General features: G+C 60.1%; 3 protein-coding genes and 1 long non-coding RNA gene across 5 annotated transcripts; 2 read left to right on the top strand and 2 right to left on the bottom strand.

Moving 5' to 3' along the window:
* The first annotated feature begins 9,389 nt into the window (after positions 1–9,389).
* On the top strand, positions 9,390–12,120 carry PRXL2B (peroxiredoxin like 2B). Its single transcript, XM_081306701.1, has 7 exons — positions 9,390–9,563; positions 9,690–9,894; positions 10,196–10,247; positions 10,837–10,900; positions 10,982–11,057; positions 11,334–11,452; positions 11,940–12,120. The coding sequence occupies exons 1-7, from the start codon at positions 9,501–9,503 to the stop codon at positions 11,964–11,966; spliced, it is 606 nt and encodes a 201-aa protein (XP_081162827.1). The 5' UTR covers positions 9,390–9,500; the 3' UTR covers positions 11,967–12,120.
* Positions 12,121–13,160: 1,040 nt separating this feature from the next.
* Positions 13,161–41,138, bottom strand: MMEL1 (membrane metalloendopeptidase like 1). Its single transcript, XM_081307775.1, has 23 exons — positions 40,930–41,138; positions 29,056–29,133; positions 28,512–28,568; positions 27,598–27,759; positions 27,351–27,431; positions 26,282–26,377; positions 25,603–25,721; positions 25,081–25,146; positions 23,480–23,614; positions 23,307–23,396; positions 19,156–19,292; positions 18,771–18,864; positions 17,728–17,856; positions 17,168–17,266; positions 16,800–16,880; positions 16,336–16,439; positions 16,003–16,061; positions 15,525–15,644; positions 14,777–14,910; positions 14,602–14,667; positions 14,018–14,113; positions 13,594–13,670; positions 13,161–13,509 (listed from the first exon to the last, which is right to left on the bottom strand). Exons 1-23 carry the CDS (start codon positions 41,063–41,065, stop codon positions 13,410–13,412), a joined length of 2,316 nt encoding a protein of 771 aa, XP_081163901.1. The 5' UTR covers positions 41,066–41,138; the 3' UTR covers positions 13,161–13,409.
* A 5,193-nt stretch (positions 41,139–46,331) lies between these two features.
* On the bottom strand, positions 46,332–72,459 carry TTC34 (tetratricopeptide repeat domain 34; the record flags this gene model as incomplete). 2 transcript variants are annotated; one of them, XR_014023604.1, is made up of 8 exons in its annotated part: positions 46,332–46,445; positions 47,977–48,775; positions 50,051–50,265; positions 53,208–53,478; positions 60,261–60,427; positions 61,467–61,671; positions 62,836–63,061; positions 64,438–65,585. XR_014023604.1 is itself a non-coding variant. In XM_081306826.1 (8 exons), the coding sequence occupies 8 exons, from the start codon at positions 72,457–72,459 to the stop codon at positions 48,248–48,250; spliced, it is 3,228 nt and encodes a 1,075-aa protein (XP_081162952.1). In that variant the 3' UTR covers positions 46,894–48,247. The 2 variants fall into 2 exon arrangements, 1 of the variants encoding a protein (XP_081162952.1); XM_081306826.1 differs by lacking the exon at positions 46,332–46,445 and adding an exon at positions 71,679–72,459 and having other exon boundaries at positions 46,894–48,775; positions 64,438–65,272.
* Positions 72,460–80,887: 8,428 nt separating this feature from the next.
* Positions 80,888–121,953, top strand: LOC308656120. Its single transcript, XR_014023605.1, has 4 exons — positions 80,888–80,981; positions 100,084–100,235; positions 104,861–104,995; positions 121,835–121,953. It is a non-coding gene; the product is annotated as an uncharacterized lncRNA (long non-coding RNA).
* The last annotated feature ends 2,382 nt before the right edge of the window (positions 121,954–124,335 follow it).

Below are 124,335 nucleotides of genomic sequence, written 5' to 3'. Positions count from 1 at the left end.
CTGCCGCACGCGGTGGCAGCAGCACCTCGTCACGGCAGCACAGTGCCACTGTCCCAGCCTCCTGCTCTTCCCTCAGGGAGTGGCAGGAGGGATGGCAGGGTGTCTCTTCCCCTCTGCACGGACACTGCTCACCTGCCCCTTGACTACAGTCTCTAGTTCTGCCCCCAGGGTTCAAGTCCCTGGCTCGCATCCGAAGCATTCCTTTGCCGAGTCCCCACCCCTCAGTGAGAATGTCCCTAAGTTCCGGCCCAGCAGGGTGCTCGGGCTTTTCTTGCTCTTTCCCTGCCTCAGTCCTGGATCAGTCACGCCTCCAAAGAGCCCTGGTTGCTTCCTGAAGAATGGAGTGTCAGACCAACCCCAGGAGCCACAGTGACGGGCCAGCCAGCTTCCAGGTGTCAGGGGGACAGAGCTAGGAGCACTCCCCTGCACGTGTGTGGCAGATACTGATGTTTGTGTGCAGACCAGGAGCCAGGTGTGCGGGTGTGTGCGTGCGGGTGCACTGAGAGGTGTAAGCCGAGGTCCACGCGGGTCTCTGGCTCTGCTTGCTGTTAGGGTCTGTAAACAAGTCGGGATGGCGCCTGGCATTTTGCAGAGGGAGTGGTTTGTGAAGTAACGCCAGCGAGCCATGAAGTGTGGAGATTCCTTATTGGCTGACTGCTGTAGCTAGTTTATGTTAATTAAGAGAAGCTGTGTGTAATTAGTTATGTATATATACCCCTCCTGTCCTACAATAAACGGCTCCCACTCCTACTGTATCAATGTACACAAGTTGCTCGTCTACCCCCCAGTTATTTTGCTGCAGCCGGACTGCGGCAGCTTGCGACTTGGCCCACCCCTCTGCCTGTGCAGCGCCTGCTGATGGACAGCTGGCTCCTCCATCCCGAGCCCCTTGCAGGGTGACCCAGGCTCAGAGCTGCTGCCTGCCTGCAGGCTCAGGGAGCTCCGTGGCCTCCTTTCTGTAGCTCCATGTTCAGCCCAGGTGTGCAGAGAGGGATGTGGGCTGCTTTTTATTTCCTCTCTCTTTTATTTTTTTTTTGTGTGGTCATTTTTTTTCATGTGAAATATAATTTCCTTCATTATTTGAGTTTCAATTCTGTTTTGCAGAATTCATACCCTATTCTTGTTGATTCTCTCTGTATCTACCCATTTTTTAAATCTGTGGGACATTAATAAAGACTTAAATGTTAATGTCAGTGGCGCAGGCAGTGACAGAGAGGCAGAGAGTGGCAGATTGTGGAAGAGTATGCCATTGGCGAGAATCCCATTCTAAATATCTGCTGTGGGTAGACTGGGCAGGCGTGAGGGAGACCGCATTACCCCAGAGACGCCACCACCAGGAGTCCACAGGCACAAGGAGGGACTTCACTACCACGGGGGGCTCAATCCACCAGAAAGCCACATCCACTGTGGGGACCCCGCCTGACCTCGGGCTGCCGCCCTAAGTGTCTTGGCCGCTGTGGCCTCTGAGCACCTGGCCTGCGTTCCCCGGATGATTTCCCAGCAAGCTCTAAAGGGCAGGCCATGGGAGTGGGACGTGGGCTGTCGTGCAGCCGTGGTCCAGAGGGGGGTCTGCCTACCTGCACGTGGGCTTGAGAGAAGCCACGGACCTTGGGCTGACCCCATCATGGGACAGACCCTTCTTCTGCTGCCAGGCTACTTTGTCCCTAAGTCCCCAGTAAATCTCATTGGGCACAGAGCAGACTGTCTGCCTCTGTTGGGTCCCCCAGCCCTGGGGCCCGGGAGGGCCCTTCTCGACTGGCCGTTCTGGATTATCACCCAGCGGCAAAGCTCCAGATTAACTGAGCAGCACTGCACCGTGGGACGGAAGGGCACCCCACCCACGGCTCTCAGGTTGGCAGAAAGAGCAGGCCAAAGACCTCAAGCACAGAGGTGGACTTAGCCCTGACACAGGAGCAGAACGTGCTCTTTCCAGGGCCCACGGAGCTCGATCCAGGAGTGGGAGCTGGGTCTAAGAGCATCGCTGTGAGCTGAGATGTGGCGAGCCGTGGGGGACGATGCTCCCCAGCAGCTGGCCACAGCACCTGAGGCTGCTGGAGGGCTCCATGGAGGTACATCCTGCAGCCCCCTGGCCTTTCCCAGGAGTGCCCAGAGATGTCTCCTCAAGGGCCACACCTACCCGGGTTGTGCGAGGGTCTATGGGAACAGCACCGTGGCAGGACACCTGTCTAAAGAAGGTGGTTTTATTCTGTATCTGGATTTCAGACAGCTTCTTCACCCTGGGGAGACTGCCCTCCCCAGGAGAGCCAGGTCCTGCATTGGGCAATGAGAGACAGTCCCTGCCCCCCAGAGTCCACTGAAATGTCTCACACTGTTGGTCCTCAGCCCACTCACCCTGCCTCGCCTGGCCTTTACCACAGAAACCACAATGGAGGCTCTTGCCCCAGCGGCCCCTTGTATCCTCTGCCTCCTACAGACCCCCGGTGCTTCCCCACCTGGCCCTTGGTGGCATGGGACGCTCCAGGGACCTGAAACCAGCCAGCTTCTCAGTGGTGGAGGGGAGGGGGTGTTTTCAGTCTGCCGGCCTTGCTACAGTCTGCTGGTAAACTGTGCCATGGAAAAGAGGCCACTAGACAGAAGTGGGATGTCTAATCAGGGAGGGCCCTTGGAGGGACAGGGCCTGGTGGGACCTCAGTGCCAGGTTCTGGTGCCCTGAAGAGGAGACACTGAGGTGGAGACCGGGGGGGGGGGTGCTGGATGGGGAAGAGGAAGGTGCCATCCTGCCATGTGGCCTCCCGAAAGCCTCAGCTGAGTCACCTTGACCCTCCTCCGCCAGTCACTGGACAGCAGCTGCTCCAGGTAGCTAAGGGTCAGCCCTGGGAGGGATCATGGCTGAGCATGGAGTGATCAGGAATCCACTCTTTCAGGTCAGAGGGCGCCTGTCCACCTGGACCCCTCTGCAGCAGACCCTCCCACCTGTGCCCCCCTGAGCACCCTGCCAGTCACTTTACCCTCCATCCACCAGGGCCGTGCCCACAGGACATGGGGCTAGGGAAGCACGCAGAGAGGACACAGGTGCCAACAGGAACTGGCCAGCCGGGAAAAATGCTGAGAGCCCAGTGTGGAGTCAGAGGAAGAAGCGGGTGGCCCTAGCTCTGCCCTGCTGGGGGCAGCCCTGGGGGCTCAGGGTGGGCTCATAGGGCCAGGAGTCCACCAGGGAAAGATGGCTGGGGGCATGGCTGGGATGTGGGACCTCCAGGGTGGGGCTGTGGGTTAGGGCCCCTCCCCTCATTGCCTCCATCCCACTGTTTCCCTGAAGCATTGCCCTGACCAGTCTCCTCCCCAGCTGTGGGGCAAGAGGTCTCATCTCACCTGCCAACATACATACCTGGACCAAGGAGCCCCGTGCCCTCTCGGGGTTCCTGGGCCATGCTGGCACCATGCGGACTGCACACAGCGGGTGTCTTTGCCGCTGAGACCCTGAGCTGGGGGAATCCTCTGTTCCTAGCTCTCTGCTCCCCTTCCTGGAGGGTTCTCAGGGTGAACTTGAGCCAGAAATAAGTAAAGCTGGGAGACTATCAGGAGCAGATCTCAGCAGGATTACCAGACTGCCACCACCTACAGCCTTGCCGGGCGGGCCCCTTGTGTGTCCCTCACACAGAAATCCCTCCCCTCGCCTAGGCTCTGCCTAAGTGGCCCTACAGAGAGGGCCAGTCGCTCATAGGCCTCCCCCCCCCCCCCCCCCCCCCGGCGTCTTCTGTGGGGCAGTTTTCCCTGGCAACTGCCCATCCAGTCCCTGGTCAGCATCACCCTTGTTACTCATGCTGGTGGCTGAGGATTATTGTGTCAACGTATCTTACGTCACCCTCCACGTTTTGCCTTCAAAAGTGTCCCCTTGCCTCAGCCTTCTGAACAGGCTGGAGCTCATTGTGACATTCGAGTTCCCCGTTGCAACGCTCCACTAATCCCAGACACGTGTCATTATTCTTTGGAAAATCCTTCCCTGATTGTTATCAGGTTGAGAGAGTTTGGGCAAAAATGGGCAGTGAAGAGATAAAGAGGGGAAGACTGGGTTGAAGGATTCCAGATGTGCAGCTGTGGAGCTGTGCGCTTGGTACCCAGATGCGGCAGAGCTTGTAAGCTCTCACGGGCGTTGGGGGGTCCAACATTCCCGCTGAACTAGTGACTGCTTCCTGGTGGGAAACTGAGCCTCAGCTCAGGGGCCCTGGCCGTCACGGTCACTGAGGGGCTTCTGGCCCATGCAGGGAAGCAGCAGGCATGGTCCTTGTCCTGCTGCAGGGGCCACCTTGGCACAACACCTATTCTTTGGCAGAGCCTGGGCTTTGCCCCCCTGCTTGAGACAGGCTGATGACAACCCAGATGTATTTGGACTTTATTTTTTAGAATAGTTTGGTTTACAGTAAAACTGAGCAGAAGGTATGGAGAGTCCCCAGATGCTTGCGGTACATTTGATTTTTAACCTCCTCTTCCCAGAGGTGAAGAGGCCACAGTGCCCTTTGGAAAAATACAGGCAGGACCCTGTGGGTCCACCCGCCAGTTGAGGAGCAGGGCCCTCAGGGGGACATTGTGGATCTCCACGCTTGTGTGGGATGCACCATCACAGCGGAGGAGACACCCTGCAGGTCCACCCCCCCCCCCCCCAGTGCTATGGCAAAGGACCGGCTCTGCAGGGGACGGGTTGCTGAGAGCCATAGCCAAGTAGGAATGACGTATGGCAATTTCCTTGTCAGCCTACCCCATGTTGCTTAGAGGGAGGACTCTCCATTGTGGAAATGGGCTTGCCTTGGATCCAGGTCATTTGCAGTGACATTGCATGAATGTTTGAGAGTTTTGGTTTGTAAGGTGACCTTGCTCAGGGATTAGGGTGGCTCCAGGTTTAGGGTGGATCCTGCTGGGAATAGGGCGTATCCTGCTGCCTCAGGCGCCCGCTCCTTGAGTTCCCGTGGGATTCAGAGGGTATTTGGGAGATTCAGAGGGTATTTGGTACGCAGAGCCTGGTGGAGGGTGTGTATTTTCCCCAGAAAGTGCGTGTAGAGTGCGGGTGAGAGTTTGGGAATAAAGAGTTGCTGTTTGAATCTACAAGGCTTTTGTGGTGGCTCGGTTATTTTGTGCCCAGCCAGACTGCAGCAACGGGTGGTACTGCTGTGAGGTTGAGATGTCTGTGGGTCTGCGTGTGGACAGTGCATTGGATGTGGATTCAGTTTTTGATATTCATTTGGTGCAGTTTGAGTGACCTGTGAGTCCCCGACCCCATTCTGCTTTCAGAGAGTCTGACCCAAGAGGGTCAGTCCTGCAGCAGTGCTGGAGGGCAGCCCCCAGGCAGGGTGAGTGCTGAGCTGCTCTGGAGGGAATGAGGCACACTGGGTCAGGGCTGGCAGTCTGCCCAGAAAGCAATGGGGTCAGTGTGTTAGGGATTAAACCAGGGCTTTGTGCACAGGATGCCAAGCAAGTGTTCTACCCCCGAGCCACCGGTACACCCAAGCTCACGGGCGGTGTGTGGACTGCAGGACTGGGCAAAGTCAGCTGTCTTTTACCAGGGGCTCTGGAGTCATTGCCTGAGGCTCGCTTCTCCTGGTGCACATCTCAGGCCTTGCTGGAGGGGTCAGGCAGGATGGCATGTGCAGGGTCCACTTGGGATGGAGCTGCAGGCCCCAGCATCTTCCAGCCCACAGGTAAACTGGGGTCCCCGCTTCCCAGGGTGTGGAGAGCATGCTCCCAGAGGCTGAGGACATACTGTGTGGTCAGCAAAGGTGGACATCAGGGTCTGCGACTTAGACAAGGTACAGGAGGCCCATCCAATGTGACTCAGCAGGACCTGTCTTGGGTCCAGAGATCCCCACCCCATCAATGACCCTTCTTCAGGCACATGTACGCATCTGTGTCCTGGGCAGACCTTTCCCAGTGTTTGCAGAACTCGGGGCAAGAGCAGAGAGGTGACATCTGGGGAGGCAGGAAGCCACGTTCAGCAATCAAAGAAAAGGAAGCCAAACCACAGCGTGAGGCAAACGTGGGAAGATAGCTCACCCTGTTCACAGAAAAGCAGATGAGGACTTCCTGTTGCACTGGGACCCAACATATTCATTTGTTTATTTCTGGCTTCTCAGAATAAGGAAGAAGAGGAGGAGGAGATGAGACAGCACTGTTGTGACATGATGGCAACCCAGTTCCCAACGGAGCAAGATGCCAACCATGGTACTGCTGGCTCCATGCTGTAACTGTGCCCAGTTTCCACTATTTGTCCCCCTCCAGTGTGATGGTGTTAGGAGGGGCCTTTGGAACGGCTGGGATCACTGCCTTTACTTCAGAGCCCCTGAGAGACTCTTCTCCCTCTGTCCACCCTGTGAACCAGACACAGGCCCTCACCAGACACCAAGTCTGCTGGCACCTTGACCTTAAATCTTGCAGCCTCCGGAACCCAGGAGAAAAGTGTCTGTTGCTTATAAGGCACCCCAACTATGCTCAGGGTGAGCAGCAGGAACGGGCTCAGGGCCGGCCACCTGAGACCACTCTTGTCAAACATCCGACAGCGGGCAGACTGGGCTGTCACTCCAGTGTGAGCTCATCCTGAAGGGTCACTTGTCTGAGGGCCCTCTTGGGTCCCCACACACTGCTGAGGGTGTCAACAATGGAAAGCCCTCAACACTGTCCACCCAGCAGCTGCTCAGCGTTGAGTTTGTCCTGAAAACCCTTGAGGGGAAGAGCAGCAAGCTCAAGGCAGTTCCAGGGACACTGGACTCCCCCAGCTCAGGGCCCCCCGCAGCAAGGATGCCCACCGTGTGCGCAGCCCCACCAAGCCCTGGAATGTGGGGCGACACACAGTGGCCCATGTGATCTGCACTGACGTGAGGAGTCGAGTCCTCTGTCTCTAACCCAGAGTCGTGGGCCTCCTGCCAGCATCCGTGCCACAGCAGGACAGCTTATTCTTAGACCTGACAGTGCCCTGACACCCTCCAAGACACACAACGAGCTCTGGCTAGCAGCCCATGAGCAGAAGTCACCTGCTGCACATCTGCGTGGCTGTAAGAGCCATGACGTGACCTCTGTCTCCTGCCCTCACCTGCCTGTCAGGAGACTGGCACGTTCCAGATGCCACCGCTGACTCAGCCTGGGTCCCAGAATGAGGGTGGCGTGAAGAGCACAGCCACACTGTGCCAACAGGACACATAAGCAGGGGTCAGACACAGCTGATCGGCTGGGGCTTGGGGCTCATTTGTACCTGCAGCAAACCCAGCAAAGCTGACCAGCAAGCTGTGGACGGACGGAATCTATAAACAGAAGGACGGTAGGAGCTGTCCTCTGAGGATGTCTGCCCTACTCAGATAAAGGCAAATGCATCTGTATGTTTACCTCCAGTTTTGTGTCACATAACAATGGAGTTCAGGACATGGCCCTCCAGCATACACAGAAGACTGTTCTGACCCCCTTTCTGTTTCTTAAAAGCAGAAAATGAGACTAGGGCTGTGGCTCAGTGGCAGAGCACTTGCTTTGCATGCACCAGTCCCGAGATCTAAAGCGCCAGGTCCTGGCGCTCACCTAAAAAGGAAAACAAGAAACCAAACAGATGGAGAATTTACTACGTGAAGTTCCTCCCTACCCCGCCCACTGGAAGTAAAAGCCACATCCTTATCTTCATTCAATGAGAATCTGCAGCCATAGCAAGAATTCTGCACTGGCTTTGTTAAAACAACTGCTTTCTGGCCTGTAATCCCAGCTCAGGAGGCTGAGGCAAGAGGATCGCAAGTTCGTGCCAGCCTCATTCAGCAATTTATCGAGGCCCTAAGAAACTTAGCCAGACCCTGTCTCAAAAACAAGCAAACCCTCTGACCTTCTCCCTACCCTCAATTTAGTTAACCTTTTCCCAACTTCCTATTCTTTGTCCAGTAAAGTGAAGAAGACCGGCTTCTAACTGCTTCTTTGTGTTCTTTATTTCCTTGGGAGGATTCCTGTGCCCAGGCTCCAAGTCCACTCACCTGCTCCGCTCCCGGTGCTCGGCCTCGGCCCCGCTCGGCCCCACCTCCCCGCCCCCCACCTCCCCGCCCCCCACCTCCCCGCCCCCCACCTCCCCGCCCCCCACCTCCCCGCCCCCCACCTCCCCGCCCCCCACCTCCCCGCCCCCCACCTCCCCGCCCCCCACCTCCCCGCCCCCCACCTCCCCGCCCCCCACCTCCCCGCCCCCCACCTCCCCGCCCCCCACCTCCCCGCCCCCCACCTCCCCGCCCCCCACCTCCCCGGCTCCGCCCTCCACCTCCCCGGCTCCGCCCTCCACCTCCCCGGCTCCGCCCTCCTCTCCACCTCCCCGCCCTTCCCTCCACCTCCCCGCCCTGCGCTCCACCTCCCCGCCCTGCGCTCCACCTCCCCGGCTCCGCCCTCCACCTCCCCGGCTCCGCCCTCCACCTCCGCCTCTCCGCCCCGCCTCCCCGCCCTCCCCTCCGCCTCCCCGCCCTCCCCTCCGCCTCCCCGCCCTGCGCTCCGCCTCCCCGGCTCCGCCCTCCACCTCCCCGGCTCCGCCCTCCGCTCCGCCTCCCCGCCCTCCCCTCCGCCTCCCCGCCCTCCCCTCCGCCTCTCCGCCCTCCCCTCCACCTCCCCGCCCTTCGCTCCACCTCCCCGGCTCCGCCCCCCACATCCCCGGCTCCGCCCTCTTCTCCGCCTCCCCGCCCCGCCCTCCATCTCCCCGCCCTCCCCTCCATCTCCCCGCCCTCCCCTCCACCTCCCCGCCCTTCGCTCCACCTCCCCGCCCTTCGCTCCACCTCCCCGCCCTTCGCTCCACCTCCCTGGCTCCGCCCCCCACCTCCACGGCTCCGCCCTCTTCTCCGCCTCCCTGCCCCGCCCTCCACCTCCCCGCCCTTCCCTCCACCTCCCCGCCCTTCCCTCCACCTCCCCGGCTCCGCCCCCCAGCTCCCCGGCTCCGCCCTCTTCTCCGCCTCCCTGCCCCGCCCTCCACCTCCCCGCCCTTCCCTCCACCTCCCCGCCCTTCCCTCCACCTCCCCGGCTCCGCCCCCCAGCTCCCCGGCTCCGCCCTCTTCTCCGCCTCCCTGCCCCGCCCTCCACCTCCCCGCCCTTCCCTCCACCTCCCCGCCCTTCCCTCCACCTCCCCGGCTCCGCCCCCCAGCTCCCCGGCTCCGCCCTCTTCTCCGCCTCCCTGCCCCGCCCTCCACCTCCCCGCCCTTCGCTCCGCCTCCCCGCCCTTCTCCTCGCTGTCCCACCCCATCCCCGCCCCCACAGGGCCGCGCCGCTGCTCTCTGCGCAGGCGCACCGTGTGTGGACGACTGACAAGCTCCTCCATTGGTCGCCATTGGTCAGCGGGCTTATGCATATGTAAATGAAGTGATCCAGTCCCGACCAGGCTTCGGCTTTGGGCCCGGAACCAGGGGCGGTGCTAAGGGCGGTGCTAGGGGCGGTCCGGGTGGAACCGGGACGCAGGGCGGAGGCGGTACCGGGACCCGGCGCGCTACCCTAGGCGCAACCGCAGTGGGAGAGGATCGCGGAGCCAGGACCTGGCGCTTCGGAGCTCGGCCGTGGCCATGAGTCCTGTGGACCTTTCCCGCGTGGGCGCCTGTGTCCTGAAACATGCAGTGACTGGGGAGGTGAGCGCCGGGCAGTGGGCGTCGGATCTTGCAGCGCCCTGGCCGCGCTCGAGGCTGCGGGTGGGGGTCTTTTGGGGGCGTGGCTGGGCGTGGGGGCCGGCGCTTCTTGACCTTACGGCCCCGCAGGCCGTGGAGCTGCGGAGCCTGTGGCAGGAGCAGGCGTGCGTGGTGGCCGGGCTGCGGCGCTTCGGCTGCCTGGTGTGCCGCTGGATCGCCCGGGACCTCAGCAACCTCCAGGGTGTCTTGGACCAGCATGGCGTGCGCTTGCTGGGCGTCGGGCCGGAGACCCTGGGCCTACAGGAGTTCCTGGACGGTGGTTACTTTTCCGGAGGTGCGACCCTTCCCCAACTCTGGGCGTTTGCTGTCGCTCTGCCCAGCCCTGGCCTGGAGGTGCTCTCGTGTCGGAGTCCTCGTACTCCTGCGGCATCCTGGTCCCCCGATTCCACCGGTCACTTCTTTATCTCAGTCCCTCTTCTCAACAGTGGGGACACTCACCTTACCTTGGCTCTCCTGACCCAGGATGGATGAGCTAGGCACGGTAATTGGTCAGGAGACAGGACAGGATGCAGGAGGGTGGACCTGAGTGGGGCCAGCATGGGGCCTGGGACACACACCTGTGCTTTCCTTTCCAGAGCTTTACCTGGATGAGAGCAAGCAGTTTTACAAGGAGCTGGGCTTTAAGCGGTAAGTGTGTTGGGGTCCAGGGGTCCAGGTGTGCATTGCCCCTTTTCCTGCTGCCCTCTACTGGCTCTGCCTTCAGTAGGCTGGCTGTGTTGGCCCTGCAGCTGGAGCCACTCCTCTGTCAGCCTGTTTCTGGGGTGTTACTTGTCCTGTAACAGGCTTCTCACCTAGGCCTGCCTTTAGCAGGCTGCAGTGTCCAGACTGCCAGAGAGGGTTTTGGAGTCCATTGCCTCCATCAGGGGCCATCCCAGCCTTCTGGTGCCACAGGCTGCCTGCCTGCCCTGATTGGCAGGGCCAGCTGAGCACATCATTGGGCATGCTCAGCTTGGGGCCTGGTCCCCACACTTCACACCCTTGGTGGGGCTCCAGACCATCTGTCCCCAGGCTGGGTGTCCTAGGGCTCCAGTAGCTGCTCCTGGCTGGGGTGGTTGCTGATCTGATTGCCTTGTGCCATCTCTGAGCCTCTGGTGAGATGAGTGGGCAGGGCAGAGATCGAGCCAGAGCTGGTCTGTGCATCTGTTGGAGGACTGGAGGGTGGGCTCTGGGGCTCGGGCTCCATCAGAGTCTGGGCTAGCAGGCTGTGTGTTTGCAGGTACAATAGCTTGAGCATCCTTCCAGCTGCTCTGGGGAAGCCTGTGCGGGATGTCGCTGCCAAGGTACTGTGATGGCCAAGGTCAGCAGGAATAGAGGCAGTTCTTCCCTCTAGGACTGACTTCAGCCTGTTCTTTTCCCTCCAGGCCAAGGCTGTTGGCATCCAGGGGAACCTGTCTGGAGACCTGCTGCAGAGTGGAGGGCTGCTGGTAGTCAGCAAAGGTGGGCTCGGGGGCTCCAGGCCACGTTCTCAGTGGGAAGGCCTGGGGAACTGGGTGGCTCTTTTTGGCTTCCCCTCTGCCCCAGTTCCTCCCCGTGGTGTGTTCTGGCCCTTAGTGTTGGCTTGGCAGGGTGGGCTGTGGGCAGAACAGCTTTCTTGTCTAACTAGGTGGAAGTTGTCACTGGCCAGGGTTGCCAGGGTCAGCTGGTCTCCTGTCACATGAGTGCAAGGTTCAGGTGGCCTCCCAGTGTGCCCTGACCATCTATCTGCTTTTAAAGGTGGTGACAAAGTTCTGCTGCATTTTGTCCAGAAGTCCCCAGGTGATTATGTCCCCCAGGAGAGCATCCTGCAGGCTTTGGGCATCTCTGCAGAGACCTTCACGAGCGAACCCCCTCAGGTGAGCTGAGGCCTGCCTGCTGCACACAGCACACCCCTCCCCTGGGCCAGCACTGGCACGGCCAAGTGCTGAGCTGCAGCCTCTGGGGATTTATGTTTTTTCCTGCTCATGGTATCCCAGGATTTATGTCGTTGTGACCCCACTTGCAGAAGGGATCAGAGTGTAAGGGACTGACGGGCAGTATGACCAGGTGGACAGGCATATCTGGACCCACCCCTATGGGTGGTGGCTCTAGGGCAGAGAAAGGGCTCTTTTTTGAGCCTCGGAGGCTGGGGAGGGCTTGGGTTTTTCCAAGGCTCCTCTGTTGGTCATAGTGTGGTCTTGGTGGCCAGCTTCCTGTGCCCCGGATGGAGGGGAGTGAGTGCTGTTCAGGTGGGTGGCCTCCTGCCTTAAGTATGCCCCTTTCTGTATGTGGGTGGGTGAGCCCCACTTTTCTTGGCACCCGGGGAATGTGTCTGGCCTGACAGGACCCCTGCTGTCCTTGCAGTGTGACGAGGAGGTGTGTAGGAGGTGATAACCCTGAGCTCCTCTGACCTGGGAGGCGTCTGCTGCCTTGGGTGTGCTGGGAATCAAACCAGAAGAATCGGCACAGAGCTGCTGGGCTAGGGTGCTGGACTGTTCTGTTCCTCGGGCAAAAACAAGCCATTAAAACTGCAGCTCCTAGGTCAGCACGTTCCTCCACTGGCTCTGCACCTGTGTCCTCTGTGGCCCCCACCTCCCTCTGGACTGGAGAAGCAGTCCTCCAGGAGCCAGGGTATCATCTTCCCCCCGTGCAAGTCGTTGCCCTTTGGAGGGGACACGTTCTGCAGTCTGCAGACTTCAGGCCCCTGGCACCTGTGGCCCTGAGGACAGCCCTTGCTGTCCTATCATTTCCTCCCCAGGTGGCCTCATGCTCTAACCCATCTCTGAGGATGGAAGTAGCCAAGGGTGGGGAGAGGAGGGTTTGGTCAGGCTCTGGCCCCAAGCAGTGCTTGTATCTGAGGGTCTCCTGTGGATAGTTGGGGTTTCAGGGTGGAGATGGTAGTCAGGTGGACAGAGACTCGGAACTGGTGTTGTGCAGGGGCTCTCCGACTGGAGTTTCATCATGGCCACCCTGCTAGGTCTGCTGGCCTGGGAGCCGCCCTCCCTCCAGGGTCCACCAGGTCTGCAGCAGAACTCCAACGCCCCTCCCACTTCATTTCTCTCCTCTCAAGGGCTCCCTTATCCACATGGCTTCTGATGACCACATCAGCACCTCCTCTGTCTCCCTAGTTCAAGCTTAGGGACCACAGTGTCCTCCTGCATGGCCTTGTCCCCCACCCATACACCAGTGGTCATTTTGCAAAAACCAGGCAGGTGATACGGCCCTTTGCAGCCTGATAACTCCTCTGGCTTCAAGTTACACAAAACTAAGATTTCAGTGCCAGGCTGAAGCTCCGCAGACCCCCTGGCCACCGCCCTCCCCACCCCACCTCCTTGAGTCAGTGGCCCCTGGAGGTGGCTGTCTGGCACATCCTGGCCACTGCCAGGTCCCCACTAGGATGCTGGACGCTTGTTCAGAGACCATTTCCCTGGCAGCTCACTGGGGTGCTTGCCGCCTGACCTCGTTTGCCCAGGCCACTGCCCCGACCCCCACCAGCCCGTCCTGCACACATGAGGCGGTAGCCTTCTTTCAAGCATTTACTCTGCTCGTGTCTGAAGCTCATAGTCGTCTGGCAGCAGCGAGCTTTCAGAGCGGGTGGAAGATGGTGGATGGTGTCTACGGGGCTGCATGGGGCTCTGATCCCTGAAGGTGGATGCGGAGGTGTCAAGTGACCCGTGTCAGGCGGTGGCTGTGTTCCAGGGTGGCACGGAGGTCGGGCCGGCACCATGGCCACCTGGCGGGGTGCCTACCAGGTCCCTGCTGGCTGCACTGTTGTGCTGCAGGTGCCTCTGGGCAGTGGGTGGGTGTGGACCACACAGTGTGGTTCAGCCTTGGCTACCAGACGCGGCATCGCTTCTTGGGGTGCATGCGGGACCCCTGGGTGCAGTGGAAGGTGTCAGCGAAGGCAGCCAGGTTCTGCAATGAGCCCAGCACCCTGCAGACGAGCGGGTGGACAGAACAGCCTGAGACAGGAGCCTGGGTGGGTTCGGGGGCACGGGTCTGGGCAGGGGGCACTTGCCTGTACTTCAGGGGACTGTGGACGTCAGTCTTGATGGACTGGATGGCAAACTCAGGCCGGTAGGACCCGCACCACACCTGCAGGTGCACCAAGGGCGTGGCTACAAGGCTGTGGGGCTGGAAGGGTGCCCCTGGTTGTGGCAAGGGCCGGCAGCAGTCCCCACGGCCCAGGCTTCCCCTCGGGTGGGAGAGGAAGCCAGCAGGTGCTCTCCTCCCTGCACACTGACTGGCTCCTCCTAGCTCCCTCCCCTGCCAGCCTCTTCCTCCAGAAAGCCCTCCAGGATCACTGGTTCTGGTTCTGAGGTCTGGCCAGCTCACAGTGTCCCTCGAGGCCCTCTAGTGGGCTCTCCAAAGTGCCAGGCTGAGAAGTGGGCCCTCCAGAGGTGTGGTGGGGAGGCTGGGGGCGGGTGGGACAGGAGCTGCACCTGGGCGTAGTTGACGAAGAAGAGCTGATCGCAGGTCAGCTTCAGTCCTGGCAGCTGCTGGTCCTTGCCGCCCTCCTTGGTCCATTTTAAGTAAGCCTGCAGGCCCAAATGGGTGCTGGGCCTGGCCAGTCCTGCCAGGCCTTCTGAGCCCTTTGATCTCCATGCAGAATGGAGGTTGGCTCCAGGACCTGTGGACGGGCCCTGCTCTGCAGCTTGGGGCCCTCGGGCACACCCCTGATTCCCAAGCTGCCTCTGCATGCTTACTCCAGCAGGGCTCCTTGGGGTCTGGCCAGGTGGCCTGCCAGCTGGTGCCCACCCGAATGGGTACCTGGTACCTAGGGCTCATCCATTCCTGGCTGTAGGTGAGGGATGCTGAGGTGGGTGGACATGCGGTCACTAGTCCACTACCTCACTTGGAGATGGAAAGTGGCCAGCTCAGGCCGGTTGAGGCCCAGGGCCTACCCGTGGCCGGGAGGTGCTCTGGGGCAATGCTGCCTGCCCAGTCAGGAAGAGTCCCCAGGACACAGTCTCAGCCCATGCTGAAGGCCCTCTGTCCCCTGCTCGAGGCTCCTGCTCAGACCCACCTTGTACGCCTGCCGCACTCCTCCGTTGTCCGCGATGTTCTCCCCCAGGGTGCTGTATCCGTTCACCTGCGCACAGAAGACAGGTGGGCGTGGGCCCGGCCCTCGACCCGGCCCTGGCCCTCCTTTCCCGCAGCACCAGGGCCGAGTGCGGGTGGGCGCGGTGGCGGGCGCTCACGTTCTGCTTGTCGGCCAGGTCCCAGGTGTAGTTGTTGTACTGGTAGACCATGCACTCCGACTGCTTCCGGAAGTGCCAGGCCGAGAAGTTGCTCCACCAGTCCAGCATGTTGCCGTTCTTGTCGAAGTTCCGGCCTGAGTAGGGCAGTGCGGAGCTGGCTGTCCCCCAGCCCCAGCCTGTACTTGCCCTCCCCGCCAGCCAAGGCCTGTCCATGGCCTCCAGCTGACCCCAGGAGCTGGAGCTCACACTCCTGGGCAGAGCCTGAGCCCTGCAGAGCCGGACACGCTCAGAGGGGACAGGGTGTGCTGCAGTGCTTCAGCCCCAGAGAGGGAGGGCTTCCGTGGTCCCCCACACCCTGACATTAGGGCCTGCTGTTACTGGGTCCTGGGGTCCTAGGGACACTGGGGTATGGCTCCCTCTGGACATGTGCTAACTTTCTAAACCCCAGGTGAGGGTACAGGGCCCCCAGGAGCACAGGGGTGCCCTTGGGGGGATCCCCGTGACCATCTTGGGGAAGTGACCTTGGAATCCAGCCCCTGTGCCCTTGCTGTGCCCCTGGTGGTTTCTCTGGATGGGGCCCTGGGCGGCATTCAAGACCTAATCTGCCCCAGCTCCCTCGAGTCCAGCACATGTTCCCCTGCCCTGGCCTGTGTCCCCCCAGACCTCCTTGGAGGCCCCAGGAGCTCCTGGAGACAGGTGTGTGGCTGGCAGGTGCAAATCTGTCTGGAGGCCCCGGCAGCCCCTTTACCGTTGTCATCAAAGCCATGTGTGATCTCGTGCCCAATCACCATCCCGATGCCCCCGAAGTTCAAGGCCTGCGGCTGTTCCTTGCTGAAGAAGGGTGGCTGGAGGATCCCAGCAGGGAAAACTGTCCCCAAGGGGGGACACAAAGAATAAACTGAGTGGGCACATCTGTGCGCCATGCTCAGGTGTCACCTCCAGGGTCCCACCATCCACTCCCGTGGCTGGGAGATAGACTCCCCCTCCCCCCATGTATAGCTGAGGAAACAGGCTTAGAGGCCGAGAGGGTGGGGCTAGATCGGGGACCCTCTGGCCTCTTGGCCACCGTGTGCCTTCAGGGACTGCCCCCTGCATCCCCCTGACTCCTGCAGCTGCGCAGCCCTGAGGGGTGACAGTGAGGTGGGAGAGTGCACTCCCCTTCTGGCAACCGCGGGGGGCTGCCCAGGACTCTGGGGGCGGGGTGGGCAGTGAGGCGGCGGGCATACCAATCTGGTTTCGGTTTGGAGAGTAGAATGCGTTGACCACGGCAGCCCCGATGATCCAGCTGTGGTGAACACACCGTCACCTGGGCCCACCTCTGCTGGGACCTTCCCTCGGCGCCTCCCTGCCCTGGCTGGCTAAGCCTGTCCTGTCACAGTGGCCGTGCCGGAGCACGTGCCATGCCTGGTCGTCAAGATCCAGGTACTCTCTGCACCTCCCCCAAACGGGGTTGGGGGAGTCTGAGACAGGCCCAGTGTCCCTCCCCAGCCTCAGCCAAGCACAGGGCCACCCCGACCCAGCAGGTAGCTCCTGAAGGCCACACTGGCCACGCCACTCACAGATTCTGGTCCACCTTTTCCCGAAGCTTCTTGAGGCTCCTGTGGGCATTGGCCTTGAGGTTCTGCAACCCATTCTCAAAGTACAGGTCCTCTGAGAAGTTCAGCTGTGAGAGGGGCGGCCACGGCAGTGCTCAGGCTGGGTCCTCGGAGGGACGGGCGGGGGTTGGGGTGGTGAGGGAAGGGCCTCGGGACTCGCCAGTAGCCAGCAATGGCCCCGGCCCTGGGTGCAGATGGTGGGGTGGGGGGATGAGTGGGGCCCTGGCCCTCAACATCTACCTCTGTGACTCTGAACCACCTCAGGACCTGAGTCCCCCGCCTGTAAGCTGAGATGATGCTAAAGCCACCCCAGGCTGTGGGAGGGTGCCTGGCCCAGAGCCCCGTGTCCCCTGTGGCGGTTTGGAGGCAGGGGCTGGGCGTGGGCAGGACAGGCAGAGGTCCCGAAGGCACTGGGGGTAGGGGCGCACGCTGGAGTACTCCTCGTCCAAGTGCTTGTTCTCCTCCAGGATGTAGTCGGGGTAGCCGATCTGCTCCCGGATGCCCATGGCCTGAGGGCAAGAGGACTGGTTGTGCCCTGGCCCCCCGTAGGAGGCCACCTGCCAGTTCTGCCCCCTGCCTGGTACTAAGGGCCAAGGCCCCAAGAACTGTGTAGCCAGCCAGGGCCTGGGGAGTCCCACAGGTGCAGACCCCCTCTCCCTGGCCACAGCCCCTGCCCACAGCCTGTTCCTGGAGTGGTGGGGATTTCCATTCCTGATTCCCGCCCTGGGGCCGCCCCTGTGGGTGAAGGTCCTGACCTCGGGGCTACTGGGGGGGGGGCTCTGTGTGGCTTGCCCACCTTCTCCCGGGCCTTCTTCTTAGACTCCTCGTCCATCCAGTTCAGCTCATCCAGGGTCTCCACAAACACAGCCCGCACCTTGTTGATGAGTTCTTTGACCTGGGGGCACATGGCCGGGTCCTGGACTCATCAGGGGGCTGTGTGACCCACCTTCAGGGACTTTTGGGGAACGGATCTAAGACACCTCTGGAGGTGTCCCCGGGCTGCCCCAGCTGGGGGCCTCCGGGGTGAGGTGTGGTGTGGGTATGGGGGTGACCACCTCCGTCCAGGGGCCCTGCCCTGGGGCTCAAGTCCTTGCAGGTGTGCAGAAGGCCTGCTGGCCCTGGGCTCACTGTGTGTAGATCTTGTGCCTGGCTCAGGTGGTCTGCAGGGCCCAGGGCTGGGGGCAGCAGGGATTTGGGGGTCAGAAGCACTGGGTGGCCAGGTTCCCTGGCCTCCCCCTGGGGCCCCTGGGACAAACACGTGTCCTCTGGATGTCCCTGAGCGAGATGCACAGGGGCCTGGCCTGGGTGTGCCCCGTGTGGAGGGCCCGCCTTCCCGTGGCAGGAGGCAGCACCCACCATGTTCTTGCTGTCCTTGGAGAAGGCCTTCTTGACGTAGAGGGAGCCCACGGCGCTCTCCATGTTGCTGTTCACGTAGCCCACGCACTCCTGCCAGCGCACCTCCTCCACCGTGGTGCCGTACAGCGCCTGGCATCAGGGTCTGCCTCACTGTGCCTGCCCTCATGGTGCACCCTCTCCCTGCATCCACAGCCCAGGTCCCGCGTGGGGCCCTGGGTCTGTGAGGCCAGCAGACCCACCCTGTCCCTGGTCTTGGGGTGCCACCAGCCAAAGTGGGACGTGGGACATGGGATGTCTCAGACTTGCTTCCAAGTGCTGGCTGTGGGTGTGGGAGCTGGACAGCTGTGGGGCTCCCACCCACCCAGGCCAGGTGCTGGGCCGCTACTCTGGGAGAGGTGGGGTGATCTGCTGGGCCTGTCCTCCCTCCGCCCTGGTTATCTGCCTCCAAGACACAGGGCTAGTATTGACTCTAGAGCAAGCTCTGGGGACTGTGTCCACCCTGGCCACCAGCCCCAGCCCCCTGGGCCCTGTTTCCCTACCACTGAAATGGTGATGAGACCGCATGCCCGTGTGTCCCCAGGGGTGGAAGGGGAAGACATGGAAATGTGATCCGGCCAGCGAGTGCCCTGCCCGGTGCCCGGCTGCCCCTCCTGGCTGCGGGATTGCCTGCCTTTGGGAAGCTGGCTTGCCCCTTTGCTGGGTCTGGCCTCCTGGGCTGCCTGTTCCTGCCTCTGGCCTCTGCCCTGGCTCTCTGCTCCCTGCAACTCTCCCCTGGTCTCTTTACTGCCCTGAAGGTCAAAGTCACCTCCATGTGGCAGCTTGCTCTGTTCCTGTCCCCTCCCTTCAGTCACACTTGCTTTGGACAGGAGATTTCTGCTTTGCTGACTGCTGGTTGTTGACTGCCCCAGGGGCAGCTGCTGGGCCTGCACAGCCCATGCTTTGCCCCGTGGCCTCCTGGGGGCCCCCAGCTTGTGCTCAGTCACCTGTGAAAGAGCAGGGCCCGGCCCCGGGCAGCCTGGAGCCCCGCAGCAGGGAGTGCTCACCTTGCGATAGTTCCCGCGAGCGTCCTTGAATCGCTGGCTCAGGGTGCTGATGCGATCCAGCACCAGGCGCCAGACCAGGTAGTTCTGCATGGTCCTGGGGCAGGAGGCAGGGCAGGGGCAGCACAAGTGAGCTGCTCGGCGGAGAGTGGGCTGCAGCTTGGCCAGCTCATCCTGCCCACAGAGCTCCGGGTGCCAGAGCGACCCAGGCGTCAGTCGGCCTGCCCCTCCTTTCTACATCAGGCTTCACAGCTGCTAAGGGTGACCTCCCTTGTCCCCGCACCTGAGGGCACTACTTGATGCAGCCCTCTCCTGAGAGCGGAGCTGTGTGTGTGGAGGGGGCAGCGACACACAAGCTGCGGCCCTTGGGCCCCTCACTGGGCCTCACCTGGGAGGGTACATGTGGATGATCTCTTCAAGGTTCTGCAGGTAAGGAATGCCATAGACCACCACCTCCTCATTGGGCAGCAGCGTGATCTTGACCGAGGACAGCACGGATTGTATGAACAGAGTCCAGTTGAATCCCTGCAGGAGGAGGGAGCAGGGAGAGATGGACAGCTCCCGGGCACCCAGGAAACCCAGTCCCACCAAGGAGTACCCAGAGGAGGGGAGCAGGGAGCAGTACAGCACTTGGAACCAGGAGAGCAGGGGTGGCCGTCCACAGAGTCCAGGGGCCCGGAGGCAGGTGAGAGTGTGTGAAAAGTTAAGTGCAATTAATGAAATCCCTGTGAGAAATAGCAGTAGAAACAACAAGCAGAAAATATAAATGGTCTCACAGGTTAAGTAAACTGACTCTTTCAGTTGAAATATTCCCACAAATTTCCAGGCCCGTCTGTTTTTTCCAGTGCATTCCATCTGACATTTAGGGAGAACAGACTGTTAATCTTAAACAGACTCTCCAGGGAGGAGAAAAAGGAGAAAAAACCGTTTCAACTTGATTAGTAAGTCCAAGAATAACCTTAGTATTATAAGGAGATAATAAGAAAACACTAACCAGTGTTATGATAATATATGCAAAAATTCTGAGCAAAATATTAGCAGATAGAATGCAGCTGATCCCAGGGGTCAATGGTGTACGTCACAGGCCAGCTATTTGAGGAATACAAGTTTGGTGTCACATTTCAAAATCAAATCAGTAGAATTCACTATGGTAACTGGATAAATGAGGAGAGTGACATGATAATTCTGATAGATACAGAAAGGGCACTTAGTAAAATTCACCATCGCTCACTATAAAGACTCTTGGCAAGCTAAAAATAGTTCTGTGACCTGATGTGGGAAATCTACAAACGGTTCCAGCCACGACGGGGAACTGTACGGCAGGCCAGACTGGCAAGGCCCGGCCCGGCTGCCTGACCCAGGGCGACAGGCCGAGTCTCCCACCAGGACAGCAGGCAGCGTCCCACCAGGGTGAAGCGGGACCAACGAGGATTGGGGGGGGACGCTTCCCCAGATGGCGTGATTTCTTGTGTATAAAGTCTGAGAATCTGCAGATGAATTATCAGGACTAACCAGGGAGCTGAGGAACACCCCTGTTTCCCAAGGTGGGATCTCTGTGTGGGCAGCCAACCAGGAGGTGGACTGACCACACAGAGCACTCACCCCGGCACGCACAGAGGCCCTGGGAATAAACCTGGGGCAAGCTGCCTGAGGAATCCAGCTCCACAGAACTCAGAGAAATGGGAAGTCATGAATGAATGGAGGCTTCTATCGGGCTCAGAGGTGGGAAGTGCGGAAGGTGTGGTGCAGTCCAGCTGCCCGTCTTCCTCAAAGCACTTCCTAGCAGAATCCCAGCAAGCGCTTTGTGCTGATTGAAGGTTTTATATGAAAATGCAGGGGCTGGGGTGGGGCTCAGTGGCAGAGCGCTTGCCTAGCATGTGTGAGACACTGGGCTCGATTCTCAGCACCACATATAAATAAATGAATAAAATAAAGGTTCAGCAACAAATAAACTATATTTAAAAAAAATGCAAAAGGTCCAGAACAGTTCAGACAACCTTCTTTTTTGTACTGGGGATTGAACTCAGGATGCTTTACCACTGAGCCACACCCCAGCCCATCTTTAAAAAAAAAATTTTTTTAAAGACGTTGGTGGACCTTTATTTTATTCATTTATTTATACGCGATGCTGAGAATCACACCCAGGTCCTCATATGCTAGACAAGTGCTCTACCACTGAGCCACAAGCCCAGCCCTGGCCCCCAGCCCTTTTTATTTTTTATTTTGAGACAGGGTCTTGCTAAGTTGCTGAGACTGGCCTTGATCTTGGATCCTCCTGCCTCAGCCTCCAGAGTTGCTGGGATTACAGGCCTGTGCCACCATTCCTGACCAATACAGATAGTCTTTTGAAGGACCAAGTTGCCAAACTGATTGGATATCAAGACTCCTCAGAAAGCTGCAGTAGTGAAGGTGACCGTGGCTGGCACATGGACAGAGACCAACAGAACAGAAGAGTGTCCAGAGACACACAGAAACACACTTGGTTTACACCAAAGATGGCACTTGCCAGTGGTCAGGGGGTCATCTTATCAGCAGATGGAGTGGTCATGGGAGATTCCTAAGGAAGAGACCAGATAACCCTCCATCTCACTGTGGCTGCCAACCAGTTCAGGGCAGACCGCAGGCCTGGATGCCCTGGAGGGCAGAGAGTCCAGACAGACACTGGAACATCAGCATACAGAGAAGATTGCTATGCCTTTGATAAGTCGATAAACTGGACGAAAGAAAGGGCCTGCTGCGGGAGTGGGGACGCAAGCTGCTCATAGGAGGACACTGGCCATCAAGGGGTGCTTCTGGAGCAGCAAGAGCTCCGCCAGCAGCAGGGGAAAGGCAGACAGCTGCAAGACCAGGGCAAGGGACCGAGCGACACTCCCAGAAGAGGGAGCCGAGGTCAGTGGACGGAAACGGCACCCAGCCTCGTGGGCATCGGGCAAGCCTAGCTGGACCCAAATGCAATGCCACACACGCCCGAAGGTGGGTTGGGGAGAAAGGTGGGCGCCACCCAGCCCTGGTGAGGCGTGTGGACCGTGAGCCTCCGGGAAGGCCTGCGTGTGCCGCCCCCGACTGAACGGCCCCTCCCACCTGGCACTGCCCGCGCACCGCAGACGATGGTGCTGGAGCCCATCATGGAGCTGTTCCGGGGAGCCCAGAGCGGAGCCCCGCCAGCCCAGTCGGGGGCCAGGGTGCAGCTGCCACGTTCCCAGCTGTCACTCTGCGCTAGATGCAGGCATGTGGGGTCACCTCGAGGTGTGGGACAGGAGCCTGGGGTCAACATCAGGCGCCACATCCCTGCTCCTCGTGTGGGGTGAGGGCGTGGTGCCCAGGGAGGAGACGGCGGCAGGGGCAGCAGGGGTAGCAGGGGCCTCTGGTGCCTTGGCCGTGTCCTGTCACTGGGCACTTCACAAGCCTCCCACCACTCCCAGGCCACCTGAGGACTTCCTCTCGCCTCCTGCATCTGGCCCTGAGGGCTCTTCCTTCAAGATCAGCAGGCCCGCTGCCCGGCCTGCCCTGCCCTGCCTGGCCCCAAGCCCTCTCACAGGAGTCCAGGCCTTTATATGGCCCCCAGGCTGATGCAGTCCACTGACTCAGCCCCCTGACCCCTCGCAGCCCTGCCTTGGGCCCTTGGTGGCCCCGACAGCTGGGCAGTCCCCCTGGCCCCTCTCCCCATGGCCAGCACTGGTCCTGCGTGGCTTCCTGCTTTCCTGAACATTCCGGGTCACTCGCCTGCCGTCCCTCCCTGGGTGGGCCAGGCTTCCTTCTGTGCCCCGATGGAGCCCAGTCCTGGCCCTGCAGAGGTCTGCTGGCCAGGGAGCCAGGGGCTGGGCTGGGGGAGGGGTGTTGCCGCTGGCCATCTCTCGGGGCCAGTGTGCAGGACAGGGACCGGCCCTCCCAGGACACCAGGGGTGATGAGCGGGGTCCAGGGCTCTCTCTAGGGTTCCAGTCTTATCCTTGGGAGAGCCGTGTGTGTGGATGCTCCTGTGACTGGTCAGGAGGGAGGCGCTCCGGGTCCGTTTTCCTCCCGCTGACTTCCTTTGCCACAGCTGCTGAGGTTGGACCTGCACTGCGTCTTCCCCTCCTGGATACCCCTGGAGCAGGCCAGCCCCTCAGGGCAGGGCTGGGGTGGGCTGAGCCACTGCTGGGCTGGGGGCCAGATCCCTGCCCTTGGCTAGGTTGCTTCTCTGCTGCCCCCCAGCCCAAGGCTCTGATCTCCAGGCAGGGGAGGGCCGTGGGAGTCACCACGGTTAGGGTGGGCAGAGCCCCTGGGTCGGGAAGACCTTAGGACAGTCTGCAGCCCCCCCATCCTGTTTCCTGATAAACTGGGGTCACCCAACCCTCATGGTGAGACATGGTGACTGTCCCCGATGACAGGTGGTGACTGCTGTCCCTCTGGGATTGGTCACCATGCTTGGTTGTGCTCAGCATATTGCTCTTTGGGTGCAGCGAGTTGGTCCCTGCCTGGGGGGGCATGGTTGAAGCACATGGGGGTGAGGTCAGGCCCGGGCTGGCGCTGGTGCTGGCCTCCGGTGCACGCCACCTCACCTTCAGGGAAAACTTGTGCTGGAGGTCTTTCAGGTTCATCCTGTGGTACAGGGCCGTGACGTCGTGCCTCTCCTCCTGGGGCACTGTGGCCTGCATGTAGGCTGGGGTCACGTGGGGGTGGGTGGCCGGAGCCTGGCCGAAGACCCCTGGCCCGGTCCCCGGCCCCGCCTCACGTTGGCCAGGTGAGTCTCCAGCTCCAGCACCTGCATCATGTCCTTTTGCACTAGATTGTTGTCCTTGGGGAGCTTCATGTCCTTCCGCAGCATGGTGGCCACCGATATCATGAACTGCAGGTAGGCTTCCCGCACCTGGGCCAAAGGACCGTGGATGGAGTTGGGCCGCCTCGGCCGCCTCGGCCGCCTCGGCCACCATGGAGCGCTCTGTGGGGTGGGTTGGGTGATGACGTGGAGCAGCCCCCTGAGAGCCCGTCTGGCCAACCTCAGCCCCCAGGCTCTGCAGCACACAGTGCCCTGTGCCTGCCCAGCTCAGAGCCCTGTGGCCCCTGTGCCCATGGACCTGCTGTCCACCCAAACTGTGGTGTCGGGCCCCACACCAGGGTCACACCAGACGGCTCACACTAGGCCGCTCCTGACCAGCTCCATCCCTGCTGACCAAGTGACCCATGCCCCAGCCTCTGTGGCAGAGGGCTCTGAAGGGCTGGCCCTGCAGGCACCTGTGAGGCTCATGTTGTGGGAGGAAGCCTGGGGTGGGGGCTCCTAGCCAGACTGAGACCCCCTTTCCCCTCCCATCCTGGGAGGGGCTTTCCTCAGGGCGAAGGAGCCGCAGAGGCCACCCCTGTACGCTGCTCTGCGCCAGGCGGAGGCCACCCCTGTACGCTGCTCTGCGCCAGGCGGAGGCCACCCCTGTACGCTGCTCTGCGCCAGGCGGAGGCCACCCCTGTACGCTGCTCTGCGCCAGGCGGAGGCCACCCCTGTACGCTGCTCTGCGCCAGGCGGAGGCCACCCCTGTACGCTGCTCTGCGCCAGGCGGAGGCCACCCCTGTACGCTGCTCTGCGCCAGGCGGAGGCCACCCCTGTACGGTGCTCTGCGCCAGGCGGAGGCCACCTCTGTACGCTGCTCTGCACCAGGAGGGCCAGTGCCTCCTGCAGGTCTGATTGAGGTGGCCCATGACGGGACACTCCAGCTCCTGATGTCTGAGGATTCTCCCGACCCCTGGGCTCCATGCTTCGGTGTCAGCTGTCCTTCTTTCTGACCTGACCCATCCTTCAAAGCTCAGCTCACTGCCCCTCTGCCAGGAGGTCCCCAGGGCTCCCAGCCCTTCCATCGGGGCCACCCACACCTCCTGCCTTTCCTGCTCTGCTCCTGGGGTACCCCCCCCACCTGTTCTCTGCTCTCTGACTCTTCCCGGACCCCAGCCCCCTTGCCCTGGCTGGCCTTTCTGGACACTTGTCTCTCTCTCCTGACTGAGCCCCTTGCTACAGGAGCAGAATGTGGGCTCGGGCCCAGCTGCTCATGCTGGGCATGTCTGTAAAGACCCTGGCAGTGTGGCCTGCTCTGCATGGCAGGGCTGGTTGGGGCTGGCAGGTGGCCCCACAGGCTGCCTGCTGGCTGAGCTCTCCTGAGCCTGGCAGAGGGTGTTGAAGGTGAGTCCTTGCTCTGCGTCTCTGGCCTCCAGTGCCAGGCTGGACTCTGGAACTGGCCACAGAAGCTTGCTGTGGGCTGCAAGGGTCAGTGGACCATGGAGCCCCTGGTCCCAGTAGGCCCTGAGGTGGGAGGGGGCAGGCCCAGCATGGGCGGAAGGGCCCCAGCTCACCTTCTTGCTGTCACCCTCGCTGAAGTAGTACTCCCGGGAGGGCATGCCCAAGGTGGGCTGGTCTATCTGGAAACACAGAGGGTATGACCTTGAGCAAGAGCCCGGGGTCCACAGCCTGCAGCACCCCTCCCAGGGCTGTGCCCAGTGGGATACTAGCACCCGAGGGTAGATGCTATAGAGTGTCGCCCCAGGAGCCTAAACTAGCTCTGAGTGACAGGGAGGCTGGACAGGGCCTGGAGGACAGGACTGGGGGAGCCAGAGAAGGGTGGAGGGCCAGGCCCTGCCGGGCCCCTTGGTGCTCAGTCCTCCTGGAGTGGCCTCACACGTGTTTCCCTGGGGCCCTGGGATAGGCTTCCTGCCCTGGTGCCAAAGGCCTCCTTGTCCCTGAGAACCACAGAAATCCTGCTCTGTGCCATCCAGGAAAGGGCTCCGGGAGCCCAGGCCCTGAGCACACAGCCTCACTGCCCGGGCCTGTGCCGTCACCCCCACTCCGTTCCCGCCTGGCCGGCCCGGGGCGCGTACGTAGATGATGTGGCGGCTGGAGTTCTGGTCGTCGTTCCAGATGAAGAGGTCGATGAGGACGCGCCTGTTGAACTGAGCGTTCATCAGGGCCAGCTGCTGCTCCAGCTTCCACTGGGGGCCTGGGGAGTCACGCCCACTCTGGAGACCGTCAGGGCCTGGGGTCTCAGCCCAGCCCTCGCCAGGCAACGCGTCTGCCTCCTAAGCCCAGAGCTCCAGGTGGAGGGGACCCTTGCCCGGGTGGGGGTGATGAGCTGACTGTGGGCCCAGAGGGCTGGAGCGCGAGGGAGGGGTCACACCTCCCCACCCGGGCCACAGGGACAACTGGGCCCCCAGTGCAGCACTGCGTGGGGGCCGCTAACTGCTCTGTGGTCACTCTGGACCCTGAGTTGGAGGGGTCCCAGAGCACGCTCGGAACTGGGAGTCTGGGAGTCCGGGAGGGGTGCCCTCGGCAGAGCTTCGGGGTCAGCCCTAGGAAGCCCCAGTCACAGATGGCACTTGCTCTCTGGCTAGGACCCTGAGCCTGCTCCCAGGGCCCTGAGGTTGGGCTGGCAGAGATGGGCCTCTTGGGACTTCCTGAGAGCTGGCAGCCAGACAGATGGGTGGCCTCCCCTGGAAGGCCTGGGTCCCCAGGTGTTCCAGGGGCTATGTCCACTTGTCTGTTCTCCAGGCCTGGCCTCACCTTTGGTCTCATTCCATTTGTCCACGATCACTGGCCACCCTCCCACGGTCTCCAGGACGTCCAACAGGGGCCGAGAGTCTCGCTTCTCTATCACGCCTAAGAAGGGGAAGAGGGGGGCTCACATGCCTGACCCGGGCCCAAGGGGACATGTCACCCCTAGCCCATGCCCCCTTCACGGGATCAGCATCTTAGCACAGCGTGGAGGGGGCTGGGGCTGGTGAGAGCACACGGCCCCGGGACAGGGCAGGGACCTGGGGGCTGGCAGCAGGTGAGTGAGCCTAGGAAAGCAATGGCCAGCCTGACCAGCACTGCCACCGTGGTCCCCAGAACCCGCAGCCCTGGGTGTTCCAGCGGGGGTGGGGCTGTGCTGGGGGCTAGAGATGATGGCTGGAACCCAAGACAGGCGCCCTGGGTGCAGAGCGGGTCTGCGGAGGCTCAGGAGAGCAGCCGCCCAGAAGTAAGTGCAGGCTGTGCAGAAAAGGCAGAGACCAAGGACGGCCACGGCACCCATGCACACCCACACATGTGCCTGCGCAGAGCACACCCACAGAGCACACACCGCACACACCTGCTAGACACGCACACAATGCACATGTGTGTACACACCACAGAAACACGTGTGTATAGCACAGAGACACTCGCGATGGTTGTGTACTACACACACGCACGCAACACTCACACATGCATGCTTCTCCTGGGCTCCCGGCAGGACCCCTGCTGCCTGGACAGAGAGTGGCCTGGGTGTGAGCGAGATCACAGGGCAGCTGACAACAGGTCTGCTTATGGACCCACAGGCCAGGTGGAGGGCACAGCGCACAGACCCATGGCCTGAGCCCTGAGCAGTGTCCACTCCCACGCCGGGGCCCTGGCAGGAGCAGCCCACCTGCAGGTCTCACCAGGGCCCTTCCCTGGGATTTGTTTCCTGCTGGGGGTGGCTGAGTCCCTGTACTGGGCCCAGGGGATGCTCAGGCTCCCTGCAGAGTGCTCTCAGCTGGACCCCCTTCCTGCAGACACTCAGACCCCCCCGGGGGGCAGGGACGTGCAGACAGACCACCTGGCGCCCACTCACTCTCGTTCATGCAGGAGCGGTACAGCATCTTGGCCTTCTCCACTGCGGGCCGGTCCTTGTCAGTGGACTTCTCCAGCACACCTGAGGGCAGAGGAGAATGTGGACAGAGGCCTGAGGTGACTGCTGGGGGCCAGGGTCAGCAGGCCTGTGCCCTGGGAGCTCCTGATAAAGGGGAGACCCAGGAGGCCCCGGGGACTGCACTGAGAGACCCAGCTAGCCCCCTGTCCTGGCTCAGTGCTGTCCCCACCTTTGAGGATGACCTCCAGCTCATCGCGCAGGATGTCGAAGACGCTGTACCGCGAGCTGGTCTCGGGGATCACGTGACGCCGCAGCCAGCCTCCGCAGGCGTACTGGTAGAAGTCGTCACAGGGCTCCTTGGTTGGGTCCATGTTCCGCAGGATCCTAGCAGCTGCTTGTCCCAGGGTGGGGTGTAGATGGCCTGACTTGACTATCTGCTCACGGAGTCTCCCTCCCCAACCAGCTGCAGCCATGTGCCCCTGGGAGGGTCAGTCACCCTCTCTGAGCCACGTAAGGCTGGAATCAAAGGTGGGTTCAAGTCTGGGGCTGCTGCTCAAGGACCACATGACCTTGAAGCCTCGTGGCTTCCTGAGTCTCACTTCTGGGGACACCAGCAGTCTGACCTGAGAGGCCCTGGGTGGAGATGAGCCTGGCTCCAGGCGGCTGGCCCTGCCCTTGAGCTGGCGCCAGCTCCTGGCTCCTGGCAGGACCCGAGCCTCTCAGCCATCAGGTGTGCTTAGCTCCCACCTGGGGTTGGTTTCCTGCTGGGGGTGGCTGAGTCCCTATGTTGGGCCCAGGGGGTGCTGAGGCTCCCTGCAGAGTGCTCTCAGCTGGACCCCCTTCCTGCAGACCCCTGGAGCCCTCCCTTGAATTCTGGTCCCTTGGAGGCTGGGGACGTGCAGACAGACCACCTGCAGGACCGACTCTGGCAGAAGCGCCTGCTGGAGTCTCTCCTGTCCCTCCCCCCCCCCCTGACCTGTGCAAATGGCAGCCTCTAACCCCAACAGGAGACAACGTGTGCAGAGCAGAGCCCTGGTCCTCAGAGCCACCAGGCTGCAGCTGCAGGGGCAGGAAGGAGGTGCAGGGAGCCCCAGCAAGCCCGGCCCCCCACTCCAGGAGGGCCCTGGGTGGGCTGTGCCTCACCTGCCATCACGCAGCCCGAGGTGGTGCAGACCTCTGAAGGCGAGGACTCTTTGATGGCTGCAGCAAGGAGAGGTGTGAGTGCCAGGAGCACGGGTGGTCAGGGCGGGTGCCACCACGCCTCCACCCCAGAGCCAGTCCAGCCTCAGCCTCAGGGCATTTCTGCAGCACAGCCCAGGGCTTCCCCAAGTGCAGCTTGGATGACCCGTGAGTGACCCAGGGCCCCTTTTACACCCCTGCCCCCACTGGCCATGCCTTCCTGCCTCCATTGTCGGGGACCTGCTCCTCCAGGCAGCCCCCTGTGCTGTCCCCCCAGCCTGCCCTTGTCCCAGCTGGACGCCTCATAGGCAGTGTCCAGTGGCTCCCCAGCACCCAGCTCTGACCCAGCAGGTGCTCAAGGTCGGCGTCCCTGCACTGTCCTCTCTCCCCCCACACCCCTCCTGCACCCATGCGCGGCTCCCGGCCCTCCAGGAAGACCCCGCCCCGTGGCAGGCGCGGTTGCCGAGCCCACCTCCCGGGGCTGTCTAGCAGGGAAGGCAAAGGCTACCTCGGGGTTTTCGTTTTAAGGTGGTCGTCTCTTCCTGGGAGAAGTACAGCCGGCTAGTGAAGGGGGGCAGCTGCTTCCCTGGGGAGAGACACGCGCTCAGCTGGCCTCCAGCCTCGGCCTCCAAAGGGCAGCACCAGTACCCCTGCAGGGTGGGTTCTGCAGCCCCCGCCCACCACAGTGAAGGGTGGCCACCAGGGAACCGGGTGGCTGGCACAGGACAGAACTGCCTTCCTCTGTCTGCTTCCTGCTGGGCCTTAGCAGGAGGCAGACCCCTGGCTTGCTAGCCCCGCCCTGGCCTGTTCCACCCAACCAGGCTCCATCGATTGGGCAGCTCCTGGAGTCCCACCAGGGAGGCACCCTAGGCCCTTCCGAGGGGGGTGACCCCTACCCTGGAAGCCTCCTCTCTGGCCCCTGCACCCTCTTGCACCCCCTCTGCTGAAGGCTCAAGGCCACCCTCCCCTCCTCTCCACCACGTGCAGGGGTCAGCAGGGGTCTTCTGAGAGGACTGTCAATTGTCTGGAGAGGAGTGCGGGGGACAGAAGGTGGAACCCCAGGTTGGGGGAGAGGGTGAGCCAGGCCTGGCCTCTCAGATCTGGCTTGTGGTTCCATTTCCCCACCCAAGAGGCAGCAGACCTGGGGAGGGGGACAGGGGCTGCTCTGCTCAGCCCTGAGGACAGAGATGGCACACAAGGTGCTGGGGCTGGGAACTCGTCCGGTGCTCCTGGTCCCACCATTCAGGGGCCAGTGATGCAACTCTAGGGCCTGCACTAGGGCGTCCCTCTGGTGGCCACAGGAGAAGGCTCTGCAAGCTCCAGCAGCAGAGGAAGTGACCATTCAAATGCAAACCCGAGCTGGGAGGGAAGAGGCCAGAAAATGAGCTGTGACCGCTTGGCAGGTGCTGGCTGATCTCAGGAACCCGAGCCTGGGGGAGACTCTGGACCTCAGGAGGCCACACCCCCTGTAAAAGAGCGGACTGAAGGACATGTGACCTCCAGCGTTAGGGTGTGGCTCACGGGTGAGACAATGACAGAAGGTGGAGTGGACTCCCGCGTGACAGCTGTCACACAGCAAGCCCAGGATGCATCACCTAAGCGACAGGGTCATGTAGGAAAGGTGGAGCATGGATGGACATGGGCGGGTGGCAGAAAGAGTGCGTGGAGGTGGGACCTCGGCTTCCCTCCCGGAGTGGAGAACTGGTCACAGCTGTGACGGGCTGAGAACCCACAGGAGCAGGTGGAGGTCAGTGTGGGTCATGCAAACCAAGCACGAAGGGAAAGAGTCACACGGGACTGGTTCAGTACGGCGAGGAAAGGAAACAGGTGGAAGCCAGAAAGCTCTGTTTTCAAATGCCGTGATCCTCTAGGGAGAAAGTCCCAAAGAACTGCCAAAATGCTCCCACAACTAGAAACTAGCCCGCTCAGGGACCCAAGATTGACACCCAGGGCCAATGGCTTGCCTCTGCCCCCAAAGAGCAATTGGCATTCCAAGTTGAGGGGTGATGCCATTTATAACAGCACCGAGATTGATAAAGTCAGGTAGGAGTCTAACAAAATAACAAAATGGCACCTTTATGTGGGGCTATCAAACACGGCTTAAAAAGTCACACATCTGAATGAACAGGAGGGAGCCTGTGTCCATGGGTGGAGGATTAGTATCACGAAGAATTCATTCTCCCCAGCTTGGGTCTCGCATCCAAGGCTCAGCAAGCCATTTGTCACACATACAGACTCTGCTCAGGCTTGCGTGGAGGGGCAAGGGACTAGCCTGGGGACAAAATGGTGAAGAAGAGCCAAGCGGGAAGGCGCACAGCACTTGACCCCACGACTCACATGACCTGCGTGTTACCAGCCAGCAGCCCACGGGCCAAAGAAGAGACACGCGGCAAGAAACAGGTCATTGGGGCAGAACGGAGAGCCCACAGATAGACCCACAGGACACGGGAAAGGGGCAGAGCCATGTACCCGAGAGAGGGCCCGGGACCAAGGCCACCGGCTGCAGAACTAGCTCAGGAGAGACCACAAGACCAGTTCAACACAGAGCTATCCAATGTCTGGAGAAAACACTGAAGAAGAGGTGTGGGGCTTCAGGCTTGGTGAAGAATTTAAAATGTGACATAAACAGCATGATCCAAAACAGACAAAGTGTAATCTGATGTTATTAAGTTTAAAACCTTCTGTTCTGTAAAAGATCTGTTCAGAGAATAAAAAGGTAAGGCGCAGTCAGAAAAAAACAGGCATCAGACAAGACGCTTTTATCCAAAATGTACAAAGAACGCTTCAAACTTGAGCATAAGAAAACAACACCGACTGAAAACAGGCGAAAGATCTGACCACCCTCACCACAGGAGGTGCCCGGGGGTGGAAAGGAACATGGCAAGATGCCACCCTTCATTTTCCATCATGGAGCTGCGGACTCCAACCACAAGGAGGTCCCACGCGCCTGTTGGAGTGGCTAAAAGCAGGCCTGGCGATGCCGACCGCTGGCAGGGCTGCAGAGCCGCAGGGACTCGTGCCGGGGGCGGGTGGGAGCCAGGCCCACTCATCTTGGAAGACGGACAAACTCAATTCAGTCGGAGAAGATGATCCAGTTACCACACTCTTAGGTGTTTACCCCACGGATTCAAAACATGTCGCCACCAAGAATCCTGCACGTGAAATTTATAATTGACATGAGCCAGAAGCCACCTAGACGACCTTCAGTGGGTGAATAAACAAATTGTCACCTGCATACAATGGATGATCACTCAGCAGTGACAATGAGTAAGCTATTAAGTCACAGAAAGCACATGCATGTTATGTGACTAAGTGAAAGAAGGCAATCAGCCACAGGGACTCACAGCGCCCATCCCGACCGAGTTCGCGATGTCAGAGAGGGGAATGAAGGCCGGGTTGTCACCAGAAGCAACGGCGGCCAGGGGGGCAAGGGAAGAGCCGTCAGTGCTTAAGGGGAAAGAGCCAACTCGGCCCAGACCCCCAGGCCCGGTGGACAGTGAGACAGACACACTTCGGACAAAACCCGAGGGAGTCTGTGTCTGCCGGTGCTCCCCGGGACAGGTGCGCCCTGCCTCCCGCTGAAAGGCACGCTCGCAGCAGTGCCCTGCACGGCGGGCAGGATCGGCCGGCTCCATGCAGGTAAGGCCAGCGGTGAGGGGTTCCGGGAGCTAGGCCAGCGCTGGCCAGTGTGCCCCAGTTGGGTCAGGTGACCAGAGCTGGAGCTGAAGGGGGAAGTCCCCACACGGCTGCCAGCGTTGCATGGAGGGAAGGGCTGGGGGTTCCAGGCACTGCAGCTCTCGAGTGGCCTGAGGACACACGGCCCTCCTGAGGCCACCCTTCCAGAGTGGAGTTAGGAGAGGCACGTTTTCCATGTCACCTGTAAGGAAGAGCTTCACACTGGTTATCATGGAGCCACTTCTCACTTGGGAACAATGGACGGAGCTGGGGAGATACACCAGGCTCACGTCCCCGGTGGGTGGCTAAGCTTGGACGGCTAGGCCCCGACCTGTCATTCAAAATCTCTGTCCTTCCAAGTAGGAGGACAATCATAGAAGTGAGAGCCCTGGATGTGAAGGCTGCAGAGACGTCAGCCTTCCTCTGCTGCCGAAGTGTGGCCACCAGGAAGGACGGTGAGCAAGCCCCATGGCCAGGGAGGCCCCCCAGGGATGACAGCCTTCCCTAACGTCCAGGGACATATCTTCTCTTTGTCCTTCTGCATTGGCTTAATGCCAGTCATCTCACAGACACAGTATTTAAAAAACCAGTTGTCTTTTAAATATCGTGCTATTCCCTCTGAAAGCTTATGATCCGAGGTCCTTGAATTAAGACCTTCAGTCTCCCCTCTCCCCGTCCGTCTCTTTCCCTCCCTAGTTTACACAGGAGCTTGATGGAGAGACTCCCTTGAGAAGGTCCAACCACGCTGGTGGCCACGCAGGCCTGGGGAGCCAGCGCCCGTGTCGTGGGCCTGGGGAGACGCGGCTGAGACTCAGCGAGCAGCAGCCCCAGGCTGGCAGCGTCCCCAGGTCCCCGTGGAGACCACGTGCTCTCAGAGGGAAACTGCCTGGGTTCCCAGGAGACAGAGTCCCGGAGACAAAGCCAGTTTGGATGTGATTCATGTTTATGGAAAGAAAATCTCCCCAGTGAGAACACAGACAGCAGAACTAGAGCCCGATGTTTGCGGTTTGAACTCTTTGATCCAGAGAAGGGCACCCCCAACCCTCACCTCTGCACCGGTGCCTCGGCCACAGACTGCCATGGCTCCCACTGATGGGCAGGGGATACTGACCCCCCGACCGTGGGTGACCCGTGGGGCTCCCTCCAGTCAATGGATCCCGGTGGGATGACAGAGCTGGTGTGCTTTCCTGTCCTGGTGAATTTCTGTCACTTCCAGGGGAGGAACATGCCCAGGTCCTTGGGGTGGATGAAATTCCCAAGGAACAGAGCTACCCCAATTGAACCTGACCCGATCGGCTGACCCCCACACCAAAAGGTGGGTGTATCCTGTTACATAATTGCTCTGTGCCAGTGAGTATGGGTGGGTGTTTTTTAAAGCTTCAATAGCCAGCTGATGTGGAAAACAAGTATGTTTGAAACAGATAAAATAAAATGATCAAGAATAAAGACAAGGCCGGGTGCACTGGCACACACCTGTCATCCCAGCGCTCGGGAGGCTGAGGCAGGAGGATTGCAGATTCAAAGCCAGCCTCAGCAACGGTGAGGCACTAAGCAACTCAGTGGGACCCTTTTTCTAAATAAAATACAGTATAGGGCTGGGGATGTGGCTCAGGGATTGAGGGTCCCCAAATTCAATCCCCAGTACCCTCCTGCTCCCCCCAAAATAAAGACAAGAAATATTTAAAAAATAAATTTGGAAAATAATCAGTTGAAAATTCTGGACCTAAGACCTTGTAGTTGTTGCGGTTTATAAACAGCCACAAACCCAAACTGGATGAGTTGAGCTGAAGAGAGACTTAGTGGGTTGGCATGAGGTTCTAAAGCGTTTACCTGGAACGTGGGACAAAGTCAAAAAGAGATGGAAAAAATGACGGGGGTCGAGAGCTGGAGGACAGTGAGCAGAATGAGCATGTGTGGAGCCAGACCCCAGGAGGAGAGGACAGAGGAGATGTGAGAGGTGATGTCCAAACAGATGGTGGCTAAAGATCTCCAAAGCTGATGAATACGTCAAGGCTTCACAACAGGGATCACAACAAATCCAAAGTGGAACCAAGGATTCTGTGGCCGGATCTCTCCCCGTCAGCACACAGACCAGCAAGGACCGAGGGAAAGCAGGTCTGCCTACAGGAGAGGCACGGTCCGAGCCATGGTCGGAGCCGCTGCAGTTTTCTGAAAGCAGTTGTGGCGGTCAGAAGGCAGCAAACCACTCGAGACCCTGAGAGAGAGGGTCGGGCCCTGGTTTGATAACCAGCTAAACTATCCCGAAAGATGAATGCGAGGCTGATTCCAAGTCACCAGAAGTCAAGACCACTGGCGATTTATTATTTAGGAGCAGGGCTTCCCCACGTGTCGGGCCACAGAAAGCCCCGAGGTGCTGGAGGTACTGATTTGGAGGACTCGCTTTAGAAGACTCCTGGGCTCTCCAGGGTGAGGCCTGGGATGAACACACGCTTCCTTGTATCTGCCCAGGGTCCTGTGCTGAAGCCGCATATTAGCATATTAGCCGCATATAGCCGGACTATATTCGGAGGTTGGGCCTTTGATGGAAGATAAAGGTCAAGGGTGGGGCCCTAACTGGGTAGGAAGGGTATCCCTACAGAAAAGCGAGGGACACCAGAGCTCGCTGTGCCGCCAGAGGAGAATGCAGTGAGAGGAGGCCATCTGCAAGCCACAGAGAGAACCCTCACCGAGACCCAGCCGGCTGGCACTTGGGTCTTGGACTTCCAGTGTTCAGAACTGTGAGAAGCAGCAGTTCTGGTCCTGAAGCCACCCAGCCCACGGCACTCCCTGAGGCCCAGCAGACTGAGATAGGCTCAGACTGACAGGCAACTGCTTCACCGTTTCCCTGGGCATTCCAGTTATCAGGCACGCTCGGTGAACTCTGTCCCAAACCAAGGCTTCCCAAGCCCCAGCGTGCAGATGAGTCACCTGGGCATGGTGTCAACACAGGCACGTCTGCTGCGGGTTCCTGGCTTGTCCCTAACAGCAGCAGCACGGGCACAGGGCCGGGGTGTGCATGAGAAGAGTGAGTCAATGCTCACGTTGTTCGGAAGAATCTATGGAGATATTAACTTGCTTAGTATTTTACTAAGTTTAGTATACACCTAAAATTTCAGCCAGAGTAGTTCTACCTTCTTCCTAGGAACATCATAAGCCATGACAAAAATATCATTTCCTTCCCAACCATAAGAAAAGCCAGATGGTCCACAAAAACCACCACTTTCCTGGATCCCATTCAGGAAAGACCCACGGTCCCAGGATAACTGGAACACAGGTCCCAGGATACCTGGGACACGGAATCTTGGAGTTTTGGAGGACCTGAGCCCCTCCAGGAGAAGTTGGGTTGTGGGTAGCTTCACGTCTGGCAGGGTCTGGAAGTAAGAGATGTTCCAAAGAAGGAGTCAGGGCGAAGTCAGCTGCCCTTTATCTAGAAGCATGGCCGAGCCCCTCAGTTCAGAACAGCGGAGAGCTCCTGACATCTGGGAGCTTCCATGAACCCACAAGTTCCTCCTGAGGCTCTTGCCAGGTGCATGAGAAAGATGGCTCGGGTCTTGGAAGACGGGAGGGAGCCTCCCTCGGGGCACTGAGACGCAGGGCCCACTCTGGCAGTGATACAGGCACAAAACCACTTCCACTTGCCAGGACCCTTTCTTTGGGAGCAAGAGATCTGAACCACTGGGGGCAGGTGACCCCTGCCATCCCCAGAGGCAAAATCCCACAGCTCTACATGAAGGTGGCGATACACACCTTTAGCCCATGGAGAAGGACGAGACCCTCTGGGCCTAGGAGCCTAGAATGACCTCCAGAAGAGGTCTGCTGCCACTGGTGGGCAGGGTGCTCAGGCATGGGGCCGAGTCTAGCTGATGTGGGCACAGGGCAGGGCACGCAGGCCTGCCTAGGGCTGAGACTCAGCCGGCACCAGAGTGCCCCTGCCTGCCCCAAGAGCCTACTGCTGGTCAGCACAGCCGTCCACCACAAGTGGAGGGTCAGCCCATTTTTTGTTGCTACCACAAATTACTGTGGGCGGGGTCCTTTGAAATCTGTTTATTTAGCCCACAGTTTTAGAAGGTGAAAGTCCAAAGGCAGGCAGCCCATCAGATTGGCCCTGGGAGGCCTCTTGGCAGATGGCCCGTGGTGCAAGTATTTCTAGAGGGAAAGACAGAGCAGGGAAGGACCTGTCCTGCTCTCTTATGAGAAAAGAAGAGGGGAGGAAAGGAAGAGGGAGAGTGAGAAAGGGCAAAAGAAATACCTGAAAAGGTGACGTGTATTTTCCAAAATGAGTGAAAGAGAACTGTGAGGCACAGTACTGAAGGGAACCCCACAGGACAGGTGCCAAGATCTTCACACTCAGCCCAGACCCCACAGAGACACCCCACAGCCTGGCTCCTGGGGACCCGGGAGAAGCTCATCCAGGCTCCAGGAAAGGGAGCCACTTAGAGACCAGGGGGTGCAGGTGGAGCACAGCAGACTCCGCAGGAGATGGTGCGAGGCGGCGGCGATGGAGTGACCCGCATGGAAAAGACCCGAGAGCTCCCCCAGAGCGAGGGTCTCTCAGAATGGGTGCGAATGAAGACTCTCCAGACAACCAAGTGGGGAGGTAACGTGCGGCTCGCCTGCAGTCCAGGAGCCACAGGACGGAACATGGGGGATGGCTAGAAAGGAAGAAGGACTGGTGTGTCGCCCGGATGTGGGACTCGTGGGGTTCTGGAAGAGAACTGGCAAATGATGCCACCTTGTGCAGTGCCCAGCAGAGACAGCGACGTGGGCAAGACTCACCCTCTGAAGACCTGGAGACTCACTGTGAGAGGCGAGGGACCCTGGGAGGCAGCCCGAGGCCGCCCATTATAATTTACTCAGGGTCTCGGGGCAACAAAGGAGGTCAGAAACTGTCAGAATGCCCCCCCCCCCCCGCTTTTATTCAAGCTTGTGACCTTTTGCAGATAAGAGACAGCAAATGATAACTACTTGTGCAAAACTGAAAGCTGCTTTCTGTTTTAAAAACTGTTTTTGGAGCAGAGATTAGAAAGGTTAGGAGAAGAATTTTAAAATTTAGAAATGCCACCTTGAATTGAGTTACATCCCGAGTGACTAGCATGATACTGTTGATTTAGACTCTGGCTGCGTGTGGCAGCGTCCCACAGCTGAAATCTGCTTTAAAAAGCACATGGTTTTGTTATTTGAGATGGGTCAGGACAGGCCTTGAAATATGAATGATTTGGCAAAAAAAAAAAAAAAGGATAACTCTTCAAACAAGTTAGTCATGATAAGGAAACAAAGTAAGAATGAATACAGGAACTGCAATCCATTATCCTCTACGGTTCAGCTCTGAAAACACACCATAAAAAGTGGTAAGTGAGCTGGGTGCTGGGATGCACGCCTGTAATCCCAGAGCTCGGGAGGCCAAGACAGGAGGATCACAAGTCCAAAGCCAGTCTCAGCAACTTAGCAAGGTCCTAAGCAACTCAGTGAGACCCTGTCTCTAAATAAAATACAAAATAAGGCTGGGGATGTGGCTCAGTGGTCGGGTGCCCCCGAGTTCTATCCCTGGCACCCCCCACCCCCCAAAAAAGTGGTAAATGCTGAGTGTGGTTTTCATGGGAAGCCATAGTTATGCCTGTGTTGGGAAGTGGAGATCTGGGTGCCTTCCAACAAGATGTCAGGAGCAATATTGATGGGCCAATGGCAGAATCTGACATTTGAGGATTGCACCTGACCACCAACAGCACGACGGACAGTTTTCTAATTGTCACTGGTGTATGAAGTCATGAACCCTCCAGCGAGGCTCTCATGCCAGTGCTCCTGACGTGCGTTCACAGCAGGAAACCGAGGCACAGAGGAATTATGGAAACCACCCGAGCACAGGCATCTGGGTTTGGAGAGTCGGGTGGCCAGCGGAGCTGTCCACTTGAAGTCTGGGTGTTAACCACAGCCACACGGTGCCCACTCACCATGTAGCAAAGGGCCGAGGGTGGACAGTGAGCTCCAGATGCATGAGGAGGCGCCCTGGTCCAGGGGCTGGCGCTGTTTCTGTACAGGCCAGAGGTTCTGTGGCCATGCGTGGTCACCACCTCTCTACTCACATTGCCGGCCAGCAGAGAGCAGCCACAGGCCGTGCTGCGTGAGTGGGTGCTGCTGTGTCCAACAGACCTGTATCTACAGAAGCAGGCTGGGGGCCGTGGCACCAGGGGAAGAGCAGGACTGCTTCTGTAGAGCAGAATCCAGGATGGGCAGGGGTTGGGGCACAGGACTGTCATGTGACTTTGTTATAAAAAGGCTTATTGGTGACCTTCAATAGCCAATAATTAAATGAACGAATCGAAGATCACCATCCAAAGGACAGAAATATGAAAGTTCCAAGTGAGTTGAGGGAACACGGAGAGAATCGTGATAGAGCAATCCAGAAGAGCAAAGGCAGGCAGGAGAACACCGCGGAGAGGGGGCGCTGTGGTGCTGACCGGGAACCGCAGACAGGGGGCGCTGTGGTACTGAGTGCGAACGCAGACAGGGAGAAGACAAAGACCAAACCCACCACCCACCACTGCCAGGGGCATCTGGGAGGCAAAGCCCATGAAGTTTCAAGGGAAAAGAATGGAAAGGATAGACCAAGCGCTTCCACTGAGCAATTCCACTGAGCACTGCATGTTCACTCAGGCAGGAGGACGGAGACCAAAGAACTCAGGGCAAAGAGCGTCGCTCAGACCCCCTGGGCGGCTGCACGGTATTCGTGGAAGATAGAGGATTCTCTATGTATATCTAAATGTGAAACCTGCCTCATACTTATAAAGCCAAGCTTTGGTTTTATCTAAGTATGTGCCCATGTGATAATACAGCCCTAAACATCTAAGGTGGATAAATGGATACAAGAAACTGACACCACTGTTTGCGTACACACGTACGCGCGCACACACACGCCCTTCGATAACTGAAGATCAAGAGAATGAAGAAGACAAGGCCTGCAGGAGTTGCTGACCTCGCGGCCACGGAGGAGCACTTCCACCAGGGCACCTGCACTGTGGGGACGGAGCCAGAGTCAGCCCTCCGGCCAGCCCCAGCAAGCACCAGAGAACCTCACCAAGAACAGCTCGAACCGGGGCTTCTGGCAACAGCACAAGTAGGCCAGAAACCGGCAATAATTTAAATCTAGAAATTAAAGAAATAAATCTGATCACTCACACATCAAGAAAGAACATGGACATGAGAAAGAGCACTTGGAAACAATGAACAGGCTGCATGTAGAAGCTCCTGCCCCTCATCCGGGACTCAGGCCAAGGTGAGCCTGGGTCATTCCTGGGGGGTCACAGCTGAGGAGCCCAAGGCTGCAGGCCCCGGAGGGCCGGGGAGAGCCCAATTGTCCAAGAGCTCAGTATGCAGGAGGGGAGGGAGAGGTAGGCAAGAAATGGGGGCAGAGGTGTGAAGGCAGGAGGAGGCAGAGACCTCACCGAGGACCCACACACTGCAAGGGGGAGTGAAGGCCTCTTCTCTTGCAGGGTGGGCTCCCGCAGAGGCAGGAGAGGGGCCCCTTGCACACTGAAGCTGGGTTCCCTGTTCCCTGTAAGCCTCAAAGCCAGGTGTTTTGAGAGCCCTGAACAAAGGTTCCCTGGGCCCTGGACCCTCCAGGTGAGCTTTCTGCCCCTGGACCTGGCAGTGCCCATCTGACCCTGCAGGAGGCCCTGGGGGGCCAGAGACCACAGTGACTGCTGGGCAGCTGCCCCACTCCACAAGGCTCCTGCAGGCAGCCTGGCCTGTGGATGCCCATCCTGTCCTCTGGCAGCACCCACTTCTGTTCTGCAGGAACAGCTGCCAACAATGGATGGGTGGCTCCTGAGGGACTTTGAGTGACATGGCCACAATGCCCTGTTCCTAGAACCAGGCCAGGCAAGCCCTTCACCTGCATGTCCGTGTCCTGTGCCCCCCACAGCAGGACAGCAGTCAGCGCTGGTGTGTGAGCTCCACCGGCCATGTGCACAGGAACCCGAGGCTCAGGGAGGATGGGGGCTGGCCAGGGGCCTGGTGGCAGCTCACGTTGACCAGGGCTGCCCGGGGCCTGGGCGTTCACCCCACTCCACCTGAAGAGGAGCATTCTGGTTCCTCCATGTGGGTCTTTGTGGGGGAGAGCAAAGGAGAAGGGGCACCAGGGCAGCCCAGGGTCGCTGAGGGCAGTCCTGGCCACACCTCCATCTCCGTGGGTACCCAGAATGGCCCTTCCCACCGTCTTGCAATTAGCAGAATCTGTCTCAGAAGCCACTGGGCCCAGGGACTACAGCTGGGGCCTCTGGCAGGGCAGGGGTGGATGCTGGCACTGAGGAAGGCGGCCAGGTGAGCAGAGCCTCGCAGGGGTGGGACCCAGCTCAGGAGCCCGGGCTCCTCCTGCTGGGCTGGCCGGGAACTGCAGCTGTGCTCTGCGGGCTGCTCTGCCAAGGCCTGGGAGGGGGCCTGCGGGATGGGGCAGGGGCCTGCCTTTGGCATCCAGAAGTCCTGCAGAGGCAGAGGGGGCGGAGGCAGAGCCCGCAGAGCCCACAGGAGCAGCCGTGATGCAGAGCTTTCTGAAAGGGGCTACTGGCTCCCCACAGGGCAGCGTCCCTCTGGGACCCTCTCTGTTGCCGGCAGCACTGAGGGCCTCTGGGACCTGGGCTGCCCCTTAGGCCCCACTGGGGGCCAGCAGGCCTGTGGGGCGGGGTGGGTGGTGGGGTGCAGCATCCTCACTCACCTCTGCTGTAGAGGATGCCCAGGGCCACCAGGGCTGCTGTCACCAGCAACAGCAGCGCCCACTCTAGGAAGCCTCTGCGCTTCTGCGCGGGTGGGCTGGCTCTCTCCATCCCCATTGGGCTTTCCGACTTCCCCATCAGCAAAGTTCTGGACGGGAGAGCGCACAGCTGAGCACCCCCGGCCAAGGGCAGGGAGAGGTGGCCAAGGGCAGCTCCAAAGCCCTGTCCTCTGCTGGCTAGGGGATGGTCACTTCCTGTTTCTGGGTCTCTGGGCTCTTGCGCTAGCCAAAGACTGCAGCCTCGGAGTGCCCAGGGTAGGGGGAACCTGTGGTAGGGAAGGTACCACCAGCTGGCCATGGTGGCAGCTTCCTCTCAAGGCCTTCCTCTCTGGGCCCCTCTGGCGGGCAGGGGCTGGACCCTTGCTGTTCACAGCTTGGGATCTGCACTCCAGACTGGGGGCTCAGCTCCTGCATTCCTGAGGGGCCTCTGCCACAGAGGCTGCAGGGCTGTTTGTGCCTGGGGCACCCTGGTACTCTGATCCTGGGTGCTGGGTCAGGGAGGTGGCTCTCACCACTGGGCTTTCTGTCCATGTTTCCTGTTGGAGCCCAGGAGCATGAGAAGAGGACATGAATGATCAGCACCAGTGGTGACCACACAGGCCAGGGAAGGACCACAGGGCCAGACAGCCTTGAAGCCCAGCCCCAGCAGCCACCTGGCTGGGTGCCACTCTGGTCATGTCCCCCATCTTGTCAGTACAGAGGGCACACCTTCTTGAGCCAGGCAGATAGCGGGCAGCAGTGAGGACAGACAGAACTGGGGACAGGTTGCTGCTGTGGGCAGGACAGAGGGCTGGCAAGCAGGGACAGGGACAGTACTGTGAGGGCTTCCCGGTCTGTGCTCCTGCGGGCATGTGAGTGTGTGTGTGCAGGTGTGAGTGCACGTGTGTGCTTGCTTGGCTGTGCCTGAGTGTGAGTGGGGAGTGGGGGTGAGCGCATCCCTGGCTGCCCCTGCTGGGGTCCCTGGGAGCAGGGGCTGCCTTCCTGTGCTTCGGGCCACAGCCATCAAGCAGGACCACGCCCCACGTGCGCTGCCCCAGCCTGACCCCACAGGAAGGTGGGAGCCTTCGGGACAAATGAGGAAGATGTGCCCAGTTGTGGGAGCCAATGAGACTGACCAGTGCTTGGGTTCAGCATTCTCACTCAGGACACTCCTGGGCTGTGCCTGAGTCCCTGTCCTGACTCTCTGGGGGGCTCACATGTGTCTCTTATCCTACCTGAGCATCACCTGCCGAATGGCCCAACTTGGGGGGTGGCTTAGAAATGCAGGTCAGTCCCCAGGAGGGCTGCACAGCCAGCTTATCTGGCACCCCTCAGTCTCCTGGCTCTGGGTTCCACCTGAGCCTCCCCTGATCCACAGGGGTCCCAAATCCAGTGCTGCCTGGCGCCTCCCCTGGGTTGAGCCAGAACCTTAGTGCTGATGTGCCCCATGCCCTCTGGAGTTCCTCTGAGGTCTCCGCTGCCTCCAAACCAGCCTGTCCCCTGCTGCGGAAGCCACACGGTACCCTGCCCAGCCCCATCCTGTCCTCCGTCCTGCAGTCTGACCTGCTCTCACTCCCACCGCACACGGCCTGCTTCAGGCCCTCCACTGCACCTGGGGGGACACGGGGCCTCTGGCAAGGCTGTCTGTCTGTGCCAGAGGGGCCGCTGCCCAGGTGGAGCCCTACAGGAAGTGCCCGCCTGTCCTGCATGAACTGGGCTGGCACAGGGAGGGGCCTTCAAGGTGCTGCCCAGGAAGCCAGCCACAGGGCACACACACAGCACCTCACCTTTCTACTCGGAGTGGCACAGGGACACCCAGGGCTGGGGTGAGTCAGGCCAAGCAGGTGGGCTCAGGTGGAGGAAGGCAGGTCAGGTGGGGCCACGCTGGGAGGTCACACTGAGCGACTTCCTGGGGTCCTTTGTGATGCAGGGTGGCCCCTGAAGCAGTTCCGAGGTGGGGAGTTCCAGGGGATCTGGGGTGGGGGAGGGGCCGATGCAGCCCGGGCTGCTGGGTCCCTTGCTGAGGGGCATGGCTGCCCAGGGCCTCTGGCTCCTCTGGCCCTGGCCTCCCAAGTCCCTCTCTTTCCTCGCTCCCATCTCTTGACCCTTCAGTCCACTGAGTTGTTGGGCAGGAAAGCCAGGCCCTCTGCCCTCTCCTCCTGCCTGTGCCAAAGATGCTGGCCAGGGTTTTCTGTCCCCAGCTGCTGGTGAGGGCTTTGCAGCCACCTCCCTGGTGTCCTTTCCCTTCAGTCTCTGACAGGGTGGTGGGTTCCGACTGCCCGCTGGGGACTGTCAGGTTCAGAGCCAACCCAGGGTCAAGGAGGCCCTCCCCGGGCCAGAGGGCTTCGAAACAGGCCTGTGGCGGTCTTTCATGGCTTCAAAGCATGGACCAGGGACCCAGCTCTGCTTGTTGATGGGGGGTCACTGAGCACAGAGGCCCAGTGGGGACCCAGGCTTGCCCTTCTCCAGGCCCCACTGGTGACCAGCTTCCATTTCAGAATCCCATGAGCCCTTGGCCTCTGTGAGGGCCAGGTCACATAGCCAGGGTCCTGAGCAGACAGTCCCTCAAGGCTACCCTTTACCAGAATGCCCACGCTGGTGGAGTTGGAGCTTCCGGTACACATTCAGATGGCCCTTGAGGGCCACACGCTGGGAGGAGGGCCACCTCCAGCTGCAGACTGGGCTGGGTTCAGACCCCACCCCCACCTCCCTGATGCTCGGGAGGGGCCCCAACTCAGCTCCCTGGCTGTCTCTGAAGCCCCCTGCCCCAGGCAGAAACCAGCCCAGAGTCAAGAGCTGCAGTCAGCCTTGTGGCCACCTGGTCTGCTGGCCTAAATGGGAACAGGTCAAGGTCAGCCTAGTGGGGAGCTGGGAAGGGCCAGGATCTATCCAGGCTGGCTGGACTCCCCACCAGAGTGCAACCACCTTGGGGTAGCCAGAGTCCTGTGGAGACTGTTTCCACACCCTGACAATAGCAGACCCTTTTGGAAGGTCATGGAGCCTCTGGTCCCCAAGCTGAAGAACCTCAGAGGATGAGAAAGGCTGCGTCCCCCACTCTCAGCACAGCCTCTCGGGCCCCAGGGCCGGCTCTGCACACTCCCTTCCTCACGCCCAGGCTGGTCACCACAGTCTACTCAGAGAAGCCCTTGCCCCTGGCCCCTTGCCGGAGGCCACCTGGAGACCTGGGGCTCAAAGGCCGGATCACCTCTGGGGGTGCCCTGGTTCCTGGTTCTCCCCAGTCTGGAGGTGCTCAAGAGGCCCCAGTCCTATCTGGGCACCTGGTAGCCAGGAGAAGCTGGCCAAGCCAAGGGGCTGCAGATCAGCCCCAGCGGGGAGCCTCCATTTGAACCTGGATGCCAGGCGGTCCTGCCAGAGCACGCCACCCCCAGCCGCACAGCCCTGCAGGATGGGTCCCAACCCTTTCTCTTAGAGGAGGTCAGGGCAAAGCGGGGACCCTCTGCAGAGGTGCCGCCCCTCCCCACTTTAGTCCTGGGACCAGCCCATGTCTAGAGATAGGCCTTTCCACTGCTGTGGGGGCCACCCTGGCCCCGCCCTCCCCGTCTCCAGGTTCTTAGACGGGCAGGTCCTGTACCCTGGCATAGCCCAGCATCCACAGGCGTGTCCTCTGGGTCTGGGCACTCGGGGTGCTGGGACAGGATCCTTGTGGTCTTGCCCTGCCTGGGGTCCCCCTCATGGAACCATTGGCCCAGCCTCCATAGCCAGGGTCTCAGGCCGCGTCCTGTGAGAAGGGGCTTGTGGGTGTGTTATAGGTGCAGGAGAGAATGTGTGTCCAGCCTACCTGAGAGGGGCCCGGCCACCTGAGCTGGAGTGGGGGCCATGGCTGCCGTGTTTGAGTGGCAGGCTCCGTCTCTCAATTTGGCCGTCACTCCTCCCTTGATCCCCAGTGTTTATTTCCCCCAGTCACCAGGCCAAGGACCACAGCCACCTAACAGCCCTTCACAGTGAGTCACTGCTACTGGAGCCACCAACGCTTTCCACCTCCCCGGTGGCTCTGCTGATCCAAACACTGGTGCCAGAGTGGCCCTGAGGCACCTCCAGGAAGGTGACTTTGACCTGCTGACCTGGGGCCCTCCAGAATAGGGTGGCGTTGGCCTGCTGACCCGGACCCTCCAGGATGGTGGCGTTGGCCTGCTGACCCGAGGCCCTCCAGGAGGGGTGGCATTGGCCTGCTGTCCTAGGACCCTCCAGGATGGGTGGTGTTGACCTGCTGTCTCAGGGCCCTCCAGGGTGGTGGCATTGACCTGCTGTCCCAGGACCCTCCAGGATGGGTGGTGTTGACCTGCTGTCCCAGGACCCTCCAGGGTGGTGGCATTGACCTGCTGTCCCAGGACCCTCCAGGGTGGTGGCATTGACCTGCTGTCCCAGGACCCTCCAGGGTGGTGGCATTGACCTGCTGTCCCAGGACCCTCCAGGGTGGTGGCATTGGCCTGCTGTCCTAGGACCCTCCAGGATGGGTGGCGCCATCCTGCTGTCCCAGGACCCTCCAGGATGGGTGGCGTTGACCTGCTGTCCCAGGACCCTCCAGGATGGGTGGCATTGACCTGCTGTCCCAGGACCCTCCAGGGTGGTGGCATTGACCTGCTGTCCCAGGACCCTCCAGGGTGGTGGCATTGACCTGCTGTCCCAGGACCCTCCAGGATGGTGGCGTTGGCCTGCTGACCCAGGGGCCCTCCAGGATTGGTGGCGTTGGCCTGCTGACCTGAGGCCCTCCAGGAGGGGTGGCATTGGCCTGCTGTCCTAGGACCCTCCAGGATGGGTGGCGTTGACCTGCTGTCCCAGGGCCCTCCAGGGTGGTGGCATTGACCTGCTGTCCCAGGACCCTCCAGGATGGGTGGCATTGACCTGCTGTCCCAGGACCCTCCAGGGTGGTGGCATTGACCTGCTGTCCCAGGACCCTCCAGGATGGTGGCGTTGGCCTGCTGACCCAGGGGCCCTCCAGGATTGGTGGCGTTGGCCTGCTGACCTGAGGCCCTCCAGGAGGGGTGGCATTGGCCTGCTGTCCTAGGACCCTCCAGGATGGGTGGCGTTGACCTGCTGTCCCAGGGCCCTCCAGGGTGGTGGCATTGACCTGCTGTCCCAGGACCCTCCAGGGTGGTGGCATTGACCTGCTGTCCCAGGACCCTCCAGGGTGGTGGCATTGACCTGCTGTCCCAGGACCCTCCAGGATGGTGGCGTTGGCCTGCTGACCCAGGGGCCCTCCAGGATTGGTGGCGTTGGCCTGCTGACCTGAGGCCCTCCAGGAGGGGTGGCATTGGCCTGCTGTCCTAGGACCCTCCAGGATGGGTGGCGTTGACCTGCTGTCCCAGGGCCCTCCAGGGTGGTGGCATTGACCTGCTGTCCCAGGACCCTCCAGGATGGGTGGCATTGACCTGCTGTCCCAGGACCCTCCAGGAGGGGTGGCGCCATCCTGCTGTCCCAGGGCCCTGCGGTCTGGTGGCATTAGCCTGCTGCCCCAGGGCCTGACTGCAGGGTGAGCTCCTTGCAGTGGGAATTGGGAGCCAGGAGGGCGGAGCTGGGCCTTCTCACAGCTGGAGCTGTCACTGTGTTGGTCCTGAAGCGCCAGCGGGGTCAGGGCCTGGGAGCCCAGCACTGCTGCACTGGGTTGATGGCAGCGATGGTGACTGCACTGGCTGAGGGGTCCCCTGGGCTCTGCCTAGTCCTTCACCACCACTCGGCAGCTCTGGACCCACACGAGGGTCAGGCCATGGCACCCCCCAGGTGTGTGCAAAGAACCATGGTGGGCCCAGGAGGAAAAGGCTCAGTACCCAGGGACTCGCCAGACTCCAGGACTCACACTGAGACCCGGGGACGAAGGGCAGCGGGCCACCTGGACGCACCAGCTTTGCTGAGTGGGTGTCCTCACAGGGATTCCAAGTCGTCTGCATCAGCTGTGGTCACTGGGGGGGGGGTGAAACCTGGACTCCCTGGGGGTCTAGAGTTAGTGATGTGGCGAGGGCAGAAGTGCCCGAGTAAAGGAAAAGCTGAACTGGGCAGCCCTGGGAGGGCACGTTCAGGCCTGTCTCAGCCTCCAGCTGAGCAGTGAGGAGCTAGGGACCTGGGAGACAGGTCAGGGGTTGCCAGGGAGGAGGGTGGACTTGAAATGCTGGAGAAGCCCCCAGGCAGCAGGCCCAGACCTGGGGGACACATTCTGGCTTCCTGGTCCTCAGCCCAAGTCTCAGATTGGCTGTGGGCTGCTCAGGCCTGGAGCAGCCCCCTCCCCGCGTAAAGCCTGGGCTGGGGCCCCACAGGGACCAAGACTTGGCCTAGTCCTCAGGGGCCAGCAGCCTGCTCTCAGGGTGGAGGTGTGGGTGGGAGGAGCAGGGGTGTCTCAGCATGTTCAGGACAGCATGAGAAACACAGCCTACCGCTGAGCAACTGGTGAAACGTGTTTCTCACAGCTCTGGAGGGTGGGAGTCCAAGGTCAAGGTGCCAGCAATTCAGGGGAGGACCTGGCTCACAGAATTGCCTTCCCACTTCCTCATGTGGGAAGGGGTGGGGGGCTTCAGGCCATGTTTGTTTGAATAAGGGCATCGGTCCATTCCCCAGGACCCACCTCCTGGCGCCATCCCAGTGGGGCTTAGGGTCTCAGCTTATGAACTCTGGGGACACTCAGGCCATGCCAAGGTGCCAGGCAAGCAAGACGGACTGAGACCCCTGTGAGGTGAACCGGGGCAGGTAGGGGCTACCCCTGCGGGGCTGGGGGAAAGCAGGAGTGGGCTGCAGGGGTCCCCCTGGATTTAGGTACATGCACATTCTGTGCTTGGTGTCACCAACTCTGAGATGTCCTCAATGAACAGATGGGGCAGGAGGCCCCAGGTCGGGAGGACCGTGGGAGCAGAGGTGCCTGCTGCCACCCCTGGGGCTTCCAGAATTCCTGAGCCTGGCCCACCCCAGCTGGGGTGCAAATATTTGTTGAGCCAGTGAGTGGACAGATGGACAGACCGACTGATGGATGGGATGGCTGGGCATGGAGCAACCTGGCAAGGACACGGTGGGAAACCCTGGAAAATCAGGAAGGAAGTGAAGGTGGAGCAGGGAAACCTGCAGACCCCAAGCCGAGGACCAGACCTGAGGCCGCGTGGAGGCCAGAGCCCCAGCTGTATGCCAAGGGACCCGAGCTTGGTGGGAGGCTGCACCTCCGTGACATGGGAGGCCACCTGAGGGCCGGGCAGGTGGCAGGGCACTGGTTCAGGCAGCTGGGGCGCTCCCAGGTGAGAAAGGCAGGTGCCCAGGGAGGGGGCCCGGGAGAGGGCAGTGCTGGTCAGAGCAGCCGGCAGCCGGAGGCTGTTTCCCTCTGGGTTCGAGCCTTCAGCCTCCTCAGGCCGCCGTGGTGGGGGTTCACCAAGAGGCCACTCTGGGCGACCGTCAGGGCCTCCCCGTAGCGCTGCTCCTCCAGGCAGCACTGGCCCGCTCGCAGGAACATGCTGGCCGTGGGGGCCTGGCCTGGCTGTGCCCACAGGCGGCTCTGGGCCAGGGCCGGTGACAGCTCGAGGGCCTGGGCGAAGGCCCCTGTGGCGCCCTCCTCGTCGCCCAGGCTCAGCAGCAGGCGGCCCCGGGAGCTGAAGTCCTCGGCTCGCCTGGCCAGGTCCCCGTCCCCGGCTCCCTCCCGGATCACGTGGTCCAGGTCCTGGAGTGCCCGGTCAACTTCCCGCAGCTCAGCCAGGCAGGCAGCCCGTAGACGCAGGTGGCGGGTACTGCCACCACCAGCCAGGACAGCCAACGAGCAGTAGCCCAGCGCCCGCCCGGGGTGCCCTGTGTCCAGGAGGGTGCTGGCTTCCTGGGCTGCTGCCTGCAGAGGACACACAGGGACGTAGGGAGTACAGGGTCAGCCCAGCCGAGGCTGCTGGCCTTGGGAGGGGGCCAGCGCCTGGGTAAAGGGCCCTCCCTGAGACTCCCTATCCTGGAATCGGCACGGCCCAGCTCAGGCTGCCAGTGTCTGCAAGTGTCCTCCTCAGGGGCCACTCTTGCTGGGACAGCGGCATCTCCTGTCCTCCCTCGGGAGCCTTACAGCCCACCTCCTGGCAGGCCTCTGGTGATCTTCAGAACCACCTCTGCGGGCCCTCCAGGGGCTGCCAGGACCCTTAGGACAGGAGGCGAGTGCCCTCTGCCCAGCCCAGGCCCTGGGTGCAGCTCCTCCCAAGGTCTGGAGGGGAGGGCCAGCTGTGCACAAACTGGCTCCCCCTTGCTGCAGTCCCTACACCAAAGTCAAGGTTGGGGACCAAACATGCTGCCAACCTGTCCTCCCTCGGCTCTCCCTGTGGCTCGCTCTAGCATGGTGCAGGCCCCTGGATGTCCATGCACCGGGTTTGCTGTGTGCCCTGGGGGCACCTTGGTGGGCCAGAGGCCAGCTAGTGAGCATGTCCACCTCAACCCTCCTTCTGGACTGCTAGACTGGTGGTCACTGCTGGCTAAGCCTGCTGCCCCCAGGCGCTTCCTTTCTGAGCTGAGGACCCCACTGGGAAAGCTGCCCAGTGCCTCCTCCTCTCCACTGACCCTGCTTCTTCAGTCAGCTAGGGACAGAAGTCACAGGACACTTCCCAGTGAACCTGCTGGCCCCAGTGGCCTTCCGCGGCTCCCCCGGACCTGGGGAGTAAGGTGCGCTGCAGGCCAGCCTTTAGGGAAGCTCTGGGAAGCACACCTTGGTCTCTGACTCCAAAGCTCAAAGCCTGTCATCTTGGCCTCCCCACCTGTGGTGCCCTCCTGACCCTGACGGGGCTGGCCTCTGGGGTGGGCTTCTGGCCTGGAGGAAGCCCCTTGCTGACTCAGCCCGACCCTGAGAGGGTCCTCCCCTTCCCACCCGTCACCTGTACTTTTGCACCCCAGGCAGAGAAGCCCAGAGGCTATGGGGTTGTGTGTGGTCAAGGTGGTGCCAAGGTGGGCAATTGTGCTGCCAAGGTGGGCAGAGGCCCGTCTTCGGGGCAAGACCTGGCACCTCCTACTCACACCTCACCCCATCCAGCTGGAACCAACCCAGCAGTGGGGAGGGACCGTGCCCTGTGGCGGCCCAGGGTCTCAGCCGTGCTGTGTGGAGGGCCAGTGTGGCTGCCGGGGGATCTGTGCACACCTGGGCCACGCTGTGCCGCTCCGAGGCCTCCAGGAGCTGCAGCAGGAAACGCAGGTCCTGGGCGTCCACCTCGGCCAGACACTGCAGGTCCTGGACGGCAGCTGGGACATCTCCCTTCTTGAGCTGGAGCAGGCCCCTCCGGGCCCTGGCCGCCTCCGGTGGGCGCGTGGGGCACAGGGCTTCCCGCAGGGGAGCACTGGCCTCCTCATAGCTGCCTGCGGATCCAGGAAGGACAGTTGGGGGCTGGGGCTGGGGACGAGGAGCGCACAGGCTGTGAGACGTGCCTTCCCTGCTCCGTGCTGGCAGGGGCAGCTGAGGGACAGAGCTGGGAGCTGCACACCGGGAGCACGTCCAGGCTGCATGGACCCACCTCCAGACCCGCCCTTGCCCCCGCTGCGTGACCCCTGGTGGGGCAGCAGGGCTCTGACTGCCCTCCTGGAGGTCACCACAGGGACGGCCTTCTCTCCTGAGGCCCTCGGGCAAGGCTGGGCCAGGGGAGCAGAGCACGTGGGTGTGAGCAGCAGGTGGGAGAAGCCCCTGAAGCCCGTGGAGGGCCAAGGCGGGCGCCAAGAGCACCCTTCAGGTAGGGGTGAGCATCAGGGTGAGGTGGGGTTGGCCCACATGGGCCAGGAAGGGGCTGACCTCCCCTGGACCACAGTGGATCCCTGTTTCATGCAACATGAGTGTGTGGGGCAGGAGGGCTCCTCGTGAGAGGTCCACAGACGGGCCCAGAGGTCAGGTGAGAGGGAGCCCCGCCCACAGACTGGGCCCAGGGGTCAGGTGAGAGGGAGCCCCGCCCACAGACTGGGCCCAGGGGTCAGGTGAGAGGGAGCCCCGCCCACAGACTGGGCCCAGGGGTCAGGTGAGAGGGAGCCCCGCCCACAGACTGGGCCCAGGGGTCAGGTGAGAGGGAGCCCCGCCCACAGACTGGGCCCAGAGGTCAGGTGAGAGGGAGCCCCGCCCACAGACGGGCCCAGAGGTCAGGTGAGAGGGAGCCCCGCCCACAGACTGGGCCCAGAGGTCAGGTGAGAGGGAGCCCCGTCCACAGACAGGCCCAGAGGTCAGGTGAGAGGGAGCCCCGCCCACAGACTGGACCCAGAGGTCAGGTGAGAGGGAGCCCCGCCCACAGACTGGGCCCAGAGGTCAGGTGAGAGGGAGCCCCGCCCACAGACTGGGCCCAGAGGTCAGGTGAGAGGGAGCCCCGCCCACAGACTGGGCCCAGAGGTCAGGTGAGAGGGAGCCCCGCCCACAGACGGGCCCAGAGGTCAGGTGAGAGGGAGCCCCGCCCACAGACTGGGCCCAGGGGTCAGGTGAGAGGGAGCCCCGCCCACAGACGGGCCCAGAGGTCAGGTGAGAGGGAGCCCCGCCCACAGACGGGCCCAGAGGTCAGGTGAGAGGGAGCCCCGCCCACAGACTGGGCCCAGAGGTCAGGTGAGAGGGAGCCCCGCCCACAGACGGGCCCAGAGGTCAGGTGAGAGGGAGCCCCGCCCACAGACTGGGCCCAGAGGTCAGGTGAGAGGGAGCCCCGCCCACAGACGGGCCCAGAGGTCAGGTGAGAGGGAGCCCCGCCCACAGACGGGCCCAGAGGTCAGGTGAGAGGGAGCCCCGCCCACAGACGGGCCCAGAGGTCAGGTGAGAGGGAGCCCCGCCCACAGACTGGGCCCAGGGGTCAGGTGAGAGGGAGCCCCGCCCACAGACTGGGCCCAGGGGTCAGGTGAGAGGGAGCCCCGCCCACAGACTGGGCCCAGGGGTCAGGTGAGAGGGAGCCCCGCCCACAGACTGGGCCCAGGGGTCAGGTGAGAGGGAGCCCCGCCCACAGACGGGCCCAGGGGTCAGGTGAGAGGGAGCCCCGCCCACAGACGGGCCCAGGGGTCAGGTGAGAGGGAGCCCCGCCCACAGACTGGGCCCAGGGGTCAGGTGAGAGGGAGCCCCGCCCACAGACTGGGCCCAGGGGTCAGGTGAGAGGGAGCCCCGCCCACAGACTGGGCCCAGGGGTCAGGTGAGAGGGAGCCCCGCCCACAGACTGGGCCCAGGGGTCAGGTGAGAGGGAGCCCCGCCCACAGACGGGCCCAGAGGTCAGGTGAGAGGGAGCCCCGCCCACAGACTGGGCCCAGAGGTCAGGTGAGAGGGAGCCCCGCCCACAGACTGGGCCCAGGGGTCAGGTGAGAGGGAGCCCCGCCCACAGACTGGGCCCAGGGGTCAGGTGAGAGGGAGCCCCGCCCACAGACTGGGCCCAGGGGTCAGGTGAGAGGGAGCCCCGTCCACAGACTGGGCCCAGAGGTCAGGTGAGAGGGAGCCCCGCCCACAGACTGGGCCCAGAGGTCAGGTGAGAGGGAGCCCCGCCCACAGACTGGGCCCAGAGGTCAGGTGAGAGGGAGCCCCGCCCACAGACTGGACCCAGAGGTCAGGTGAGAGGGAGCCCCGCCCACAGACTGGGCCCAGGGGTCAGGTGAGAGGGAGCCCCGCCCACAGACTGGGCCCAGGGGTCAGGTGAGAGGGAGCCCCGCCCACAGACTGGGCCCAGGGGTCAGGTGAGAGGGAGCCCCGCCCACAGACTGGGCCCAGGGGTCAGGTGAGAGGGAGCCCCGCCCACAGACTGGGCCCAGGGGTCAGGTGAGAGGGAGCCCCGCCCACAGACTGGGCCCAGGGGTCAGGTGAGAGGGAGCCCCGCCCACAGACTGGGCCCAGGGGTCAGGTGAGAGGGAGCCCCGCCCACAGACTGGGCCCAGGGGTCAGGTGAGAGGGAGCCCCGCCCACAGACTGGGCCCAGAGGTCAGGTGAGAGGGAGCCCCGCCCACAGACTGGGCCCAGGGGTCAGGTGAGAGGGAGCCCCGCCCACAGACTGGGCCCAGGGGTCAGGTGAGAGGGAGCCCCGCCCACAGACTGGGCCCAGGGGTCAGGTGAGAGGGAGCCCCGCCCACAGACTGGGCCCAGGGGTCAGGTGAGAGGGAGCCCCGTCCACAGACTGGGCCCAGAGGTCAGGTGAGAGGGAGCCCTGCCCACAGACGGGCCCAGAGTGTGCTGAGGCCATGGAGTTGGGGTGAAGGGGCCTCAGGAGCCAGTGCAGTCCTTGGCTCTTCTGTTTAACAGAGTGGAACAGAGCAGGTCAGGGGTGTGGGACAGATGTCTGTGTCCCCTACTCCTGGCCGACACGTACCCAGCACCAGGAATGTGTCCACGAGGAGGAGGTGCCAGCTGGGCTGAGTGGCATCGATTCTGGTCAGCGCCTGTCCCACTGCCAGGAGGCCCTGGGTGTCCTCGTCCCCAAGGGAGACCCCCATGTCCACAGTCTGGCTCAGGAGGGCCCGGCAGCGGGAGTGGAGGCCCTGGGTAAGCGGCACCTGAGCTTCTGGCCTCAGAGAGCAGATCTCGGGGACCACGGTCCCTGGGTCGAGTCGCAGGGCAGAGATAACGTCGTCGACGGCGTCCTGCAAGGGGAGAGGGCAGCCTGGCTCAGGAGTCATCCCAGCCGGGAAGGACATCCCTGTTCTTGGGCCTCGGGTTCTCTCCCGGGGTCCTACAGGGTCTGCCCGTCCAGCTCACTGCCCTTCCCTGCTGTCCATGGCTGCAGCCTCATGCGCCAGCCCAGTTCTGGTTGGGCATCTGAAGGACCCAGCTCACTGGCTTTCGTCCCCCACAGTTACCAGCCCTGAGACCCCCTTTTGAGGCCAGACCCTGCACCTGCCCATCAGTCCTCCAAGTTCAGCCCCCTGACCTGCCCGAGGTTGGTGGTACCCTCTCTGGGTAGCTCCCTCCCAGCGGGTGATTCTGGAGTTGGCGGGTTTCGGGCATACGCTCCTCGGAGCCTGGGCCGTGGCACCCCAGGGGCGGAAGCCCAGTCTGGCAAGTGCCCCGGGGTTCTGGGAAGGGAGGCTTGGTGTGGGGCACAGGAAGGCTCCCCCCAGGGCCGTGGGACAGAGGTGGGCTTGGCTGGTGCCCGAGGGGCAGCAAGACACAGGTAGGAAAGTGGAGGGTTGGGCTTGCTGTTCAGATGTAGGCCTCCCTGCCCAGGGCCAGAAGGACAGGAGGCCAGGCGGAGGCCAGGCCTTGTGGGAGGGCCTTGATGAGTAGATGGTAAGCCACCTGCTCCTGTCCTGGCCGGCAGTGGGGTGCCGCAGTCTGGCTGGGCACAATTCAGGAGCCACTTGTCAAAAGGAACTAACTTTATTTTTAGAACCACACACGCCAAACAAAACAGCTCCTCAGGAAAAAACCCTCAGAGCCCAACTGCCACCACCGGCTTCCCACAAGCCTCACTACCTCCCCCACTCCTTCTGCTCTTGAGGCCGATTGGCTGGGTCGCGTGGGCAGAGCCAAAAAAAGTCCCCCAATGAGCAGCTCCGTGGTCTGAAGGGGCGGGGAAACACCCCAATGAGCATCACTGCAGAGGAGCCAATCAGCTGGCAGCTGGAAGTCTTCTGGGGCCCCTTTGGCTGTGGCTCTCAACAGTGGGGGCCTGGGCCATCTTCCTCGGGTCTTTCCCTGGTTGCCCTGTCTGGGGCCTCTGTGTCCCCTCCTGATCTGTGGGGTTAGCAGAGTATTTTCAGTATCCACTTTTGTCCCTCTGTTGACCTCGGGGCTGTGTCCTTGTCCTGTTGTGGGCATTCGCTCTGCGGATCCCACGTCCTCAAGGTGCTCCGCAGGCAGCGGGCCACGAAGGCAAGTCCCCTCCTCTGCCACGCTGCTGACCTCCAGCACGGCGCATCCACGTGTGTAGGAGCTCTTGGTGGCGGCTTCTGGCGCTCCTGGGACAGGCTTCGGGGATGGGGTCCCCTTCTGCACCCCGAGTGCTGTTTCTTTTTCTTTTCCTTACGATACTGTGGAAAGTTGGTCACAAACGTGTCTCAGGCCACAAGGGAATGCAAGGGCGACGTTCAGCCTTTCAGGAATCAGGCAGGGAGCGGAGGAGGTCACCATGAGTCCAGGGCCTTGGTGGGCACGTTCCCGGGAGGGGGTCCCTGTACCTGGGCGGCGTTCCTGGAGGGGGTACGCCCCTCAGGGTCCCTCGTCCAGGGAGACTCCCCACTGGGGGCCCTTGGGAGACCTCATACCAAGAGGTGGGCCCGTCATGCCTGTGGGCCCGTCATGCCCCTCGGCCCGTAGGCGGTGGGGTACCCCACGGCCTGGTGGGTACTGGGTTGGAGCCCCGCAATCCTGGCAGTGGCTGCAACAGTGCCTCTTCCCTGCGGGGCTGTCACCCGTCGGGATGGCCCACCCACCCCACGGATGGGTGCGCCAGACCTGCCAGAGCCTGGGCGTGGGGACACGGCGGATTCTCTGCCAGCAGCCCCCCAGTTCCTGGCCCACTCCAGCAGGTGGCACTCAGCAGTGCGGTACCTGGGAGGAGGTCCCCTGCTGTGGTGGAGAGCAGGCTCCGCCCCGCGGCAGCGCCGGACCAAGACCCTTCCCTGCTGGGGCTTGGAGCTCTTTGGCGCCATCTTCCTGAGCCATCACAGAGGATCCCATTCATCTGCTTGTCGAAAGCCTCGAGGGTACGAATGAGGACCGGCCCGCGGGCGCCTCCTCCTGCAGTGGGCGCGCGCGCCTCAGGGGTGGTTCTGAGGGCTCTGGCTCCGTGGGATTCGCCTCCTCAGAGGCTGGACGCCACCAACTGGGGCTCCTTTCCCCACAGCCGCTCCTGAGCTGCTGCCTCTTCCTTCGCCTTCGGAAAGGACCTCTCGAGCCTGGCGGGCTCTCTGTCTCGAGGTCCTGTTCCTGCTCCTTGGGAGCGTGTGTCCGCCCCTCTCTCTCCGCTCCTCTGGGAGTCCAGGGTGGAGCCGGCTTGGTCGTAGCCTCAGGGCCCCTGGAGCACTCCTTCTAGACACGGCCTCCCCGCTGGGCCACAGGCCCTTCTTTGGAGGCCTCCCACTGCCCTTAAGCCAGGCTGGGGCCTTGGGCGCCGGCTCACCCCCTTCCCGTGCTCGCGGCCCTGCTCTGGGCGCCTGCCGTGCCTTCCAAGCCCGGAGCCGCCCAGGGCCTGTTTCTGCTGAGCAGCGCTCTCCTGGTGGCGTCACACTTTCCTGGGTCTCTGCGGACCGTGCTCTTGACCTGTGCTTTGGGGCTGGGCGGTGCTGGTTCTGTTCTGGTGGACATTTCCGTCACCCGGGGAGGGGCCATTCTGGTCTGGCCAAGTGTGGCTTTGCTCTTGGGTAGAGCAGGCTGACTCCAGCATCCCCAGCCCTGCCTGGCCCTGGCCACGGCTCAGCTGTGGGCCCAGCGCAGGTGACCTCTGCTTCTGCCGTGCTCTGGGCGTGTGCAGTGCAGGCCTCACGCAGCGTCCCTGCAGACCGAGGAGGACTCCTGGCCCGGCCCCTGCTCAGTCCTTCCTCTTGCTTCTGTCCCCATGACTATGCCTACTGCAGGGACTCCCAGGAGTGCCTCCCTCAAGCCTCGTCTCTGGCTGGCTTCCTGCACCGAGTGCCCTGTCCTCAAGCCTCATCTGCTGCAGTGTGTGTCAGAATCCCCTTCCTTTTTTGGGGCTGAATAATATTCCCCCCAAGTGGTGGACTGTTCTGCTTTTCTGTTCCTCCATCAGTGGCCACCAGGGCTCTCCGTGAGGCGTGATGCTCCAGCGTCAGGCCCAATGGTCTTCTTTCTGGTGGCCCAGCCATTGAGCACTCCTGCCAACAGTTCCACAAGGCTAGTTTCCCCAACCACACCTGTCACTTTCAGAATCTTGACTGTTACCCTCCTGACGGGTGCACGGTGGCATCCCTTAGCTTAATGAGCATTTCCCTGAGGACGGTGACGCTGGACGTCTTTTCCTGGGCTTCTTGGCCCTCTGGGCAGTTCCGTTCAAGCTCTTGGCCCCTGTGAGCTGGGCTGCTTGGTGCGTCGGTGGCAGGCCTGGCCGGGGTTGCCTGGTGACCTGCTCGTAGGCTCGATCCCTTGATGCACGACGGTGCTCAGGATTCCTGAAGTCTCATTGGTCTATTTTTTCTTTTGTTGCCTGGTTTGGTGTCAGTCTAAGAAACTGGCCAAATCTAAAGCCGTGAAGCATTTCCCATGTGTCCTTATAACAGGTCTGAAGCCTGAGGTCTTATGGTTAGTTGTTGTTGTTATTGTTTTTTACATCCTGGGATTGACCCCAGGGGCACTTTATCACTGAGCTGCAGCCTCAGCCCTTTTTATTTACTTAATTTTTTGAGACAGGGTCTTGCTAAATTGCCGCGGCTGGCCTCAAACTTGCCGTCCTCCTGCCTCGGCCTCCTGAATTCTGAGATGACAGGCATGACTACATCTGGACTTTTTATCCATTTTGAGTTACTTTTTGCGTATGGTGTGAGATGAGGGTCCAGGTGCATTTTATGTGGATGCAGTTTCCCCAGCATCGCGTATTGAGAATAGTTTTCTCCCCCGCTGGTCTTGGCTTGCCGAAAGTCGCCTACCCACACGGGTGGAGGGTTATTTCTGGGCTCTCGTTCCGTCGGGCCCTGCAGACACAGGGGCCTCATGCCAGCAGCACACTGCGATGCTCACCGTGACTGAGAGAGCAGGGTCTAAGGCCCCAGCTTTGTTCTTTTTCTAGACTGTTTTGCCTATTTGGAGTCCCTTGAGGCTCCATATAAATTCTGGGGGGAGTTTTTCTATTTCCATAAAAAAACATTTTTTTTAAATATACATTTTTAGTTGTAGATGGACACGATCTTTTTTTTTTTTTTAGTCCCGGGGATTGAACTCAGGGGCAGTAAACAACTGGGTCACGTCCCCAGCCCTATTTTGTACTATATTTATTTAGAGACAGGGTCTTACTGAGTTGCTTAGTGCCTTGCTTTTGCCGAGGCTGGCTTTGGACCCGCGATCCTCCTGACTCAGCCTCCTGAGCTGCTGGGATAATAGGCGTGGTCACCGCACCTGGCAACATAATATCTTTATGTATTTTTTTTTTTTTTTTTTTTTTGTGGTGCAGAGAATTGAACCCAGTGCCTCACTGAGCTAGGCAAGCGCTCCACCACGGAGCCCCGCCCAAGTCCCTCATGGGGATTTTGGTAGGGACTGCACCGAGTCTGCATTGAGCACTCCTGCCTACAGGGTGACACAGACACGGTGACAACGTGAAACACTCTGATCTGTCAGTTTCTTTGGGCCATGTTTCCTAGTTGCCACCCTATGCATCCTTGACTTCCTGGGGGGTTAACCTAGATATTTCGTCATCGGACGCTCTTGTCATTGAGACGCTTTCTGAATGTCCTCTCAGGTTGTGGTCATGAGTGTGAATCACTCTGGGGTCCGTGGGTCCACCTGGTGGCCTGCCGTTTTCCTGAATCTGTGACTGCCTGTAGATTCTGGGGGACTCCTCCCTCCCGGCAGCTGACCTGAGTGTCAGCGCGGGGCGGGGTGGAGGTGGCCTTGCTGCCACTCGTCACGCCGAGGTCCTTCCTTCCACCTTGCTCTGCTGGGAGTTTTCAACAAAAGCGGCTGGATTCCGTCCCGTGCTGCTCCTGCTCCGTGGGTCACCACCTGCTTCCTGTGCTCTGCAATGTGGGGACCCTGGCGGGGATGGCATGTTGGACCGCCTCACATGCCGAGGACACATCCCACCTCCTGGCACACGGCTGACTTTCTGCTGTTCTACTGGGGACGTTTCCACTGGTGTCCGTCAGGGCACTCCTCGGGTTTTCCCCGTACTGTCGGCCTGGTCTCGGGGTCGGGTGTCGCTGGCCTCTGGGTGACTTAGGAACTTCTCCCTCTTCTTTGTTTTTTTTGAAAAGTTGAGAAGAGTTGGTGTTGAGTCTCTGACTGTTTAGAGACCCCTGGGGGCCGCGCAGGCCCAGGGCCTTGCACACTCGTCCGGCGACTAGCACAGCCTCGGCAGTGGCCCTGAGTGTCCCCAGGCTTTTCGGTTTCTTCCCGACCCTTTTGCTTCGTCCACCTGCTTGTCAGCTGTCCTGCTGAGCTGCTCCTCCCTGTGTCCCTCTCTCCTGTAGGACTGGTGCTCATGACCTACCTCAGTGCTGGGCTTAGAGATCCGAGTTCTCTCTCTCTCTCTCTCTCTCTCTCTCGTACCAGGGATTGAACCCAAGGGCTCTTAACCACTGAGCCGAATCCCCAGCCCTTTAAATTTTTTATTTTTATTTTTCTTTGAGACAGGGCCTTGCTAAGCTGCTGAGCCTGGCCCTGAACTTGCCACCCTCCTGAGTCGCTGGGACTTTTTAAGTCCATCCAGCTAATGGTCTGTCCGCTTTGACTTTTCCGAGGGATCGACTTTGGGTTTCATCAATTTTCTCTACTGTTTTTCTAGTCTTGTCTTCATCTCCAACCTTCCTCCTTTCTTTCTTTCTGCCTGCTTTGGGTTCAGTAGTTCCCTAAATCGTTGGACCGGTGACTTGGGATCTTTGTCTTGTAACGTGCACGGCTGTGGCCGTGAACGTCCCTTGGTCCTGCCTGCGTTGTCCCATGCGTCTGGTGCGCTGTGATTCCACCTCCATCCATCCCCAAGTGACTCCTTAGCACCCCACTTCTACAGAGGGCAAACTGGGCGCCAGAGGCCGAGCGAGTGGCCTGAGGCTGCCTATCCGACCCTGGACCCAACACCCCTGCCCGGGAGCAGACCCCAGAGGGTGCCCTTCCGCACACACAGGGAGTGTGCAAACAAGGAGTGTCCACAAAGCAACAAGCAGAAACTGTCTTCCAGGACATGGGCTGCTGGTGTGACCCAGACCTCTCCTCCTGTCCGCCTGGCTCCCAACATTTTACCCTGAATTGGAGCAGTTTCTGCAGAAGGTCTTAAGTGTATCATTTCTCTCCTAAAAAGCAGGTAATTTAGGTCAGATCAAAGTTCCAAGGGCTCTGCTGGCCGCACCCATGGCAGACAGGACTTACTCCTTCTGCACCCGTCCTGTAAATCCTTTTTAACACGGGGCTCTGTGCTGCAGACCGTGCAATGGAGGGGACCCCTCGTGGCCTACGCCCCTGTAGAGGGACACCTGCAGCCATTAAGGAACTGTTTTAAGCTGGGGAGGCTCCATCAACCCTTAGGGCTTGCACACGTGTCCGCGCAGGAGTCGTGGAAGAGTGGGACTCCCTGGAGGTGGACCTGTGGGGTGCGGCTCCTGCGGCCTGCAGTGCAGGTGAGGAGGAGGGGGTTCTGATGGCACGTCATGGCTCGTGACACCTGGCCCTGCTCCCACTCCTTGGGTGCAGGAGGAAGGCACTGCTCTGGCCTCCCTGCCCCACCTGCCCAGCCCCAGAGGGGAGAGTGGCCTGGCACCTGCAGCTGGTCCAGGGCCAGGTACACGAGGGCCCGTCCACACAGAGCCTGCACATTCCCCGGCTTGGCCCGCAGCACGGAGTTGAAGTCAAACACAGCGGTCTTCTTCTGGCCGAGGAGCCCATAGCAGCGGGCTCGGACGAGTAGGGACTCACTGGCCTCCGTCCCTGTAGGAAGTGGGCATGGTTAGGACATGGCTGTGGCTGGCCACTTGTCCAGTGTCCCTCCTGGTGCCCAGACTGGGGGGTCCACTGTGGGGCGCTCACACTCCACTGGGCAGTAGGGCCGGGCAGGTTACGGGCAGCAGGGGGAGGGAGCCCTCTAGGAGGGCGGCATCTGGGAGGACTGGTGGACACTGGGGGACCTTGAAGAGGCAGGGGCACTGCCCTGCCTCTGAAGTGAGGCCAGGCGAGGGGGACGGGGATTCCCGGGGTGGCTGGGGGAGGGTGTGAGGCTCTGCACCCGCCAGGAGGAGGAGGCCCTCCCCAGAGAGGACACCACCACCCACTTCTGGGTGTCTGTCCAGCGCCAGATGCAGGGGAGAGCCATCTGAGGCTGCTCTCAGCCTGTCCCTTCCCCGCCGTCACAGCGCCTCACGCAGGCTTGCTGGCACCTGCTCGAGGGCAGGCGGAAGCCCCTGCAGTCTGACCGTGGGTCTGACCAGCACCCTGGACCCAGGAGCCTGCCGTGAGCCTGAGAGAGACCTCCCTCCTCTGAGCCTCGTGCCCCACACAGCACCGAACACCCCACTCTAAGACGCCCGGGGCCGGGCCCTTACCTGGGGCCAAAGCAGGGCAGCAGCGTCCCTGTGCCCAGCCCCCGGTGGGCAGCTTGGCCTGCCTGGAGACTGTGCGGGCACCTGAAGCCTCAGGCACTATTTCTGGGAGGTCTGAGGGGAGCCAGCATCTCGGGTCCCCTCACTGGAGGGAGAGGAGGAGCTGGGAAAGGGTCTGTTCATCCCGGGGCCGAGACAGCATGGACAGCAGCCCAGGAGCCAGGCCGGGCACAGCTCAGGCCCCAGCTGGCCCAGACCCTTCCTGGGCCGTGGCATGCTCTCCTGGACCTCCAGTGCCTCAGTGAGTGGCCCCACTGTCCACCCCACAGGGGCTCCCAGGGCCCATGGACCTGGGAGGCCAGCTGTCCTCAGCCCCGTGTCTCCATGCAGCTGGCACAGGATTGGACCCTGGGCAGGAGGGGTCCTCCTACCCGCAGCGAAGATGGCCAGAGAGAGGTAGGCGATGGCCTCCCTGGTGTGGGCCTCCGTGTCCACCCCGCTGGGCTTCGCTCGCAGGATGCTAAGGGCCCGTGCGTGGCAGTGGCTTTGCAGCAGCAGCCGGTCCTCGTGGCGAAAGACGTCCAGGGTGGGCTGCAGGCAGGCTGTGTCCCCGGAGTGGACCACCTTCTTCACCAGCTGCTGGGGCCCGAGAGAGTCGCTGCCACCACCTCCTGCCTCTGGCTCCTGCTCACTGCCCCCTGGCCAGCACGCCCTGCCCACCAGGCCCCGTCTCCTCCAGCCCAGGGGCCTCTCTGCCTGTCCCCCCATCTGGTAGGGGCGGGGCTCCCCGAGGCAGGGTCTGGTCCCCAGCTGGACCACAGCGCCAGGTGGGAGGAACGAGGGGGCTCCAGCTGCACTCGCAGCCCCCTGTCTGCCGTGTGGCCAGGGCAGGGCGGAGCCCTCACGTCCCTGAGCCTGGACCTCCTCTGACCATGGAGGGGAGACCCACCTTCATGAGCCTCCCGGAGGGAGGCCTGACCAGGAAGGGACTTTCGAGCCATAGAGGCTCAGGGAGCCATTCCAAAGGTGTGGAGAAGGATCCCAGGGTGGGCCAGGCAGGGTCAGTCTGTGCTCTGGGCAGTGCAAGACCCCAGGCAGACACAACCTCTCCCTCCGCGGCTCTGCCTGAGGAGACCCAGTACTGCCCCCTTCTGGCCTCTGGTGCACACACTGGCCCCAGGGCAGGGTGGAAGGATAGCAAGTTCCAGGGTGTCCCTCCCCCCTACTCTCTGCCCAGGGCAAAGGGGTCAGGATTCCAAACCAGCACAGGACAGAACGCGGCTGGCAGGTGCCGCCTCCTGGACTCCAGGGTTTGAAGCCCTCCTCAACATCACCAGCTACCTCTGGCCCAAGCAGGAGCCTCCACACAGGGAGGCAGGAGAGGCTCTGCCATCCCAGGAGCTGAGGGGTCTTGGAGGCAGGCAGGCAGGGGCTGAAGGCCTGGGACCCTTCCCTGCCCCCCCACCTCAACAGGACCATGTCCAAGCTTAGCTTGTGTGGGACCCTCGGGGAGAAGCTCAGCTGTGGTAGTTCTAGGTCCTTTCTTCATAACCACAGCCGAAGCCAACCTGCCAGGCCTTAGGGCACCTGTTCCAGCTAATTACCAAGACAACCTGCAGGACCAGGGCGTAGATGAACAGACTGATGTCAGAGAGGTAAGAGCCTGCTGCAGGAAGCAGAGCTGGGGCTAAACAAGGTTTTCCTGCTCCAAAGTCCAGGCTGTAGGTGCTGAGCAGGGTCCACGGGAGGCCTGCTGCCCATTTCCACCTGCCCTGCAGTACTGCACCTGAGCCTTCTCACCTGGTTGGCATCGTAAGAGAAGCCCCTACGCAGCTGTAGCAGGGCCAGCCGTGCCAGCACGGGGGTTGCCTGGGGCCTCCGGGAGAGGGCCACCAGCAGGGATTTGTGGGCATCGTCCAGGCGGCCCAGGCGATAAAGGGCATCGGCTGCCAGGAGCTGTGAGTTCTCGTCCTCCACGTCCAGCTCCATCAGCATCGTGGCCAGCTGGTATACGCCATGGGCATCCCTGTGGAAAGAGTGGCTCAGGGTGGGCCAGCCCCTTCCCTAGGCCCCGCCCAGCTGCTCAGCAGGTTGGGCCAGCTCACAGCCCACTGTCTGCTGTGTGGCCAGGGCAGGGTGGAGCTGAGGAATGACCCTCACACCACACTGTACCTAAGTCCATGCTGCTGTTTCCAGCATGGTCCCTCAGCCCTCACCCTCCTGCCGGGTCTTCCCATCACCCCATGGGCAGGCACTTTCCAGAAGGACGAACTGAGTTCACATAAGGGTCAGTAGTAGCACTGACCCTGAGTAGACCTCAGGATTTCCTTTTCTGCAAAAACGTGGGTTAACAATTTGGCCCTGCTGGGCTCAAGGGTGAGCTCGTGGCAGGCAGGATGCACTTGGGATGCTCCTGGTGACCACACGGGAATGTCCTGAATTTCCACTCCAGAAGAGGCCGGAGCCTGGGACTTGAGTGGACCCTCGGGAGAAGCTCAGCTGTGGTAAGTTCTAGGTCCCTTCTTCATCGGCACAGCCAAAGTCAACCTGCTGGTAACCCTTCCTCCTCACCAGCAGGTGCAAGCACACGTCAAATGAGGCCTGGAGTAGAGGCCGGCATCGGGTGGCTGCAGTGATGGGCCGAGGCCCCGGTCTGGGGGGTCCTGTCTAGAGGGTCCTGTCTGGAGGCCCCTGTCTGGAGGCTGTTCACTTCGCTGCCTTCCCCCACCTCCCAGCGACCCACCAGAGTGCACACTGGAGCAGTCAGAGGCTGGTGTCTGCTCGGTTAGCAAGGATTGTGCAGGAAGCCCCAGGGCAGGGGTGGGGGCTGTGCTGGGTGGGCAGGGCAGGGAGCTCAGAGGTCCAGGACCCTGCCCTGGAGCTGCTCTCCACCAGGAGCTCCACTCTCACTGAAGGAGGAGACGTGGTGGACACAGGATGTTCCCACCATGCCTTCCGACCCGGGGCTGAAGGAAGGAGTACTGGCCAGCAGCCTCAGGACACACACTGCTGCCTGGAGGCGGTTTTTACCAACAAAGGACTTTCGTCATCCATTGGAGCAAGAAAGTAGACTACAAACTACATACATCGCACAGATGTGTTGTATATGCACAAAAAGAAACCTCTAGACAGAAATGCCAGCAGCGGGCTGACACGTGGAGTTTTACTGTTTCCTTTCCATGTCTGAGTCTGATTTCCTAGGGACAGGAAGCCCACAGTGCAGGATGCTCACAGACTGAGACCCTAAGCTCAGATCTGGGGCTGAATCGTCCTGGATGCTCAGGGAAACCACCCAGACAGGCTGCCTGGCTTTACTCACCTGTAAACAGGAACAAACACCCTCTACCTCCCAGGAGACCCGAATGGAGTGGCAGCCCCCTCTTGGGCGGGGCCAGTTCTCACCCTTCCTGTGCCCCAGGGCCGTCCATCTCAGCAGCTCTGCTCCTGCAGGAGGGCACGTCCGCAGGGCCCGAACCACACCCGCGCAGCAGCATCCTGCGGCCTTCCTCCCGCAGCACGGTCAGCAGCAGTCCGCGCTGGTTCCAGGGCACGTAGGCCTTGGCGGCCATCAGCGCCTCCGCGGGCTGCAGCCGGCACGCAGTGACATAATCCAGCGCGCCCAGGAAGGCGCTGCCGGCCAGCGCCCGCAGCAGCCCACGGCCGCACAGCGCCCGAACACAGCCGCCAGGATGCGGCGCCCCCTGCTCCACCACCGCCTGGAAGTCCTCCTTGGCGCCGCGCGTGTCGCCCACGTGCAGCGCGCAGAAGCCACGCAGCGCCCTCAGGGGCGCACGGTCCCCAGCAAGCTCTCCGGGGTGCCTGGGCCTCAGGAGGCGCTCGCACAGCGCCCGAGCTCCTGCCACGTCCCCGGCCAGCAGCAGGCACTCCGCCAGGCGGGTGCCCAGCACAGTTCGCTGCCCTGAGGGCTCCAAGCGAAGCAGGAGGCGGAGCGCGTGGGTGACCGGGACCAGCAGCTCACGTCCCGCGTCCTCGCGGAGTTGGGGGCGACTCCGGACAGCCTCCTGGAAGTGGGCGAAGCCCACGTCCGCGGTCTCCTGAGCCTGGACTCGGATGCGTTCTTGGTCTGCGGCTGAGAGCACCGCCTGGAGTTGCCTCCGCGCCGCGGACGGGCTCTCGCGGAAGGCCTGGTGCAGGTCCTGCAGCACGTCGTGGGTTCGGCCACCCAGGAAGAAGGCCGCCGCTGCGCGCGTGACCAGCAGGGCTGCCCGGCGCGCATCTGGAGAGAAACCGAAGCGCCCCTGTTTGGAGGAGCTCCCGCCGCAGCAGCCCCTGACCGCGCAGCGCTTGCACCCTCGCCCCAAGTACTTTTCTGCTTCGGGCGTCTCCGGGCAGGCTCCCAGGAGCCCAGGGCGTGACATTGCCAGACCAGCCCGGCAGGAGGCGCCCAAGAGCCACAGCAACCAGCAGGATCTGAACCAAGCCACAGCCAGGAAGGTCATACGAGAATGAGCCCTGGGGGCTCTGCCACAGCTCCATTCCCAGTCCCTTTAGCTTTTGAGCCAGAATCTGGCCAAGCTGCTGAGGCTGGCCTGGAACTTAGGATCCTCCTGCCTCAGCCACCCAGTCCCTGGGACTCGACGTGTGGCCACTGTGCCTGGCCTCCCCTGACATTTGAGTGAAGGAGTTGGGAGTGAATGTCCTCTTTAGGGACTGGCGACCTCCTCACCTGCCAGGTCAGCACTGGCGTTCAGGCTCTGACCACGGTGGCCACTGTGGCACACACATCTTGGTGTCCTGCCTTCTCGGGCCTCTTGGGACTGGATACTCCCTGTATGAAGCCCATCTCCCCCAGGTGCAGGAGAGAGGTGATGGCACCCAGAGACCCCAAGCAGGCAGACTGGGGCCACTGACTGACTCTGGCCAGGTCTCAGGTTCCTTCCCTGCACTGTTAGGTGGGGCTCATCTCTGGGTCACTTTCCATCATTGTGACCAAAATACTTGAGAAAAATAACTTCAGACTCATTTCAGCTCCAGTTTTGGAGGTTTCAGTCCCATGATCAGTCGACCCCATTGCTGTGGCCTGAGGCCAGGGGGGCACATCATGGTGGGGCAGGTAAAGCCCCAGGGCACGCCGCCAGTGACCAGCACCCTCCAGCCACGTGCCTCCTGCCTTCCACTGCTACCTCCTCCCAGTAGTCCATCCAGCTCTCAAGGGATGACGCACCGTTGAGGTCGGAGCCCACCATCCAACCCCAAAGCCCAGCTCTGGACCTCACTGCACTGGGGACCAAGACTTTGACACACTGAGCTTTTGGGGACATTCAGATCCAGCCCATAACAGATGATAAGGCCCACACTCCATCCCTGTGTCCAGACGGGGATCATTACCGTCCGTACTCACAGGGCTGAGGTTTAACTCAGGGTTAGCATGACCAAGAACAAAGCGTCTTGCACCCCAAGACTGGCTAACCAACAGCAGGGTCACCCTGTCCAGTTCTGGTGCCAAAGCAAAGGAAATGGGGCCTTTCCTGTTGGTCACTGTTGCTGGAACTAAAGCAACTCTAGCCCTGAGTTCTGCAATAGTTCATGGACCCTAGGACGTTGCAGCCGGAGGGAGCCCTGGGGGCTGAGCAGAGTAGTTGTTTCTTACCCACATGGCAGTGTGCCTCTCCCCTCCGAGGCCCTTCTGTATACCATCTTTTTACGTCACTGAGGCTCTGCTCAGTTTTCTTCTGTTTTGTCAGATAATTTATAGTCTGTCTTGGATTGTGCTGACCCTTCTATTCCATTATGCTATGCTTTTTCTTTTCAGTTATTGCATTTTTCAATTCTAGAATTTCTATTTCTCTCTTCTCCTCTTTTCTCTTTTTGTCTCCTCTCCTCTCCTGTTGTTTGAGCCAGGATCTCATTATGTTGCCCAGGCTGGCCTCAAACTCCCAGACTCAGGCTGTCCTCCTACTTCAGCCTCCTTAGTGGCTGGGACTAGACACATAACCACTGACCTATATCCCCAGCCCCATCTAGCATTTTTAAATTGTACGCTAGTTATCTCATTAACTGTTATGGAGATGCTGGATTTAGTTATGTTCTTCTGAAGGGGTTGGATTATTTTTAGCAACAGGTTGGGTTCAGACTTCAAATTGTACCTCCTCCTCTCTGACCTGACATCTCCGCTTTTTCAGACGACCTCATCTTCCCCATGAATGGTACATCAATGGTCAGCCGAGGACTTCAGTGGATCGAATGGACACATTTTGGATCTTGTCCGCTTCTGTGGCTCCGTCTCGGGAGTTTCCTGCAGTCCCCCTTTCCCAGCTCTGCACTCTGTCCATTGTCATCTCAGACCAATCAAACTGCAGCCTGCTGTTGTGCCGGGATGCACGGGCCAAGGAGCCCTGAAACAGAAAGCCTCAGCATGTGCGTCCCCCGGCTCACCTCGTCCTCCAGGGTCAGCCGGCTCCCGGCCGCACCTTCCAACGGTTGCCTTTGATGTTCTGTCGTGGTCATCTGTGAGGCACGTGTGCACGGAAGCCACTCCACGTTACTGGAAGCAGATTCTGCTGCAGACGTAACAGTTTTTATGATCTGTCGGTTCTTGTTTTAATTTTCATTTTCCTGATTACTCGTGAGACTCACTGATTAATCCCCCGATCTGGAGGCAGGAGGCTGCTTCTTGCTGTTCCGTCTGCTTTGGTCTCATCACTGTGAGGTGCCTGCTATGCATGTATTGTCAGCCATCTGTGTTCTCTCTTCGGGGAAGGCCTGTGCAGCTCTTGTTGGGTCTTTCTGGTGGACAGGTAGGCGTCCTCCACATCCTCTGCATGCCGAACCTTTGCCCATCGTCTGCTTGGAAAGCCACAAGCCTCTCTGTGGCTTGTCCTTCCATTTTCAAAACAAAAGTTTCCAGTTTTTAATTTAATCAAATTTATCCGATTTTTCTTTACCATTTCCACTTTTTGTGTCCAAAGAAACCCAGCTGTTCACAGAGCTCTTGTTTATATCCTCTGACATTTTCTTTTGGAAACTGAGATTTAGCGATTGATATGATCCACCTAGAATCCATTTTTTTTGCACAGGACAAGGCCAGTCACCCTGATTGGATCAGAACTCTTTGGTACTTGTATCAAAACACCCCAAACCTCATAAACTTGGACAATTACGATGTCCAAAGGGAAGGCTTTGACTCAGTGAGAAGTTTTATCAGTTTTAAGCACTATTACCTAGCGACCCCCAAACTTGGCAGCTCAAAACAATAAGCAGATTTTCCCCCCTGGTTGTACTGGGGATTGAACCTGGAGCATTTTACCACTGAGCTACACCCCTATCCTTTAAATTTTTCTTTTATTTCAAGACAGGGCCTTGCTAGGTTGCCCAGGTTGAACTTGTGATCCTCCTGCCTCAGGCTCCTGAGTTTCTGGAATCATAGGCCTAGCTACTGCACTTGGCTTAAAACAACAGCCGTTTTTATTGGCACATGGTTCTTTTTAAATTTGAGCTGCTGATGTGGGCAGTTCTTCTGTTGGTCTTACCTGGGGTCACTCACATGACTATAGCCGTCTGTTGTCAGGACTGAGTGGGAGGGTCGAAGTGGGCCTTTCTCACATGTCTATGGGTTGATCCTCTGTCCCCTCTTAGGCCCAAGTGTCCCCACCCTGTGGCACTCTGGAAGGTGGCAGAACCTTGAAGAAATGGGGCCCCATCGGAAGCAGCTGAGAGAGCCCCCTCACTGCCCCTGAGGCGCGTTTTTGTTGGAGAGGCCGAGCCCCTGGCCCTGGGTGACTTGGGCCGACTGGCCTGCGGTTCCTGGGAGCCCCCGGCAGACATGGCCCTGCTCTTGGCAGCCTGCCCTGGGTGGGGCTGGGTGTTGCCTGCACACACATTCCCAGAGGCTGTAGCTACCGCCCTGTGCCTGTCCATGTGCGACGGCCCAGGTGGGAGCCCCCTCCATCCGGGGGTGGCTGGTGCCCCCCATTCACTCATCAGCCATTGCGAGCCCTGCTCTGGGTGCCGAGGGTCTTACTCTCCCAGAGGCCCAGGACTCTTTACTGAGTATTTTCTGATAACTTACAGTGGAGGATTTCAGAAAAGTTATTTCCAGAAATAACTTTTCTTTCACTTTTCTGTTCTTTCCACCTGGTTCTTCCTCACGCTCCTTGTGGAGGTCACCAGTAGCCTTGGCACTGTGCACTCTCTGTCTTGAAAATGTCCTTGTTTGCAAGGCCAATCAGTCACAAACAAACCTCCAATGATGAGCCACAATGAACCATTTCTCTTTGTAGGTGCATTATCTCAGCTGTTTAGTGATAGTAACAGAAAGATGGCTAATACACTGAGAATGTCTAGAACTTATGACACCCGTTTCCTACCTGCTCCTCCCCTCCTCTCCCGGGTCCACTTTTCAACAAACTCCTAAATGATTCTTGGCTCTCCTGCTCCACTCCTCTCTCTCCACCATTAAATCTGTCCATAGTCTTGTTTCTAAGTCAGTGATTCTCAGACCCACCACTTTGCTGCAACCTTTCTCCCTGACCTGAGATCCATCATCTCTTGCCCCAGAGCCTGGGGATGATTATCACTACCTCCCATTCTCTGGCCTCCCAGCCTCCCTGCCTGGACCAGCCTCCCAGTCTCCAACCTCCCAGCCTCCCAGCCTGGACCAGCCTCCCATTCTCCTACCTCCCAGCCTCTATGCCTGGACTGGACAGTCTCCCAGTCTCCAACCTCCCAGCCTCTCTGCCTGGACCAGCCTCCCATTCTCCGACCTCTCAGCCTCTCTGCCTGGACCAGCCTCCCATTCTCCGACCTCTCAGCCTCTCTGCCTGGACCAGCCTCCCATTCTCTGACCTCTCAGCCTCTCTGCCTGGACCAGCCTCCCATTCTCTGACCTCTCAGCCTCTCTGCCTGGACCAGCCTCCCATTCTCTGACCTCTCAGCCTCTCTGCCTGGACCAGCCTCCCATTCTCTGACCTCTCAGCCTCTCTGCCTGGACAGTCTCCCAGTCTCCAACCTCCCAGCCTCTCTGCCTGGACCAGCCTCCCATTCTCTGACCTCTCAGCCTCCCAGCCTGGACCAACCTCCCATTCTACTACCTCCCAGCCTCTCTGTCTGGACCAGCCTCCCATTCTCTGACCTCTCAGCCTCCCAGCCTGGACTAGCCTCCCATTCTCCGACCTCTCAGCCTCTCTGCCTGGACCAGCCTCCCAGTCTCCAACCTCCCAGCTTCCCAGCCTGGACCAGCCTCCCATTCTCTGACCTCTCAGCCTCCCAGCCTGGACCAACCTCCCATTCTACTACCTCCCAGCCTCTCTGCCTGGACCAGCCTCCCATTCTCTGACCTCTCAGCCTCCCAGCCTGGACCAACCTCCCATTCTCCTACCTCTCAGCCTCTCTGCCTGGACCAGCCTCCCATTCTCTGACCTCTCAGCCTCTCTGCCTGGACCAGCCTCCCAGTCTCCTACCTCCCAGTCTCTCTGCCTGGACCAGCCTCCCATTCTCCTACCTCCCAGCCTCTCTGCCTGGACCAGCCTCCCATTCTCTGACCTCTCAGCCTCTCTGCCTGGACAGTCTCCCAGTCTCCAACCTCCCAGCCTCTCTGCCTGGACCAGCCTCCCATTCTCTGACCTCTCAGCCTCTCTGCCTGGACCAGCCTCCCATTCTCCTACCTCCCAGTCTCTCTGCCTGGACCAGCCTCCCATTCTCCTACCTCCCAGCCTCTCTGCCTGGACCAGCCTCCCATTCTCTGACCTCTCAGCCTCTCTGCCTGGACAGTCTCCCAGTCTCCAACCTCCCAGCCTCTCTGCCTGGACCAGCCTCCCATTCTCTGACCTCTCAGCCTCTCTGCCTGGACCAGCCTCCCATTCTCCTACCTCCCAGTCTCTCTGCCTGGACCAGCCTCCCAGTCTCTGACCTCTCAGCCTCTCTGCCTGGACAGTCTCCCAGTCTCCAACCTCCCAGCCTCTCTGCCTAGACCAGCCTCCCATTCTCTGACCTCCCAGCCTCTCTGCCTGGACCAGCCTCCCATTCTCCTACCTCCCAGCCTCTCTGCCTGGACCAGCCTCCCATTCTCTGACCTCCCAGTCTCTCTGCCTGGACCAGCCTCCCATTCTCTGACCTCCCAGCCTCTCTGCCTGGACCAGCCTCCCATTCTCTGACCTCTCAGCCTCTCTGCCTGGACCAGCCTCCCATTCTCCTACCTCCCAGCCTCTCTGCCTGGACCAGCCTCCCAGTCTCCCGGCAGGTCCTTCACTCTCCTTAGCTCCTATGGCACACCCCACAGACCTCCAAAGAAGCTAAACGTGCAGCTCCTCTCACTCTACGTTGGACACCCTTGGGTGGCTCTGAGGGTGAAACCAGTCCTTCAGAGTGCGGGCTCGGCCCTGGCCGCCGTCTGCGTGCTCCCCGTCCCCGACGGCCACGCTGGCCCCTGGTGGCGAGGTGAGCTCTCTTCCCCAGGCCTCCTCATGCCCCGCTTCTGCTGCCTGGAGCCCCTCTCGGCTCCGAGGCCCCTCCCGCAGGAAGCCTGCCCTGACCACTGCCTGGAGTGGACCTGTGCGCTCCACTTGGTTCCTTCTCTGGGTGCTCTGGAAGGCCAGGTCCTGCCTGTCTTGTCCCTGTGGGGTCCCCCCCCCCCAGGCAGACTCAGCCCAGGGGCAGCACCCTCGTGGGCACCAGGACTTCCTTACCTTGGGGTCTGTCCCTCGCGGGGTCCGACTGCAGGGCCCTGCTGCAGGCGGCCAGGCAGTCCTCATACCTGCCCCCGCGGAGCAGCGCTTCTGGTGACAGGACCTCGCTCCAGGTGCCCTCGGGGTGCAGGGCAGCCAGGAGGCCCCAGCAGTCAGCCTCCTGCTGGCCGTCGCTGACGGTGGCCCGCGGCTGTGCTGAGACGTGGTCCCGCAGGGTGCTGAGCAGCGTGGGGAGGTAGGGACGCTGGTGGGTGTGCACGAAGGCCGCGGTCCGCTCTGCGCTCGAGGCGAAGGCCTGGAGATAGTCCGCCACGCCGGCGCCTGCCTGCTCCCCAGACAGGACCCGGGCCAGGGCGCGGGTCAGCTGCAGCTCCAGGGCCTGCTGGGAGTGAGCGTCCAGCAGGGCAGTGCAGCGCTGGGCCACTTCCCTGTGGCGCCCATGAGCCAGCAGCCCGGCCAGGGAGTGCAGGACAGCCGCCGGGTGGTCAGGGCAGAGGGCACCGAGAAAGGCAGAGGCCAGAGCCCCCGTCAGGGAGACCACTGCCATGCCGTCCCAGAGGACGGTGGGGATTCGGCTGTCCCCACGGCACCAGGCCTCCAGGGTGGCCACCACAGGTGCCCCCCGAGCCTCCGCCAGCGCCCCTCGTAGCCTCTGCACGGCTGAGGGGGCGTGGCAGCTGAAGGCAGCCAGGTAGAAGGCCGTGGCCAGGAGGGCGTCCCCCAGGGCCAGGTGCTGGTCCCCCTTCCGGCAGAGGCCGGCCACGAGCTCCTGGGCTGACATCACACCTGGGGGCCCCCCTGGCCCATGTCCATCCTCACGGGTGCCTGTTGGAGGGGGCTGGGGTTAGCATCCAGGCGGTGGACATCCACTGGCCCTTTGGCCACCCAAGACCAGCCTCAGGTAGCCTCCCCTGACTGGCCTCACTGAGACCTCAGGGTCAGTGCACGGAAGCGCCCCCTCACCAGGTGGTTCTCGGGGCTGGGGTCCACCAGGGGTCCTTCCTGCACTGAGGGGGCTGACCCTGCCTGCTCGGGTCTCTCTGAAAGCACCTGCCCCTGAGGCCCACTGGGGGGAGTTGGGTGGTCTGAGGGGCTGCCCAGCTGTACCCCTGCCCCTCCCAGCAGGGCCTCAGGAAGGCCGTGCAGCCTTGGCAGCTCCCACCAGGGCCTGCGCCCTGCTCACACCTGGGTGACCTGGTTGGGCACCGTGGAGACCTGCCTGGCTCTGGGGTAGGGATGGGGGTGACGCTGGCCCACGCCATGGGGCTTGGCTCTGAGGGTTCCAGGTCCTGGCCAGCCCCTCCCCTCCCCACTGCTGAGCTGAAGGGCTCAGGCCTGGGCCTTCCTGGTTCCCCAGGGACCACAAACAAGGATCCCACGAACCCTCCCTGGCACACAGAGACACAGGTGTGCACACTCACAGACTCACTCAGGTCCCTGCGCCCCAGGCGGAGCCGGCCCTGTGCTGGGGGGCCGCGGCCCTGGCAACCCCACTCCTCCTGGATGGGTGGCTCCACAGCAGCCTGGTTGCTGGGTTCTGCAGAGCCTCCAGTGGACACTGCCCAGAGGCTGGGCCAGGCAGAGCCTCCTGTTGCCCTGGAGAGCGTCAACACCCTCCCTCCGGCCTGGCGGCCCAGCCCCGCCCAGGCTGGGCCCCTCTGTGCCCTGCCTCAGGCCCTTATCCCTCCTCATCTTAGGGCAGAGAAAGGAGTCTTGGGCTCAGAGGGTGGGGAGTCTTGGGGTGACGGGAAGTCACCCCCACGAAGGGTGAAACCCTGCCCAGGGTGAACCCCACCCAACACTCAGGTCTGTACTTGCACCTCAGGACTCTGCCCTGCCACCAGGGCCTTTGCTACGCACCCGCCCCACTGCCTGCAGGGCTCGTGGCCAGGGTGCTGAGGGTCTTCACTCTGGGCCGGCACACAGCCAGCTCCCTGCACCCAGCCTTCCTGCACAGTCTTCCTGCACACAGCCTTCCTGCACACAGCCTTCCTGCACCCAGCCTTCCTGCACAGCCTTCCTGCACACAGCCTTCTGCACACAGCCTTCCTGCACAGCCTTCCTGCACACAGCCTTCCTGCACAGCCTTCTTGCAACCAGCTTTCCTGCACAACCTTCCTGCACAGCCTTCCTGCACACAGCCTTCTGCACACAGCCTTCTGCACATAGTCTTCCTGCACAGCCTTCTTCACACAGCCTTCCTGCACAGCATTCCTGCACCCAGCCTTCCTGCACAGTCTTCCTGCACAGCCTTCCTGCACACAGCCTTCTGCACACAGCCTTCCTGCACACAGCCTTCCTGCACACAGCCTTCCTGCACAGCCTTCTTCACACAGCCTTCCTGCACAGCATTCCTGCACACAGCCTTCCTGCACAGCCTTCCTGCACACAGCCTTCCTGCACAGCCTTCCTGCACAGCCTTCTGCACACAGCCTTCCTGCACACAGCCTTCCTGCAACCAGCCTTCCTGCACAACCTTCCTGCACAGCCTTCCTGCACACAGCCTTCTGCACACAGCCTTCTGCACATAGTCTTCCTGCACAGCCTGTTTCCCTTCCATTTCCCTCCTGGCCCTGGCAGCCCTGCTGAGCTGCCTGACCTTTTTCCTGGTGAGGCCCAGACACTGGGGCTAGATTTGAGGTCATGGTGCAGTGTGGGTGCTATTTCAAGGACCTCCTTCCTGGAGCAGGAAGGGAGACACAGGTCTGAGATGCTGAGCCAGGGCAAACGTAGCTGCTCCCTCAGGGTCATCATCCTGGGATGGACTGGTTTTGTGTCCAGTTCAGGATGCTTAGGTGCCCAGATGCCAGGCCAGTGCACTGGAGGGTTTTCTGGGGGATGGGGGCCCGGCCAGGTGCTGGCCTCTGATGTCCTTCTCAGCAGCCAACCCTCCTGAGATGTGGCCCACTGGCCCAGTGCCTCTGTGGCGAGTGGCCAAGGCAGAGGCTGGTGGAGGTCCGAGGGGGCAGGCAGGTGTGGTCAGCACGGAGATCTGCCTGTCTGGCCTGTCCTGTCCTCTGGTTCTTGACATTGATGGAGGCACTCCACAGGGAGGTGACCGTTCATGAAGAGATTTCCCATTACTTTGCTTTTGTTATTTCATTTAATTACCCTAATTAGGCGAGCGCAGTAATAGAGCGGGCTGTCAGAGGGGCTGCAGGAAGGCCTGGGGCGCAGAGGTGGCAGTCCACATGACAACTGCAGGCACGCTAGCCCTGATATGTCCCTGCGTCTCTGCTGGCTGGGTGAGGACTCACAGGCCCTGGCCCGGTGGCCCCACTCAGAGCCCAAGGTGCGTGCTCTGTGCCGTCTGCCACACTGTGATCTGATCTCTGATTCTGCTGGGGCTGGAGGGCGCAGGGGGCTGTGGCCGTGGCTGGAGTGTCAGGGTCCTGGCTCAGGATGCGGCATGGCTGTGGCAATCCACGTTGAGTTAGTCCCTTTGGACTGAAGCACCTGCCACCAATTCTGCCTTGAGTCCAGCTGCAGGTGACTGAGAATTTGCCCTTCATGTCCTGTGTCTGCCACAGCTGTGCTGGGACACCATGGAGTGGTCACAGCTCACCAAAGCCTCAGGGGAAGCAGGAGTTCACTGCTAGGAAACACTCATTAGGCACTGGCTGAATACACTGCCGCTGAACTCCTGCTGTGCTAGAACTGAGTAAGGCCAACTCTGTCCCCAAGGTCCTGTGGGAACAGTGGCTCTGGGGGTGCTTCTGGCCCAGGCCATGCCTCTGCTCTGATGGTCCTTCTGTACAGTCAGGCCTGGCCCAGTGAAGGGAGGGCAAGCACCCTGAGCTCAGTAGAAACTTCCTGTACCCAGACTGGCCCCAAGAAAAGAGCTGCCGTGGTCCCTGTGAGACACCTGGGGAGGGCTGTCCTGGTCAGCAAGACACCTGGGGAGGCCGTCCTGGTCCAGTCCTGCCTCTGGGAATCCCAGACCAGGATTCCCTTAGGTGCAAGTGGGAGTCCTGCAGTGAGGGCCGTCCGTGGAGGTAGAGGCTGGCCGTGACCTGGGATGGCCTTTTGACCTCCTTGTTTTTGCTGCTGGTGGGGTACTGGGCAGCTGGGGGCTCAGTGGAGGCCCTCTGTGGCTTCTTGGGGGCTCTTCTGTGATCACCAGAGAGAGCATGGGGGACTGCTCCCTAGGGACTCTTTACAGTCCCTTCCCCTGGCCCTTGAGAGCCCTGGAGAGACCCAGTGAACGCCATCTTTCAGAAATGGCACAGCTCACTCAACTGGTGGCCAGTGGCTGTCCTTGCCCACACCCTGGCCTCCAGATACCTCGGTGCCCTGAAAGTTAACCAGTGCCAGCCACAGATCTAGGAGGTGGTTCTGAGCCTGCAGCCCCAGGGCAGCCCCCTGAGGACCGGTCTCTGGGACTGCTCCCCCTGCCAGGGGGCAGTCTGGGCCCCTCCTGATACCGAGAGCTGCCCTAGAGTGAGCTGGCCCTGTCTACTCTCACTTCTGGCACACAGGAGAAGAGAGCAGGCCCACCAAGCCCTGCTCAGGCCCCTGGCAGGCCTGAGTGTCCCTCCATGATGGATTCTCCAGGCACCAGCCTGTCTACCCAACCGGCCCCCCCCCCCCCCCAGGTACTCATCCCAGGGCAGACACACCAAAGTCAGCCTGATCCAAGAGAGGCGTGTCCATGACCACCTAAAACCCCAGCCGGCGACCTGGGGCTTTCTCCCTTCCCACCAACCCAGGAGACAGGTGCAGCCCTGGCTCGATGTCATCCAGCCCTTCATAGCCACCTCTGTCACATGTGCCGGGTGCACTGTGAGGCTGTATGAGCTTACCAGGGGCCTCCCGGGGCTCAGGACACCCCCTAAAAGGCTCTGAGCACCCTCGCCCAGGGAGCTACCCAGATCCCTGGGGGTTTACCTGGGGGAGCGCTCAGGTGCCAGGACACCTTGGGTTCAGGAAGTTTCAGCACCTCCCTCCTGCCACCTCTGAGCCTGCCACCACATAGGGGACTCAGGCTTCCGAGCAGAGCTGCGGGTTGAGCAGTCTCTTGGTGCCCGGCCTCCTCGCTGGCCTGGATCATGGGCTCTGCTTCTTGCAGAGGGCTAGGAGTGGTGCCTGCCAGGGAGCTGTCTCCTCCTGTCCCTGGGGCTCCTGTTCCATGCCTCCATCAATAATGCAGGGAGAGGAGTGTCCCTGCTGTTTCCCTGTCCCCCACCCACCTGCTGCTTCCTGCACATTCAGTCTCTATTGGTGGTGTTCCAGAGCCAGGTTGCCCCTGGGGTGAGGGAGGCCCCTGGAAGGGGAGCAGGCCTGCAGTGCTGTGTCCTGGGCGTGGGTCTGGACAGAGGGGCTTTGGGGCTCCTCTAGGCTAATGTCTCAGCTGTGGGTTCAGCAAAGTTCAGGGGCAGCTCCAGGAGGGGAGGCTGTGGCCTTCCAGGACCAGTCCAGTGGGAAACCAGTCCTCTAGGTGGGGGCGGCTTTTCCGAGGACCCTCAGGGGATATTCGGCCTTGCAGTGTCCTGCCACAGGGGCCGGCCAGAGTGAGGGGCCGCCTCCACGGTGGCTTCTGCACTTCCTGTTGCTCAGTGTCCACCTGCGAGGCTTCCCCCTCCACTGTCCTTGAGGCCCATGTGCGTCCTCTGTTGCAGGGGCCCCGTGCCCCATGCTCTTCCGCCAGGCTCTCAGCCCAGCCACGCAGTCCCCTTGCTGTGCCGGACCTTGCCCTGTTCCCCACAACCTGTGCCCCAGGCCTTCGCACGGCTGGTCCTTGTGCCCCACATCCCCGGCTCCTCCTCACATCCTAGGCCACCGGCTGGGCCACCCACCAGGCCCACTTATGGGATCCCCCTTGGGATGCTGGCTCAGGGGCAGGGTTGGGCTGCCCCCCAGCCAGAGTCTGGCAGGTAGGGCAGGAAGGAAGGAAGGAGTGGCGGGCAGCCTCTAAGATCTCGGCTCCACATGCCGGAGGAGGGCGGCGTGGAGGAGGGCATCGTGCATGAATGGGGGGGCGTCATGCGTGGAGGGGGGCGTCGTGCGTGGGGGGGGTCATGTGTGTAGGAGGGCGTCATGTGTGTAGGAGGGCGTCATGCGTGGGGGGGCGTCATGCGTGGAGGAGGTCGTCGTGCATGGGGGGAGCGTCGTGCGTGGGGAGGCGTCGTGCGTGGAGGAGGGTTCTGCATGGGGGGGCGTCGTGCGTGGAGGGGGGGTCATGTGTGGAGGAGGGTATCGTGCGTGGGGGGGCGTCATGCGTGGAGGAGGTCGTCGCGCATGGGGGGGGCGTCGTGCGTGGGGAGGCGTCGTGCGTGGAGGAGGGTTCTGCATGGGGGGGCGTCGTGCGTGGAGGGGGGGTCATGTGTGGAGGAGGGTATCGTGCGTGGGGGGGCGTCATGCGTGGAGGAGGTCGTCGTGCATGGGGGGGGCGTCGTGCGTGGGGAGGCGTCGTGCGTGGAGGAGGGTTCTGCATGGGGGGGCGTCGTGCGTGGAGGGGGGGTCATGTGTGGAGGAGGGTATCGTGCGTGGGGGGGCGTCATGCGTGGAGGAGGTCGTCGCGCATGGGGGGGGCGTCGTGCGTGGAGGAGGTCGTCGCGCATGGGGGGGCGTCGTGCGTGGAGGAGGGCGTCGTGCGTGGGGGACGTCATGCGTGGAGGGGCGTCGTGCGTGGAGGGGGGCGACGTGCCTCGCTGCGGTCCCCCAAATCAGCACCTCCTGTCGTGGCCAGGCGCAGACGGAGAAGTTCCCCGAGTTGGCTGCCGCCACCGCTGCCCGACTTTCTTTTCTTCCCTGAAACTTGGTCCACCCAGGGGCAGGGGAGATGGATGGCGCGGCCCTCGTGCGCCCAGCCCGTATGGCTCCGAACTAACGGCGTTTATCCGGAGGCAGCGCGGAATCATCAATCACGCAGAAAAATAACACAGCGAAATGACTTTTCAGAATGCGGTCGGTGTAATTATCATCTTGCCATTACGCTAAATGCCGCCATTTGTATCTGTGATTCTTAAGTATGCAAACAGTAATTAACGTGGTAATGAACCGGGGCCCCAGAGCCTCCCCTCCCCAAGCTAATTTGCATGTTAATTATCATTAGCGACCAGGGAAACAAGTTATAAACAGCCTAATTAGCAGCCAGATCATTTTTACAAGAAATCGCATGCACTTTGACACTTGAGCAAGCCTGAGATGAATGGAGTCGGGAGAGCCGCCCCTCAGGGGGCGTGGGGTGGGGTGTCCCCCAGGCCGGGCCTCGGTGGTGGGGCACGGCAAGCAGGTGCCGTCCAGCCCTGGGGAGGCTGTGTGCAGTCTCCTGCCCAGGCTGGGTCTGGGTTTCGATGGGAAGAGTCCAGGCTGGCTTGGGCTGTCTGGGCCCCAGAAGGCCACGTCTCTGTACAGGAAACCCATCTGACCCCCGTTGAAAGGTCAGGGAGAGTTTTTCAAGGTGGTGGTGATAGGGGAGAGGGATGGGGCTCGGCTCAGACTGCTGGGGTGATGGGGGTCGCAGCTGAGGAGTGGTTGGGGACGTCCAGGGCCATCTACTCTGGCTAATGCAGGCTGGCATTCACACATGAAACGGAGCTGGCAGGACTTGCTGCAAGTGGACGAGGCGGGCCTGGGCCCCAGGAGGGCTCAGAGGGGCCTGTCCCAAGTTCATCATCAGGAAGCCTGGGTTCTCGCCTGCACAGGGAGCGCCTGGGCCAAAGGCCGGGTTCTTTGCTCTCAGGAGGTGCTGTTACCGAGCGCCGCTGTGTGCATGCGTCCCCCCATGCCTCTTGGCAGAACGCCCTGGGAGGGGTGGAGAAAGTGGGTCGCTTCAGGCCTGCAGCCCCACTGCTGGTGATCCAGGCCTCTCCTGGTGTGGGCCTCTCTGCTCCTCCGGGATTGCCGGGTAGTTCCCACCTCAGGGCCTTTGCTCCTGCTGTCCCCTTCACAATGCCCCCCCCCCACTGGTGTTACTCTCCTCTTCAGAGACCCCAAACTTGCCCATTCTCCCTTCCCATCTTACGCTTGTTGGGCTGCCTGTGGCATCACAGGCTTCAGTCTCCCTGCTGGAGTCCCGGCTCTGGAGAGCAGGGCAATTTCCACTGCCCTCTGTCTCCCTGCACACCCAGCAGCCGGCACAGGCCTGCCCAGCAGGGGTGGTGATGGTTCCTGGGAGGACGGATGTGCAGTGTGCACTCTGCAGGACAGATGGGCTCTGCTGAGGACTGCAGCTCTGCCCTGCAGAACACAGGTGGCCCCAGACGGCAGGGGAGCAAATGGTGAGCCCTGTCCCTTGGCACCAGCGCCACTTCCTGAAACCAAGTCGTGGGCACGACCCTTCCTCTGTTCAGACCCCTCCACACTCCACCTGAGGCCTGGGCCTCTCCTGCTCTTTCCAGGGTCCCACCTCCTGCTGGGGCTGTGGGTGCTGCTGCAGGCAGTGACGTCCCCTGGGCGGGAGGAGCTGAGTGAACAAGGCCTGTCCTCCACTGCTATTCTGAAGAAGCTGGGCACTGGGCACTGCTTGGTGTTCTGCAGATCGGGGACACTGGGGGACAACCTGGTGATATCTGGGTCTGGCCCGGAGGCTGGGGACTGAGCCGGGAAGTGTTGTTAAGCAAAGCCTCAAGGAAGTGGGCTGTGGGCAGCTCCAGGTGCCCATCTCTGCAGGCACAATGGGGTGGCCCAGAATGGCACCTTCTGAACAGGAGCTGGGCACAGGGCCGACCTCCCCCTGGAAGAGCAAGCTCCCTTCTCAGTCCCTGCACCTCCAGGCGCAGATGGAACAGCAGGGTTTTTGGGGATGTGCAGTGGACAGTCCTCAGTCCTTTCCTGTGCTAGAACCAGCAGAAAGCAGCATCCGCAGCTGGCTGGCAGTGGGGCCACGTGGCCCTGCCCTTCCCCGCCTGGCCATGAGGGCCTGAGGTCTGCCGCAGGCACTTCCCTTCCTGGGGACCCAGGGATGGCAGTGCAGCCCCTCCTGTGTGGGCCGCCCAAGGGGGCAGCAGGACCAGTGGCAGAAAGGCTGGGGGCCACTCCTCTGCTGTACAGGCTGTGCCTGGCGGGGTGTGGGGAAGGGCCCTTGTCCAGGGCAGGGATCCAGAACAGAAGGGAGGGCCGTCAGGAGCAAAGCCACCTGTCTCCAGGGACCAGCAGGCTTGTTGGGAAGTGGGACAGGGGCCAAGACCTGCCCAGGACGGTCACCCATCCAAACTCTACCATGTGGCCCTCGCCTCCTGGGCCCCAGGGGAAGAAGAGCAGACCTGGGGTGCCCTCCTCTGTGAGCAAGAACACTCAGGGAGCCCAGCTGTGAAGGGCCAGAGTGGACCACAGAGACCACAGGAATCCCGGACGGAACAGGTGGGTCTCAGGCTCAGGGTCCCTGCACGCGGCTCCCCCGCCAGCCTTTCCCAGAACCTCCTTCCCAGCGCACATCTCCTCTAGACCCGGCCAGAACCTCAGCCCTCCTAGCCCCCCGCCAGGGGCCCTGTGCCTCAGGTCCTGGGCCTGGGGAGCTGTAGCACCGTCCCCAGCTCTGTCCCCGCTGTTCCCAGCTCTGGGCAGCTGGTGTCAGCAAACATGCCCGACTCGCCCAGGGCCTGAACGCCAGCAAAGCCTGGGGTGCTGTGGTGGCCATGGGTGTTAGCTCCTGGGTTCAGCGGGTCTCTCCTGCCCCCCGTGGGGTCTGATGCCTCTTCCCCTCACCCTGGCCGCCCCATGGGTTCAGACCTTGCCTGGCCAGAGAGGCCCCTTCCTGATCGCTCTGCCCCTGGCCCCCATCCAGGGGGGCTGGCTTCTTGTTTTGAGGACAGCCACCGGGTCTGCCAGGCCCCTGATGCCCTGCCACAGCCGGTGACGAGCCACGTGTGTGATCGGCTGTGGGCAGTGCCTCGCCGCTTCAGCCTCCCTGGCACCAGGGCCCTCTGTCTGGGACTCGACTGGGCAGGAGGACTGGGCCCTGGCTCCAGGGTGCTCAGGTCTGCTGGGGCAGGGGGGCCTTACAACTCCAGGAGGCCATGGAGGGGCAGCCTGGTCTCTGGGCAGAGCCCGTTCTCTTTAGGATGTGGCCACCTTTGCTTGGTGTTTGGAACAGGTCACCCTTCTGCAGGGCAGAATGACCGCATCTTCTGAGGCCCACCATGGACCCCAAGGGCCATGGGCTCCTTAGGAACAGGGCCTGGGACAGCTCATCTTTTCTTGGCACCCAATGCAGGGTGCGGGGACTGGCAGGCAGCCTCCATGGCTCCCGCTTCCCTTGCAGATGCCAGGCCTCCATCTGTCCTGGTGGCTAATCGCAGGTCTGCGGAGCCTGGGGACACACAGCCCCCCGTGACTTGTCTCAGCCATGTGGAGCAGTGTGATCCCAGGTGGGCACAGGATGGAGACAGGTGGCCAGAGTCAGAGAAGTGGCCACAGCGGTCAGGGAGGGGACGCTGCGGGGGCCGTGAGGATGGAGGAGGGGCGCTAGGCCAAGGAATGCTGCAGACACAGGTCTCCCTGGGGCCTCCAGGAGGCTGCCCTGCCACACCTTGGCTGGGAGGGGCCACTTTTCCTCTGACCTCTGGGACGGTAGTGACCTCTGCTGCTTTGTGACAGCACCATGGGGGACTGATGGGGGGGCATCCTGCACACGTGTGGCTCCCTGGCTCCTATGGGCCGCACCCCCCAGGCTTATTCCACTGGGTGTGTCGTGGCCACGTCCCCATGCTGGGTGGGACTCTGGGTAAAGAGGCCCTGGCTCTTCTCCTGGGCACACCCCCACGGCCTGTCCATCCTTCTCAGTGTCCTAGTCATGTCTGTAGGACTTGGGGGTCCTGGCCTCGTGGCTGGGGAGCTGTGCGTCTCAGGGCTCACGTGGTCCCAATTGTAGCCATGTTCAGAGGAGGGCGTGGGAAGTGACCGACCCTGAGGGCTCTGCTCTCACCTGTGGATCGTCCCCTTGATGGAGTCATAACCTGAGTGGATCATTAGGAGGTGGCGGAGACTGTGTGTGTGGGGGACCTAGTGGGAGGGAGGGGGGCCTTGGGGGAGAGCCCTTGGGGACTCTATCTTGTCCCCGGCCTCTTCCACTCTCTCTGCTCCCTGACCTCCTTGAGCTGAGCAGCTTTCCGTCACCATGCCCTGCCACCATGGTGTTCTGCCTCAGGCCCAAGCAGTGGAACCGACTGACCATGAGCTGGGACTTCTGCAACAGGAGCCAAAATAATGTCCCCCCCCCAAGTCAGTTTTCTCAGGTATTTGTCATGGCTATGGAGGCTGACTGACACAGCAGGGTGCTCAGTGGTCACCATCTTTGTTGATCCAAGCTGTTGCCCAGCACGGAGCTCTGGTCAATACCGCCATCTTTGAATCTTTAAGAATCATCTCTTTGGTTGAGGTCAGCTCCATGGTCCAGAAGCCACACTCTAGCTTGTGTGCAGACCTGGCTCTCTAGATGCTTTACAGGTGCTTGCCAAGAGCCTGACCCCACCAGAGGCCTGACCAAGGGCGTGAAGCCCACTCCTGCCTTGGGGGTGGAAACCAAAGGTGTATCTTACGTGAGAAACCTACCGGCCACTCAAGGGAATGAGCAGCGTCGTTCAACCTGCAGCCCAGGGTTTCTGGGCACCTTCCTTTTCTCCTGGGGTGGGCAGAGTGGCATGCCCGAGCGGTTTCCCTCCTGCAGTGTCTGACGGTGAATGCAGGGGGTAAAGCTGACCCGCTCCCCAGGACTTCTCAGAACCTCCTCTCCCAGGGCCTCCAGCTCTTTGGAAGGTTCTGCCCTGTCAGTTCCCCAGGCATCTGCCTATGGGATACTTGGCCTCTCGCGACCTGGAGCTCCACGCTCCTGGCTTTCTGTGAGTCTTCCCCCCAAAGCCAGAGTCGCAGCACTCTTGTGCTCTGGCACCACCCCACTTCTGACTGATGCGTTTCTCTGTATCAGTCAGCTCCTGCTGCAGTAACAAACAGGCCCAGTATCTCATTTGCTCACACAGTTTATTTCTCGGTCTCACCCCCAGAAGGCTGTGGTTGCCCACTGTGGGTGAGGGTAGAGAAGCGTGGTGCCAGCCCCCCACATAGTGTGGCTGACAACATACTGTATCTGAGGCCGTCAGCTGAGGTGAGGGATATACCCAGGCCCCAAACCAGTCGGGTGGGAAGCCATGGCCACAGGAAGGCGTGGGGAGGGCTGGGAGGAAGTAGATCCCGGAGCCAGTCCCATGAGCTTCAGCGGGGGTTACTTGAAACGGGGGTCACTGCTGTGTAGCATGCCTGGGAAGGCCCCAAATGTGACCAAGGGCATGTCCTCATCGCAGACTTCTCAGAGCCTTCCGCAGACGTGTGCTGTCTCTGAACATGACCTGGACCAGGGCTCCTCCCGGACACTTCACCCAGGAGGGCTCCTCACTCCAGGAACCTCCTGGCAGCTGCAGGGACTGGGTTGGGGGGGGGTGCTCAGCTTTGGGAGGCCATTGCTTAGCGACTCCTGGTCAGTCCCGAGCTTCTGGCAGAGCTGTTTGTATGACATAAAGACGGGGGAGGCGGAGTCAGCTGGGTGTCATGCTGGCCTTTGGGGGACTGTGGAGCCAGAGGACAGCTGCTTTATGTGTCCAGAGAAGCCACAAAGGCTGCATCTGTCGTGTTCGCTGTAGTGACGAACAAGACCAGGGCTTCAGGGGCTCGTGCTTGTTTCTGGACCATGATGACAGCGGTGGTGGCGCCTCTGCTGGGCTGGGCTGGCCTTGCCCTGGGTCTGTTTGGTTCCAGGGAACAAGGCCATCTTTGTATCAAGGGTGGTGGATGCCCCCGGGCACTGAGTGACACCAGGACTTGAACCCACGGTGGGGCCTGTGAGACCAGCCCCTTGAGTTGGGGAACCCGCTACAGAAAAAGCTATAAAAAGCTCAGCCATGCGGATCGTGAGAAAGGCCACTTGGGCCCAAGTCGTCATTTCCCTGGTGAGCGACCGTCCCTGTCCCCCACCCCGAGAATGGGACTGGAGCCCAGCATCGGCACGGCCCAGCGGAGCTGCACGGCGTGCGTTGGCTGTCCCCTGCAGTCTCTATATTTGGCATTGCAAGTTCCTGAGGGAAGTGGTGCCGGGTTGTGGGCAGATGAGCCTCGATTCTCCTCTGAAACTGTTCAGGGCTGTTCCAGGGGAAGCCAAGTGGTGTAGGACAACTTTACCAAGGGTGTGGGCGTGTGGCTCCAAAGGGAACGTGAAGGTCTCTCTGAATCTGTCACTGTCCTGCATTAGAACGAGGGGACTTCTTTGACTAGCCGTGGGTGGCTTTGTCTCTGAGACAAAGAAAGCACTTAAAGAGGAAATACCGTTTATTTATTCATTTTCACAGTTAAATACACGTTTAATCGGCGCACAGCGCACAGTAGGGCAGTCGTAGAAATCCTCTCTTTTTAAAAGTCATTCCCCCAAAGCTCCCGCTCCCGTTGCTCAGCTCCCAGACAGTAGGTCTGAGGAACAGTGACAGAGCCAGAGGGTGCTCTGCGTCCAGGAGCGGAGAGTCTGAGTCAAGGTTGCCTCTGAGCAGCTGAGAACTGGGAGGAGAAGACGCCTGCGAGGCACTCAACACACACGTGCAGGGGACACAAAGACAAGACACAGACGGAGGGACCGGGGACCACAGTGGACAGTCACACATGGGCACTCTCCTGCCACAGCATTCCAGTCTGTGGCTGTCTCCTCTGGGGACACAGAGAGCCTGGAAGCAGCAGTTACCAGTCAGAGGGAGAAAACTGAAGTACAGTTTATAAAGACCAAAAATGTTTAAAGGAAAGCCGTTGCCCGCCACGCCCTTAGAAAACAATGGTTGCGATTTTAAAATTAAAAAAAGAAGGACGGTAAGATTTCTGCATGTTGCTCAGCGGCTAAAGGAAGAACTGGGTCTTTTCCTTAGGAGAGGTGAGTCCCCAGGTGGTGGCAGTGGGGACTCTGGGAGTGGGCTGGGCCAAGGATGCTGGGGGCAGGCAGCAGCTGCCCCTGGCTCCCTGGACCGCAGACTGTGCTGGCCTTCCCCTGCCCGTCCTCGACCCACTGGCAGAGGCCGTAGGAAAGGGTCCCCTCTGGTTAAGGCTGGGCCTCCATGCGGCTGGGCAGGGGGAGGGCCAGGGCCTGGGACCAGGTGGGTGCTGATGGGACTCCTCTGCAGTTGAATGCCACCAGGCTGTGGCAGTGGTGACCCTGGAGACACAGCACTGACTTCCATGCCATTTTAAAGATTTAAATTTCAAATGACAAGGAAACTAGGTATTTGCCACAGTTGAGCTGTAAACATGCTTAACTATGCTACGATATCGAGCAAAAATATCTTCATGAAACTGTGAACATCACATGTTTATTCTCAAACAAGGCATTAATAGTCAAATGAGTTAATACCAAGTTAATAAAAGATTTAACCTTCGTGATAGAAGAGAAGCTGGGAAAGCCTGTTTGGACTCTCAGTCCTTTAGAAAATGGGGCAGTTTCGCTTCATTCCCTGTGTTTGGGTCTGATTCCTTTATTTTTGGGGTCCTTTTGGCACAGTCAGCCACAGCTGCATAACAAACCACCCGACCCCTGGCAGCTCAGAGCCACCTACAGCAAATGCCTGCCGCCATGGCCAGCCAGGCCTGCTCTTGCTTGGGACAGGACAGGCTGCGGCTGGGTGCCTGCATGTGGCTCTCTGAGCGCGTCCTCCGGTTTCCAGGGGGAGGGGAGAGACTGATGTGGGACCCTCCCAGGCGGCCTTGAACGCGCATGGTGTCCAGCACATTTCTGGCTGGCCAGTGTCCCTGGGTTTTGACCTCTGGGGGACGACTCTGAGGGTTTGAGTGGCCAGCCCTCTACCATCAAGTCCAGCTTCTCCTTGGGAAAGTCTTTGGGCTGTGCAGGGCTGAATCTTGCCCAGCGGCTCCGCGACACTCCTGGGTGGCTGCTCCTCAAGGTTCACGTGTCAGGGGGGCCCCCCCGAGGGCCCCGGGCAGCTCTGCTTGAGTTGCCTTTTTGAATAAATTGAGCAACTGAATCATCTATCCCGATCTCATGATGTAAAGGACTAGATTCTGATCCCCAGGAATCCTGACCCGAGGGCACACACTAGTGAATGTCTGCCAGCCTGCGGGGGCCCACCCCTGGGGCTGCTCCCTGGCCAAGCCCAAGCCCCAGTGGTGTCCCTGGGGTCCCAGGTGCTGGGCCAAGCTGTCCATGTTGGTCTCGTGTGCTCGCTGTCTTGCTGTGGTCTCCTTGCTGACTTGACCTCGACTCTACGGAACCAGCGTGGCCAGGGTCACTTTTCTGACCCCTCCCTCTGCAGCGTTGCAGGAGCTGCAGGCTGCGGGACACTGGGCAGTGGAGGCTGAGCCAGGGGTCACAGGGGCTGGCCAGTGCCACCAAAGTTTATCCTGTCTGCTCATGTCCCAAAGGCAGGGACAAAATGTCAGGCCAGGGAGCTTGGGGGTGGGAGAGTAGTAGACTGGGGACTTCCCAGGGGCCAGGGGGTTCACAGAACTTGGAGAACAGAGTCAGGGCTCCAGGACCAGGGGATGAGGGGCTGGGGGCCAGGGGGACAGGAGGCCAGCATGGTGGACTGAGAGGTGGTCTCCTCACCCTAGGTGGGCACGGGGCCGAGACTCCCTGCAGAGGCGTCTGTCCTCCATGCCTCGGTGTCCTTCGTGATAAACTGAGGCTATGGAGGCTCCCCTGAGGCATGGGGGATGGGCTAGGCTCCCTCTAGGGTCACTTGGGGCCAGTCCAGTTCACAGTGAGTGTCCTTTAGACCCAGGTAGAGGTCAAGGCCAGACAGAGGGTTGCCTTCTGGGCCTGGTTGGCCTCACGGGTCCTCCATGTCATGACGCAGATTCACCAGCAGAGGGAGGCCGTGCTCCATGCGCCAACCTTCCCTGAGCTGGCCGCGGCTCCCTCCCCAAGGGTGCGTCAGGGAAGATCTGGGTGGAGGCTGTGGCCACAGGAAGGCCACCACGCAGGGCCTGGGGTGGGCCTGGACCTGGTCTCACAGGGTCACATGAACGGGGTGGCAGGAGTGCAGGAGGGACACTAGCCTCTTTGGGCTGGGCTTGCCCTCTGAGAGTCCATGTGCAGCCCTGGAATTCTGGACATCAGAATCCCAGACCCTATGTGGACAGTCCCTTCCCCACTGGGCAGCGTTCTTGCTCACGCCCTCCCTCGTCCCCTCCTTCCTCATGCTCCCTCCCCGCACTGGCCTCCCTGTCTCCCTCTCATGAGGTCTTGTGCTTACTTTGTGCTCACCCAGTAGCCCACAGTGATGTCTGTCTCAAGATCCTTCTGGCAACCCATCTGCAGAGTGCCTTTTGCTAATGTGAGGGTTGATTTTATGTCCACTTGTCTGGACCACAGGGTAGTGGACATTTTTTTTCAAAGGTTCCTCTGTCCGGCATTTATGGATGAGGTGGATGTTGGAATCCATGCACTGAATAGAGCAGTCTCTGTAATATGGGCGGGCCATGTGCAGTCAGTTGAAGTCTGACCAGAACAAACAAGGGTGACCCTCCCCCAGATAAGGAGAGTCCACTCTGTTCTCAGAGGAGAACTGACAGTTTGGTTCTTCCTGGGCCTCTGGCCTTCTGGCCTTTTGACTGGAACTTATAGCAGTGGCTGGCCCGGAGCTCCAGCATGCAGAGGGGCACCTCACAGGACTCTCCAGCCTCACAGTCCTGTGAGCCAGCCCCTCATAATGTCCACTCACATGGCCTGCTGTCCTGGTCCCCTGGGGAGTCCTGCCTCACGCCCCAGGTAAGTCCCAGGGCTCTGGTTCCAAGCTCAGGGTGCAGGACTGGGCATGCGCTCCAGGGCCAAGGCCGGCCCCGTGCTGGGCAGGGCTGGGTGGCCTCTGTTTTCCTTGATGTTCCTAGGGTTTGTCTCTCTGTGATGGTGGGCAGATCGAATGTAACTGGTGCATCTCAGCCCAGGAGAGCAGACCTGCTGGGCCCAGCTGGTGGCCAGCAGTCTTTTGGGGTCACCCTGGGCACTCACTCTGCATGTGATTCCAGTACAGCCTCCCCCAGTGTCTCGTGTCCAGGTCCCTGAAGTCACCGTGGTGTGTGCTGCCCCAGGCCCAGCAGAGGTGACACTGGCCTGCCCCTCTGGGATCGGCCTTCCTGCCCTCCCAGCTCAGCCCTCTGTCTGAACCCCCTGGGCTGGAGTCAGGTGGGGCGTCCTGGCGGGCCCTCCCTGGGGTAGGAGTGTCTCCGTGGAGGCTGTGTGTGGTCACCTGCTCCACTTGGCCCCCCTGGGCTGTGTGCTGGAGCTAGGGTCGAAGGTCAGGCTTCTAGACCGGGTCAGGAGCTTGCAGAACCTGGGGCCACCATCTGTCAAGGGCAGGGGTGGAGGGGCTGGGGGAGAAGCCCAGCACTGGAGGAGGCCCAGCCTGGGACACTCGCTCAGTGCCCAGAAGGGGCACACCAGAGAGGAATGCCGAGTCGGGCTCAGGCTTGGGTGCCCACACAGGGGCTCTGCCTTCAGGACCACCTCTGCCCTCTGCAGGCTTGGGGTGGCTCTGGTCCCCATGGAACCCTGACCCTTGCTTTGGGAATAGAGCCTACAGAGGTCCCCGTTGTCTTCCAGGCTAAGGCAGCAGCAGTGGAGCTGGACAGGCCATCATGGTGGCTGGGACGGAGGCCCCAGAGTGGGTGGCTTGAAGGGCAGACGTGCATGTCCCCTAGTCCTGGAGGCTGCGGTCCTGGGTCCAGTGCTGCAGGCTGGCTCCCCCTGAGGCCTCGCCCTGTCCCCTCCCTGGGTTGCCCTCAGCCTCTCCCTCTGGACTCCCGGCACACTGGGTTAGGACACGGTTAGTACAAGCAAAGACCTTGTGTTGGTCAACTCTTTCGCTGCTGTAACCAAAGACTCCATGAGAACAATTAGGAAATGTTTATTTGGGGGCTCACAGTTGCAGAGGTTCCAATTCATAGACGGCTGACTCTGTTCCTTGAGGTGAGTCAGAGCATCATGGTGGAAGGGAGTGGTAGGGAAAGGCGGCACCAGGAGAGACGGAGAGGGAGGGAGGGAGGGAGGGAGGGAGGGAAAGGGGAGGGAGGGAGGGAGGGGGAGGGAGCGAGGGAGGGAGGGAGGGAAAGGGGAGGGAGGGAGGGAGAGAGAGAGAGGGAGGGAGGGAGGGAAAGGGGAGGGAGGGAGGGAGGGAGGGAAAGGGGAGGGAGGGAGGGAGGGAGGGAAAGGGGAGGGAGGGAGGGAGGGAGAGAGAGGGAGGGAGGGAGGGAGGGAGAGAGAGAGGGAGGGAGGGAGGGAAAGAGGAGGGAGGGAGGGAGAGAGCGAGGGAAGGAGGGAGGGAGAGAGAGGGAGGGAGAGAGAGAGAAGGAGAGCCCTCCACTCAAGAAGGACAAAATATAAAGCCCCAAGGCCCAAACCCCCAAATATAAACCCCAGGGACCCACCTCCTCCAGTCACACCCCTCCTGCATAGTTACCATCCAGTTAATCCCTATGGGGGATTAATGCACTGATGGGACTGAGCTCTCGTAACCCAGTCATCTTGCCTCTAAACCTTCTTGAATAGTCCACACATGAGCTTTTGGGGACACCCCACATCCAAACCATAATATTCTTCCCCTGGCCCCCCAAAGCTCATGCCTGTCTCATAATGCAGAATATACTGAGTCCATTTCCAAGATTTCCCATGGCCTCAGCAGTTCCAGGATGGCCCCAAAGTCCAAGTCCACAGTCTCCCTGGAGACTCAAGGCAAACCCTCGGCCTGAGCCCTGTAAAAGTCAAAAGCCATTTCCATAGGTCCAAAAGACAGGCCAGAGCGAGCATTTCCATTTGGAAACATAGGGGCAGAGAAAGAATTGGTGGCACTAAAGTCAGCCTGAAGTCCCTGGGCAAACAGGCCCTGCAGCGCCGCCCCAGCACCTGGGCGCACGGCATCACCGTCTGCTGTTCTCTCCAGGGGACTTGTTGGGCTGTGGCCTTTCTGCCTGCTGCCCAGCGCCTCCCTCTGCTTGTTCCAGCTCACTCCTCGGCTTCCCTCAGCAGGTCCCATGTCACTGCTCTCTTCATTCAGGGGTCTCCCTGCAGCTTTGGCTCCCTGCTCACCTCTCCACGTCACCCCTCAGGGGCTGCCTGCAGAGGGACTCCAGTCCTGTGCACTTCGCCTGGCCTCCCAGCCTTTGACCTTGGTGGGAACCTCCCTGACCCCCGACTTTAGCACCCTGCAGTCCTGCAGAACCAGCACCATGCCGTTGACACAAGGTCTGCTGCATCTCGAGCAGTAGCCAAACCCCCAGGGACCACGGCTGCCGCGGTCTCTTGAGATCCTGGGTGGCTGAGCTTGGGGAAACAACTTCCTATCCCCCCGCCTCCCCATGCAAGCAGGGTGCCCACTGGTCTCTTCTCAAAGGAGTTTTTACTTTTATGCCCTTGAGTCTGAGATGAGTGTGGTCTTGCCAATTCCTGAGACACCCTCAAGCCATCTTTCCCCTGGTGTCTGGGTAACCCCTCTGACAGCCACATCTTCCTTAGCCACAGTTTTACTCCCAGTTTTCTGGCCAAACTTCAAGTTCTTCACATCTTTCAGCTCTGTTATCAAAATAAACTTGGCTAAAAGCTGCCAGCAATATCCATGCCACCCACTGAAAGCTGAGCTGTCATGATATTTCCTCCCCCAAATTAATTAGTCCAACACCTTTAAATTCAGCCTCTCAGAAAGTCTCAGAACATGGGCAAAATGTACACAGCTTTTTAGCCAGAACATCATATGAGCAGCTTTTAGGTCAATTTCCAGTGGAGTCCCACTTTTCTCTAAAACCTCATGGGGCCTGTCTTTACTGTCCGCAGTCCTAGGGCACTCTGATCTTCTGAGCTCCCACCAGAATCGCCCATTAAGCTCCACTTACAAGAATCTAAAGCTCTCCCAGTCTGCATTGCTAAACTTTTCCAAATTCCTCCCACAAATTCTAAAAAGCCCAAAGAGCTTCTGAACCACATGGTCAAGCTGGTCACAGCGACCACCCCACTTCTCCATACCAATTTCTGTTTTAGTTAGCTGTTTCACAGCTGTGACCAAAAGTCCTGACATGAACGATTAGAGGAAGGAAAGTTGATCTGGGGGCTCATGGTTTCAGAGATCTCAGTCCATCAGTGGCTTACTGGGTTGCTCCGGGCCAAAGGCGAGGCAGAGCATCATGGTGGAAGAGTGTGGCTGAGGAGAGCAGCTGGGGACATGGCACCAGGAAGCACAGAGAAGCCCTGCTCAAAAGGGACAAACTCTATACCCAAAGGCATGTCCAAGAGGCGCCCATCTCTACCCACACCCCACCTGCCTGCGGTCACCACCCATGTAGTTCCTACCAGAGGGCCAATGCACTGGTGAGGTTAAGGCTGTCCTAACATAATCATTTCACCTCTCAGTTTCCTTGCACTGCATGACAGCTTTTGGGGGACACCTCAGATGTCATATCAGACCTTGTGTTACCTCGATGAACCCTTGGAGGACACTGTCTCCACTTGGACTCACATTCCCAGGTGCTGGGGGTCAGGACTTCAGTATAGGAATTTGGGGGACACACAGTCAGTGCATAGCAGCAGGTCTCATGTGTTAAGTGGGGCTCCCCGTCCTGTGGGTGCCAGCAGGAGAGGCCAGGTGGGCTGTGGGGCCATCTGCCTGGGCCATCAAATGAAGGTGTCTCTGCCCAGGATTTCCAGCTCTACGGGGCCAGAGCCTGAGTAGTCCACCCCGGACGCTGCTGCTGGGCTCAGCGCTGACTGTCCAGCTTCAGGCTGGCTCTTCCTTTGTTAGTGCCCTGTGGTTCTCTGAGGCAGTGTCCCCTGGCCAGCAGTGACCAGGGCAGCTTGTTTGGGGGAAGCAGACAGTTCACGCCACAGGGCCAGTCCATGGCTGCACCTCGGGGATGTGTGACCAAAAGCTAAAATCCCATGAAGAGGAAGCACAACGGGCCAGAGGCTGCTGCCGAGTCGGGGGGCTCTTCAAGGAACCCGCCAGGTCCAGAGTCAAGGACGCACCCAGCACAACCCTGTGGGCCCCAGGGTCTGGCGGGCCCCTGTGGTCTCTCCCCTCACAGAGCAGGCTGGGCAGGGTCTCACGGACTCTCTTGTGACTCTGCCATTACCCTGCAGGGCTGCTGCTTGCCCAGAGCCTGGCTACCACCCAGGGCCCTCTGTGTGGCCACCCAAACCCTGTCCTGTTGAATCAGTGACAGTTCTGAGGCCAAGTTAGGATCCACTTCTGATAGCCCAGGGCCATTAGCGCCTGGAGGGGCCCAACCTGTCAGTAGCTTTGCTTGGGAACTATAGACTGACCTAAAGGAAGGGCACTTCTTGGGTCTGTGGGGGAGAGCCCGGGTCCCTTTGCTGGGTCTCTTGTCCTCAAGGAGCTGTGGGTGGGCCAGGAGACAGTTCCCCTGGAGACAGTTCCCCTGAGCTGAGGCTCAGATTCCAGCTGCAAGTTCCTGCAGGAACCAGCAGAGACTGAGGGAGAAGGAGGGGTTGGGTGGCCGGAGACCCTGGCCTTGGCCGACCTGTATCTGGCTGAGGGTAGGACAACGAGGATGGCTGTCGCGACCCCCTTGCCCGCAAGGAAGACGCAACAACAGGAATCTTCTTTCAGCCGTTTATTCAGGTCCTTGATATTTCTTCTTCCTCCTTTCGGATGCCTCTCCCAGCCTTAATAAAGCATCTCAAGCCCCAATGCGAAGCTGCCACGTGGAGCTTTCTCATAGGGTGTTAAAAAACCATGCGCCAACTCTCCCAAATAAGGAGTTGTTTGTTACAGACCACAGCGGAGCCAGCGCCATCTTGTAATGGCGACCACAGTCCGCAGAAACGGCTCACCACAGTTCCCCCTTTTGTTTTCCAAAAACAATACAGGCGAGAGTAGAGGTCCTATCCCACTGTGCAGAAGTGGCTGCATAGTATGGCTCAGCCCCAAGGAGGGCCCTTCCCCAGATCTGAGGCCATATCAGCCGACGCCTTTTTTCGTGGGACGGGGCGTGGACGCGTCTAACCCGCATGCAATAGGACATGCTCTCCTTGAGGTCCACTTCAAGGATCACTCAAGTGCAGTGCCTTGCCTCGCATCCTGTATCGTGATGATGGTGGACGAAGGGGGATGGCTGAGGCTGAACTGTGGCTGTATAGAAATACGACGACAAACAAGTTGGCAACACCCTAAAAGAAAGGCACGGGTCTTAAGACGATAGAAAAGCACTAGTGTGGAAACCCATCTGCGTGCAATGGCAGTAAAGCCGGCAGAGTGCAAGGGCTTTCCAACACTAAGAGAATAACAAAGAAAGACATGTCGATCCCAGTGCAATGTTCATAAAACTTGGGGTGCAACGACCATGTCAAAGATTTACTGTTTAATCTGCGCAAGCCAGACTTGAGGTGAGATGCCATTTTCTAAAGCTGCAAGAGCTTGTATGATCATAGCTTTATCTGGACCAATTTCCGGCCAAATATTCGCCAATGATACGGGAGGCATTCCTGGAATCATTAAATCATGAACCGGCATCGGCATTGGCCAAGCCCGTGCCGCTGCCCACCACTGCATTGGTGTCGTCCATGTCATCGGCACCAGCACCAGAGCCAGAGCACTCAGCAGAATGAAGATCCTCATCACGGGGTTGCTGTGGTATTTCTTGTTGCTGAGTAGCTGGCGTCAAGACTCTTCTTGTCAGGCGTTCAGGGACCCACAATGGTTCCGTGCGATCCTGGGGAAAAACACATACAGATCCTCGTGCCCATGTCAGCACGGGGTCGGGGCCGTTCCATTGGCCCGTAAGAACATCTTTCCACTTAACATAGCCAATCACAGAGGGCTGAGGGGACACATGTCTATCGGCCGCAGAGCGACCGTGAATATCCAAATTCAAAAAATTAATGGTAAAGAGAGCTAAGGACAGGCGTTCTTTAGGAGTATGTTCAGCTCCTATTCCCCCCTTTTGTTTTTGTAAAGTTTCCTTTAAGGTGCGATGAGCACGCTCAACAGTAGGCTGCCGCATAGTGGCAAGCACACATAATTGGAAAGGTTTATCACTCTGGAGCCTGCATAAAGTAGCATGTTGTATAGCTTCTTCTACTGTCATAAGGGCCGCTCTAGCCTCTTTAGTGAGGCTACGAGGGGAAGTAAGATCTGGATCACCCCTAAGAGTAGCATACAAAGGCTGTAGCATAACATTAGAAATATGTAAATATCCTCGTATCCAATTAATATCTCCCAGCAGTTTTTGATAATCATTTAGAGTTTGGAGATCCTGAGTTCGTATGGTGATTTTTTGTGGTCGTAATTTGCCATACCCAATTGTTGCTCCCAAATACTTAATAGAATCCCCTGTTTGAACCTTTTCAGGTGCAATATGCAGTCCATATTGAGCTAACAACTTCACTAGGTCTTTATAGGCCTCATGAATTGTCTGCTCTAATTTAGCAGCCAATAATACATCATCCATATAATGAATGATCTTGATGGAGGAATACTTTTGTCTGAGAGGTGCGAGTGTCTTCCCCACATACATCTGACACATCGTGGGACTATTAGCCATTCCCTGCGGCAACACTACCCACTCAAACCTTTGATCTGGTTCCTCGTGGTTACGTCTGACATGACCGGGTTGACCACAATGGAAGCACGTTCCGGCGGCAGGACCGCCCCCTTTTGCAATCCGAAGGACAGCAGCTGCAAGACCTGCATTAGTTAAAGGTCCTCCAATCTCTCTACACACCTTCATCCATGCTTCTATGCCTTTGTTCTTATAAGGAGCGATTGCTGCTTTACATTCCTTGGTGCATTGCTCAAAGACCAATTGCTTAACAAGGGGCATGGCTCTATCAGGATCCCCAAAAATCTTTCCAGCGGCATCCACCATCCTTGCTACAAAGTCTGAAAAGGGTTCTGTAGGGCCTTGTATAATCTTGGTCAAATTACCAGATACCTCTCCTCTGTTTGGAAGTGACTTCCATGCCCGAATGCAAATGTTATTAATTTGATCATATACCTCAAGAGGGAATCCTGTCTGTTGATTAGCAAATCTACCTTGCCCCAAAAGCATGTCCTTATCCCAATGAGGATGTCCCGCCGCATGGTTTTGGGCGGCCTGTTCTATTGCGCCCTCTAACACAAATGTTCTCCAGTCCAAATATTTACCTGGGGAAACACAAGCCCGAACAAGGCTAGCCCAATCAGAGGGAGTCATACAGTATCTAGACAGACTCTCCACCTGAGTTAGTGTGAAGGCGGCATCCACCCCATAAGTGCGCACAGACTCCGCCAGGGTCTTCACAATTTTAAAATCTAAAGGCTCATGGAATCTTCCCCTATTATCGTCCTGAAAAACTGGATAAGCAAGACCCATCTCAGCGTGAACAGCCTTCCATGTTTGAGCATGGAAAGCTCTCCCCGAAACACCCCCACCATACGGCGGTGGATCCGGAGGATCACATTTCTTGAGCCCCTGCTTATCTTTGCTCCCTTCTCCTACAGCTAAACTCCCTAGCTGGCGAGACAGCCTCCCAAGCTCCTCCTCCTCATTCCCCTCTTCCTCTGACCCACTTTCACATGGAGGTGTGCGCAGCGCACTGAGATCTGGATACAATCGCCTCTTCCCCTGTTTCACGCTCCGCACACTTCCATCCTCCCGAGATACCTCACTTCCTGCCGTCTCTGATTTCTCCTCATGTAATTGTTCTAGAACTTCCTGTCCTTTAGTAAGTGCGTCATGACATCTGTCCTCTGTGAGGCAACTACGGACTATTCTCCAAAGGGGTATCACCCCGCCCTCTAATATGCCCTGCTCAGAAGCAGAGTCAAGATCTTTGCCTAATTTATCCCAACTAGGTATGGTGAGGCTGCCCGAAAATGCAAACCACGGTGCAGCAATATCTATCTTCTGTAAAAATCTCTGTAAAGTACGATGCTTCACTTCCAGGCCCTTGGAACGTAACAGGCCATCTAGGGCCAGGAGAAGCGGACTTGAAGATGCGGCACCCATGACACAACAACAAAAGAAACACAGAAAACAAAAGACACAGACGACAAAAGAAACACAGAAAACAAAAGTGAAAGTACACATTGCAGCTGCAATAAAATATGAGGCTCTCCCTTTCTTTGTAGAGGAGCTGACCCCGCTTTGGTCGCGGATCCCACTTACTGGGACTATCCCCGCTTTGGTCGCGGGTCCCACTTACCTGGGACTATCCGGTGCACCACCCCTGACGACTGAAAGTTCTGGTTCCCGGGTCTCGGCACCACTTGTCGCGACCCCCTTGCCCGCAAGGAAGACGCAACAACAGGAATCTTCTTTCAGCCGTTTATTCAGGTCCTTGATATTTCTTCTTCTCCTTCTCGGATGCCTCTCCCAGCCTTAATAAAGCATCTCAAGCCCCAATGCGAAGCTGCCACGTGGAGCTTTCTCATAGGGTGTTAAAAAACCATGCGCCAACTCTCCCAAATAAGGAGTTGTTTGTTACAGACCACAGCGGAGCCAGCGCCATCTTGTAATGGCGACCACAGTCCGCAGAAACGGCTCACCACAGATGGCACCCTGGCTGGAGGTCCCCTGAGCATGGACCTCCTCTGCAGTAGGCGACCTTCACGTGGTGCCTGCAGCAGGGACCCCAGCTCAGGGCCATCCCACACTTCCCCCTGGCATCTGTGAAGGAGCTGGCCACGTCGCCTCCTGCTCCAATGCCATGGTGTGGTGCCAACCTTGACCTGGGCACAGGGCCGGTGCTCTGCTGCCAGAATGCTGGCCCCTGTGTCCACATGGCAGGGGACATCAGGGTCCAGACCTGGCCTCCAGATGTGTCAGGGGCCTTTGGACAGCTGACCCCAGGGCTGCCACCTTGCTGAGCAGAGACCCCCAAGAAGAGCCACAGGGACCTCTGAGCTCCCACGCCATGGCTGAGGGGCACCCGGGGAAGACAGCCCTTCCTCCTGCTGTCTGCCGAAGGACAAAGGGATCCGCCACCAGGAGTCTGCTAGCTCTGGAGAGCAGCAGAGGCCTCCTGGGGCCATGCTCTGACCCTTGGTGGCCAGATGCTGAATGCCCAATGAAGCTAGGCTCTCAGACGGACCACGGTCATCTTAGTGGAAGTAGGTCCCGTGCAGCAGTTGGGGCACACCTGGCTAAATCAGGGTGCATTGCTGCTCTGACTCAAGTCCAGGTGGACAGCCGGCATTCCACCTGCAGCTCTGGCCGCAGGTCCCTCCCCCTCCGCTGGCCCAGAGACCTGTGTCAGGGACGAACTCACAGATGTCCCTTGCCACAAAACGCTCTGGGAACGCTGTGGCAGTGGAAGGGAACTCCTGGAGACCTGGAACTCTTAGGGACCACGAGTTCCTGCTCGCCTGCTGCGGGTCCCCTGGGGGTCCTGCAGGGCCAGGAGGGAGGCAGGGGCTCTTGGCCCAGACTCCCGCCCACCTCCTCCTGGGGTGCTGTTCTGCAGGTGTTGGGTGAGCCCTGCTGGGAGTTCTGCCTGGGTGTTCTCTCCAGACTGACCCAGGCTTCTAGCTTCCCCCAGGCCTCCGTGGGCTCTGTCCTGCTGCCCCCGACCCCCGATGATGACGCCAACCCAGTGACATCACCCCTGTGTGTCTGGGGCCCTCTTGGGCCCTGAGCAGGCTTCCTAGTGTGCACCACGTCCTGACAGCTGGGAGGGCTGGGGGCCTGCGCTCAATGCCCTGGAAACGGGCACGGGGTGGGCCAGGGCCCATGGGCTTGCACCTAGGTTTACAGTTCTGAGACCCTGTAGTGGACACAGTCCTGCTGCATGTTCCTGCAGAGCAGAGGGCACACGGAGGCTGCCAGGAGGGGTCACTGAGCTCACACCCAGGGTCATGGGGCTCTGACCCCAGGCCTGGGTTTCCTCCCCACAGCCTGGTGTCCTGGGAGTGTGGAAGAGGGGGCCTCCTAAAAAGCCAGCTTCCTGCCACCTCCTGGACCCTGGGGGTTCCATCCCTGGGGACCAGACGGGGCCTCTGGGCAGGGTCCTGTCCCAGGCTTGGGAGCGGCCGCCGTCACAGGGGTCTGTTTAACCAGCAACAGGTGTGACTGCGGCTCCGGCTCTGGCACGTTTTACAGCCCAGAGGACTGACGTTCTGGGCTTGGCCCCTGTCCATGTGCCTGTGTGGGGGTCCCCGCCCCGCAGTGAGGGTCTTGGCACCAGAGTTTGCCAAACACAGCCGGGCGACTGGTTGGTGGTGTGTGATCCAAGTGTGGGTCGGAATCCAAGGGCAGGAACGCGAGTGTGGAGTGAGATATGCCTGAGCCTCGAAGCCATTAACTACCAGGTAACAGATTTGATTAATTTTGTGCCTGGAGGTTTTTTTTTTTTCCTCCCAAAGAATCAGAGAAAACAAAATATTTTTCTAATTAAATAAATCTACGGTGCACGCTAATGGAGCCCGTCTGTGGGCTTGTGACAGGGCAGGGGGAGAAGTGGAATAATGATTTTATTTTTTCATTAAATAGAATTATAGGCAGTTACTCAAAGCAACGCTGAGCCTAATTGAAAGAAACCCATTTCTTCTTAATTTACTTTCACGGTTTTGGATGATAAAAGAGTGTGTTCGTTGGAAAATTAAATAAAAAACACGACACAAGGAAAGGACTTTGTTTGGGTGGATTCTTCCTTCCTTCAAGCTTTAAGTGACCGTCACCAGGCCCAGGTGAGAGCAGGGATACCGGCTGTGGGTCTGCCCGGGGGTCCCAGGGGACAGGTCATGCAGCAGCAGCAGCAGCAGCAGACCCGAGACCTCCAGGCTCCAGGCTCACAGGCACAGCCTGCCCAGGGTCCAGCGTCCATCCAGGGCCCCTGGCCTGCTCCTTCCTGAGTTGAGTGACCCTCTGGAGGGCTTTCTGCTGATCTGAATCATGGAGGGGTTGGCTGGCCTGAAGGGCAGGGCCGTCCCCCGGGTCTGTGGGTGCCGTCTGGGTCCTCCCTGAGCACTCCTGGGGTCCTGCTGCTGCCTTGGTGCCTCCCACAGTCCTTCTGATCATCCCTTCCAGTGCCCGGCCTCCACCACTTACAGGAAGCTCTCTGCACCCAGCCCCTCTCAGGCTCATCTGCTGGACTCAGCTTGGTGTCTGTGCCTCAGCTGGCCTTGGGTTGCCATGGCCCCCACCATCCTGTCTCTCCTCCCAAGGAGCCGGGCGGAGCATGTGCCCGTGAAGGCTGAGGACTCCCCGTGTCCAGCAGTGGTGAGCTCCTGGGTGCAGGCAGCGTCCTGTCAGGGCGCTACTAATTTACACACCTCACACCTCCACTAATTTACTTTTGATCTTCACGTCTGGCCAGTGGGTACTGGGCCGCATGGCGCAGGAGATGGCCCAGGAACCGGCTGCCACTGGATCACAGGGGAGCTCCCAGGTATGGCTGCCCAGTGCCCCCTGGCTCAGTGCTGCAGCAACAGTGTTTCTTGGGTGGCATAGACATGTGGCCAGATAAGGGTGAGGATATTTAACTGGACTTTTTTATTTTTAGAGAATACAATATGGAATTCAGAGTGCACAGCAAGGTTTCCACGAGGACGCGGAGAGGTGTGTGTCCCCTGAGACCAGGTATCTCCCGCGTCTCATCGCTGGGCTCCCAATGACAGAGCAACAGCCCAGCCCCAGGGAGTGTCCCTCCTCCAGGTACCCACCTCCCTGCCCCTGGTGCAGTTCTAGGTAAGCGGCTGGCCAGGCGGGGCACCAGACTTGCCCTGCCCCACAGGCTGTGTGAAATGGGCTGCCCAGAAGGCCCGGCACGAGGGTGCGCAGCAGGCTCCCAGGGTTCTGCAGACATTTCTGGCTGTGCCTGTTCTGTGTGCTCTGACCAGGACATGAATCCCTCAGCAGGGCTGACCCAGGCCGAGGGCCGCTCTGGCTCGGAGGTTGGTCAGCCCATCACGGGGTCTCTATCTGTCCACAAGGTTGTGGCCAAGGGACCACCTCTGGGTGAGGGCACGGCCTCCTCCCCTGCAGCCTGTCAGGGCTGGGTGCCGGCGTCCACCCCTCCCTGCTTGCCTTCCCTCTCTAGGCCACACACCTGGGCAGCAGACCCAGCCAGAGCAGAGGGAGCAGGAGCAGCGGCCGCCACAGCACCCACTCCCTCCCGCAGTGGCAGGCATCAGAGTCTCCGAATGGGGTTGCTCCTGCCGGCGGGCCTGACCTAAACACCCCGGGGGCACCTGTGGGGTCCTCACTCTCCTGGACCTGGCACCTCAGGGCCTGGGGGGTGCCCTTCACCAGCTGCCTCTGAGCATGGCCTCTGAGGTCTTCCCAAGGCCGAGGAGTCTGCCTCGCAGGAAGGACACTCAGGAGGTCTTACCAGGGCTGGTTCTGGACACCCACAGGCACTTATTAAACACCTGCTGTGTACCCAACCCATGCAGGACCCTGAGACCGGGGCATGGGGGGGGCATGCACACCAAGATCCGCAGGTGAAATCTGCTTCCTGTTTCCTTTCTGAGGAGAAGCCGAGGAGCTCCTGACTGCCCCTTTCTTCCGCACACTGGCCCCTGCCTGACCAACAGGCAGCCCTGCTGCGGACAGCAGGGCTCTTGCTGGGCCTGAGCTCAGCCGCCATGAGTGCTGCCGTGGATCAGCGATGCCCGGGGACTGTCAGGCTGTGGAGCGCGGGGAGCGTGGGCCTGATGAGGGCGGCAGCTCAGCTCAGGTGGGACCCAGGCTGTCTACCGCGCCGCCCGCCGTCCAGGGTTCCGGGTGGAAGGAGAGTGGTGGTCAGCAGTGACCCTGCCCTTCGAGTCCTCTGGTGGCAGCCCATCCCATCCTGCTATGCTGGCCCCAGGCCTCCATGGGGGGCCGTGACCCCCTGTACTTGGCCATCATACCCACCAAGGGCTCTGGCCTGTGTGACCCTGTGGTTCCCGCCATAGAAAGGGAGAGGCCTCGTCTCAGCCAGGCCCGGTATGGGTGCCGAGTTGGGAGCCCCCCTTTGGGGGTCTTGGGGCCGTGTCTCACGGGTACCTCCTCCCCTGGCTCCAGAGCCCCTGGGCATTGGGAGGTGCACCCCTGCTGGCGGCCTCTGGGCCTCGCCCGGGGCCTGATGGATGGGCCACCATCCTGCAGGGCTGTGACAGATGTCCCTCTCATCCACGGCTCTCTTTGGAATCCTCTAATGCTCCTTGAAGGTGAAGTCCCATTTTTCCCCTGTAATCACAGTATTAAACTTTAATATCCAATATTAATAAAACATACTCTCCTTAATAGAGCCGGCTGAGGCTGCAGGAGCGAGGCTGAAGGTGGTCCCTTGGTGACTGCTTTAACGCTTTCCCTGCTGGGCAGGCACTGGGCCGCGGGGCAGCGCGGAGGGTGGGGCAGCACCAACAGGGGCTCCTGGCTCTGCCATGTGGGCTGTGATGGGGGTGGGGACTGTGGCCTCTGGGGCACTGGGCATGCCCCTTTTCCTCTGCAGGGTGATGGGCAGGACCTGTGTTCTGGCCAAAGCACCCCTTCCAAAGGAGAGCCCAGCTGGAGAGAGGGCGACCCTCCACTGTCCAGCCTTGCTGGGCTCGATGGCTGCCCAGCTGTGGGCTTGCCTGGATGGCTTGTCCAAACCGGGGCAGCTGAGCCTGGGGCAGCTGCACGACTGGCCGGGACGCTGGGCGAGGATAAGGGCTTCCAGGGACCAGGTGTCTCTTGGCCCACCTCTCCCCGTCTCCCTCTCCTGCCTGGCTTTAGCTTGGGGGTCTTTACCCTGCCCACCACGCCTTCCTGTCCTCCCATCACCTGACTGTGCCCCTGGTCCAGTGTCAGTGCCATCCGTCCCCTGGAGCTGACCTGGGCCCTGGCACTCCCCCTGCCTGCTATGGACGGGGAGTGTGTCCGTGAGGACACCCCTGCCTTGTGGCCGGGGAGTGGTCTGCTGGAAGGACAGTAGTTCCTGCTGGATGACCCCAGCTGGCCCCCAAGGTCTGGGTGTGTGAGGGCTGGGTGATGGTGGGTCTCTCCCAGGGAGCAATGGGTGCCTTGGCATCACACCTGAGACGTCAATCACCCCTTTTGGCCCAGTCGTGGCCAGCTGCCTCGCTGGGCCTACTTAGTGTCTAGTTTGCATTTTTGGTGGTGATTTTGCGGTTTCCAAGGGCCTGGGGCTTGGGGCTGGAGCACTGGTCCTCTGGGTGGGGCCTGGTGTGGGCCAAGATGCACATACAGGCAGAGGAAGCTTGTCCCCGTCCCTGTGTGCCCCGTCCCCGTGGGTTCAGAGCTGCAGAGGCCCAGCCCCAGGCTGTCACCATCCAGAATACCATCCCACCCCGTGGGCCACTTGTCATGCCCTCAAATCCAAAGAGCTTCCGCGGAGGACACTTTTACTCCCTCTAGAATGACAGGTCGCGTCACCTCTGAGGGCCAGGAGCACAGCCCTGTCCCTGCCTAGCCCTTCTGGGTGGGCCCTGGTCCATTCGTCTTTGTTTTCTTCCAAATCCTGGCGTGTCCTGGACGTGGTGGGTGCATGTGGGTGCAGAGGGACTTTTGTGGGAACAGAGGGGAGGGAGGAAGAGGACCCTTGGGGTCTGTAGGCCAGCAGATCCCTCTGAAGAATCAGAGCTTGGGCAGAGCTACCCACAGCCAGGGTCTGGCGCTGTGAGCCAGCGGGGGCGGGCATTGCAGGAAGCCCTGGACATGAGGCTTTCCTGAGGGGAGCCCAGCAGGCCGGGGCAAACCCTCCGGAAGAGTTGGACAGGGCTCAGCGGCTGCCCAGAGTGGGGGAGAGGGAGAGGAGGATGTGGGCTTTGCACACGCTGCCCCCTCCCTGAACCAGCGCTGTCTTGGCCCTGCTGCCTGGAACCTTCCAGAAGCTGGGCCTGCCCCAACCAGAGCTGGACTGTGTGGTTGGAAACGAGGCCCTGGGATCCCGGCTGAGCAGGCCAGGCCCTGTCACTTGGCTGGTGGGCGGGTGGGTGCAGGAGATGGACTAGGCAGACCCTTGGGGGTCCTCAGGAACCCACGCTGGAGCCCCCAGAACCTGGGGGCCACCTGGAAAGGGTAGGGCAGCCCCATCGAGAGGGTGGCTCGCGTCCCTTTGAGTCTCGCCCTGGCCAGGGTTGTTTGCTTGTGTTTGGCCGGGTGTCCCCTTCCCAGTGAGGCCCACATAGCAGCCACCAGGTGCCCAGCCTGCCTACCCCGGAGCCGTGCACTCTCAGGGCACCTCCGGGTCCCTCCAGCCCCGCAGTCCTGCAGCCTTGCCCGGTCCCTCTGCCCGGCTGGTCTTCCTGAAGGACGGTCCCAGGCCTCTCCATGGTCTGTGGCACCGGGTGGCTCTGGATAAAGAAGTGCTGAGGCCGTTTGGTGGTGGAGCATTCCCCGATGTGAGATTTAAGATTAATTATGATTTCCACAGAAATCCCATTATGCAAATAATGATCATTTTCTTCTGAAGGGCTGCTCGGGGCTGAGAGGCCTGCAGCGCCCAGAGATCCATCTCCCTGGCCCCAGGGCACTATCTGTTATGGAACTTTGTCAAACCCAGGCCACGTGCCCCCCCCCCCCCCCAGCTTTTGCATCTTTTTTTAGGAAAAGCTCGAGGCCTCCGGGTAAAAACCAATCTCCCCTCCAACAGCTGCAAAACGCCTTTCAGGTTTAAGTGGAAGAATTTCGTTGCTAAAGGTTGGGAAGTGATCAGAACTCCTTTTGCAATTGCTGCGAGTTGCTGGGAAGGCCGCAGGGCAGACGGCAGAGCTGTGGTGGAAGGCCGCAGGCTGGCCAGGGGGCGTCCACACTGGGAGGGGCACCGCTGTGTGGCGGGTCCTGCCTGGGCTGACAGGGCCCCAGGAGCACATGCCTGCCCCCCGGTGGCTCAGGAGAGCTCCACACCCTGTATTCCCTGGAAACTCTAGAGAGGAGCAGGGAGAGGTCACCCAGTGACATATTTCCAACGGTGGCCATTGTAGGAGCAGCTGGATTGTGTGCACCATGGAGCACTGGCTCTCTGAGGGAGGCGGGGGCAGGCTCAGTGCCCTCTGGTCTTGATGCAGGGCTGGAGGAATGTCTGTAGAGGCTGGACAGGAGCCCTGAGGCCTGGGGCTGCAGATCCCTTGGGCACACCGTCCACAGCTGTGGGCAGAGCCCAGCACGCGCTGGTCCTCCCCATTCAGGCCGCGTGGCGCCATCTGTGTGGAGCGAGGGATGGGACTTCAGGTTAAAAGGCACACTTCGTGATGCCCAGTGTCCGGCTTCAGGGCACCTAACGTGACTAGCTTGTGACCCCTGATATCGGGGAGCAACAGAACCGTTTTCTTTTCATCTTTGTTGAACAGTAAACTGCCCAGTGGTGACTGACCACACTCGGAACGCGGCCACCTGGATCAGGGGACGGTGCCCTCCCGGCCAACCTGAAGCCAACGCCACCTAAACTGTGGGGGCCGGGCTGGCTGTGCCGCCTTCTGACTCCCGTGAGTAGTCCCAGCTCCTGGCTTCTCCCACACTGCGCAGCCCGCATCTGCGTCCTGTGGACAGACCCCGAGCCCCACGGAGCCCGTGTGTCGCCTGAGCTGCTGTGCAGCAGCTTCTCCACCCGCCTGTCCCCGCGTGTGGCCTGTCCTCCCGGGGAAGCTGCGGACTGCTCTGTGCACTGCTGCTGGGTCTTTGGGTGGAGGGGCAGCTGGGTGTGGAATCTCAGGGCCGTAGGTCAGGGCGACTCTGCTTTTCAGATGCCCCCTTTCCAAAGCTGCACCACTCTCCCTTCTCGCGGGTGGGGTACAGCAGCCCCACGTGCGGCGGCTCTTCCCAGCGCCTGCTGTGGCCAGGCCCTCCCTCAGCCCCTCTGTGGACGGTGCTCAGGGGCACCTGGTGCTTTAGCTGCATTTCCCTGTGAGGGTCGATGCTGGGCCCCTTCAGGAGCTGAGGGCAGGGTCTTGTGGGGCCTTTGGCTCTTCCTCTCTCTGGTTCCTGGGCTGTGTTGCTCTTACTGGTTCTTCGGGGCTCCATGTGTGCCCTGGACGGGAGGCCCCTGCCACGTGCCTCTGCTGCTCCCCAGGCTGTGGCTCACCTTTCTCTCTCTCTCTCTCTCTTTACATATATATATATATTAGTTGTTGATGGATCTTTTTATTTTATTCATTTATTTATATTCAGTGTTGAGAATCGAACCCACAGCCCAGGCCACCTTTCTTCTCTCTAAGGCATCTTGCGTGGTCAGGTGGGCGTGTCTGCCTGGGGAGTCTTTGCCCACCTGGAGCCTATGGCTTCCCCGTTACCAGCAGTTCTATCACGTTGAGGACCCAGGGCATCCCGGGAACGGAGACTGAGGGATGGTGTGAGGGAGGGCTCAGGACTTTCCTCTCGGCGGCGTGTGCACACGTGTGTGCACAGCAGCCTCAGGAGGGACACCTGAGCCAATGTTCAGACGGGGCAATCTTTTTTCTGGGGCTGGGGGTCCACGGCGCCAGAATGCAACTGTCTTTGTACATTGACCTTGAGCCCAGTGACCACGTGGAGTTACTTAACCAAGCAAGGGTTCAACCGTGGCTCTTAAGACATTCACATGTAAGTCATGCAGTCTGCAAACAGTGAGCTTCGTGTCTTCCCTTCTGACCACTCGCTCTCTGTCCCCTCGCCGGCTGGCACCTGCGGTGCTGGTTTGAGGGATGGTGACAGGTGTCGTTGTCCCGCCCCTCGTTGGCCCTGGCCACTCCGCACGCACCAGGTGGGCTGTGCTCTCTGGTTTTTGCAGCTGTACCTTGTCAGGCCGAGGAAGCTCCTCCTGTCATTTTCTGATAACTTGTTTTAATCATGGATTTCCTGTCCTGGTTACCTTTATTCAATTGATCTCTACCTTAATTCTACGCTGACCCGAGTTGCCCTGTGCTTGTGGGAATCTGGGTGAGCGTCTCCTCGTGTTTGGGCCTCGGGAGCCTCACTTGGCCGTCCAAGTCCATCCGAGCTGGCGGAAGCCTTCTGCCCCAGATCATGGTAAACAGAGTCACTGTTCCCATGTACTCGGAGAGCAGGCGTTTCCTGCAGGTTTGGGGTACAGGTTGCATGTTTGTGCAGTGAACTCATTTGTGTTCCCTCAAAATCTGCACATGGACATCCTGCCCCCGTGTGAGGCTGCAGAGGTGGGGCCTTCAGGAGGTGCTGAGGCCAGGGAGTGGAGCCTCCCGCTGGGGTCGGGGCCTTGGAAAGGGACCACAGAGATCCCCTGCTGCTTTCCACCCCTTGGAGGTACACGGAGACCTTGGCCTTCAGCAACTGGGAACAGGCCCTTGCCAGAACCCCGCCTGCCGCAGTGTGGTCCAGAAATGCAGGCTCAGAACCGTGGGGAGGCTTCTGAGGGTGTGGCTCTTTGCTACAGCAGCCCTCATGAGTGAAGGCAACTCGAGTCTGGCCTCGCTCTAAGTCGGTTTCAGACTGTCCGAGTTCTAGCTGAGCGGTTCCTGCTTGTTGTAGCAGAGCGTTTCCCAGCACGGTCTACGTTCACCCACTTCTCCCTTCCTACCTGTGCATGGTCGCCCTTTGTGTTTGGAGGTTGTGTTGTTAGGTGTATATACATTGAACACGTTGGGTTTTCCTGAAGGATTGGCCAGTTACCCTCGGGAGCTGACCCCCTTCATCACCGTCACCTCCTGCTTTGGGGTCTACCTGGTCTTCCCCAAGGGAACCTGCCAATAACACAGTATCAGCTCCCATTGGTCGCCTTCACAGGGCACCGGGTTTTTCATTTTGTTAGTTCACACTTTTGCACGTCACCAGCAACATAGAACTGTCTTTATAAACCCGACAATCTTTATCTTTAAATCGAAACGATTTAATAAAATGTTTAATACAGTGACTGATATTTGGGGATTTAAGTCTACCATCTATTTTCTTTTTGAATCTTTTTTTTAACCCTCTTTCCTCTAGTTTCTCCTTGTTTTAACCCTTTTCTTCTCTATTGACTTGTTAACTACTTATATTTAATTCCTTTTTTAGTCTTTTCTCTAAAAAATTTAAAACAGGGCTGGGGCTGAAGTACAGGTGAGGCTCTGGGTTCTATCCTTAGCACCAGGAATAAGCAAAACAATAAAAAATGAAGATTAAGTTCTTTAAAAAGAATTAAACATGATCCTGGGGCATCACCCTCCCCACTGAGCTCTCTGCCCCCCAGGGAGGAAGTGCCAGGGTGTTCCCGCAGCGTCTGCGCAGCCGCTGGGTGAGCGTGCCCACGGCTTCCAGCCCAGAAGGGGCACTGCGCTGACGGTGCAGGTCCTCGGTCCTCGCACAGCCCCCCTCCCTGCGCAGGATCGTCACCCTCCTCCCTCCTCCAGCCTGGGCTCCTGCTCCTCCTGCCTGCGAGTTTGTTATGGTGTTGCGTGGGTGGTGTATGGGGTGTGTGTGTGTGTGGTGTGCGTGGTGTGTGTGTGGTGTGTGTGTGTGGTGTGTATGGGGTGTGTGTGTGTGGTGTGTGTGTGTGGTGTGTATGGGGTGTGTGTGTGTGGTGTGCGTGGTGTGTGTGTGGTGTGTGTGTGTGGTGTGCGTGGTGTGTATGGGGTGTGTGTGTGTGGTGTGCGTGGTGTGTATGGGGTGTGTGTGTGTGGTGTGCGTGGTGTGTATGGGCTGTGTGTGTGTGGTGTGTGTGGTGTGTGTGGTGTGCGTGGTGTGTATGGGCTGTGTGTGTATGGTGTGTGTGGTGTGTGTGGTGTGCGTGGTGTGTATGGGGTGTGTGTGTGTGGTGTGCGTGGTGTGTATGGGGTGTGTGTGTGTGGTGTGCGTGGTGTGTATGGGGTGTGTGTGTGTGGTGTGCGTGGTGTGTATGGGCTGTGTGTGTGTGGTGTGTGTGGTGTGTGTGGTGTGCGTGGTGTGTATGGGCTGTGTGTGTATGGTGTGTGTGGTGTGTGTGGTGTGCGTGGTGTGTATGGGGTGTGTGTGTGTGGTGTGCGTGGTGTGTATGGGGTGTGTGTGTGTATGTGTGGTGTGTGTGGCGTGGTGTGTGTGGTGTGTTTGGGGGGTGTGGTTTGTGGGGTGTGTATGGGGTGTGTGGTGTGTATGGGCTGTGTGTGTATGGTGTGTGTGGTGTGTGTGGTGTGCGTGGTGTGTATGGGGAGTGTGTGTGTGGTGTGCGTGGTGTGTATGGGGTGTGTGTGTGTATGTGTGGTGTGTGTGGCGTGGTGTGTGTGGTGTGTTTGGGGGGTGTGGTTTGTGGGGTGTGTATGGGGTGTGTGGTGTGTATGGGCTGTGTGTGTATGGTGTGTGTGGTGTGTGTGGTGTGCGTGGTGTGTATGGGGTGTGTGTGTGTGGTGTGCGTGGTGTGTATGGGGTGTGTGTGTGTGGTGTGCGTGGTGTGTATGGGGTGTGTGTGTATGGGGTGTGTGGTGTGTATGGGCTGTGTGTGTATGGTGTGTGTGGTGTGTGTGGTGTGCGTGGTGTGTATGGGGTGTGTGTGTGTGGTGTGCGTGGTGTGTATGGGGTGTGTGTGTGTATGTGTGGTGTGTGTGGCGTGGTGTGTGTGGTGTGTTTGGGGGGTGTGGTTTGTGGGGTGTGTATGGGGTGTGTGGTGTGTATGGGCTGTGTGTGTATGGTGTGTGTGGTGTGTGTGGTGTGCGTGGTGTGTATGGGGTGTGTGTGTGTGGTGTGCGTGGTGTGTATGGGGTGTGTGTGTGTGGTGTGCGTGGTGTGTATGGGGTGTGTGTGTGTGTATGTGTGGTGTGTGTGGTGTGTATAGGGTGTGTGTGGGTGGTGTGTGGTGTGTGTGTGGTATGTGTGGTGTGTATGGGGTGTGTGTGTGGTGTGTGTGGTGTGTATGGGGTGTGTATGGGGAGTGTGTGTGTGGTGTGTGTGGTGTGTATAGGGTGTGTGTGGGTGGTGTGTGGTGTGTATGTGGTATGTGTGGTGTGTATGGGGTGTGTGTGTGGTGTGTGTGGTGTGTATAGGGTGTGTGTGGGTGGTGTGTGGTGTGTATGTGGTATGTGTGGTGTGTATGGGGTGTGTGTGTGGTGTGTGTGGTGTGTATGGGGTGTGTATGGGGAGTGTGTGTGTGGTGTGTATGGTGTGGTGTGTGGTGTGTATGGTGTGGTGTGTGGTGTGTATGGAGTGTGTGTGTGTGTATGTGTGGTGTGTGTGGTGTGGTGTGTATGGGGTGTGTGGTGTGTATGGGCTGTGTGTGTATGGTGTGTGTGGTGTGCGTGGTGTGTATGGGGTGTGTGTGTGTGGTGTGTTTGGGGGGTGTGGTTTGTGTGGTGTGTATGGGGTGTGTATGGGGAGTGTGTGTATGGGGTGTGTGGTGTGTATGGGCTGTGTGTGTATGGTGTGTGTGGTGTGCGTGGTGTGTATGGGGTGTGTGTGTGTGGTGTGCGTGGTGTGTATGGGGTGTGTGTGTGTGGTGTGCGTGGTGTGTATGGGGTGTGTGTGGTGTGTTTGGGGGGTGTGGTTTGTGGGGTGTGTATGGGCTGTGTGTGTATGGGGTGTGTGGTGTGTATGGGGAGTGTGTGTATGGTGTGTGTGGTGTGGTGTGTGTGGTGTGTGTGGTGTGTGTGGTGTGTGTGGTGTGCGTGGTGTGTATGGGGTGTGTGTGTGTGGTGTGCGTGGTGTGTATGGGGTGTGTGTGGTGTGTTTGGGGGGTGTGGTTTGTGGGGTGTGTATGGGCTGTGTGTGTATGGTGTGTGTGGTGTGTATGGAGTGTGTGTGTGTGTATGTGTGGTGTGTGTGCGTGGTGTGTATGGGGTGTGTGTGTGTGGTGTGTTTGGGGGGTGTGGTTTGTGTGGTGTGTATGGGGTGTGTATGGGGAGTGTGTGTATGGGGTGTGTGGTGTGTATGGGCTGTGTGTGTATGGTGTGTGTGGTGTGTGTGGTGTGCGTGGTGTGTATGGGGTGTGTGTGTGTGGTGTGCGTGGTGTGTATGGGGTGTGTGTGGTGTGTTTGGGGGGTGTGGTTTGTGGGGTGTGTATGGGCTGTGTGTGTGTGGTGTGTGTGGTGTGTGTGGTGTGTATGGTGTGTGTGGTGTGTTTGGGGGGTGTGGTGTGTGTGGTGTGTGTGGTGTGCGTGGTGTGTATGGGGAGTGTGTGTGTGGTGTGCGTGGTGTGTATGGGGTGTGTGTGTGTATGTGTGGTGTGTGTGGCGTGGTGTGTGTGGTGTGTTTGGGGGGTGTGGTTTGTGGGGTGTGTATGGGGTGTGTGGTGTGTATGGGCTGTGTGTGTATGGTGTGTGTGGTGTGTGTGGTGTGCGTGGTGTGTATGGGGTGTGTGTGTGTGGTGTGCGTGGTGTGTATGGGGTGTGTGTGTGTGGTGTGCGTGGTGTGTATGGGGTGTGTGTGTATGGGGTGTGTGGTGTGTATGGGCTGTGTGTGTATGGTGTGTGTGGTGTGTGTGGTGTGCGTGGTGTGTATGGGGTGTGTGTGTGTGGTGTGCGTGGTGTGTATGGGGTGTGTGTGTGTATGTGTGGTGTGTGTGGCGTGGTGTGTGTGGTGTGTTTGGGGGGTGTGGTTTGTGGGGTGTGTATGGGGTGTGTGGTGTGTATGGGCTGTGTGTGTATGGTGTGTGTGGTGTGTGTGGTGTGCGTGGTGTGTATGGGGTGTGTGTGTGTGGTGTGCGTGGTGTGTATGGGGTGTGTGTGTGTGGTGTGCGTGGTGTGTATGGGGTGTGTGTGTGTGTATGTGTGGTGTGTGTGGTGTGTATAGGGTGTGTGTGGGTGGTGTGTGGTGTGTGTGTGGTATGTGTGGTGTGTATGGGGTGTGTGTGTGGTGTGTGTGGTGTGTATGGGGTGTGTATGGGGAGTGTGTGTGTGGTGTGTGTGGTGTGTATAGGGTGTGTGTGGGTGGTGTGTGGTGTGTATGTGGTATGTGTGGTGTGTATGGGGTGTGTGTGTGGTGTGTGTGGTGTGTATAGGGTGTGTGTGGGTGGTGTGTGGTGTGTATGTGGTATGTGTGGTGTGTATGGGGTGTGTGTGTGGTGTGTGTGGTGTGTATGGGGTGTGTATGGGGAGTGTGTGTGTGGTGTGTATGGTGTGGTGTGTGGTGTGTATGGTGTGGTGTGTGGTGTGTATGGAGTGTGTGTGTGTGTATGTGTGGTGTGTGTGGTGTGGTGTGTATGGGGTGTGTGGTGTGTATGGGCTGTGTGTGTATGGTGTGTGTGGTGTGCGTGGTGTGTATGGGGTGTGTGTGTGTGGTGTGTTTGGGGGGTGTGGTTTGTGTGGTGTGTATGGGGTGTGTATGGGGAGTGTGTGTATGGGGTGTGTGGTGTGTATGGGCTGTGTGTGTATGGTGTGTGTGGTGTGCGTGGTGTGTATGGGGTGTGTGTGTGTGGTGTGCGTGGTGTGTATGGGGTGTGTGTGTGTGGTGTGCGTGGTGTGTATGGGGTGTGTGTGGTGTGTTTGGGGGGTGTGGTTTGTGGGGTGTGTATGGGCTGTGTGTGTATGGGGTGTGTGGTGTGTATGGGGAGTGTGTGTATGGTGTGTGTGGTGTGGTGTGTGTGGTGTGTGTGGTGTGTGTGGTGTGTGTGGTGTGCGTGGTGTGTATGGGGTGTGTGTGTGTGGTGTGCGTGGTGTGTATGGGGTGTGTGTGGTGTGTTTGGGGGGTGTGGTTTGTGGGGTGTGTATGGGCTGTGTGTGTATGGTGTGTGTGGTGTGTATGGAGTGTGTGTGTGTGTATGTGTGGTGTGTGTGCGTGGTGTGTATGGGGTGTGTGTGTGTGGTGTGTTTGGGGGGTGTGGTTTGTGTGGTGTGTATGGGGTGTGTATGGGGAGTGTGTGTATGGGGTGTGTGGTGTGTATGGGCTGTGTGTGTATGGTGTGTGTGGTGTGTGTGGTGTGCGTGGTGTGTATGGGGTGTGTGTGTGTGGTGTGCGTGGTGTGTATGGGGTGTGTGTGGTGTGTTTGGGGGGTGTGGTTTGTGGGGTGTGTATGGGCTGTGTGTGTGTGGTGTGTGTGGTGTGTGTGGTGTGTATGGTGTGTGTGGTGTGTTTGGGGGGTGTGGTGTGTGTGGTGTGTGTGGTGTGCGTGGTGTGTATGGGGAGTGTGTGTGATGTGTGCTGTGCTCCTGGTCTGTCTGGCCTCCTTCCCTGAGCAGAGGGGACGTGGGGTGGCGGACGTGGGGTGGCGGACGTGGGGTGGCGGACGTGGGGTGGCGGACGTGGGGTGGCGGACGTGGGGTGGCGGACGTGGGGTGGCGGACGTGGGGTGGCGGTGCCGCGTGTGACTGTGGCCTTGGTGGCTTGGCACTGCTCCCCGTGGGCCGACCTTGGTCTCCTGCTGCTCAGGGGGAAGGGCTGTGTTTGTTCTGCCTGGTTCTGCCTGCTGGCCCCCCGCGCAGGGACGAGCGCCTGTGGACCACCAGCCCCGCTGCCCTGGGTGCGCCCCGGGGAGGGGGGAGCGGAGCTGCTGGGCCCGAGCAGGCGGCTGGGCGTTGGCGGAGCCGGGTCTTGAGGTGGCAGTTACTCCCCACACTGGAGACTAAGTGGCAGGGTTCTCACCCTCTCAGCCTTCGAGGCCACCCACTGTCCTCGTCATTTCTGGGACAGCATCCCACTGTCACGCTCTTGTCCCTCTGAGCGAGCTCTTTGTTCTAGAACTTTCACTCACTGTTTTCCACGGCTCCGATTTCCTGGGCGGTTCCCGGTGCCTTCCCGGGCCTGGTTCTGCTCCTGCGGGTCTGCAGCCCCTGCGGCCGGTCCTAGGGCTGCTGCTCTTCCTGGCTGGCAGCGGGGCTGCCGGGAGGAGTCACCACAGCATGTGGCTTGGGGCTTACTGCTCACCCTCAGAGGCCGGGAGGCCAGGACCCGGGCGGGCGGGGCTGTGCTCCCAGGGCCTGGGGACCCCCGCTGCCCGTCTCCTCACCTCTGCCTCGTGGTCACTGTGCACGCGTCTGTCTGCCCGGGGTTTCCCGGCCTGACCTCCTTAACCTCCCCCTGACCGCTGTTTGCAGTCCACCCAGCCCAGCTCCCCCCACTCCCTGCAGGTCTGTGCCTGAGAGCTTCCCCCCAAGACCCTGGAGGCTGGACCTGCCCTGTCTGGGCCCATCACTGCCCGGGCCATGGAGAGGGCCTGCCCCAGCTGGGGACGTGGCTTTCATCTGTGCGGGCGCACTTCTTCCTTGCTGTCCTGAGCTGGGGACTCACACCCTCCTCCATGCGATGCTCTCCCTGGAGAAGTCCAGGGCGCGGTGTGCCGAGGCCTCTGGGGAGCCTGGGGACAGTCCGTGAAGTTTGTTGCACATAAAGTCTAAGCTTGTGTCCGTCAGGACGGGCCGACGGCCCGGTGTCCAGGGAACGCAGGAGCCCCGAGACCCTACGCCGGCCCTGCGTCACCCACAAGTGGGATCTGGGAGCCCCCCGGGGGCTGCAGGGACGGCTGTTTCCTTCTGCGGCACACACTGGGGCTGTGGGAGGGCAGCAGATGGCCCCTCACGTCAATGTCCCTGTGCCACCTGATTTCCAGGGGGCTGAGGGGGCTCAGGCACATGGCCAGCCAGGACGCCAGGAGATGGCAGGGAGCGGCCCTGGGGCTGGGGTGGTGACAGCAGATCTTGCCTTCGGTGGGTCTGGCTGCTCAGCACGAGGGTGGGGACAGAGGCCGTTTTCCCAGACAAGGAAAGGGAGCAGCTTGGGTGGGCTGACGGCGTCCCCCAGATTCATACGCTGAAGTCCTGACCCCAGGGCCTCAGAGTGCGAGTGCAGACTGACTGCGTCTTTATGAGGTGACGAAATCAAGTGAGGTCGTCAGGGGCCCTGGTCCAACATGACTGAGAGGTCAGGAGCAGACACTCCCAGAGGCCAAGCTGTGAGGACACAGGGAGAAGATGGGGTCCCAGGGCCACGGAGGCCGTGGGGGGAGCCAGCCACACCTCCCCCTGGGACTGCAGCCCGCAGGACTGTGGGGACCTGTGCTTCACCCGCCAAAGCCACCAGCCCCAGGCACCATCACTGCAGCCCCAGGAAGCCAGGCGTGTACCTGAGTCTTGGCACCTGCAAAATGGCTCGGTAGCTCAGGCTGAGATCTGAGTCCCAGTTGAGTCCACTGTGCCCCCAGAGAAAGGAGACGTCCTTCTTTTAGTAAGTAAGTAAATACCTTGTGTGAGCACCAGGGGCTGAACCCAGGAGCCCTCGACCACTGAGCCACATCCCCGGCCCTTGGTGTGTTTTATTCTGAGACAGGGTCTTGCCAAGTTGCTGAGGCTGGACTGGAACTGGCTCCTCCTGCCCCAGCCCCCGAGGACCGGGATCACAGGGTGCGCCACTGTGCCCAGGCAGACATTATTCTATTTGCTTAATTTTAAACTCCTTTCTGAAAACAGACAAATAGAAATTCATGGATTGTGAACCACGGGACATTTTGAAGCACACGCAGATGAAGCCACCTAGATGGCATGTGGCACCTAGATGGATGGCACTTGCCCCTCTTGCCCAGCGGAGATGCCGCGTCCTTGGGCCAGCGTCGGCCCACCCCTGAGCTGGCACCGCTCTCCTTCTGGCTTCTGAGTTCAACAGTAGCCGACCCCACCTGTGCCAGGCTGATCGCTGCCGCCTTTCCCTCAGCCTGGCGTCCGCCAGCGCCATCCAGGGTGCGACTGAGATCCCTCTCCAAGGGTGAGAACTGCTTTCTGCGCCCACTCATCTGCTGTTGGCACACGGCTGGCTCCGGGCTGGGCTGTCACCAACAGTGTTGCGTGAACACACGTGTGGGTGTCTCTGGGACGTTCTGGTTTGGTTTCCCTTGGACACGTACCCAGCCCTGGGACTGCTGGTCTCAGGGGCTCCACTTGGGAAGTGTCGAGGGCCCTGTCTTCTGGGCTCTGCTCCTGCGCCCTCCAGAGGAGCAGGCTCCCCTCCCCACAGCTCGCCGGCTCTGCCTTTCTGATAGCAGCTGTTCCGAGGATGTGCCGCGGTGCCTTCCTGTGGCCCCAACCTGCCTTTCCCTGACGGTCAGTGTCGTCCAGTATCTTTTCATATCCAGCTGGCCACTCATAACTTTCTTTTGGGAAATGCCTATTCTGGTTCATTCTCCATTTTTAAGGGTCATTTGCTGACTTGCTGCTGAGTTGCTGGAATTCCTTCTATACCTGGGATATTCGCCCCTTATCAAAGGTGTGGGTCGCAGACGTTTCCTCCGTCAGAGGCTCGTCTCTCACTCTGCCCACGGCCTCCTTCGCTGGGCAGGAGCTTCATCGTTTGATGCGATCCCATCTGCCTCGTTTTGCTTTTCCTGCCTGAGCTTTCTGGACCCCAGAGTCATTCCCCAGCGTCGTTTCCTCGTGTTCCCTGCTAGTAGGTTCACGGTGTCAGGTTGTGGGTTCATGTCTTCAGCCCATTTTGAGTTGGTTTTGTGGACGGTGTGGATAAGAGCCTGATTTCCTTCTGTTGCAGGTGGGTCTGGTTTCCCAACACATTTGAGGGAGACATTGTCCTTCCGCGGAGTGTGGTCTGCCACCTTGGCAGTCGGCTCTGCGTGCGTGAGCTCATCTCTGGGGGCTCAGTCTGCCCCTCTGCTCTGTGCTTGTTTCCATGCCCTGCCGTGCTGTTCCGCTTTCTCGACTTTGCAGTGTGTCCTGAGGGAGGGTGACGCTTTCAGCTTGTTGAAATGGCTCCGGCTCCTTGGGGTCTTTGGTGGTCCCAGGTTTTCCCTTACTTCTGTGAAGAATGCCGTTGGGATTTTGGTGGGGAGTGCATTGAACTTGCAGCACGGGTGTTTTCAAAGTATCAGTGGTCCCCATCCATGAACATGGACTACTTTCCCTTTGTTTGCTTATTCTTAGATTTTCTTCTTCAGAGTTTTATAGTTTCAGTGTGGAAATATTTTGGTTCTTTGGTTAAATTCATTTGTAAGTATTTTTTGGTAGCTATTATGAATAATCTTTTTTTTTTTTTTTTTTTTTTTTGTACAGGGGATGGAGCTCAGGGGCACTCAGCCACTGAACCACAACCTAGGCCATTTTTATTTTTTATTTTGAGTCAGGGTCTCACTGCGTTGCTCAGGGTCTTGCTAAGTTGCCGAGGCTGGCCTGGGTCCTCCTGCCTCTGCCTCTGTTGTTGGGATCGCAGCCACGGTGCCGGCCTGAATGGAATTTTTATAACAGACTGGTTTTTGATACTTCTTTTTTTGATATTTCGTTATTAGTGAATAGAAATGGTGCTGGTGGTTGTGTTAACTTTGTGTCTGGCTCTTTGCTGCGCTTGTCTATTAGCAGGTTTCTGGTGGGGTCTTCTGTGTGTGGGAGCATGTGGTCAGCTAGCAGGACAACTTCACGTCTTCTGATTTTGATTCCCGTGGTTGTTCTAGCCTGGTCACTCTGTCACTTTGCTGTGACTTCCAGGAAAGATTCTTTTTTTTTTTTTTTTTAAGGGCCATGGGGCCTGGTGTGATGTCATCCCGAGGGGAAGTTCTCAGCCCTGTGCAGGAACGGACACTCCCAGAGCCCGTGGCTCCTCACCACTGTGTGGCTGGTCACAGCCCTAGAGGGCAGGGAGCAGACACTCACAGGCATTTTCGTTGGCCTTGGGATGTGGCCCTGGCCCAGCCATCACCTCCACCTGGGCCATCTCCCAGGGGTGGCCCCGAGCCAGTCCTGGCTTTCTCCTCTGTCCGTCCTGCCAGGGTGGTGGCTGCCACACAGGGCTCCCAGGACCTTGCACTGGACCCCGTCCTATGTCAGGTGGCCGGGGTCACATCTCCATGTGTCCCACGGGCCTGGGGACACGCAGGGTGGCGCTGTGGCCTGACAGGGATGGAGGGCACCCTGCCCTGCTCGCCCTGTGCAGCCTCTGCCAAGCTCCTGTCAAAGGCTCATCTGCACTGAGTGAGGGACCCAGAGCAGGGCCTTCCCCTTGCAGGTGCCTGAGGAGGAGCTGGGGAAGCCGGTCTCAGCTTCTTTGAGGAGGAGGAGGTCTTTACCCTCCCTTGTGCCCAGGGGCTTGGGGACCTGTGGTGTGAGCTGCCCATTCAGGGGTCACAGTGCCCAGAGAGTTAGGGCTGGCTCTGTGGGTAGGGGCGGAGGTCAGGGTCTTATGCTGCTTTGCTTACATGTAAAATTCTTGCCACTTTTAGAAGTGTGATTTATATATGAAGGTGCACCTGGTGCTGGGAACAACGCAGCAGCCACTGCAGACAGCTCGGCAGCTCCCCACAAAGGTTAAACCGGGTCGCCACAGCGGGGGCCTTCCATTGCTCGGCAGGTAACCCGGAGGGTGGAAAGCAAGGGCTTGAATGGTCCCTGTGCACCTGTGGGTAGCAGCAGGATTCCTAATATGGCAGACACAACCCAGATGTCCACTGTGCAGGTAAGCACCAGCAACGTGGCTGATCCGTACGAGGGCGGGCCATTCAGCCCTACAAAGGAGGAATGTTCTGTCACCTGCTGCAACCTGGGTGAGCCCTGAGGACAGGCCAGGCACGGAAGGACCAGGACCATGTGATTCTCCTGACACGAGGTCCCTACAGGAGTCGAAGTGTCGAGACAGCAGGACGGGGCTGCCAGGGGCCGGAGGACAGGGCACAGGGAGCCAGTGCTCAGTGGGGACAGAGTTTCAGCATGACCAGGTGATAAAGCCCCAGGGTGGCTGGTGGCGGACATCGTCTTCACTTGGCATCCAGAGGGGTCCATGTGACGTTAGGTTCACTGTTTTAGTTTCTGCTTTCTACATTTCATGCTCTTAATCGACAAATAAAACCGTCCGTATTCACCATGTGCGACCCGTGTTGGAGATGCACTCACCCTGATGCACTCAGGGCTCGTTTCAGGATCTCTGTGGCTGCCGGCAGGGCTTCATTTTGACTCCTCTGCTGCCCACTCCCGGCAGACCAGGAAGGGACACTGGGTTGGGTGGGCTCGAGTGCAGGAGCCTGGGTAAAGACATGCAGGGGGTTGTCACCCGGGGAGGGGGCTGCTTCTGCACTTGGGGGTTCTCTTGTCAGGAGCTGAGACTCAACTCATGGACAACTCCTGGGACGGTCGACGGGCACCAGCTCTGGCCAGGGCCCTCAGACACTGCCCAGAGGAGGCAGGAGCCTGAGAGCCGGGAAGTCTGACGTGCAGAGGAGCGGAGAGGGCTTCAGAGGGGCAGGGTGCGCTGGGCGGAGCGCGGCTGGGTGCCTTCCCTGTCCTGCTTGGCCTGGGGAGGGAGCTGCTGCTCCACACAGCAGGTGAGCAAGCCCAGCGCTGGCTCCAGGGTTGGCCCCAGGCTTCCAGGAAGGAGAGGCGGGCTGGGCGGTGGGAAGGACGCCTGTAGGAGGGGCAGCTAGCTCACTGGGCCTGGGGTCCAGGCCCTCAGCGGGTGGTGCTTGTGGGCCTGGGTCAAGGAGGGCAGCATTGTGCTGCGTCTGCCCTGGCCAGGCCCCTGGTCATCAGGCTGCCTTTCTCTTCAGTTTCACAGCTCAGTCTGGGAAGGCAGTGTCCGGGGTCAGCAGCCTGGAACCGGGGTCTCTGTGCTCTGGGTGGACGCAGGTGTAGGGCTTCCAGGGTGGATAGGTTCCCACGCAGCCTTGGCTAGGACACTTCCCACGGGCCCCTTTGCACTCTGTGGCTGTGCAGGGGAAGCTCAGGCTGGTGTCACCAGTGTGGCAGAGTGGGGTCCACACAGCTCTAGCCTAAGCCCAAGCACGTCGTCAATCACGGCCAAGGACGGCCGAGAACAGCAGGCATTGCCCAAGCTCCCTCTGGGTGATGGGCAGAACGTGGAAACTTCTCCTGGACATTTGGCATCTGGGGCTTGGAACTGGTTGGGGTCGGGTGGGAGGGCGTTGACTGCCTGCCCCTTCTTCCTAGTCACCCCCGTCCAGGGCTCCATCTTGCTGTCTCCGTCCTGTAGTCCCAGAGTTTGGGTCTTAAAACAAAACCACACCACTGCTTCATTGAATAATGATTATTTCAGTTTCTCTTTAAAAATTAATCAGAGACATCCCCGGCTGCCAATCTGAGGTTTGATCAGCCGCGATAACCGGCGTGCCCACACGGGGGTGGTGGGATTCCAGCCTGGAGCACGGAAACTTGACAGCCTGGAAATGTAGGATTTCCGTTCGGCTTGTTCTAATACTGAGCCCAGCTCCAGGGACCCGTCTCCTGCTCTGCAGCCCCTGCAGGGGGCCAGCAGGGCCATGTGGCTTGGCAGTCGGCGAGGTGCTCTCTGGGGCTGCCGCCCCCCCCCCCCCGCCCCTCCAGGAAGCTTCCAGAGACCTCCTGCTCCAGGCCTGCAGGTTCCAAGCAGGGGACGGGGCTGGGCCGGCCTCCTGGCCCCTCCGCCGCGGAGCTAGTGGTCCCGCACTATCGTGCCCTCTATCGCCTTTGTGCGAAACGTAATCCACAGAATGCTTTTGTGGTAACCTTACCCATCGGCAGCCAGCGATAGCATCTCGCGCCCCGTGACGGGCAGGAACTCGCAAGCATGGACTTAATAATGCAGACTTTCAAAAAATGGGGCTGGCAGAGGGGGACGAGGGCGGGAATAAAAGGGGCCGGTGTGGCTGTAATTGGGACCATGTGGATTTCCTCGGAGGAGGATTAGGAGGAGAGACAGGCCTTGCCCGCGAAGATTAGTTTCAATTAGACGGGCTGGAGGCGAAAGGCCGGGCTCGGTGAAAGATTAAAACAAGAAGGGAGAAAGTTTCCGTGGCGGAGGCTCCGGGCTGCGGCAGGGGCCGGCGAGATCCGCTAATTGAAGGCAAAGCGCGCGCGGGCTCGGAAGAACGCGCAGTAATTGATTCGACGCTGGCCGCCCCGCCGTCCTGCTCACCCCGCCTCGACCCACTGCCAGTGCCCGTTTGTGCTGGAGGCCAGGAGGGGTGGGGCGTGAGGGCCCCGCGGAGCCCTGCAGGTCGGGGGAACGTGGGCTGTGGTCAGCGGGCCACGTGGGGCTCTGGTCCTAGGCAGGGGCCGCTGTGTGACCCAGACTATGGTGTCGAGGTTTGGGTGGCCAAGTGCTGGTCACCCATGGCCATGCCCTTGAGGGGCCTCACTGGGATCTTCCAAAAGGCTCTGTGCACTGCCAGGCCTGGGGTCCTTCCCCTCCCAAGGCCCCCTCCTCCCTCCCTCTCTTCCAGTCGTCTCTGTCCATTCGTCCAGCCGTCCTTAACTCTTCCTCTCTCCCCTTCCGTCTTCCCCTCCTTCTTCCTGGCCTCCGGTTGCTGATGCTGTGGGAATAAAAACAAAAACCTTGAACAAGAGTCTCTACAACTTGGATGTTTGCTCCTACTCCGAGTTCCTGGGTCTGGGCGGAGGCTGGTGCCCCTGGGGCTCTGGGAGGAGTGTGGACGTGCAGGGGCCACGGAGGGGCTCCATCGGAGACAAGGCCCCCTGCAGGGTCTGGTGTCCTCCTCAACTTCCCTCCTTTCCTCCCTTCCTTCTACTGAGACCTGGCTTTGGAGGGAGCCAGTGTCCCTCATGACTTACCGTATTTTCCATCTCATGGAGCTGTGGGAAGCATGATCCCCAGAGACTCCAGGAAGAAGGAGGTGGGCGGGCAGCAGAAGACAGGTGCATGGGAGCGCCTGGAGTCCAGCACACCCTGTTGGAGTTCCTGCTCAGCCCCCTGCCAGAGGCCGACCCTGGTCCTCAGACCTTGAGAGCCTCATCTGTGAAATGGGTACATCGCAGTGCAGCTGAGAACTGCCCAGTGGTCATGTCCAGTAGCCTAGAGAGGTGGAGAGGGGCCTGGTCCCTGCCTGTGCTTCACTGTCCCATCCTGTCCCCCAGTCGGACTTGAGCCCAGGGAGGTCTGAGCTCTTCTGTGGACCTCAGGCATGTGCCAAGGGGCAGCACCGTGCCCCATCCCAGGAGTCTGGGACCAGTGCCCAGGTGTGGCCAGTGACTGTGGCTGTGCTTCACGGGCAGGGCCAGCTGTTTCTTGGCCTTCCTCGGCCTGCTCCCCTCCGGGGCCTCTGAGCACGTAGTGTGTGCGTGTGTTTTATAAATCCTGCCCATTGTAATGACAGCTAAATTATGGAAAATGCATTTTCACAGCTGGTGAGAAAAACCATTAGCATTAATCAAGGACCCGGCCTCGTTGGGGACTTGCAGGCTGAGTTCTGTGGGTGAAGTTATGGACGTGCTGAACAGTCATTAGTGGATCCATTTGAAGTGGGGACAATCATTTATCTTCACACGGTGCTTGGGACGCTTCCTTGCTTGGGGCCGAGGGCTGAGCTCGGCGCAGGGCCGGGGTGGTCACTGCGACCCCCACACTTTACATAGGTGGGCCTGGTTTTCAGGGTCTCACCCAGAACCGAGGACCACCCCTGTCTCAGGGACCTGTCCTGGTGATGTCTGTGGGGCCAGCTTGGTCACAGTAAGTCAGGAGGCCCTCACTGTCCTGCACACCAATGGTCTTGCTCATGTCCCCAGGCCTGGTCACCTGATGTGTCGCAAGAGCCTTGGTGCCCTCTGTGAACCAGCGCCATCTCAGGTCCTGTGGGGCCAGCCTCAGGCTCCCTTGGGCTCCCTGGCAGCCGGTGCCCGCACGCAGCAGGAGCTGGACTCGAGGTGCGTGAAGGAGCAGCAGGCTGCCAGCTGATGGCCGGCGTGAGCACTGCTGTGGTGGAGGGTCAGCCCGGGACGGTTTCTAAGATCAACTTTTAACTTTGGAATGATTTCAGAGTGAGTGACAGGGGCGGGCAGTATGGAGAGGGTGGTCCCCACGACCCACTCTTTTGAGATTCTTCCCCAACCCCATAATCCCAGGCTAATCAGAAATGACCACATGAGGCCAGATGGGCCGCTCCTCTGGGTGGTACAGTTCTGCTGAAGGTGGCCCTCACACCCCTTCCCGAGGCCCCTCTGCTAGCACCAAGTGCCACCTGACAGGCCACACGAAGACACAGGGTCATGCCGCCGTGACCTCTGCGCCAGGGTCTAAGCAAATTCCACCCAGCTCTGGTTGATGTGCAGGACCCACTCACAGGATACGGGATGGCTCCTGGCCTGGTGGTCAGCCCTTATGCCCCTCTTCTCCTCTCCTGACCAGGGCCACTCACTGACCCTGGATGGCCTTCCAACCCTGGCTTGCTTCTCTGCAGGACTCCTGCTGCACTGCCCACTCATCCCACCCTCCCTGGGGGTCCAGTTCAAGTCCTCGTCAGCAAGTGACAGTGGTCCCTGGTCCCAAATAGTCTCCCCTCCCCATTAGCAGCCGAGTCTGTCTGTCCCCAGCTCTCCTGGGTGTGTCCGCATCTGTCCTGCACCTCTTTTTCAAATCTCCCTGGCAGCTGTGGGCGCGTGTGCATTCCCACGCAGGTGTACATGGGCCAGCACCCGTGTGCAGCCTGTGTACACCACGTGCAGGCTAGCCCAGCTGGGCCCGTGGGAGCTGGCATGCGTCCCCATGCACACGGTAGGCCTGGGCCTCATCTTACCTAGTTCCACGCACAGTGGGTGCAGTGGGGCCACCAAGGTCGGTAGGCTCCCTGGGGCCCAGTGCTGGCTGGTGAGGGAGGGAGGGACCCAGGCTCTGGAGAAGATGACCCGGGGCATCCCGTGGCACCATGAGAAAGGAGGAGCTTGGAAAATAAAGCAGCGCGGCGTGGGGAGGGACCAGGGTGCCAGCCAATGCCGCCCGGGCAGGGGACGGGACGAGGGGCAGAGAGCCCCCTGGCCCTGGATGTAACCCGAGGGTGCAGGAAGGGTCAGGAATTCCTGTGGATGTGAGTCGGTGGTTGGAGAGGGAGAGAGGAGGGAGGGATAGGAGGGAGCCAGACGGCGGACAAGGACTGGCTCTTCCTATGCTGTTGCGAGAAGGGCCTCACCAGCCCCAGGACCTCTGCACAGACATCTGCAGGGCTCCTGACCAGGTGCCACCCCCCCGGACAGCTGCTGCCCTCCCTGACCAGGTGCCCCCTCCCTGGACAGGTGCCCCCTCCCTGACCAGGTCCCCCTCCCTGACCAGGTTCCCCCTCCCTGACCAGGTTCCCCCTCCCTGACCAGGTGTCCCCTCCCTGACCAGGTGCTGCCTTCCCTGGATAGCTGCTGCCCTCCCTGACCAGGTGCCCCCTCCCTGGACAGGTGCCCCCTCCCTGACCAGGTGTCCCCTCCCTGGACAGGTGCCCCCTCCCTGACCAGGTGCCCCCTCCCTGGACAGCTGCCCCCTCCCTGACCAGGTGCCCCCTCCCTGGACAGCTGCCCCCTCCCTGACCAGGTTCAACCTCCCTGACCAGGTGCCCCCTCCCTGGAAGGGGCTGCCCTCCCTGGACAGGTGTGACTGCTGGTGCTGCATCACGGTTGGGACAGCCCAGGGTCCTCAAGACAGTGTCACCTGGACAGGCCACATGGCAGGGCTCTGCGACAGCCCCTGGACAGACTGCAGACTCTGGCCTGGCTGCTGGCAATCAGTTTTCTCTAACTGCAGCCTGGAGCTGTGTCTGCCCTCTGGGTTTCCGGTGGTGGGCAGCTGCCTCTGGATTTCTGGGTCTGTCTGGGGGCTGGTACCCCTGGGGCTTGGGAGTGGCTTGGACTTGGCTGGGGGAGTCGGGGCCTAGTGTGGTGTCCTGGGTGACCTTTCCTGAGTGCTGGGCATCTCTGTGCCTCAGTTCCTTTGTCTGTAAATGGGAGGTGGCAGCACTTGCTGGCCACTCTGCAGGGTCACCTGGGGTCTGGAGTTACCAGAGTGGGGTCCATTGTAAAGGGACCCTGGAAAACTGGGACAGCATGGGCTTTGCGTCACTGTCACCAAGTTAGTGTGGTTCTGGGAGTGGAGAGGAGATGCCCCTCTGGGGAGGGTCCCTCGGGGCTGGCTCTGGTCCACACTGCCTGACCCCAGGGCCCTGAGGCGTGGTGTCTACGGCTCCCGACCTGTGTCCACATGGCTGGGGTGACAGGCTCCATCCCAGGGCCACCCCAGGGAAACACCTGTG

The sequence above is a fragment of the Spermophilus citellus genome, assembly GCF_964194105.1.
Source record: "Spermophilus citellus genome assembly, chromosome: 9".
In the NCBI taxonomy this organism is placed as follows: domain Eukaryota; kingdom Metazoa; phylum Chordata; class Mammalia; order Rodentia; family Sciuridae; genus Spermophilus; species Spermophilus citellus.
This window is presented reverse-complemented; position numbering and strand designations above follow the sequence as displayed.

What these genes read in the sequence shown, in the direction of transcription:
- MMEL1 (XM_081307775.1), bottom strand. Translation starts at nt 41,065, where the DNA reads ATGGGGAAGTCGGAAAGCCCAATGGGGATGGAGAGAGCCAGCCCACCC. An exon ending in GCGAGGGTGACAGCAAGAAG is followed by an intron (nt 23,615 to 25,080) that starts GTGAGCTGGGGC and finishes CCTTTGGCCCAG; the next exon opens with GTGCGGGAAGCCTACCTGCA. An exon ending in CCAAGGACAGCAAGAACATG is followed by an intron (nt 17,267 to 17,727) that starts GTGGGTGCTGCC and finishes ATGTGCCCCCAG; the next exon opens with GTCAAAGAACTCATCAACAA.
- PRXL2B (XM_081306701.1), top strand. Translation starts at nt 9,501, where the DNA reads ATGAGTCCTGTGGACCTTTCCCGCGTGGGCGCCTGTGTCCTGAAACAT. An exon ending in CGGTGGTTACTTTTCCGGAG is followed by an intron (nt 9,895 to 10,195) that starts GTGCGACCCTTC and finishes TTTCCTTTCCAG; the next exon opens with AGCTTTACCTGGATGAGAGC. An exon ending in GCTGCTGGTAGTCAGCAAAG is followed by an intron (nt 11,058 to 11,333) that starts GTGGGCTCGGGG and finishes CTGCTTTTAAAG; the next exon opens with GTGGTGACAAAGTTCTGCTG.